We start from the raw sequence: 144,179 nt of genomic DNA on the forward strand, positions 1-144,179 counted from the left end.
TGTTGAATATTTTGCTGCTTTGGGTTATGAAAATTAATCAGAATACTTATAACTTTTTGTGCCTTTTCTGGGTGAACATGGAATTGAAGGCTGCTTTACAAGTTCTTCATTGTATTTTATCACTAGGTTTCACCTAAAAAGCTTAATATGATGTACCATATTAAGTCAGATTTGGCATCATCAAACCAGCAGCCTAACCATTGTTGAGTCTGTTTACAACAGATGAAGGAATTATTAAGATATTCTTCAGAAGCATTTGGGGATCACCTCTCAAACATATGACAATATTTCTTTAAAAATGTAATAGTAAGCAGTTGAGACTGATCATTGGGAAGCAGGGGTCAAGGTAATAACAGTGAATAAGAGTAAATATAGAGGACAAGACACTGAGAGGCTAAGTACCTCGATATACCCAGGAAGAAATGCATTTAAGTTTGGGAGCAAAGAGTTTCAAAGGGTAGTGTGATACAAATAAAAATATAGACTATAAATAAAGTTTTTATATGGTGTTCTGATTTGCCATGAGCAAGGCCAGAAAAAAGACATTCTCCTAGTCAGTAATTGAAACAATATACTGTTTTAAATGTTTTACCTCTGGAAAAACTCTTATCTAAGAAACATTATGCAATATAGAATCGAGATCTCTTTTATAGAATTTTAGAATCACCGAATGGTTTCACTTGGAAGGAGCTTTTCAAGACAATCTAGTCCAACCCTTCTGCCACTGAGTTGGACTTTCAGTTTAAAACCTGTCATTACATACCTTGAAAGAAATTCTCCCTTAGTCTAGGCAGATGATACCCATATCTCTTCCCTTATCCACTGATGCAGTTATTCCTTTATAAAAATCCCCTGGATTAGTCGGGCGTGATTTGCCCTTGATCAAGTCATGTTGGCTGTCTCTTACTGCCTCCCTTGTCTTCCATATATTTTTACATGTCTTGCAGGAGGATCTGCCCTGTGATTTTATCAGGCATGGATCAGAGCTGAGTGATAGAGTAGTTTATGGAAGTGCTCCATGCACTATAACAGCAAAAAGCTATCTGACATCATGATCATTGCTACATTAAAGAAGCCAGCTCTACTTTATCAGGTACCTATCTGCAGAGAATGGCTAGACAGACTGGCTCTGAAGAAGACATAGGCGCCTAGCTTCTACGATTTCTGCTTTTCTGCTGAAGAATGAAAGTCATCTAAGACAGCAACTCCAAGTAATAATAACTTGTGATCACTTTTGTGAGATCTTGTATTAGGAGACTTCAGTCATTGCAATAAACCTAGATGCTCAACATCTGTGGTTAACTGAGGTGTCTAGATTGTGGATTACAGCCAAAATTCCAGACATAGCTTGGAACCACTTTTCAGTACCATACAATGTACTTTAATAGGGGATTGGACATGGCACTTGGTGCCATGGTTTAGTCATGAGGTGACAGGTTGGACTTGATGATCTTTGAGGTCTCTTCCAACCTTGGTGATTCTGTGATTACAGTGCTGTCTATTTACCACTGAAATATCTTGGCCATTCATGAATGTCTGGGAAATATAACATAGGGAATTATCGGAAAGACACATCTCTCTAGGCTGGTACATGAAAGTCAGACAAGTTATGTCAAGACATCTCAAATATTATTAGATAGTTACACGTTTATAACTGTATTTAGGGCTACTTATTTTAAAAGTGTAATCTATCTTACAGATACTCTAATTATATGCTCTTGTTCTTTTGTTTGTGGGTTTGGGGTTTTTTATTTATTTATTTATTTATCTATCTATCTATTTATTTATTTATTTATTATTTCCTCACTCTACCATCATGTGAGTTTATATAATACCCAAAAAGTTAGTGGCTTAACCTCCACAAAATTCTGACTGCAATATTCTGGGGTATCTTTTATCTTCGTGATATCACTATGTCTTCTCCTCTAACAGTACAGCTTTCCCGGCACCTTGATGTGGAAGTCAGACTATGATTTTGTCATAGCTTTACCATAGGATCATAGAATTTTTCAGGTTGGAAGGGACCTCAAGGATCATCTTATTGCAACCACCCTGCCCGAGCAGGGACATCTCACACTAGATCAAATTGCTCAGAGACACATCCAGCCTGGCCTTGAAAAACTCCAGGGATAGGGCCCCCTACCACCTCCCCATATGTGTATAAATGCCTATATATATTTTAAAAATTACATATGCATACACCATATCTGGGTAAAATCTGCTGTTTTCAGAATATAAATATCAACAAAGATGTCAGTTTAACCCACTGATATCAACAAAAAGCTCAGCTGAGCCCAGCTGGAGAAGCGAATGAAGCTGTATTTTACAAGCAGTAATGGCATGCAATGAATATATACAAAATATACAGTATTTACAATATTATACAAGAATTTACAGGAAAGAATCAACACAGAAATCCCCCTTGGGGGAAGATTCCACCTTGAGTTCCCCCTCACCTCCCTGCATCCCCTTTCCCTCTAGTTAATTAGAAAATATTAAGGAAAATTTCAGTTAGCTCAAAGCATTGTTAAGAAGTTAGTTTTACTTATCTGAAGGTTCACTAGATAAAAGAGGCCTCCCTCCTGGTCCAAGGACAACATGCATGCCAAGAGAAAGACAGAAGCCGGAGTGTCTGAGAGAAAGGAATGTGAGAGATATTTGCTATGGTACATCTCGCATCAGACCAATGAAATTAGTTTAGAATTAATCTTTGTTTTCCTTTTTACACCCAAACATCCAGCTAGAGAATTCTGCAGCTATCCTCTCTTAAAGGCACAGCCTAAACTGTCACATATGTACAATATGTAGAAATAGATTCAAAATAGCCCTGGCCTCTGTGATTTGAAATATCTGAACAAAATATATTACTATAGTCCATAACTCAAAATTTGTCTCCTATGTAGAATATAAAACTAAATTTTATATCACAATGAGTCATTGTAGAACAGCCCAAGCTGGAAGGGACTTTGAGAGGTTGTCTGGTACAACCTTTTGTGAGGAAAAGCATTTTGATGAGATTGGCACTCTATCAAATTACAGAATCACAGAATGACGGAATTATTGAGGCTGGAATAGACCTCTGGGATTACCAAGTCCAACCCTTGACCTAACACCACTACATTGACTAGACCATGTCACTAAGCGCCACATCCAATCTTTCCTTAAACACCTCCAGGGGCAGCAACTCTACCACCTCCCTGGGTAGTCCATTCCAGTGTCTAATTACCCTTTCCATCAGGAAGTTCTTCCTAACATCCAACCTAAAGCTCCCTATGCACAGCTTCAGGACATGCCCCTTCATCTTGTCACAAGTTGCCTGGGAGAAGAGCCTGACCACCACCTTAATGCAACTTCTCTTTAGGTAGTTGTAGAGTGTGATAAGGTCCTTCCTGAGTCTCTTCTTCTCCAGGCTAAACAACCCCAGCTCCCTCAGCCTCACCTCATAAGACTTTTTCTCCAGTTCCTTCACCTGTCTCATCAATGTCCTCTGGACCAACTTCAGCACCTCAATATCTTTCTTGAAGTGAGGAGCCCAGAACTGCACATGGTACTCAAGGTCTCACAAGTACTGAGTACAGGGGCAGAACTGTATCCCTAGTCCTGCTGGCCACACTGTTCCTGATACAGGCCAAGATGCCATTGGTCTTCTTGGCCACCTGGGCACACTGCTGGCTTATGTTAAGCCTACTGTCAACCAACACTCCCAGGTCTCTCTCTGCTAGGCTTCTCTCCAGCCAGTCATCTCCCACTCAGATGCAGCCTGAAAGGAGCTGAGTTGAGTGGGATGTTTACACATTTATCCCTGCTAGTGAACCTGACAATAAAGCCTCATTTTGGACTCAGAATGGATCAAGAGGCAAGGCTTTTGTGCCTCTTTCTGATGTGATGAGATTGGAAAAGTAGAATACAAAAATCAAGAAATTCTGGAAATGTAGATATCTTATTTTAAGAAAATTGTGGGCTTTACCTTTTGATATACTAATATACAGGTTCAATTGTATATTGAACTATTCAGCTTTGGTTGTCAGTGTTACAGTGCACCATGAAGTAATTTCATTCCGTCTAAAATTGAATTTTTACATAGTTCAGGTTGTGTTGTAATCTTCTTGTTGTGTTTTAGAAACAACTCATATAAACGCTCATGACAGGAAATTGCTAACTAGTCATTGTTTGAACTCTGTGTCTGTTCCTCAGAATTATTTGAATTTAAAAGAATCCAATAAAATGTCTTAGTTCAGTAGTTTGCCACCTTGTATTTAATATTTAATTATAACTGTTAACAAATGCTTATATTTACACTTCTACACATAGATACGTATCTTTGAAGATTTACAGACAGAGGTATGTATCTTAGACCTCTGAGGTATACTATATCAAATATTGGATTTCTTCTACTTTAAAGACCTGTGCACTTGACATCTTTAAAGAAAGTATAGTTCAAATTAGCTTTCAGAGTAAGTTAATTAAGCCATTCTAAATAAATTTGTTAATATTTTTTTCAGAGTGGATTATTTCAGCCACTTCATCAATTTAGATAAATTATATTTATTTTGATATGAGATTAATCTGTTTTACAAAATCCACTTTAAATTCACAGCCTTAGTTTGAATTTATGTTCCTGAGTTTTCTTATGTAGTCACATCCAAGGGCAATATGTAGCCTAAAATGAGGAACTCTTTATAGAATGGATGAGGATAACTTCACTAGTTTAAATCAAATGAACACAAGCAGTGCTCAGCTATGCTTTCTCCTGTAAAACATGAATAAGGTTGGTCAAAGTTTATAGTCAATTGCAATTTTGGTTACAACAGGCTTGTTTACTAAGAAATTCGTAGTTAATACTATGCTGTTATTGTAAAATGAGCACTCAATCTCAACAAAATATTACACAAGAAGAGTATTATTTTGCTAGTAAATGTTGCAAGTTTTATTCCTTATTTTGCTTTCTCGGTGTGACACCTACTTTGTGCAAGACATCTTTGCATTTTACTCATGTTGATTATAACGAGGGCTCTAACTTTTCTTGATTTTCAGCTCTATTTAGCTGTCATTGATTATTATAACTGACCTCTAGTTGCTGGTTTAGAAGATGATAGTGTCCTATAAAAAAGCCCTGGTCCTCATGGGGCCTCGTCCTCAACTACCCAGTATCTGGTGGAGGAACAACACAGCAAAGCATTAGCAGACCAGAAGGTTCCCAGAATCCATTGATACTAATTTTGTCCTCCCAGTGGCAGAGAAGCAGAGAAGGAAAGACACTACGCTGGACCTTATTCTCCACAGTGAGAAGGGGCTGGTGGGCAATATGAAGCTCTTAGCTACAAGCTTAGCTACAAGGATCATGAAACAGTTGAATTCACTATCCTTAGGACAACAAGGATGGTGAATAGCAAGCTCACTACCTTAGGCTTTAGAAAAGCAGACTTTGAATACCTCAAGGACCTGCTTAATAGTGTACCCTGTGATAAAACCCTGAGAGGGGCACAAAAGTGCTGGATACTATTCAAGGATCATCTCCTCCAAGCTCAGAGACAAGCATCCCAACAAAAAGGAAGGTGGGCAAGAGTGCCGGAAGATGTGCACAGATGAAGCTGGAGCTCCTGGACCTTATTATTTGCAAAAAGAATTATAGAATCATAGAATCAATAAGGTCAGAAAAGACCTCAGAGATCATCAAGTTCAATCTACCACAAAACACTTCATGACTAAATAAACCATGGCTTCAAGCGCCACGTACAGTCCCTTTTTGAACACCTCCAGGTACAGTGACTCTACCACCTTCCTGGGCAACCCATTTGAATGGCAAATAACTCTTTCTGTGAACAATTTTTTCCTCACCTCAAGCCTAAACTTCCTCCGGTGCAACTTTAGACTGTGTCCTCTTGTTCTGGTGCTGGTTGCCTGGGAGAAGAGACCAACCCCCACCTGGCTGCAACATGAGATTTAGACATCTAATTTCAGATACTTCAGATATCATATATGAATTCTATTTCTACCTTCAAAATGAATGCTAAACTAATTTATCTACTCTAGAATTACATTCAAAGGTAGACACTGCAATATTCAGAAGGCCAAAATATTATTCACAAGCGGATGTAGTTATTAACCCAAATTTCTCACACTGCTCATATCTTTTATAATGCTTTACCCTTGTTGTAATGTTTTGTTTTCTTCAGTGTTGTGAGAGAAACCTGCAGAGGAAAGTAAAAAAGTCCCAAACCTCCAAACCATGAAGAAAGAAAGGCTCCAGGGAGAGCTGGCATGGTATAGCATAATTATCACAAGTTCTTACCATGAAGAAGAGGTACATGAGGCCTTTTTCACAAGTCCAGAAGAAGCCATGTGTTCACAAGCCCTGAATATCGTGAAAGAATTCATCAATCCTGATATATGACCTCAGTGCCAGGCAAGATCATGGAACAGGTCATCCTGAGTGCAATCACACAGCACTTACAGGATGGCCAAGGGATCAGGCTCAGCCAGCATGGATTTAGGAAGGGTAGGTCCTGCCTGACCAACCTGATCTCCTTCTACAAGCAGGTGACTTCCTGGTGGATGCGGGGACGGCTGTGGATGTAGTCTACCTCGACTTCAGCAAGGCCTTTGACACCGTCCCCCATAGCAAACTGCTGGCCAAGCTGTCAGCCCATGGCTTGGACAGCAGCACTCTGAGCTGGATTAGGAACTGGCTGGATGGCCGAACCCAGAGAGTGGTGGTGAATGGTGTCACAACCAGCTGGCGTCCAGTCACTAGTGGTGTGCCCCAGGGATCAGTGCTGGGCCCCATCCTCTTTAACATCTTTATTGATGATCTGGATGAGGGCATTGAGTCCATCATCAGTAAATTTGCTGATGACACCAAGCTGGGGACAGGAGTTGATCTGCTGGAGGGTAGAGAGGCTCTGCAGAGAGACCTCGACAAGCTGGACAGATGGGCAGAGTCCAACGGCATGAGATTTAACACATCCAAGTGCCGGGTTCTGCACATCGGCCACAACAACCCCATGCAGTGCTACAGGCTAGGGTCAGAGTGGCTGGAGAGCAACCAGGCAGAGAGGGACCTGGGGGTGCTGGTTGGTAGGATGGTAGGATGAACATGAGCCTGCAGTGCGCCCAGGCAGCCAAGAGGGCCAATGGCATCCTGGCCTGCATCAAGAACAGTGTGGCCATCAGGAGCAGGGAGGTCATTCTGCCCCTGTACACTGCACTGGTTAGGCCACACCTCGAGTCCTGTGTCCAGTTCTGGGCCCCTCAGTTTAGGAAGGATGTTGACTTGCTGGAACGAGTCCAGAGAAGGGCAACAAAGTTGGTGAGGGGCTTGGAACACAATCCCTATGAGGAGAGGCTGAGGGAGCTGGGGCTGCTTAGCCTGGAGAGGAGGAGACTCAGGGGTGACCTTATTGCTCTCTACAACTACCTGAAGGGGGGGTTGTAAACAGGCAGAGGTTGGTCTCTTCTCCCAGGCAGCCAGCACCAGAACAAGAGGACACAGTCTCAGGCTGCGCCAGGGGAAGTTCAGGCTGGAGGTCAGGAGGAAGTTTTACACGGAGAGAGTGATTGCCCATTGGAATGGGCTGCCCAGGGAGGTGGTGGAATCGTCATCGCTGGAGGTATTCAGGAGGAGACCTGACAGGGTGCTTGGTTGCATGGTTTAGTTGATTAGGTGGTGTTAGATGATAGGTTGGACGCGGTGATCTTGAAGGTTTCTTCCAACCTGGTCCATTCTATTCTATTCTATTCTATTCTATTCTATTCTATTCTATTCTATTCTATTCTATTCTATTCTATTCTATTCTATTCTATTCTATTCTATTCTATTCATCTCCTAGAGGGGCGACTCAACCAGATAAAAGTATTCCAGGAGGTTTCTGGGGTGTGCTGAAGACAACTGCCTGACACAAGTGGTCAAGAAGTCAATGCAAGGAGACAATCTGATGGATCTTACCCATGTTAACAAGGAAGAAGTTGTCAGAAATAAGAAGGTTGGAAGCAAACATGGCTGGAGCTATAAAGGTTTGGAAGTGGAAGTTCAGTTGTGAGTTATCTTCACAATAGTAATGGAAAAGATAACTCCAAAAGCAGCAGATACCCCACTTATATATAGAAGGAACTTCCCGGGGACTTTGGAAATATATCAAATACTGATATACACTGTTTACTGACTGTGGAAACTCCTCTCTTGGTCCCTTTTTGTTGGAGAATCCTCCTAAACTGCTGCAGCTGTTAATCCACATGTGTGGGGAGGGAAAACCTGAGACAAAGAGCTCGCTCACTCTTCAACCATCCCCTTTTCATGAAAAACCAAGTCTAATTTTGCCAGACGTCACAAAGAAGAGTATTTCCAAAGCCAGACGGACAACAGCAATAGGCGCCAGGATAGATAACCATCTTTTTTTTGCCCAGACTTGTTCCCAGCATGGGGTCTGTGTCTTACTGTGCCTGGCAGAGGACATGGCTTGGGGAAAGGGGTCATGTGAGCCTACTGACCCACAGCCCTGGTTGGGGAGAGATGTCTTGCCCCTGGCTCCCTCCATCCCAAGCTTTGTGGGGAGGGGCTTTGGATGTACTGCCACAACTAGCTATAGTTTCGGTACAACACACATCTATCAACAGTACTACACCACATCACAGACCTGACTAGATTTCTCAAAATCTAGGGTGTCCAAAAGTGTAATGATGTTTATTTCTGTCCAGCTGCATGGAGCCAGTCCTGTGTAATTTTAGGTGAGGCAGTTGCACAGACTCCACTGACTAGACCTCATTGTGTAAAAATCCTAGATTCTGTGACCGTTTGAGGCTGTGCCTTTAACAAAGGGACACCATGGCTGAATGTTTTATAAACAAAGTCGGGACTAAACTAATTTCATTGGTGGATTGGTAGAAAGCAACTTTGATTCCCAGTGGGACTAGTCTCAGTCTTGCACTTTCCCCTTTCGCAGCTTGCGGCTTCTGGGCTTTCGGCCAGACTGACCTTGGAACAGATGAGGCCTCTACTAACACCTATAACTGCTTCTAATTAACAACTGCTCTTTTTTCTCTCTTTCTAACCCTCTTTGGGGAAAAAGGGGAGAGAAGGGGGCACAGGGGGAAACCCTTCCTCCAGACAGGGGAAGGGAATCTCATTCTGTGTTACTTTGTTGTATATTTCTGTGTATATATTGTAAATATTGTAAATTCTGTGTATAAACCCTCATTCCCTAAACTGCTTTGTAAATACAGCACACAATCCCTTTGCTAATCCGGATGTGTTTTTTTTTCCTTTCAATTTTTCTTCCCTTCACTTTACAGGGGGGGGAGAAGGCCTGGCCTTCCCCTCTACCCTCGACATTTTTTTGTCATATGTAGACATGAGTGTAGTTAGTTGGTGTAAAGTATATACTGATGATGGTTGAGTTCTGCATCTGGAAGAATTTTCAAAATATCTACAGATATTCAAAACACCTGCTTGAGTACTTCTCATAATTCAATTTAGCATGTAAATACACTTACATAACAATGAAATAAAAAATTATTTAAAAACTCCCTGAATGCAAACCAAAGTAGACAGGCCTTATTTTTACTTTTTCTATTTTTTATTTTGTGGTGATATATGCAGATTAATAGAGAAACAATTCTTATTAAAGAAAACTGGAAAGTTTGTTACCTGCACTTGCGCTTTAGTGATAGCTGTTAATAAGCTTTTCCATTTCCCATCTGGAGCTATATTGCATTTCAGTTGTTTGCTTTGCTTATCTCAAATAAAAGATTGGAAACAATATATTACACAACAATGTGGTCAAACCCAAAAATTATGATAGCAAAAAGTCTGTAGGAACTAATAGAAGAATTGGTTTCCTGCAGATAAAATTATTTGTTTGAGTGGAACTCTGGTGCTGCTAGATGTGTTCATTTCCAGTTCATAGTATTTGTATTGACTATAAAATGATACTGTAGACAATAAAAGTTAACTCTGCCTTAAATAACTGGATTTTTTTTTTTTTTTTTTTTTTTGGGGGGGGGGGGGGGGAAGCAACCTACCAAACCCTTATCTAAATTTAATTTCTAAATAAAATATTATATATATTTATTAGCTATGGATGTTTCCTTTCCTTTTGTTTTGTTCTTAGAAATATTCTTATCTGACAATACTAAATTGTCTTCTTTTTCCTTCTTCTCCTTCTCCTCCTCCTTCTCCTCCTTCACCTTGTCTTCCATCCCCTCCTTCTCTTCCATCCCCTCCTTCTCTTCCATCCCCTCCTTCTCCTTCTCTTCCATCCCCATTCCCCCTTCTTCTTCACTTTCACTATAATCTTCCTTTTCCCTTTCTTCTTTCCTCTGCCTCTTATCCCTATATATTTCCCCTTTTTAATTTTCTTTTACCTTCTTTCCTCTTTAAAATTTTTAATTTCTTTTTCTTTGCCTTTTCCTTTCTCCCTGCTTTTCTCTTTTTGCCTTTTCCTTCTTTTTCTCTTCCCTTTTCCTTTCTATTTTTCCCTCCTTGTTTCCTTCCTTCCTTCCTTCCTTCCTTCCTTCCTTCCTGCCTGCCTGCCTGCCTGCCTGCCTTCCCCCCTTCTTCCCTTCCTCCCATCGTTATTCACTCCCTTACTCTCACCTTTCCCACTCCCCTTCCCTTTTCTCTCTGTATGGTTGGCAGACAGACCCATTTTTGCCAGCTGAAGGCTGCCTCATATGAACAAAACCAGTATTATTTATTGTCTATGTCTTAGCTGCTAAATAAAAAGGAATATGATATCTATTAGTCTTGTCTATGATGCCTCTAGGGAGGGGCCCTGCTGTGAACTCTGCACTGAGCTGTCACTCTACAGTGTCTTGCAGAGACCTAGTTAAAATGATTCAAACTAGGCTGAGAGAGCAAGTTAGCAATTAACCAGTGTAAATTAATTGTGTGTCCAGTGCTTGCCTACAGATAGATGTACCTTGTACTATACTAAATTAAACATTGAAGGTATCTCGTGGATCTAAAATAACGTGTTTGATTTACTCTGAACATTTTGATTGCATAATAAATATAAGATTATAGCTTAAATGAATTTTGGTGTGCCCTCTACCCTTGTCCTTTAATTTTTAAAACTGAGGATTGAGTCAGCCTTTGGTGATGAGAGGAATGGTGCATGCACAGAGTGAAGTCTGATATGAGAGATACACAATCTTGAATATAGACATATATATGCAGAGTGTGGCCGAGTTCTTCCATTTCAATCATAGAATCAGTCAGGGTTGGAAGGGACCACAAGGATCATCTAGTTCCAACCCCTCTGCCACCTCACACTAGATCAGGCTGGCCAGAGCCTCATCCAGCCTGGGCTTAAACACCTCCAGGGATGGCACCCCAACCATCACCCTGGACAATTCATTCCAGGGCTTCACCACTCTCATGGTGAAGAACTTCCTCCTCATATCCAGCCTGAATCTCCCCACCCCCAGCTTCATTCCATTCCCCCTAGTCCTATCACTACCTGATATCCTGAGAAGTCTTTCCCCAGCCTTCTTGTAGGCCCCCTTCAGATACTGGAGGGCCAGAATAAGGTCACCTTGGATCCTTCTTTTCTGCAGACTGAACAGCCCCAACTCTTTCAGTCTGTCCTCATAGGAGAGGTGCTCCAGCCCTCTGATTATCCTTGTGGCCCTTCTCTGGACAGGTTCCAGTACGTCCATATCCCTCTTGTAATAGGGGCTCCAGAACTGGAGGCAGTACTCCAGGTGGGGTCTCACCAGAGCTGAGTAGAGGGGGAGGATCACCTCACTTGACCTGCTGGCCATGCATTTAGGTGATGTCAAAGAGCCCTCTGCAACCACTGGAAGTTTCCTCTTTTATACCACATGAGAAGTGTATTTCACACAGTATTGAGTTCATTTAATCTAAAAAAAAAACTCCAAGAGGTTGCAGCATAGAAGTTTCACTGACTTTGTGGTGTGAAAAAAAAAATAATAAAAAAATAGATATATACTGCCTATATTCTTTTTCAAGAATATATGCTTAGCCCATTATTTCATTTTTACAAAATAAGGTGAATGTGACTTGTGTCAAGAGTGAGATTTGATTTAAAGTATCTTGAACAGAAGTACTCTGTTCATGCAGGTGAAGATGCAGGGCCTTTTTCTTTCAATTTCTCATGATGGCAAAGATCTAGGGTTATTTTTGGTGCTGTAAGTGACTATTCTTGCTCAAGAAATTCTTAATAAAACCTCTGAAAATCTTTTCATAAACCCATACAATTTATATTGTTATGTATAGTTGGCAGTTTACTAATGTGGACACGATACAGCACTTCCTTATAGAACATATTAATTATGTCACCTCATTGAGTACAAGGTGTTGCTATAGCATTACAGTGTTTTAACACAGTGGAAGTCATTTGAGAGTTTGTGAGATATTAGAATAGAATAGAATAGAATAGAATTAGAATAGAATAGAATAGAATAGAATAGAATAGAATAGAATAGAATAGAACAGAATAGAATAGAATAGAATAGAATAGAATAGAATAGAATAGAATAGAATAGAATAGAATAGAATAGAATAGAATAGATTGGAAGAGACCCTCAAGATCAACACATCTAACCCATCAACCAACACCACCTAATCAACTAAACCATGCAACCGAGCAGCCCATAAAGTCTCCTCCTAAACACCTCCAATGACTGCAATTCCACCACCTCCCTGAGCAGCCCATTCCAGTGGCCAATCACTCTCTCTATGAAGAATTTCTTCCTAACATCCATCCTAATCCTCCTCCGGTGCAGCTTGATACTGTGTCCTCTTGTTCTGGTGTTGGTTGCCTGGGAGAAAAGACCAGCCCCCACCAGTCTACAACCTCCCTTCAGGTAGTTGTAGAGAGCAATAAGGTCTCCCCTGAGCCTCCTCTTCTCCAGGCTAAGCAAACCCAGGTCCCTCAGCCTCTCCTCACAGGGCTCGTGTTCCAAACCCCTCACCAATGTTTGGATTAGATTTTTTGCAAATTGAAATAAAATTTTCTTTGTAGTGGCGGTTTTATTGTTTCCTAAAGGCATATAAGCTTAGTAAGTTCTCTTTTTATTTGAGCTGGATGTAACTTTCCAAACATGAACTGATTTGAAGGTTTAATATTGTGTGGTATGTACTCACTAGTATCTTGGGTAAGTAAGAATTAGTTCAGCTCAGGTCTCCTAACTTCCACAGTATTGTGTCACAGCAAGGGTCAGAGTACAGTTCAAAGAAGAATTTCCTTTCTGTAGTATGTTTTAAGCATTGGGAATTAAATACATGGATTCCACCTAAGCTGGCTATAGTTATGTTTAGTATTTGGTATATTTTTCAATGGCGATGCAGAGACATCCATTTGAGTGTCAAATGTGACAAGCAGAAGAAAATTGTGCTGGCTTGTCATGTATGTCTACTTTAATTCTTTGGCAAAATAATGGTTGTTACCTGCCATCCTGCCTTCAGTAGTGCAAAGTACTAACGATGGTAAATGCTGCCAAACTAATATTTGCTGGGTAAATATATTATGAGTATACAAAATTTTATCTAGATTTTACATATATAATTAGAATAAACCAGGTTGGAAGAGACCTTCAAGATCATCTTGTCCAACCTATCATCCATCACCATCTAATCAACTAAACCATGGCACCAAGCACCCCATTAAGTCTCTTCCTAAATATGTCCAATGATGGTGACTCCACCACCTCCCCAGGCAGCCCATTCCAATGGGCAATCACTCTCTCTATGAAGAATTTCTTCCTTACATCCAGTCTAAACCTCCCCTGGCACAGCTTGAGACTTCATAAATAAGTCTTAATATATAACTAATGTAGTTTTAAAGCTATAAGTATAGCCTACAGTTACAGATCTGTATATGCATCCATATATCCCTTTTGCTATAAATATACTGTCTCTTGCTCTTATATTTGCCTCACATACAGATGGCCAACAACATGCATATCAGGCACAACAAATTTCAGGATCCTCTAAGGATGCAGATATTTAGAGTTCTTAAGTTATTTTTAAACTGCAAGCCCTCCTTACTCATAACTGCAATGAAACTAGTCCTCTGATATAATAACCCATTGGCTGTGTGAGGCTTAAAGTGTTTCTATAATCCCTGATTTTAGAATTTGTCTACTCTGTGTCTGCTGGTTCTTATCAAATGGAAGGATGCTGAGTTGTCTTTCTGATTTTAGTCTTACTCTGGAATTAAATTTGCTCTTCATCCTGAGTTTTATTAGTGCACTGCAAACCACATTTACTTCCAGCAAAGATACACGAAGCAAGGTATGTGTGCATAGTGGGTAGCTGAGGGTGGGTGAAGAAACGGAGGAAATTATTTCTATAATGTTTTCTGAATGCAAGGATGCTTCTGCTAATATAGTTCTATTTCAGTTTTGCTGAAGTTCACTAGGAAGGAATTTACTTGAAGCATTTTTGTCCATTGCTTGCCACATTACTATAAAGTAAAATTGACCAGGGGTCTCTTACAAATGGTGGGGTTAACTCCATTTCTAATGGTAGAAAATAGAGTGCTTGCTACAAAACTGCTCATCCACCAGTATTTCTCAAGCCTGAATCCTTGATAATATTTTCAAGCTTAAAACTTAGTCGTGTGTCTAGACACCTCATGTTTCAGTGCCACTGTATAATGACACACATGGCACAGCAGTGATTGTTCATAGAATTATCTGTTGAATGAACTGCTATATTAAGTCTGGTCCTCTCACTAACATCATCCCATTGTTCAATGGGAAAAAATAAAAAAAAGGAAAAAGGAAAAAAAAGGAAAAAGAAAAAAAAAGGAAAAAGGAAAAATAAGAAAACAGAAGATGGAAACAAGGAAAAAAAAAGTGCAATTTTTGTATTTTTGAAAGTAAATACTGGTCTAAATTTTTGTCTCATTAGAAGCTTTCCCTAAATCACTTTGACTTCTGAACTGCAAAACTTTAAAATTTATTATTTCATGTTAATAAACTTAAATTCTTCTCACCTTCTCACTTTATATTTGTAAGGAGTACAAAGTGAAATTAAATATGCTGTTGAAAGTCAGTGAGGGTTTTTTTTGCCATCAGGTTTTTTCCCACAGAAATTTGCTTCTGACCAAACAGAGAAATCATCAGGTTGGCAGTCCAGGTTCTGAACAGAAGAGCTGAAGAGAAAGTACATTAAAAATGTACTCTCTTTTTTTTTTCTTTTTTTTTAAAATGCTGAGCACTGAAGTTTTCTGTTCATCTGCTATGCACCTTTAAGTTCTTTGCTTTATTGTTTGTAACACAACTCTCTCAAATGCTGTTCTAAAAGCAATGTCAAAACCTTTCTTTCAATGTACAACTTCAAAATGCAAGACACGTCACTGCAATAATACTTAACTTCAGTTTTATTCTGTTTTCACACTTTGTCTCAAATTGTTTTGGTTTTGTTTGCTACTGGAACAGATTTCAGCTTTCAGTTCCTTCTTCTAGGGAGCTGCTTTTCACAAAAATTGTTTTGCACCAATAAAAAATAGTAAATACCAGAAAAGGGGAAATTAATCTTAAGAACAAGCCTTTATATTACTCTTTCTGGAAAATGAAAACCAAGACAGCATTTTACCAAAGAGTTGTAGTTACCTGATTATCTCATAATTGAAGGCTTTGCTTTTTCATGAATCTGTAATCAAATAAACTTAATTTAAAATCCAAATAGGTACATTCTTTTGCAGGATATTTTCCCTATTTTGTTTGTAACAGATGCACCACCAGCCCAACATTTCTCTTTCAGACCCTTTGATATTATAAAATATACAAAAGGTCATCTCCTATTGCCATGGACAACATTTTAGGACAACTTTTTATCTTCCAAAATAAACCACTGAACAAGTAAGTCTGTGTTTCAAGGCAATTCCCTGCCTTTCAGAGGTCAGCTTGGTTCAGTGGCATTACTCTTCACTGTTTCTGAAATTCTTTGAAATACCTCAGGAAATAAGTAGAAAATATCACTGTGTTAGAATGTGGGTTTTATTTTATTATTTTTCTGAATTGAAATTGTTAGGAAAGAAAGAGAGTCTTCCTTGCTGTCTTTCTCAGAGATTTAGCTGTTGCCTTGCTAGAATATAAGATATCATAGTCCAGTCATATATTTAGAAAACACATATCTGTGTATGAGCACACACATATATATATATCTCCATACACTTACATATATATACAAAATAGTATAAACTGGGTGAGAAACACTAATAAAAACTGTATAATTTTCCTGAAGAAAGTCTAGGATTTACATTTTTCATCAGCGGAGGTTAGGAAGAAATTCTACACAGAGAGAGTGACTTGCCACTGGAATGGGCTGCCCGGGGAGGTGGTGGCATCACTATCATTGGAGGTGTTTAGGAGGAGACTTGATAGGGTGCTTAGTTGCATGGTTTAGTTGATTAGAATAGAATAGAATAGAATAGAATAGAATAGAATAGAATAGAATAGAATAGAATAGAATAGACCAAACCAGGTTGGAAGAGACCTTCAAGATCATTGTGTCCAACCTATCATCCAACACCACCTAATCGACAAACCCATGGCACCAAGCACCCCATCAAGTCTCCTCCTGAACACCTCCAGTGATGGTGACTCCACTACCTCCCCAGGCAGCCCATTCCAATGGGCAATCACTCTCTCTGCAGTGGGAACCTAAGTGGTGGAGTCTCTTTAGATTTAAGACATAATTACTGCTTGGCGGGGGGGTGGACAATGAGGGCAGGAACACCAAAATCCTTTGCATTTTGTTACAGAACAGACATCATATATGTGACACACACACACCAGACTTTCATCCAGCGTGAGTGGCAGAGCTGGCTAAGGAGTGGTTTTAAATAGTTCTCCTTCATGGGTGATGTACCAGACTTGTGAGGAGCTGCTGGGTCAAGCTCTGGAGTGATTCTCCCCCTATACTCGGCACTGGTGAGCCTGCCCCTTGAATCCTGGGTTCAGTTTTGGGTCCCTCACTCCAAGATGGTGTTGGATGACAGGTTGGACACGATGATCTCGAAGATCTCTTCCAACCTGGTCTATTCTATTCTATTCTAGTCTAGTCTATTCTAGTCTAGTCTAGTCTATCCTAACTGCTATGATTCATGTTTAGAAAAAATTTTATATGAAACACTTCTGAGTGTCATGCTGGATTTGACCTACATTCAAATCTTTTTAATTGTTTCATGATGCAAACTCCGGTCTCTTGCAAAGAATATATTTTCAGTTGTCAAACTTTTGTTAAAAGATAAGATTTATATAACTTAATATACATAATGACAGAAATTTCAGTTCTCAGATCTTATGTAATAATTTAGGAAGTAGAAATAAAAAAAAAAATAAGAGAAAATGCCCTAGCTTCCTATATTTTGTATAAATCAAACAGCTGAAAATTTACTACCCTGTAAATTTAATTGCCCAATGAATATCTAATTATATGTACGTGTGACAACTATTCCTGTTATCCAGAGACAAGTACAGTAATTTCAATGTGATTTTTCTTTTTCTTCTAAAGCACAAACATTAACAGTACTATCACAGAATGTCCAGAGAAGGGCAACGAGGCTGGTGAGAGGCTGCAAGCACAAGCCCTGTGAGGAGAGGCTGAGGGAGCTGGGATTGTTTAGCCTGGAGAGGAGGAGGCTCAGAGGAGTCTACAACTGCCTGAAGGGAGGTTGTAGGTAGGAGGAGGCTGGTCTCTTCTCCCAGGCAACCAGCACCAGAATAAGAGGACACAGTCTCAAGCAGCAGCAGGGGAAGTTTAGGCTCGAGGTGAGGAGAAAGTTCTTCACAGAGAGAGTTGCTAGCCATTGGAATGGGCTGCCCAGGGAGGTGGTGGAGTCCCCATCCCTGGAGGTGTTCATGAGGGGACTGGATGTGACACTTGGTGCCATGATTTAGTAGTCATGACGTCTGTGGTGACAGGTTGGCCTTGATGATCTTTGAGGTCTCTTCCAACCTTGGGACTCTGTGATTTGGTGATTCTGTGATTCTTTGAAATACTACACTAACCTTTGGTGGTTTGCTTGCTTGCGGGTTTTTGTTTTTTGAGTGTCTTTTGGGGTGTGTGTGTTGGTGGTGTTTTTGTGTGTGCATGTTGGTTTTTTTTTCCTTTCCTTTTTGATTTGTTTTTGTGTTTATGTTGGTTGTTTTTTTTTTTTTTCTGTTTGTTTTGCTTTTTTACATCAGTCCTATACGACAAATGAGAGAAAAACTGCATGATTTTCTGTAAAATAAAGAATCTAAATTCATCTACATTGCTAATATTTATTCTGCCACATTCATTGCTAACAAACAATCCATCCAAGCATACACAAAGCTGAATCTATACCCTAGCTGTTGCAATCTCAAAATTAGGTATGTAGTGTAAGCTAATTAAGAGGACTGTGTATAAACAACTACTTCAATGAGAATGATTCTGAATTCAGTGTTATCATTGTGGTTTACTTGAACATTAAAATATATAGTATATAATGAAAAAATATGCAAATTGGAAGTGACAGTGACAAGCCTGAGGAAATCCACCTGTAAGTCAATAATTATAATGTTAAAAACATGCAACAGTAATGTCACAAGTGTTTAATATGTAGAATGTAGCTGTCCCACACACTTGGGAGACAAAATATAAAATTTCAGATATGAGTTGACTAAAAAAATCTGATAACTCATCTTGAATAAGTCCAGCACAGAAATGAAGTAATAATTGGGGGGGGGGGGAATCTATAATGCTGTAGCACCCTTATTAGAAATCAAGAAATGGAAAAACATGGCAAACATATAGAGATCTTCTGATTGTTGCATCAGAATAATCTTTGCTTGGATTAATTCCTGTATTGAAGGTGTGACTAAAAAATTTACATTGGTAGTTCCATAGATAATTGTTTCTCTCCCTGTGTGTATCTATATGCTCATATAAACCACAGTGTGAATGGCCTTTAAGACTGTGTTTATCTCACACAGAATCAGTAGAAAGGATCTTTGGGATTTTTTACTAGCAGCATATGGAACAACTTACTCTGCAAAGTTCATTTGGTTTTCTTGTACATCAGCTTGATAACACAAATCAAACTAAGAAGGTGAAAAGAAGTAATCTCTTTTCTTCCAATGTATTGTTTAGTGCACTGTTTGCATCGATTTTCTAGTATGCCTTTAGGACTATATGTGTTTGTGTGTGCGTGTGTGTGTATGTATATGTATATATATACACACATATATATGTATGTATGTATGTATGTATATACACATGTGATAATACACTTTATCATAGATAGCCTACTCTATGGCATTTGTTCATTTGCTACCACCTAAGCCTCACAGATGAATTTCCATTCTGGCAATTCTTGCCCATCCACTCAGGATCTTCAAAATCACAATAATCTGAATCATTAATTTGATTTATTATTGCTTTCAGCAACATGGAAAATGTTATCAAGCTTTTTCTGATAAACTGTGTGTGCTACTAACATAATCATTGACAGTTATTTGCCTGTAGCTGTATCCACACAAAACTTATCAGGCTCCATGGCATAATTTGTGATAATAAAATAATTTCCATTCTGTCTCAAGCAGCAGGTTGGGAAAGTTTTGCTGGAATTTGCTTGATGAGTTCAAATAAAGAAAATGGGGAAAAGTTGAATAATCATGCACTTTATGCAGAAGACAACCAAAATATGGAATCGCATAACATGAAAAATTTATGTCACAATCTTTTATATGGTCTTGTTGTCAGAGAGTGTTTCTGCCATGTGAAGAAAGAAGGCCTAACAAAATTGAGAGAAACTTGACCAAACCAGTGAAGAAAGCTTGAAATTAATCTGTAAAAGGGCAATTTTTAGATGAACTGATACATTGTCTTCCTTGTTTGAAAATAACATTGTAATATTATGTCTTTATAATCAATCATATGAAAGCTAATAATAAAGTATGAAGTTGGGAAAAAAAACTGTGGATTGTCATCCTTGACAGCAATCCCTAACAGCAAGATTTATCAGTGATGTGTGCATAGAATATACCTTTATGTATACTGGCACATACATTGACTTTAGCAAGGAAGGAAATGTAAGTAACTGCCAACTTCAGAACAAGAGACAGCTGCAACCTATCTTTCAATTTCCAAATACAGGAAAAATAATATTCCAGTAAGATTAGTAAAAACTATAACGAAAAAAAAAATATTGATTTCTTTTGTCTACAGGTCAGCTGGATTACCTACACTGAAATAATATAGTGATTAAAAACAAACAAACAGGAAACCATTCTATTTACTGTCATGAAAGAAATCGGCAATAGTTTAATTATTTAAGTAATTAATTGCGTATAACTCAAACAGTAAGGCCACAGGGAAAAGTCCACTAATTAGCTATCAGTTTACCTGCAATACTTTAAGTGAAAGGTATCTTTTCCTCCAGTTTTTGTCAGGACCAGACACTAGCTAGAGATGTTTTAATTTGATGAAGGCAAGATGCTCAACATCCTCTGTCAGGAAGTCTATTTTGTCCTTGATTACTGTAATGAGCTATATTATTGAGGAAATGTTCTGTCCTTAGACATTTGCAGATAGATGGCTTTTGATAACAACAGACTATCTGAGTAAAAGGTTAACAGAACTGTACTTCTCTGTAATACACAGTGAGATTCTTTTTGGCTTAGTAAATGGTTCAGAAAGGTATCTGTCTGCCAAGATACAGACCATACGGCCTGTTAGGAGTAAGAGAAATTTCAAAGTTATGTGGATTAATTATCAGGAAAACACTCCTTTGGTTGATGAAAAATGAAGATGAGAAAAGAAAGAAACCTAAAAAAAAAATAATCAAGAATGTAATTTATATTCATTATGATTAAGTCACTTTAAATTTAGATGAGGTATTTGAATGTGTCTGCTCATCTATATTGGCTGGATTTCAGAAAACACTTAGTTTAAGCATATGCTATTTGGCTTTTCTGTTTGTTTTTGTATTTGTTTGTGAGGAGTTTTGTTCATGTGTGTGGTTTTGGTTGATTAGTGTTTTGTTTATTTGTTTGGGGGTTTTGTGTTGTTGGGGTTTTGTGTGTGTGTGGTTGCTGGGTTTTGTTTTATTTTTTTTTTCCTAAGGGAAGGTAAAAGCCACTAATTTTTCTATTGTTGCTGTCTTAAATAGGAAAAGGAGGAGATTTTCATCCTAACAGTATGCACGCTTTGCTTGCCACATTTCTGGTAGAATCAGTGGCTAATCCTCACCAAGTAAAGTTGTCCAATAACAACAAAACAAAGCAGAAGTTCTTCTGCAATGAGGAAAGCAATATGAGAGAGAGGAAAAAAAAAATAATTCAGGCTGTGATGCTTACAAACTTTTCTCTCTTCTGTGAATCTCACAGCTCTTTCCTTCCAATATGCATTACTTCTCTTGAGTCTTAAAGGAGTACATTATGCTATTTTTTATAGTGTAGATGTCATCCTGGATCAGTATATGTGAGATGCAACTCGAAGTTAAAACATGTTATACTTGCAAGATAGATAACAACTTGCATAGATAACAATTAAGTTATCTATGTATAGGGGACTAGCAGCATTTGAGATGCTTGTGGGTAGCAGAGAGATCTGCTTTGGAAACAAGCAGATGTGGTGAACAGCTGGTGGACAGGTATAATTCATGAGACAACATTTCAGACAAGGTTAGACACCTATGCTTGGGCAAGTGGGCTTAGACCCAAGCATCTGAACACCATTTACAGTGAGTGACTAATGAAGGCTTGATACTTGATTGTAACTAAAGATGAGAAAAAATCAGAGGTACTTAACACCTTCTTTGTCTCAATTTTTAAGAGCAAGATAGGTTATCTTCCAAACAACTGCCCTTCTGAGTGGCAGATGAAGTCAGGGGGCAGTATAGCCCCCATGTAATCCAGGAGGAAGTAGTTAGAGACCTGCTCAGCCACTTGGATCCATCCTAGGGTGCTGAGAGAATTGGCAAATGAACTTGCTAAGCTGCTCTCCATCATTTTTTCAACCATCCTGGCTCACTGGGCTGCCCAGGGAGGTGGTGGAATCACCATCATTGGAGGTGTTTAAGAAGAGACTGGATGGGGAGCTTGGCACCATGATTTAGTTGATTAGATAGTGTTGGATGATAGGTTGGACTTGATGATCTCAAAGGTCTTTTCCAACCTGGTTAATTGTATTGTATTGTATTGTATTGTATTGTGTTCTATTCTATTCTATTCTATTCTATTCTATTCTATTCTATTCTATTCTATTCTATTCTATTCTATTCTATTCTATTCTATTCAGTTGCCTAGAGTTATCTGAGATGTTTTAGGGTATTGTGTTTGACCTCCACATGCTACTTTTGAAGATTGTAGACCTTCTGATGAGTTTACATACAAAAAAAAAAAAAAGCAGCACAATGGGGTTTCTGATAAAATGTGATCTGACTTGCTTCATAACTATGAAGTTAAGTGAAGTGTTCCACATGATGCTTTCTAGAGCAGTAAGTGAAGGTCACTCGCTGTAAAAAAAGCTCATAATCAATGTGGTTATGTGACACAAAGATTATACAGGCATTGTGCCTGTATGAATACTTCTACATATGTATGACAGTTATAGACTACATATAGAGAGAAAGCAAGAAAAAGTCTCTTCAAGTAATTAATACCTTACCAGGAGAATAAACTGCAGTCTTTTCTGCAAGATACTGTTCGTCATACATTGACTTTGGAAACAAAAAATCACATCAGTATTGTAATCATGTAACAGTTTAGCACAAGGGCTAAAATCCCTGCTGCCCCAACACAAAAGAAGAGCAACACACACAACTCAGGGCTGAGATAAAGTGATAAGAGTTTAATACAACACAAGGTACCATAAGCATCATGTGTAATTACCTTAATTAATAATCTAATCAATAATACAATACATAATTACCTTAGCCTAGCCTACTTGCAGAAGAAGAGCAATGAAATACAGAGAGGTAGAACAAAACAAAACCCCAGCATAAAACAGATAGCCAAAGCCAGCAGCTACCTGACTCCCACTCTTTCCACTGCCATGCCTGCAGAAAAGAGATCACACCCAAGAACCTGGAACCCAGAAGCCTCAACCACAACAGGAAGCCGCCCATGTTGCAATCTGAACTTCAAGCCCCATAATACTTTGCTCCAGTTAGCACTTCTATGTTTTTGAAGCTGGAATGATTGCACCATGGTATGAATAACAGCCACAGGTTCAGCTCAGTCCATGACAAATCAGAAAATTAAAGCCTGAGGCATGATGATGAAATTTCATTAATGCTTCCTATTTCTTTTAAATCTGTTAATAACACCTTTGATTTTCTACTAATGTGGTGTTATAAGTACTTTCAAATAGAGTTCATTGAATAAATCAAACAAGTCTTTAAATTATTTTACTATTAATATAGTAAATAATTATAGTTAGTTAATATGCCATCCATTAACTCTCCAGTAACCAATTAGTATTTGAGGAAGATATATAAATATATTCTAGGATACTTTATAAACAGCCTGCAAATAAATCCCTGTTTTCTAGAAGTATTGCTGAGAAACAAGGGATTAACACGAAATTTAAGTATCTTACTGATGTGACTATTTAGGTGATCTTGGGCAATGTTTCACTTTAACAGAAGACTGAGTGGACTTTAACTTTTTTTTTTTCTTTTTCTTTTTTTTTTCTTTTCTTTTTCTCTTTCTTTTTCTTTTTAGTTTTCCTTTTCTTTTTCTTTTTTCTTTTCCTTTTCCTTTTCCTTTTTCTTTTTCTTTTTCTTTTTCTTTTTCTTTTTCTTTTTCTTTTTTCTTTTTCTTTTTCTTTTTCTTTTTCTTTTTCTTTTTCTTTTTCTTTTTCTTTTTCTTTTTCTTTTTCTTTTTCTTTTTCTTTTTCTTTTTCTTTTTCTTTTTCTCTAGATGTTCAGGTCAGGTGAACATGAATGACCAAGATTTTCCCCATCCTCTGCATTGCCAACCTTAAAAAAACACATATTGAGCTAAATTTATTCTCTGCAGACATACCTGCCCACATCTTATTGAAATATACATAATGTGTTTACAAAGACATGCCAAGACTCCATTAACTGAAACTGATTCAGTGAATTAAATTAATGGCCATTTTGGACCATTGATTAGTCTTCCATTTTTTTCAGGTCTTTCCCTTCTCCCCACTCCCATTCCTGCCCTACTTAAGAATAAAGAAAAAGATTCTGAGCTACTTGTTTCAGTTCTATAATTCACACTAAATTCTTACAAATAGAAATATATAAAATTAACTTAAAGCTACACAACATTAGGGTCCAGTGTTATGCTAGGTATAAGAAACCCTATTAAAAACAATTAACTCAAAGGTTTAAAGCTAGAAACAAACACACCAAAAAAAGAAATTAATCATACATCAAAATGCCATTGTAGGTGAATAAACATTGAATTAATTGTAAAAAACCTTGTATATATTTTTCAGTCAAATTTACTTTTTATATATTTAAATTAGGTTGGAAATTGGGTCTCCTAAGAAGAGACTTAATAAATATATGAAGACTTAATAAATGTAATTATTTTTCAGAGGGAACTTGTATTCAGATCTGACATTTCTTCAGAATGATAAAATTAACTGCAGAAAAAGAAGAAATGCAGATTCATGGACTAAACCATGTGGCCACAAGGACAGAAAAACTGTATATAGACATACATTAGACCGTTTTAAAATTCAAAGCAGAACCATATTTATTTATGGTTTAGTTTAAACACACTGAAAACCTTAAGGGGATACACACCAGTGTAGAAAGAAAAAGAAAATTGATTGTTGCTTACAGAATGGGTTAGAGAAAGTTATCTTATTTGTGCTTTACACACTGTAGTTCGTACTCAGGAGGAAGAGTACGGAAATGTGGAGTTGTCTGCTTGCTTTGAATGCATTTAGAGGCAGAGTTTCTATTTAGGTGTTTCTATTTAGATGGGAAAAATCATCTTAGGTCATTGTTATTTGCTCAGTGGACACCTGGAGAAGAGGTCAAAGAAAAAGTCATCCACTAATTCACCTACTAGAAGTACAGTGTCATTTCTACTTCTGTACAAAGCTTTGATCCTTAGTTCAAATACTTTTGTGAAATCAAAGCTTTATTTTTAAAATGTCACTTAAAAATACCAGTCCCATAACCCATTCTTCCATCTTTCCATTCCAGAATAAGATACGCATTCAAACAAGATCTACTATTCAAAGACATCCAACCACGAAACACACTCTATTATGCACCCACTCTAGATATCATCCTTAATTTTGTTGCTCAAGTTAGCAGCACAGTTCCAGCTGCAGATGCATTATGGTGTGCCCATGGAGCACAGTAAGATCCCCCTAAATTTTCTACATGATAGAAAAATAATATGAAGTGCAATGTTTACAATTTAGAGGCAGCATCACAGAAAAGTGTCCTGATAGTGATGAAGAAAAAAGTAACTGACATTAACTTATTTAATATATATAACCTTATAAAATTTGCTTTTCTATAAGAATATTGATAAAAAGTGTCTCATACTGAAAAAAGGGATATTTTCACTAACCACATTTGCCCCAGTAAAGGTAAACAAAATCAATAACCTGAACTTAGGTTTAATATTATCAATATGATCAACACTATCAGCGACTTTGTTATTCCTTTCTTCCCATGTACCTCAGTGCAATGAGGATGTTAAGCTTGCAGTAAGTTTTTTTCATCTGGGACTGGGATGTTAAATTCTTACAAGTTCAGTCTCTGAATGGAAAATGAAATGCATATTCAGGGATTCTATAGATTTTATTCATCTTCCTACTATCTGTACACTCTAGTCCATCAATTAGAATTTACTACATACAGATATCTCTGGGAAAAATATATTCCTTCTATATTAAGCAAAATCTTCTGAGAAGATTTCTTTCTCTCTTGTGGGAGACAATAAGAGACCATGCACAGGTAATGCCTAGTTCTGGTTGATTGCCTGCTGTACTTCCTACTCAGTAAGGTGCATACTTTCAGTTTAATACGCTCTGACTTGTTTCTTGCTAGCTCAGTAGGATTCACAGCCTTCCAGCTGAGAATTGCAGCGGAATATCTTCAGCATTCAGTGCAAGATACTGACAGAAAATGTTGAGCTTAGGCCTTCACGTCTAAGAATCCTCTCCAAGTGGGACAGTGGGATTTGTGATAGTTCGGACTCTGTTTTTAAATCACTTTCTCCTTTCTTCCTGATGGTTTGTCACAGATCACAGTATCACAACGGTTGGAAGAGACCTCAAATATCATCAAGTCAAACCTGTCACCACAGAACTCATGACTGTTTATTTTCATATTCTTTATTATTTTTTCCTCTGTAATCCATCCTAATTTTTTACAACTTTCTGTGAAAATATCAAACCCAGCAATAAAAGCAGTCAAAATCAGGTTGGATGTTCCATAGTGAATTAACTGTGGGTGTTGACACCACTTCAAAAATAAAAAAATGACTGCTTAAAAAACCCCAAAAATCCAAACCAAGCAATGATACAGTTGGGGGAAAAAAATTAAAAATCCCTTGGTGACTGTCACAGTCTTTATTTTTTCCATAGAGAGAAAAATCTATATACTCCTTGAATAGTGCCACCAATTAGTGATTAAACCATAAAGCAAGAGAAAGATTACAGTGAACCTGGCCAGCTGTGAGTATGAGGAAAGGCTGAGGGAGTTGAGGTTGCTCAGCCTGGAGAAGAGAAGGCTCAGGGCAGACCTTATTGCTGTCTACAACTACCTGAAGGGAGGTTGTAGCCAGGTGGGAGCTGGTCTCTTCTCCCAGGCAACCAGCACCAGAACAAGAGGACACAGTCCCAAGATGTACCAGGGGAGATTTAACCTGGATGTTAGGAAGAAGTTCTTCACAGAGAGAGTGATTAGCCATTGAAATGGGCTGTCCAGGGAGGTGGTGGAGTCACCATCACTGGAGGTGTTTAAGAACAGACTGGATGGGGTGCTAGATGCCATGGTTTAGTTGATTAGATAGTGTTGGGTGATAGGTTGGACTTGATGATCTCAAAGGCCTCTTCCAACCTGGTCTATTCTATTCTATTCTATTCTATTCTATTCTATTCTATTCTATTCTATTCCATTCCATTCCATTCCATTCCATTCCATTCCATTCCATTCATCTAATAGGGAGTTCTTTGATACTGATTCACCACAACGAACTTATGGAACTCCTAAACCTATCTTCATTGTGGAATGCAAACATGAAATTAAATTATATTTCCAAAAGCTTTTGAAAAGTTAGTACAACTACTTCTCAATGGGCCACAGAAGAAGGAAACTCAGCAAAAGGTGTCACAAATAGTCGTAATATTCTAATCCTTCAGGATTTATAAAAATCCATGTTTCTCTCAGGTACATGTATTTCCTAACTACAAACACCCAATTATAACCAACAACTCTGTCAAAGGAAGTGTTATCGGCCTTGTTAAAGGATATAATATTTCCTTTATTCATAAACTATATGGCAATAATAATAAATATATTAATAACCTTTTATTAACATGAAAATTGCCAAAACATATCCAAAGGTTTTATGTGCAGTAAGAATATATTTACAATGGGAATATACAGTATTTAGGCAACTATAACAATTTAACTGGTTTATGCAAACTCAACCACAGTGAGGGGGAAACTTGACAAGAACAGTTATGCCAAGGAGGCAACGAATTAATTACTCACAGCTGGTTATACCCAAGTGGGGAGTGCTGCTACTGTGTATTAGAGGCATTGGGGTGCTCATGCACCAGGCAAGGCAGGTTGCTGGCAGGGATTCCACATGGTCTTTGAAGGCTGGTCTGGCTTCAGCAGACGGTGTGCTGTTAACAACACTTTCTAGCGACGGGCTTTTGCTTTGTCCTGGGGAAACTAAGGCATGACAAAATCCTGGTTGCAAGGGGAAGCAGGCTTGGCCCTGACTCCTAAGCATGTGGCTCCTCTGATAGCTTGAGATGTGTAGGCTTATGGTTTTATCCCAGGTGCTGGACTAGGCACTCGAGGCAACTTCAAGCCAGACAGGTCCAAGTAAGGCAAGGCTTAAACAAGGGTTGAGCAATGGTTGAGCAAGGCTCAGGTGACTAGTAATCAGCCTGTATATAAATATTGCCTGAGATTTCATTGGGCCAAGAGGGCAACTGAAGCCAGCACATAGTTATCCAAAGAGAAGGGGTTCTGCCAGGATGTGGCCAGAAGACATGCCCTTACCCCAGATACAGGGTTGTTTACCAGACATGCATGATTCTGTCCCCTTTTTTCCTTTTCTCCTGTTACCCTGAATTTCTGCAGGAAGGAGGGGATAGAGGGAGACCATGTCTAGACATCTTAGGGTCTGTCTGGGTTTGTGTTCGGCTGTTTGGCCCTATCATGTAAGGCCCTACCCAATACCCTACCCAAAAGTGGCATGATGACTTTTCTTCAATGCCAGTAAGAACATGGCCGACTCTCAGAATCCAAAATCAGACATAATGCCCTGCTTACGTGGAATTCTTACTGTACCATATTCCTTCACAGAAGTGAAATATATGTCTGCAGCAAAAAATCATCTTTGCTCCATAATGAACTCACAAACCATAAAAAGCTAAAAAAACTTGCTTTCTACAGTACTTCTGTGTTTCAAAACAAACATGTTTTTCATGTAATCTATAGTTCTTGTTAGGCTACATCCATAAATTGTACTCCAACAATGAAATTATGTGCTAAAAGATGTAATTTTACTAGAATATAAGAATCTTGTATTCTTGAAAGACAATGCTTTTATATCGTATTAAATATTTCCAGTAACTTCCTGTACATTTAACTTCTTATGATTCACATGTTATTATTTCTTCTGCTTCATAGCTACTTACTATTAATTTACTTGTTAACTACCTTTCTACACTACAAATATCAAGTCTCTTTACAAGTGTTTACTGTAGCTGAGTCAGTAGAAATTACTTGTAATTAGTTTTTTAGTTTTGGCTACACATTCACATATTTGGGGTTCAGATCTTATGGAAAACTTTATCTGGTGCAAACATTTCAAATTTTGTTACTGCCTTGCATATAGCAATACTTTCATTCTTACTGAGTGATCAGCTGTTGTCATATTACTTAACCACCTATTTTTTGAAAAATAAGGTAATTTGATGCAGCTGCAATATGTAGACTAGCTCCTTTTCTAAGCTTTTTACGTGTAGCTGTCTTAGATATCTCTTCTCATTTTTTCTTGTAAGGATTTAATTTTCTTTCCAAGTTTCAGCTCAACTAGGCTTTTGTCCATTCTTTTTTAATTTTGCCCCTTTTGACCTTTGAGACACAACTCTTCCTGCTGATCAATCCCTTTTTCAATTCCTTTTAGGCTCTTTATTTACTCCTCATATCCTATTTGAGGTGTTTCTTCCTCTAGAAATGTCCATAGCCCTTTGCTGCTAAGATATTTTCACCCTTTTGCTTGTAACGCAATCTTCAAATAATATTCGCACTTTTGACGTAGAATAATTCCATGCTTCTACCATGTTCAAATTCTTGGAGTCTTTGGTTTAGTCCACCCTAGTAACTAATTTCTTAATTTCTCAACACTGACTTTTCTGAAACCCCAGATCTTAGCTATGTATTATTTTTCGTTTGGTTTGCAATTTAAAATATACTGAACCCCTTCATGATTACTTGATCTAGGCTTATTTTACTAGCCCCTGTACTGCTCATCACTGCTGCTTACTTAAAGCAGCTCTAAAGCATCACCAGCACATTTTTATTTCATAGACTGTTTTGTACATAAATGATGCATTCAAGAATATTTGAGACCTACTGATGCCTATAGGAGCATTTCTTTTCAAATTAATTTCAGAAAACCAAAGTCCTTGATAATGATGTACTTCCTCTGAGTGTTTCTTTCTTTCATACTCTTACAGAGATCACTGCTATAACTGAAGTCTGCATATTGGGGACTAGAAGAAGGTCTGTTTAGCATAGTTCCTAAACACATGTCTTCAGCCTGACTTCTGCCTTGAGAGATTCTGCTTCTTAACTATATAGAAAAATGAAAAAATATTTAATCTCTATGTTAACTCTTTTGTTTGCTCCTTTTCCCTCACCATTTTTCTCCCTCTTTTTATTCTGCAATGGGAATTTTTATTCTTTTAATTTATTGTCTAAGTTGGTTGTACTATTACTTAAATACTGCATTTGTTTGAGCTTGGTTTTAACATAGTTAGAACAACCACTATTTACTTTTTGAAATATCATGTCTAATACTTACCTCTTGTTTTTGTATTTGCTTTATAAGTTTTTATTACCTTATTCTCATATATTTGATTTCCATGTACGTTAAAATTTGCAGGACTTCACTGGCTACTTCCTAGGTTTAAATTCCATTTTTTGTCAAGTCAACATGAATCTTTAAATATTATTTCTTGAGTTTATGTAAGCAGAGTCTGTAATTTGAGAGGAATAATCTCCTGTGTCTGAATTACTAAATGGCATAAAATGCTTCTCCCTGAGGTGTGCCAGGCTTCACAGATTTTCATAGAATCATAGAATTGTAGAATCATAGAATTGTTAAGGTTAGCACCTTGTCCAGTTCTGGATCCCCTATTACAGGAAGGAGCTGGACATGCTGGAACATGTCCACAGAAGGGCCACAAGGATGATTAGAGGGCTGGAACACCTCTCCTATGAGGACAGACTGAGAGTGTTGGGGCTATTCAGTCTGGAGAAGAAAAGGTTCTGAGGTGACCTAATTGTGGCCTTCCAGTATCTGAAGGGGGCCTACAAGAAAGCTGGTGAGGGACTTCTGAGAGTGTCAGGTAATGGTAGGACTAAGGGGAATGGAACAAAACTAGAAATGGGTAGATTCAGATTGTATGTTAGGAAGAAGTTCTTCACCATGATGGTAGTGAGACACTGGAACAGGTTGCCCAGAGAGGTGGTGGAAACTCCATCCCTGGAGGTTTTTAAGGCCAGGCTGAATGTGGCTCTGGGCAACCTGATCTAGTGTGTGCCAGGGGAGGTTTAGACTCGAGGTGAGGAGAAAGTTCTTCACCGAGCGAGTCGTTCGTCATTGGAATGGGTTGCCCAGGGAGGTGGCGGAGTCACCATCCCTGGAGGTGTTCAAGAGGAGATTGGACATGGCACTTGGTGCCATGGTCTAGTCATGGGGTCTGTGTTGATAGGTTGGACTCAATGATCCTCGAGGTCTCTTCCAACCTTAGTTATACTGTGATACTGTGATACTGTAATGCTGCCCATGGCAGGGGGGTTGGAACTAGAGGATCCTTGAGGTCCCTTCTCTCTGTGTAGAACTTCCTCCTAACCACACACAGAGGAAGATCCTCTGAGTTTCTTCTGCTGTGGGGATCCTAAAGCTCTTCTATCAACTCTTTATTTCTACTGATTTGTGTGGCTGAGAAAGCAGAGTGTGAAAATATTTAGCTGAAGTTTGATGCATTTTCTGTGATTTCTGAAGAAAGACAAATTTCCTGACTGAAAAGAGATAGGAATTTTCTTTCCCTCCTCTACACATATCCTCTGTTTTCTCACTGAATTTAAAGCGAGACATATATTTTTAGAAGCATTATTACAGAGCAATGTGCAACTTGGTCCAATTTTTGGAAAAATTAAAAAAAGATGTGAATAAAAAAAAAAAGATTATTTAAAATTTTCATATAGAGTGATTGGCCACTGGAATGGGCTGCCCAGGGAGATGGTGGAGTCACCATCACTGAAAGTGTTTAAAAAGACTGGATGAGGCACTTAGTGCTATTGTTTAGTTGATTAGATGGTGTTGGGTGTTAGGTTGGACTCAATGATCTCTAAGTTCTTTTCCAACCTTCTGAATTCTGTATTCTGTATTCTGCACGTTGGTGGCTCATGTTGAGCTTCTCATCCACCAACACCCCCAGGTCCTTTTCTTCAGGGCTGCTCTCAAGCCAGTCACTGTCCAGCCTATATCAGTGCCTGGGACTGCCCTGGTGCCAGGCACCAGGTGGAGAACCTTGCACTTGGTCTTGTTGAACCTCATAAGGCTTACCTCTCCTGCCTGTCAAGGTCCCTCTGAATGACATTCCTTCCTTCCAGCATGTCTGCTGCACCACACAGCTCAGGGTGCACTCAATGTCACTGTCCATGTCACCAACAAAGATGTTAAACAAGACTGGTCCCAGGACTGATCCCTGAGGGACTTCACTTGTCACTGGCCTCCACTTGGACATGGACCCATTGACAGCCACCCTTTGGATGTGGCCATCAAGTCAGTTCTTTACCCACTGAATGGTCCTTCCATGGAATCCATCCTGCACCAGCTTGGAGACCAGGATGTGGTGCAGGACAGTGTCAAAGGCTTTGCTCAGGTCCAGATAAATGATGTCAGTTTCTTGCCCTTCATCTACTAGCATTGTGACCTTGTCATAGAAGGCCACCAGGTTTGTCAGGCAGGATCTGCCCTTGGTGAAGCCATGCTGATTATGCCCAATAAACTCTTCATTATTCTTTTGCCTCAGCAGTGCCTCCAGGAGGATCTGCTCCATGATCTTACCAGGCAGAGAGGTGAGACTGACTGGCTTATAGTTCCCTGGATCATCCTTCTTTCCCTTCTTGGAAATGGGCATTCTGTTTCCCCTTTTCCAGTCATCTGGGACCTCCTCAGACTGCCATGGCTTCTGGAATATGATGGAGAGTGGTTTAGCAACCTCATCCCCCAGTTCGCTCAGCAACTATGGATTCTATCCCATAGGGTTCCATGAACTTGAACACTTTCAGGTGTCCTTGAACTTGATCTTCAATCACAAAGGGCAGTTCCTTCTTCCAGTCCCTGCCATTATCTTCCATTATTCTGGGAGTGTGGCTGAAGCCCTTGCCAGTGAAGACTGAGAACCTCAGCCTTCTCCATGTCACTTATCACACACAAATTTTTTCCCCTTTCTTACAGAATAAAGTAATTTTCTAATATTCCATTTTCCTGGTTTTTTTTTGTAGCCTCTGCAGAATCAGTCTCAGTTAGTATCAGAGGGAATTCAATGATATAATTTATACTTCCAATATGAAGAGTAATATGTGTCTTCTTCATACCTCAAAGAGTAACAACCTGGCTCTTGCATTCTGTTACAAAGACAAATCTGGATTGTGTGATTCTTTGCAAATTAGACAGTCCAGAGGATATCACAAAAGAAAGAATGAATGTTACTGTTAATGTTTCTGTCCTTTAATATTTCAGAGAAGTAATTTCAGAGACACCAATTTGATATTATGTTTAAATTGACCAATGAAGCCAGGTCTGTCATTTTTGGTTATCAGGTTACAAATATATTTCATAAAAGCATAATGCCTCCTAAAATTACTAAACCAAAAATAGACTAAGATTTTGAAGTACTCTAGTCTGTGTAAAGATGTCTATATTCTTCTGGAGAAATTAACAAAATGATAAAATGTTATGTTGCATAAATTTTTTACAAAGTCATATCTGTGCTGCTGGCTCAGAACTGAGATAGCTCTATAAATCTAATGGAACACAGAGTTCAGAATTAAACATTATCATTAGTTGGACATTTTACATAAAGTTGAGTAATGCACAAAACCCTCACAGTTCTCCTGAAATCTATAATTTAGAGATAACTTGGAATTTTAAATGTTCATGTTCCCTTGGTATAAACACTCCTGTGGAATCAAATTTAGTTAAAATGTGTAAGTCATCAAGATATGCAAATGTAATCTGTGTATGAAAATGCAAAAGTGATGTTAGGGATGATACAGATATGCAGTATGGCTGCTTTTGGTTGAAACCTGTTCTAAAGCCCTACTTACTGCAACTACAGGAAACTTTATTATGTGGTATTTGTTACAAATTCCTTGATGTTATCTGAATGTGCCTGGCACAACTTGAATAGTTAGATATCTTCATGCTAGCTCATATTCTAATTGCTAATGGAAATGCAGACAGGAAGTTGAAACTATCAGATTTCTCTCTTCAAAAGTTTTAACTTTTTTAAACTGTCTTCAATTTTCTTGAAGTCAAGTTTCAGGAAAATAATTTCCTAGTTTTCATTATATTTTAATCAGATGTGGTAGGTATGTGATTTTCTGCTATTATGCTCTCAGTTTTTGAATCTCTAAATAAGTTACTGATTATGAGAATTTTATAAAGCACTTTAGTCTGTTACACCACAAAGCTCTGTTCACAGAATATTTTATCAGATAAATTTATAAAAATGTCTTGGGCATGTTACACCAAACATAAATCTAGCACTGAGTAATTTATAGAGATGCTAAGTCTTTGAAGGCACTGTATATTTTCCTATTGAACAAAACAAAACAAAACAGGAAGCAAACAAATCCAAGAAGTCTTTTTTTCACTTTTGTAGATACATTCTCAGCTGCCTATGTCCTGGTGCCATAAACACTTCTATTTTGCATGGAAGCTTTGGCAATATTTTCTAAATATAGATTGTCTTTGGTACCTTGTCCAGAAAGACCATGTCAGATAACATTTCCATATTTACCATGTGTGACTTTGGAGAAATGGGACTTTGAAACTAGCTTCTGTCCCAAATTGATATTTAAATGTTTACACAGAAGGAAAAAACCCAGCAAGAGAAAATAAGGTATAACAGAGTAAGAACTAGAACCCCACAGGAATATGTCTAATTAAAAGTCTTTAAGAATTTACAATGCTGAAAAACATAACATTGTTATCAAGGTACAGCTGAGGTAGTGAAAAAAATGAAAAAGTAAAGACTGAATCCACCAAAGATCTTAGATGCTCTACTGCCTACTGATTTTCAGAAGAGTCTTCTCAAGCCACACCCAATCCATGAATCTTGTTCAGATCAAATGAAAAGGCAGCTGAGTTGCTAAGGTGAGGAAATAAATTTTTAATGTATTTAGCAGCAGACATTAGATATTTGGGGTATTTTTTAGAATAAAATAGTTTCCAAGGGTATTATTATTATTATTATTATTATTATTACAATAGAATAATTATATTCCTTTGAGGATTTTAACCTATGAAACTTTTCCAAGGTCAGACAATATGTTTGTGGTAAAGCTGACAAAATGTCAAGAATCCTGGGTCAAAGATCAATACATTAACCACAACATTGCTTCTCTTAGTGGAAATCAGACTCAGATACTGTGTCTTGCAAGCTACCTTAATTGCCAGAATTGCTTACATAAACATTAGAGTGTGGAGAACATTCTGATTATTGCATGCAACTCCTGCAGTTAATTTTGATATTCATTTGCAGGTCATTACATTGTGCAAGATTTGCTGATACTAAATAACTTCCCCACATCTCTTCTCAGACCAGTCAAAATCCGCCCTTTGCTATTTATGCATGAATGATGTTAGAAGCTTTACAAAGTCATTAATGCCTAACTTACATTACCTGTTTAATATTCATAAGTGTCAACAAACACCTTTCTTCGTATTGTGTCTTGGAATACTATGTATTTCACTAGTGTGAGAGAAATAAATCAATATAATTCTTGCCATTTTGTATCAGCGTGGCTAGGGATTATTTTATAAGTGAAAATTAACTATGAAACATAAAAAGATCTAATAAGACCTATTTATATTTTAAATTTGCTGCAGCATTATTAAACACATATGCTATTTTCAGTTGGATTTAGTATCTCCTTTTCATCCCACTTCTCCTTTTCTTTAAATCCCTCCTGCTCCAAATATGTTCAGAAATCATTTTACTAAGGCCTTCTTCATGTTAATCATTTTACAGCAGCCTAGTGGTATGAATGTCCATGTTGGCCCGTTTATTTTTGCTGCAAAAAAAGCCCACTTATTTTTGCTCACAAACTCATGGCTAGTAAATGGCAAAGCAGGACTTTCTCACATCTAGAACAAAACTGACAATTCAGTGTTCTGAGTTCTACAGCTGCAAGACTGTGAACCTTATTCAGAGACTGCTGGTCTTTTCCATTCCATTCCCTACCAGAGTTTGTTCACTAAGAATTTAGTTTTTTATTTGGAAATGGAAGAGAGTCTTTGACCACAAAGTGAGATAGATAGATCATATGGGACATGGGGAAACCTCCCTCAAAATTTTTCAGATGGGTCCTGCCACAGAGATTTTTGAATACCTGGTCCTAGCTGTATTTATTAATGAAAATTCTTTTACTTAATAAGGGTTGTAAATGACACAACATATCTAGTAATTTTCCACTCAGGCCTTGACCTAAAAGGATTTTCAGATAAATACTAAGCAACATTAAAATACAGGGCGCACTTTTTACATCCATAATCTGATAGTTTTTTCCCTTACTCTTTTCAGTTTTGAAAACACTGACAGAACATTCCTTTGTGGATTAGCAAGCAATCTTTTTAGGAGAAAATTTTGGCACAAATTAAGTATATGCTTTTACTTGCAACAAATAGAACTATACGTTTACTCATTCAATGGAAGATTCTGCACTAAGCCCAAACAGATCGGCAGTTTCTAGGACTTTTCTTGTTTTACAACAACAAATGCAGCTGACAAATTCTCACTGATCACTTAGTGCAAATGGCACTCTGCCACAACTACTAAACCTAGATAAAGATTTCTAACTCTAGGGTGCCTTCAGGATAACATGAGTATTTTAAAGCTGTAAGTAATTAGCTGAAATGTTTATAAAAGAAAGAAAAGTTAAGTGTGCTGAACTTTTTTTAACTGGAGTATTTACATTTTCTGACTGACAAATCTATTTAATACATTTTTTGTGTGGGTGTACCAGCTGTTCTATATGTAAAGTTATACCAAGACTTTTCTGTGGCTGTTAAGCATCACAGAAATGCTTCTTTGAAAGGAACTGTGCCTTATGGTATAAAGTCTGTCTATCAGAAATGTGTCGGGGGGAAGTTGTTGGTTGTGGTTTGGGGGTTTTTATGCATAGTATAGTTTTCACAAGTACCTCATTTACATGCCTAAGTTAGAATGCAGTCTCCTCCTGAGAAGTTAGATCTCTTAAACTCACTTCTATCTACTTAAGTCAGACACTTGATAGGAACCACAGAGAGAGAGGTCCCAGGGTCTACCTTTTCAGCTTGCACTGTCCTCAGAGAAGGGAGGCTATTGCAAGTCCTGTGATGTTTCCAGCATATGTTGTTTTCAGTAGAGTTCTTCTCTCTTCTATAGCAGTTCTTTTCTTCTCAAAGCAGGCATTGCTTGAAGATTTTATATACATTTTTTAAATCACAGCTTCCTCCTGGCCCCTCCCTATTAGTGTGCATAGGTGTCCAGGACACCCCCCCAGGCTTATCAGATGTGAATATTATTTGTTGCAAATAGAATAGAATAGAATAGAATAGAATAGAATAGAATAGAATAGAATAGAATAGGTTGGAAGAGACCTTCAAGATCACTGTGTCCAACCCATCAACCAATCCAACCCACCTAACCAACTAAACCATGGCACCAAGCACCCCATCAAGTCTCCTCCTGAACACCTCCAATGATAGTGACTCCACCACCTCCCTGGGCAGCCCATTCCAATGGGCAATCACTCTCTCTGTATAGAATTTCTTCCTAACATCCAACCTAAACCTCCCCCGGTGCAGCCTGAGACTGTGTCCTCTTGTTCTGGCACTGGCTGCCTGGGAGAAGAGACCAACATCTGCCTGTCTTTCTCAGGGCTTGGTACTTATTTCTATCCTTATTTTAGGCATTGTGTTCCCCATTCTTCTTTGACTCTTAGTCTTGTGGTCTGTAAGCATTATTCTAAGGATGGGGGAGTAGCTCCTTGGCTTGGGCTTTCAGCTCTTGCTTCTGCTTGCTGCAGTTTTCTGCTATGCATTTTCTGCAAATGATCTAAGGTAACTGTGCATTTGAATCCTTATTATCTGATATGTTCAGTGAACTCTTCTCTTATCTCAACTCTTTATCTCAGCCCAGAGATTTTTTTTGTGTTACTTTTCTCTCACTTCTGGGATTGGGGGGGAGAGGGGTGGGAGGGTGGAAGCAGTCTGCTTAACCCATTTACCATGCATTAACCTGTTGCAGATTGCCATCCTTAAATGTGTTCAAGAGTTCACTGATTGTGGTCCTGAACAATCTAATTAGCTCTTCTTTGTGTGAGTTATCTCTCAAGTCCCTTCCTACTTAATTTTTTTTCAACTTAAAATTTCCTAAACAAAATGTTTCAGACTAATGATAAACTTTGTGGCAAGGACATTTACTAGAGAGCCTTCAATCCTCTTTTAAAGAATGTAGTGTGCATTTTGATTGTTCCTTTTCATTACAAAACTCAATATTACCCCTAAGAGAACCGTAAATACTAATACAACAAATTAGTCATGATATATTCTTTTTCAATTTTGGAGGAAAAAGGTTTTAACCAGCTCTTTCAAACTGTGTACTGTACCATAATTTATTTGAGAATTTGGCTGAAATAACAACAGAAAAGAAAATATGTAGGAAGAGTGGCTGTACAATCAATTACAGCAGTCAAGCACTCCTAGGTGTTCAGTAACACATTTCAATAGCACTGTTATTGCAAATGTTGCATTCTTTTGACCTCCAGGATAATGTGCCTAGGTGTGCTATAGATAATAATAGTTACTTTAGTTTCCTATATAAGTACTTAAATCCTTAAAGGATACACAGTAAAGGATTGCTGGTGAAAATGGTGGGGAACAAGCAAGACAGGACAACCTGATTTATGTAATACAAACCCAAGTGTCATTTACTCTAAATGGATAAATTATAATTTCAGAGACTTGATCAATGGATACTTAGAAGGCTGATGATGTTGTACAAGATTTCTGGCAGGTAAAGGACAGATTAAAATTAATATACTTTTATTTAAGTTAAAAGTGTCACTGACACAGCCAAGGGTGAAATCTTTCTTTCACAAGGTACTCTGAAGATGAGAGGTGGCTGATCAGCCAAGGGGCTTGGTTCGCCTGTGCTAAAGAGAGAAAGGGAAGGATGGCATCTTGCAGATCCCTCAGCTCCCATCTGAAGGCTGGTTTCCACAGAGAGGAGCATTGTAGTTGAATGGCTTCTTCTTCACCTTGGGTCCTGAACTCCTTTCTCTAGTAATGTTTAAATCATGAGACTTGTTCCCCTGAAGGAAAAGGAAAACTGTGGCAACTAAAGTTTGACCTAGGAACTGCTATCCTAGAAGGACAAAGTGTTTTATATGTCATTTTTCATTATTTGTTGCAGGCAGTCAACCTATTCTGTTGTTTGGGGTTTTGTTTTTTGTTTTTTTTTTTTGTACTTCTCCAAATCCCCTCACATCACATAATTACTCATAATTCATCTGCATGTAAGTAACATAGGAACATTTTCCTTGTTGCTTGCTAAATACAAATACTTGTCCATTTTTGTGTGTGTGCATGTGTGCATTTTTGTGTGTGAGGTATTTAACTTGGTAAAAAGCAATTCACTTCTCTGGGCTAATGTCTATATTATTGTGACTCATACAGTAAATCATCAACAAAGAACTTAGGTCACTAATGACTGAAACAGAATTATCCAACTTCTAGTATTTAAATGTACTAGAGACATCACCATGCTTACATTGTTGATACTCTAAGGTTTATATAGTAGTACCCTACTGATTTCAGTTTATATTTGTAAATGTATGCCTCGTGTTCCTGAGGAGAAAGACAGTTTATGTGCTATCATCTGAGGATTGAAATGCAAGGCTTTTACCAAATTTAGTTGTTTGTTTGTTTGTTATTTTTTCCTGTAATCTAATTGTGGATATAAAGTATAAAAACTGTTTATTCTGTTACAATTACTTAAATGGAGCATAGGAGTCTTGGAGGTCTCTCTCACTTGTTTTATTGCCTAACTTTTCCTTTCACCATAAAAGTGAAAAGAAAGCCAGAAATCCTCTCATTGTTGGAACATTGTGATTCAGCTGTTACTACTCCCTCCAGAGTGCATCATTTTCAAAAGTGCTTGGAGGTGAGTGGACCATGCCTCCCATCAAAGAACCCGAATGAACAAAATGAGTGAAATAGATAATGTAAGAGGCAATGCAAATAGTACTTGATAACCTGAAAAGTCAGTAGCTATGCTGACAGCTACATTGCTCCTGATAAACAAAGCCATCGTCAGATCTTACCACACTTCAAAGCCAAATGGTATGACCTGGCTCACTTTCATATTGCTTAGGGACTGCCCCCTCTCGACTGCAAACTAGTCATTCAGTAAATTATTTAAAGTGGGAAAATGTCCAGCATCTTAGCTCACATCCAGCCTTTCTGCCACGTTAGCACAGAAATATTCAGTGAGTCTGGAGCAGCAGTCAAATTTGTAAGGAAAGACCAAAGACACACATCCTGGATGGAATCTGAGCCAAGGATCGAAAAACAAGCAGAAATAACTGGAGCAAGATGCAATCCACACACTTAGGTTTGTATACTCTCTAGAAATGGATGCCTCTTATCAGCATTGGTCAGGCAGAAGCTTTTGGGAAGTTATTAGTGTTTACATCTTGGTACTGTACAACTTACTGACTGGAATACAGTTTCTACAGTGTTTCATAGGCTAGGATACATGCAGGTGTTCAAATAAGTGAAAGTACTCCAGTTTACACAGAATCCACATAAGCTCATTTTCACTGGAATATTTCCACACATAGAAAGAATTGTGGAAGAAATAATCTTAATGTGAAGTGTTTCTTGTTTAAATGGAAAGTGGTTACCAAAGTTGGAACAGAAATGTTTCTGAGGATCCAGTTTTGGCTTTTTAAAAATAGACAAATAAGGATCTGTATCAAATATCACAAAACCCTTCCCAATTTTCTGGATCTGATACCTATGTTATAATAGGTCTATTTTCACTATTGGGAACTTTAATAAAACATTAGGTATTTCAATTTCTTACTGGAACTTTGGGCAGTTAATTCAGTATTGAGCAGATTGACATCAAAACTAGAGTTCAGGAGTGGTTTAGCTTCATTTTAAGGAGAAATGAGAAACAGACCTAAGAACAAAGTATAAAATATGATCTACCAAAAATTCTAAAATCTATAACTGAAATAGAAATTATTCTAACAATCACCCCTCTTTCCCATTGCTAAAACATATTTAAGTCCTGATCTATCAGGGGTAATAACTTTTATCTCATCTAATTCTTCCAACAAATGAAACAGTTCTGAACTTCTTCCTCATCAGATTCCTCAATTCAATCTGTTAAAGCATGAGGTCATACACGTATCTAATGCACTTTGTGGCCTGGTTTTCCCAGCTGGCTCCTTGTCTAGAGTGTCGGTTTGACTTAGTGATTTGTCTTCATCTTTCTGAACAAGAGTGTTGTGCTTCCTACGCTATTAGCTGATAGTCATGATGATATTACAGACTACTGGCATTGAGGGTACAGCGGTTGGACAACCTCCCTTCAGGTAGTTGTAGACAGCAATGAGGTCTCCCCTGAGCCTCCTCTTCTCCAGGCTAAACAATCCCAGCTCCCTCAGACTCAGAGGGGGTTGGTCTCTTCTCCCAGGCAACCAGCACGAGAACAAGAGGACACAATCTCAAGCTGCACCAGGGGAAGTTTAGGCTCGAGGTGAGGAGAAAGTTCTTTGCTGAGAGAGTCATTAGCCATTGGAATGGGCTGCCCAGGGAGGTAATGGAGTCACCATCCCTGGAGGTGTTCAAGAGAGGATTGGATGTGGCACTTGGTGCCATAGTTTAGTCATGAGGTCTGTGGTGACAGGTTGGTCTTGATGATCTTTGAGGTCTCTTCCAACCTTGGTGATTTTGTGATTGTGACATTATGAAGGTGTTATCTTTAGAATGAGATCTTCCATCACATTTTCATTTGTATGTTTCCAAATTTTTTACTTTTTTTCTGAGACATGTTAAAAATCCCATAGCACTTTGGGATTTGACCAGCTTTCATTATCTAAATTAAAACCACCACAGAGTAATTAACACCAATATAAATATTCACAGATGTTTGTATGATAGATCTGAATGTGAAATGCTGTCTTTGCATATGCTGTTACACTACAGGCATAAAATTTATTGTTTTGTTACAGAGATCTAACTTATATAAAAGAAACTGGATGTAAAATAAAATTAAACACTTGATATATTTAATTGTGTTAGTATAACCATTCTATCATCTGTATTAGTGAGAAGCTATTGAAATAAAGAAAATAAAAATGCACCATTTTTATTCATTGCACATACACAAATGAATATTGTTACCGTTAACCTTTAAAATGTAGTTTGCAGATCACATCTAAAAAAGCATTATCTTACATTCAGTAAAAAATGCTTAAATTGTTTGGAGAATACCTTTTTGGTGGAAAAAACTTCTAAATATTTACTAGATTTTCATCTTTAAAAAAAAAAAAAAAAAGATGATCTCTTTAAGTGAAAAACAGCAGCTAGGAAATAAACAAACAGGTTATTTTTGTAGCAGTGTCTTCCTACAGTGAATGGGTAGCAGTTCTAAGATGGGCAGCAAATCAGTACTTTCCCTCTTTGTTATTGAATGTCTTAATCATATATTTACACAGTGATAGTCAAGCTCCATTTCAAAGATAGGCTTAGTATATTTAGTTATTATTTTCACAGACTTCCCTATAATGCTTATGCTGCTAGAATCTTAATAATTCATGCATTAATTGACCTTCATGCCCTGCATAATCTGAGATTGTCTTAGGTGACGAGCATATATGGAGACTGTGAAGAAACACTGATATTTGAAGGTCCCACTTTTTTTTTTTTTCTTCTTTCATTCTCTTCCTTTGTATTTATTTATCAGTTTGTCTTTACTCCTTTATTATTTTTCAGTTATTCCTAATAATAATAATAATAATAATAATAATAATAATAATAATAATAATAATAATAATAATAATAAACCAAACAACCATAAACCAGGTTGGAAGAGACCTTCAAGATCATCGTGTCCAACCCATCAACCAATCCAACCCACCTAAACAACTAAACCGTGGCACCAAGCACCCCATCAAGTCTCCTCCTGAACACCTCCAATGACGGCGACTCCACCACCTCCCTGGGCAGCCCATTCCAATAGGCAATCACTCTCTCTGTATAGAATTTTTTCCTAACATCCAACCTAAACCTCCCCCGGTGCAGCCTGAGACTGTGTCCTCTTGTTCTGGTACTGGCTGCCTGGGAGAAGAGACCATCATCCGCCTGTCTTTCTCAGGGCTTGGTGCTTATTTCTATCCTTATTTTAGGCATTGTGTTCCCCATTCTTCTTTGATTCTTAGTCTTGTGGTCTGTAAGCATTATTCTAATTTTTCAGTCCCTCAGTCAGAAAGCCTTCTCTCATGTGCTGATTGGTTCTTTCCCCAAGATAAGATGCTGGCCTGGGTGGCACAAGAATGACAGAGATGAAGTACTTGCATTCTTTTCCAAAGAATACAATGATAACTTTGTTCCTAATTCATAAAGGGTACATCTTTTTAAGCAGTTAATGAGAGGATAAGAATGTTAATAATTTGACTTCCTATTACTTTTAGTACAGATTTGTAATAAAAGGATAAGCCCCAACAAAAGTCTGAAAGGTTCTAACAGTTCTAACCAATGATTTATTTTCTAATGAGCTGAGGCTATTGCACTGATCACAAGAGAGAAATGCAAGTATCAAAACCAACATGGAAATAGAGACTTTGATATTGTAGTGGATATATGCTAAGTACATGAGAGAGGTAAGACCCATTTGGCCAAGAAGGGAACTGTTCTGCATTATATCATATTAATTTACTCAATTATTGCTAACAATAATGGAATCTCAACTGTGACAGTATGAAAGGGAGAATAAAAGTTGCACTATACATATTGCTAAAAGAAAAAGAATACTGTTAGTTCCTATCCTAAAGATATTCTTTTCTGTCCCAGCTTCACATGCATATGAACAACTATAAAAATATAAGTTGATAAGGCTAATTTCAGCTTGCAACAGCATCGAGGAAATAGATTCACAGGGTCCGTGCCTTCATTCATTTCTTTTTTTTCTCAGTGTTTCATTTTTGTTGTTTCATGCGTTTCTCACAGAGAAACCTATAATAACAGTCCAATAATCAGATATTTTCTTTCTGTAGATAACATGCACAGCAGCATATGTATAGTTGTGAGTGTCAGCTCATGCAATTTTAGCCACCTAAATGCTAGAGGCTATTTTAGCCAGGTGTCTTATGTATTTGTCAAAGATTTTGTTTCTGAGGAAGAAAGATGAATACCTCCCGAAAAATATTCAGATGATCCACCGCAGGAGGTAGCTATCTCTCTCACCACTAATATAGAAAGAAATATCTGCCTGCCAGGGCAGGAAGGCTTGATGTGGTTGAGATATCTGTGATAAAATCTGGGATAAAATTCATAGTGCAGGTGAAGGTTCTTTATTGATAAGGAAAGAGTCTAGACAATTAGTTTAACTATAAAAATGAACACAGGTGAAACTGTGTACTTTATAACTTAGTAAATAAGATAACCAATTATGTAGCTTATATCATTTGCCCTCTAGTCAGTTACAACAGTTAGATTGTGGTATAGATGTTTATCTACTGTAGTTGAAAAAGGAATATTATATTGTTACAAAGAGAAATAATTTGCAGTTCATACTATCTTGTCTAAACTCTATGAATTTGGGTATGAACTCCTGGCTTTTATTAAGACAGATGTTTAAAATTCCACTGATGACTTCAGGGAAGCTAGATTTTACACATAAAATATTTTTATGCCGTACAAACTATGTTCCTTCTGACCAAGGTTTCACAGGAGAGATGTGTGAACTATTTTCCATTTCTGCCTTTCCTAGATAAGGTAATTATTTTTCCTTTTTTTTTTTTTTTCTTCTTTTTTTTGCTTTTTTCCCTCCTGTTTATATTGGAAAGATTTATTGCCAGTAAACAATATCTGAGGTGCACTTTTAAAAGTGGTTCAGCAACGTATTTAGTATTAGTTGTGATGTTGACATATCTAGACTCCATCAGAGTTATCGGAAGCTATTAATTATATCATTTTCAGTAGCTAAACTGTAGTAGATGTTACTTCTTAAGTAAACAAACTTCAATCATCTATAAGGCTTTCAGGCCTCATTAGGAATCTTAAAAAAAAAGAAAAAAGGCAAGAGAACTGAGTGTTTTGAAAGGTGCATTGACTTTATAAATGTTTTAGCTGTCATGTAACTCTTTAAATATCAATGTAATTACTGGAGTTTTAAATATATATACATTTAAATGCATGTGAAACAAAATAAAATGTTAATTTTCAGAGGAAAAAAAGACATCAGCTGAAATTTGCCACAAACTGGTACCTCAGCAAAAATTTTCAATTCTGATAATATTACACTTTTTGTTCCAGTTTTACCAATGTCAATAAATCAATACTTTTAATTGGTAATTGTAATCAATAATTCAAAAAAAGGTGTATGAGCTTTGAAGTGGTCTTGGATTAAATGTTGAGGTGGTTTGAGCAAGGTATGACTTATTTTGGTTTTAGATGCTGAGACTGCTGAAAATTCAGAAGTTGAATCTGGAAATTGCATGCTCCTTAGAATGGCTAGTCAGGACAAATCAGGTTTCCCTTCCTATTCCTATCCACAGTCTCCTGGACAGCACGTCTCAGGGACTGTTTCAGGTGACTTTAGAGATAAAGTACACTTTTTGGATGCAATAGAGCCTTTTAGACATGTGAACATGTATCTAAGAAGAGGAAGGGTAGAGTGGCTTTTGTTGGCATCTGGCCTTCAGCCAGAGCCAAACCTGCACAGAACAGAAACTTTAGCTAGCTGCAAGAATGCCTACCCTGAGTGTCAATGAATAAGACCTTGTTATTGTATCTACTAACCTAAATGTGAGTCAATAAAAGTCTTGAAGTGAATCCACTTATTATTTTCCTTCTAGTGAATACAAGGAAAACACCAAAAGAACTTTCATTTTCTATAGCTAGGGTTTAAGAAAACACAAAATAATAAACACTTGGTAAGCTTCATAGATAGAGAAAATTTACTCTGAGATCTGGTAAATGGAGCAAGCTAAAAAGAAAAAGTCTATCATATCCAGAGTATCTTTATGGACAATTTACTTCAAGTGCTTTTTTTAGAGATCCAAGGGCACTCTGAAGAGTTTGCAGCCACTCTAGAAGTCATTTAGAATTACTTAAGAAAATTTTCACATTTGAGGATTGCCTATGAATCTCTCCTCTGGTGTTAATAACTGTCAGGTTACACTTCTGTAAATGTCTTCCCCCCCCTTCCCTGTGTCATTTATTTTTTTCTTTCACTCTCATGTATCACAGCATCACAGTATCACCAAGGTTGGAAGAGACCTCAAAGATCATCAAGTCCCACCTGTCACCGCACTCCTCATGACTAGACCATGGCACCAAGTGCCACATCCAATCCTCTCTTGAACACCTCCAGGGACAGTGACTCCACCACCTCCCTGGGCTGCCCATTCTAATGGCAAAAATTCTCAGTGAAGAACTTTCTCCCCACCTCGAGTCTAAACTTCCCCTGGTGCAGCTTGAGACTGTGTCCTCTTGTTCTGGTGCTGGTTGCTAGAGAGAAGAGACCAACCCCTCCCTGGCTACAACCATCTTTCAGGTAGTTGTAGAGAGCAGTGAGGTCTCTCCTGAGCCTCCTCTTCTCCAGGCAAAACAATCCTAGCTCCCTCAGCCTCTCCTCATAGGGCTTGTGTTCCAGGCCTCTCACCAGCCTTGTTGCCTTTCTCTGGACACGTTCAAATGTCTCAATGTCCTCCTGAAACTGGGGGGCCCAGAACTGGACACGTATGATGGCCATGGAAAGACAAGGAGTATAGTTTCTTTCCCCACAACTTCTAAAGAAAGCATAAAGTACTAATAGGTGTAGTAGATGTTATAATGAAGCAGTTATTAATTTATGAATATGAAAATCGATTTATTAATATTAAAATGCATTAATAACTGTTTATCAATGTTTATATGCAGATTCTGGTGCACAGTTGTAAGAGTATCCCATAAACTGGGACAGTATAACAATTTGGACCCAATTAGAAAAAATACAAAATAGTTAATTAAGGACTGAGGGTGCAATTCCACTGCTGTTCCACCAGATGGCGACTGGACAAGACGGTGGGGTTGCAAGTACAGCTATGAGAAACAGAATGTCAGGGCAATACAGCTTAAAGGTACCCTTTAGAGACTTAAGTCAATTATGATCACGAATTATGACTCCAGGCATGCCGGGGAGGCTGTTTGTAAAGCTTTGGTTATAATTCCAAGTGAGCTAAAGTTGTGGAGATTTAAACAGAACCATATCTAGTGCTAAACACATGGACACTGAAAAGACACAGGCTCAAAGGCTTGCAGCCAGTGCTGGCCGGCTGGCTCCCAAAAGTGATCCCTTCTGGACGGCAGTGGGGGTTGTAGCTTTCTCCCGCAGTGGCGAGAGTGTGATGCAGACTTCTGCTGGCAGGCAGGTTCCCTGGAAGGGCTTGGGTGGCTCCCCTGGAGCAGTCCCTTCCTGACAGTGGAGGCCGCAGTGGGGGGGGCAGCACAAAGCAGCATGGTTTTGCAGCAGTTGAAATGAGCAAGTGGCCAGTTCTCAGCGATGACTGCTTCTTTCAATGAGGTTACAAGGCAGTCCATTGCAAAACTGTATGAGATGCTCACTGTATGACCTGGTACTGAATCACCCTGGGTCAGCTTTTGACTTAGAGGGCTGTGGAGTGGTATGGGCAGGCTTCTCTTCTCCTGTGACTGGGTGTGGGCACACACGATGCAGCTGGACGCTATTCCTGCTTTGCAAGCTGGCATGCAAAGGGTTGTGGCTCACAGGTCTGAGCCTTGTGGCTGTGTAGACTCTGTGTGGTGGTTCAGGCTGGGTGCCCCCGTGCTGTGCCACATAAGATACACCTCCGGTGTCCCAAGGGTGCAGCCCAGTGGGTGGACACAGGAAGCTGTGTATTTCATCCCACAATGTCCTGCTCCCTAAAAAAACACCTGCAAAGTCATGCACTTCCTCTTTCTTCTCTCACTGCTCCTATGGAGATGGTGCCTGTCTGGTAATGGAGGGGGAGTCATCTTGAGGCCTCTTGCGGCCTGGCCAGGCCTAATGCCTGGAGGAGAAGAGGGGAAGGGCAATCTCAGATCTGGCCAGCTGAAATTAGCCTAACAGTGGAAGGTGGGGGAGGAAGAAAGAGCCCTGGGGGTTTTGGGTGTACCCTCAGGTGGGAAGAGGGAAGTGTTGGGACGCTTTTGGGTATGCTTTGGGATCTCTTTCGTCACTGTGCTTGTGGTTTCCTGTAAAATATTCACTGCTTTTCCATCTAAACTTTCCACCACTTCTGCAATCTGTTTGTCTGAGTCTCATTTTTTCAGCCCGTGGTGGGAGGGAGAGTCATTTGTCATTGGAATGGGCTGCCCAGGGCGGTGGTGGAGTCACCATCCCTGGAGGTGTTCAAGAGGGGATTGGACATGACACTTGGTGCCATGGTCTAGTCCTGAGGTCTGCAGTGACAGGTTGGACTCAATGATCTTTGAGGTCTCTTCCAACCTTAGTGATACTGTGATACTGTAACTTCACAGATGGTGAGGATCAACTGAATGTGTGAGGCTTGTTCATCAAAAATAAGAGGTGGCTTGAGAGGACCTAATAGTATCCTTACAATACTTAAGAATAGCTTATCAAGAAGATGAAGCAAGAATCTTTACTGAGGTACACAGCAAGATAAAGATAAATTCAGACAGGTGAGATTCTGAACATGTGTGATGATCACTTTATCAATGATTAGGCATACAAACAGGCTGCCCAGAGTGGCTGTGAAGTCTCTGTCATTTAAGATTTTCAAGATTTGACATTACAAGAGCCCTGAAAAACCTAGACTTCAACACTGACCCTCCTTTCAGGAGGTAGAATGGAGAGATCATCTGAGATTCCTTCTAGAATGACTGATTCTTCTTTGCTTATTTATATAGATGAACAAAAGAATTAAGTAATATTCCTCTGTTTATTTGAACAAAAGAAGGAAGTAACATTGCTCTATTTGAAGGATCATAGAATCACAGAATCATATTGGTTAGAAAAGAACTCCAAGACCATTAAGTCAAATCATTATTTAACTCTATCAAGTCTGATGCTAACCTATGTCCCTTAGCACATTTGTTCCATCTTTCAAACACCTTCAGAGATGGTGATACAGCCACCTTCCTGGGGAGCCTGTTCCAGTGTTCTATGGCCCTTTCAGTGATGACATTTCTTCTAAATCCAATCTAAACTTCCCCTGGTGCAATATTTTTATTTGCTAGTAGTAAGAAGAGACCAAAACCAACATCACTGTAACCTCCTTTAAGGTAGTTCTAGATTGCTGAGCCTCCTTTTTTTTCCAGACTAAGCAAACCCAGTCCTGTCAGACACTCTTCATAAGACTTGTGCTTTAGACCATTCATCAACTTTGTTGACCTTCTCCGGACACACTCCAGCAACTCAATGTCCTTCTTGTACTGAGGGCCCTGTGTACTAACACAGCACTTAAAACTGTGTCCTCACCAGTGCTGAGTACAGGGGAATAGCCACTTCACTGGTCCTGCTTGTCACACTATTCCTGATAGAGGTCAGAATGTTGTTGGCCCTCCTGGCTGCCTGGCCATGCTGCTGGTTCATGTTCAGTTGTCTGTCAGTCAGCATCCCTAGGTCTTTCTCTTCTGGACAGCTTTCCAGACACTCTTCGCCAGGCCTATAGAGTTGCGTGGAGTTGTTGTGATCCAAGTGCAGGACCTGGAACTTAGCTCTTGGCCTCACCCCAACAATCCAGCCTGTCCAAATCCACCTGTAGAGTCTTTCTACCCTCAAGCAGATCAACATTCCCTCTCATATTAGTGTTATCTACAAATTTAGAGAGTGCGCTCAATCTCCTCATCCAGATTATTGGTAAAGATATTAAAGAGGACTGGCCCCAATATGGAGCCCTGGAGAACACCACTTGTGACTGGCCACCAACTGGATTTAAATCTTTTCATCACCACTCTTCGGGCCAAGCCACACAGCCAGGTCTTACTCAGCAAAGCTTCCACAAAAGTCAGTTTTTTTCCAGAAGGATGCTGTAGGTGAGTGTAATGGGTTGGGGCAGACCCCCTCCCCACCACGAGCAGAAATAACGACTCAGACAAACGGATTGCAAAAGTGATGGAAAGTTTAAATAGAAAACAGTGAGTGTGTACAGAAAGCCAGAAACACAGTGAAAAAAGAAACCCCAAAACATACCCAAGAATATCCCATCCCCACCTGAGGGTACACCCAAACCCCCCAGGGCTCTTTCTTCCACCCCCAACCCAGCTTTGGGCCTGGGCAGACCCAAGGTAGCAGCTCATGTCATTTTACCTAGGCAGCAGCAGGGGACGAAAGAGGAAGTGAAGACCCCACACTGATATATTATAGGGGAGCAGAGGATTGTGGGTGAAATAACCTGGTTTGCTGTGACCACCCAGTGGGCTGGACCCTTTTGGGACCTCCCAGGTGTGGTATGTGCAGTGGCATCCGGGCCAGCACCCAGCCTAAACCACCACAGTGAGAGTGTCAAATGGTTTCTGAAAGTCCAGGTAAACAACATCCACAGCCTTTCCCTCACCCATTAAGAGTGTTATCTTCTCACAGAAGGCAATCAGGCTCATTAAATAGGACCTGCCCTTCATGATAGTATTCTGACTGGGACAGATCATCTGATCGTCCTGTACATGCTGCACAATGGCACTCAAGATGACCTGCTCCATGACCTTCCCTGGTACCGAGATCAGACTCACAGGTCTGTAGTTACCTTATTTGTCAATCTCTAGTCAACTGCTGCCTCTCCAGTTAACCAGGATTGCCGGTAAATGATGGAAAGTGCTTTGCTGAGCACTTGCACTGTCAACCTGAGTACCCTTGGGTGTACACCTCATAGGCTTGTGTATGTCTAAGTGCTGTAACAGATTGCTAGCAACTGGTCTTCTACTAAAAACTGAGGCAGTCTTTTCTTCATCCTTGATCACTATTTCCCCTATATCCAATAAAGGACAGTCTCTCCTTAGTCCTCCCTTCATTGCTAAAACATTTGCAGAAGCATTTCTTATCTTTAACAGCTGAAGCCAGATGAGTTTCCAGTTGGACTTTAGCCCTTCTATTTTTCTCTCTGGGTATCTTCACAGCAACTTTATAGTGCTCTGGAGTGGCCTGTCCTTTCTTCCAGTGACCATAAATTCTCCTTTACTCCCTAAGCTGCAACAAAATGTCTGTTCAGCCAGGCCAGCCTTCTTTCCTGGTGACTTGCCTTTCACACATGACAACAGCCTGTTCCTGCACATTTAAGACTTCCTTCTTAAAAAGTGTCCAGTCTTCCTGGACTCCTTGGCCTTTCAGGACTACCTCCCAGGGGACTCTGTCAGTCTCTGAAATAGGCCAAGGTTTGCCCACTGGAAGTCCAAGGTGGCAGTTCATCTGACCCCTCTTTTTAAAAATTGAGAAGGCTATAGTTTTGTTATGACGATGGTCAAAACAGTCTCACAAGTTCACAAAGAGCAGGTCCAGTGGAACATCTTCCCTAGTTGACTTACTTAACAGCTATGTAGGATATCTTCACACACTGTAAGAATCTCCCAGGCTGCTTCCTCTCTGCTGTGTTGTACTTTCAGCAGACATCAGGGAAGTTGAAGCCCCCCACAAGAAGGTAAGAATGTAAGACATTTCTTTATATTTTTTCAGTTTTTCACTGTGTGGTCATTTCTAACAGGTAACATTGAAATAGTGTCATAAATTGATAAAGATCCTTACAGAAGTAATTTTGATTTCCTGGCATACTTTGTAATTTTAAAAGTCTATGCCAGATGTAGAATCAACGGATGATTTGAAATCAGCAGAACTGAAAAGCATATGATTTTGCATATAAAGATACTGCAGGAATTTCTTCTTGTCAAACATACGAAGAGATACCTGGAACTTGTTCAAAGCAGAAGCAGCAAACAAAAAAGTATGTATGTGTGAACTGAAGTGGAGGAAGAAGTTTCTTAACAAAAATAAATCAGATTTATAAAGGAGTAGGCATCTTCTAACTATTTTTTACTGACTAAAATGTCGAGAGATGATCTGTTTAGGGGAAACATGGACTCTGAAAAGGAAAAGAAGGGTTAAAGAAGAAGGGTTAAAGAAGTTATATCTAATAAAAACATTAGCATATACGTGAAGTCATCCTAAACAATATTGGTTTTCTTCTGAGTTTCAGGAAGAGACATAAAATTTAAAAGTCTTCACAACCTTTTACTTGGTACTCTTATCATGAGTAGTGACAGAATCACAGGCTGGATGAGGTTGTCAGTGACTTCCAGACATTGTCAAAATCATTTGCCTTTGCCAGGAAAGGGTCATTTACCAGGACTATTTATTTTTACTTCTTTTTTAATATCTCCAGAGATATAAATTCCAGTCTTCCTGGGAAGCCTATATGACTGTTTGAAAATATTGCTGAAAAAAACCTTTTCCCTTGTGATTAAATGGAATTTCTTCATTTTCAATGCATGTCTCTTGTCTCCTGTCCTGCCTCTGGTACACTGAGAAGAGTCTTTTTCCATCTTCTTTACTTTTCCCCGTCAGGTATTTATAGACATGGATAAGATAGATCTCCTTGAGCTCCCTTTTTTTCCAGACTGGAGAGTACTAACTCTTTCTGCCTCTGCCTGATTATCAGATGTCCCACATTACCTTAGCCATTTTAGTATCCTGAAGACTTTGTGGTGTAAAATTATTCTGAAAAACTGAATACTCTTGCCTTGCTTACAGCAACAGAATGTATCAGTCTTAACAAATTGACATTCCTCTAAAATTAGTTATTTTCAGGTCTCAAAACAGGTCACAGTTACTTTAATTGGAAAGATGGTGTTGCTGTTCCAGGAACTCCCTTTCCTTTTCTCCTACCCTGCAAATATATATTCTCCACCTGCAAAATCTGTAGGAAACTTATCCAATGTTATTTTTTCCAGTGCTGAGACTAATAAACCAAGAAAAAGTAAATGTAAAAGATTTAAATGTATTTTTCTTACATATATTAGCTTTCACAGTCTGATTTACCATTGGAAATATAAGGAGACACTACAAATTCCCTGAACTTTTGATCTATGTCATGGTCTCAGAAAGCAAACCGTATAAAAACATCAGAGATTTCACTCTAATTTTGCTGCTTGGAGATGTTGTTTTCACATATGACTATCTGATGTTTGTTACATATACCCCTACATACTTCAGTTCAGAAGAAGTAAAATGCATATATTTATGTTTTCTTACCTTTCTCTTAACATCAGTTAACTCAATTTTTTTTCCAGATAAATGAGAGTCAGCCTAAGGCCTTTCTTTATGTGTTAAGCATGGCCTGACCAAAAGGTTTCTTCCAAACAACTTTTTTATAAGATTTGATTAAATATGTTTGCTGATTTTGCACACAAAGTTCATATTGCCTTCTCTTTCATACAGCTAGTGACATTCCTGCTATAAAGATACAAAGAACACAGTTAAGAAAGGATTTGTAGCCATCATTTAGATACATTTTTAGTTTAGATACTGACAACATGTACTGAACTTGTCTTTATAAATCCATAACACCAGCTCGTCTTTCTAAAATAAACTCTGGGAACCTTTATATTACTTTTCTTTAGAACTCTAGTTTAGGGCTTACTGTCCATTTTTAGAGACCAATACTCAGTCTGCCTCAAAGAACTGACGTATTGGTATTAAGATAGGTGGAAGAATAATCAGTTATTGCAATAGTGGAGAAGTTTCAATATCAGAATATCACCCTAGTTTTCTACCATTACTTTATGTTAACAAGAAAATGTTCTCTTTATTTAAACTACTATCACTAAATGGATGTTGCACTTATTCATAAGATATTAAATAGGAGTCACCAGATGGTGCTGTAACACCTAATTTTATGAAGTCCTTTGTCTGAACAAACAACAGGCTGTCTCTTCAGCCACAGGAATAACCACATTCGTTCTAGTTCGTTGATGCACTTCATGTTAGGAAGAGTTCTTGCAAGCAACTTAAATATGTGCTTTCTATCTTGGTTTCATTCACCAGTCATTTTGGTTGAAGTAAGGAACTTTTATGTTTAGGCTGAGAATGCTAAAACAGATGAATTTTCTGCAAGCAATGTGTCTTTGTGAGAAGAAAAGTAGGTGGTGTAAAATTAACACCTTAGGAACATAAGGTAAACTGCTAATTTCATTCTCAAGATTGGCTGTCCCTTGGCAGAAGACTAACAGTTTGCCCATGATATATAAATAAATAAAATGAAATTAAATTAAATTTAAAAAAAAAACTAAAAAAGATCTTATCCATCACTGCTTAGTTATACAACAAAGAAAACTTAGTAACTGAAGCACTTTGACAACAGTCATGGTGGAACACTGAAATCTGTGAAGAATTACACAGCCTTAGAAATTCATGGCATCTGGCACTTTACACATTTTAATCTATGGATTTAGATTGATTCAAACAAAACACAAAGCTGTCTATAAATATCTGATTTACATCTAAGATATTCTCAGTTGAGACACTATTGCTCAATACTAATGATACATTCTGTTATCCTTGGGGGTGTTTTGACCAGAAAGAAATTTTGCTTCTTTCAGCCCATGACTTTTAAAAGGATTACAGGTTTACTTTTAAATTTGAAGGAATGGTAAAAAGCTCGATGTATGATCCACTCATTGACCTTAAAACTGTACATTTATACATCTTTGCTGTAAGCAGAACTAGGGAATATTTTGATACAGCTCTTTGTCCACTTCAATGTCTCAGATGAAGATTGTAGTACTGCTTCCTCCCATAGTTCTTCAGTAATCAAAATACACTGAAGAGGAGACAGAAAAGTAACTAAGGGGAAATATTATTCATCTGAAACCAAAAAAAGAGAACTGGAACTTTATTCTTATGTTTTAATTATACTTTCTTCACATTTTATCACACTTCCTTCGCCTTCCCCCCCTTCATACTTGCTTGCCATTTCATCTTGCAAATCTACTGTTAGATCATACAGGAGTGCTCACCTCCTTCTTGTTTTAGTACACAAGATACAGTGAACAGCCACCTTCTATCAGTTGGAAAGAGAGGCAATACATTTTGCATATGCCAGAACATGAACATGGTCTGTTCTCCCTAAAACGGGCAACAAGGTTTCCTGACTTCTGATTTATGCTAAGAATAGACTGTGCAATAAATGCTAAAACCAGAATGGAAAAGCACAGAACTCATTCATCAGCTCTTATTACTCTAAGTCTTAAAATTATTAGCGTGTGTGACACCACTGTGATAATAAATCATGTTCTGATTCTTTTGCATACAAGAGCTTGCAAAAGTATGTGAAGATTAGAAATAAAAGCACTCTATGAAATTTTAAGTAAAAATAAATAAATTGGGAAATCACAAAATCACAGAATGTTAGGGGCTCAAAAGATCATCTAGTCCAATCCCCCTGAGAGAGCAAGATCACCTCTACTAGGTCACACAAAGTATGCATTCAAGCAGGTTTTGAATATCTCCAGAAAGGGAGACTCCACAACCCCCCTGGGCAGCCTGTTCCAGTGTTCCATCACGCTCACAGTGGAAAATTCTCTCCTCATGTTTCCGTGGAACTTCCTATGTCTCAACTTCCACCCATTACCCCTTGTTTTGTCATTGGGCATCACTGAGAAGAGCCTAGCTCCATCCTGTTGGCACTCACCCTTTACATATTTATAAACCTTAAAGAGATCACCTCAGTCTCCTCTTCTCCAAGCTGAAGAGCCCCTGCTCCCTCAGTCTTTTGTCATAAGGAAGATGTTCTACTCCCTTAATCAATTCTGTGGCTCTGCACTGGACTCTCTCAAGCAGTCCTTCTTGAACTGAGAGGCCCAGAACTGGACACAATATTCCAGATTCAGCCTCATCAGGGCAGAGTACAGGGGGAGAACTGCTCTTGACCTACTAGCCACACCCCTTCTAATACACCCCAGAATGGTATTTGCCTTCTTGGCCACAAGAGTACATTGCTGGCTCATGGTCAACCTCCCATCCACTAAGACCTCCAGATCTTTTTCCCCTTTACTGGTCTCCAACAGGTCAGCCCCCAATCTATACTGATATGTGGGGTTGTTTTTTCCCAGGTGCAAGACTCCACACTTGCCCTTGTTGAACTTCATTAAATTTCTCCCTGCTCAACTCTCCAGCCTGTCTTGCTGAATGTCAGCACAACCTTCTAGTGTGGCAGTGTGGCAGTTTAGGCTGGGTGCCTCCTGTTGCTGCCACATCAGTTACACCACTGGTGTCCTAAGTGTCCAGCCCAGTAGGTGGACACAGGAAGCTGCGTACTTCATACCCATAATGTCCTGCACCCTGCAAATCCAGCTGCAAAGTCTCTCTTTTCCTGTTTCTTCCCTCTCTGTTCCTGTGGGAGATGCCCCCTATAGGGGAACAGTGGGGGAGTTATCTCAAGGCCTCTTAGGCCTGGCTAGGCCTAGTGACAGGAGAAGGGGGAGGGGCAGTCTCAGACCTGGCCAGCATGAGCCTAGCCTAGCAGCCGGGGGAGGAAGAAAGAGCCCTGGGGGTTTTGGGTATACCATCAGGTGGGGAGAAGCAAAGTTTTGGGAGGTTTTTGGGTGTGCTACAGGGGATTCTGTACGCTTCGGGGATTCTTTTGTCCCTATGCTTGTAGTTTCTGTAAAACACAAATTGCTTTTCCATTTAAACTTTCCATCACTTCTGCAATCCATTTGTGTGAGTGTCATTCTTTTGCCCCTCTCAGGGGGCAGGAAAGGATCTGCCTGGCCTCAAGCCAGGACAGTCCGCCACTCCACCCAGATTTGTGTCATTAACAAACTTGCTGACGGTGCTCTCTGTTCCCTCATCCATGTCATTGATGGGTATATTGAATAGCACTAGTCCCACTACTGACCCCTGAGGGGTCAGTATATTGGATTAAAATAATAGGGTGTTTTACTATAAAGAATAGATAATCTTCATATTGCACTTCAGATAATTTCAGCCCTGATGTCAGTATTTAATTGGTCCAATAAAAATTGCTTTCAAAATCTGGTTAATTCTAATATAAATGACTCAAAACACCTCTTGATATTTGTTTCAATGCCAAATTAAGGTAGTACTTAAAAATACATCTTTCATAGTTTAAATTTATCTTTTTTAAACTTGGTACACAGTCTAAGGCTGGAACACACAACTAGATCACCGAGACTATTGCAGCTATTTATTATTTATGTGCTGTTAATCTGTAGAATATCTCAGCAAAAAGAAAGTTAATGAAGATCTCTTCAACTCTCTTAAAGCTAAAATACTGTATTTGCTTCTGTTTACCTCCCAAGGATTGACTAATGCTAAGTAATATTACTGACATTAAGGTAAAGTATGGGGGTCATGCCTTAAGCAACCCTATTAGATAAATCCGAAATTATGATAGATGTACATAGAGTAGAAGACTTGGATCCTTACATTCAATTTTATAGATAAAAGGTCTTATGTCACCTAAAATTACTTACAGAGTCCTACAAATGTGACTGAAGTTCTCCACAAACATAACCATATTGAGACAAGAAAGGTTTGCTTTGCCATTGTCTTTTTCCTAAACAGTAATTATCACATCCTATTATATGGCTATTTTTTATTCATGAGCTCCAAGAAGGATTGGACATATTTCTCTGTAGTTATTGTTTTAGCACTAGATCACTGTATTTATGTCACAAGCACAGATGCTTTCTGTAAATTAGCAGTAAGGGTTAGTTCCTTTAGAACTTTCCCACCCACTTATCACAAGACAAAGACAAAATAGCCATCTGTGTAAATCTAAGCAGTTTTTTGACAGACTAAATTACTAATTTATGCATTTACACTAGTTTACTTCTTTATCCCTTGGCTAACAAGTTTGGACATGCATTTTAACATATCAGTGCATATACATTTTTACCATTCAGGAAACAAATATTTCAGCTGGACACCATTTGTTCTGAATAAACTTCTGCCTGCTGGTGTTCAGACATTCATTTTATTCTACCCAAGCATGGCTTGGGTTTGAAGGGGCATTAAAGACCATCTAGTTCCAGTCCCTCTGTCATGGACAGGGGCATGTCTTATTAGACCAGGTTGCTCAGGACCCTATCCAATCTGGCTGAGAACATCTTCGATCATCTGAGAAACCTGAAGATATATAGAAGTCCATGGGACTTGATGAAATGTATCCAAGAGTCCTGAGAGAATTAGCTGATGTAGTTGCCAAGCCATTCCCCATGATATTTGAAAAGTCCTGGCAGTCAGGTGAAGTCCTTGGGGACTAGAAGAAAGGAAACATCACACCCATTTTTAAAAAGGGTGGAACAGAAGACCCTGGGAACTACCAACCTGTCAGTCTCACCTCTGTGCCTGGGAAGATCATGGAACAGATCCTCCTAGATGCCATGCTAAGGCATGTGGAGAACAGGGACATGATTCAAGACAGCTACAATGGCTTTATTAGGGTTAAATCCTGTCAGACTAACGTAGTGGCTTTCTATGATAAAGTGACTATGTCAGTAGATAAAGGATGACCTATGAATATCATCTACCTGGACTTCTGCAAGGCTTTTGATACAGTCCCCCGCAACATCGTGCTCACCAAATTGGAGAGAGATGGATTTGATGGGTGGGCTGTTCAGTGGATAAGAAATTGGCTGGGTGGTCACATCCAGAGGGTGGTACTCAATGGTTTGAAGTCCAGATGGAGAGCAGTGACAAGTGGTGTCCCTCAGAGGTCCATACTGGAATAGTTTTATCAATCATATGGACAGCAGGATCGAGAGCACCATCAGCAAGTTTGCAGATGACACCAAGCTGTGTGGTGCTGTCAATACACCAGAGGGATGGGATGTGATCCAAAGGGATCTGGATAAGCTGGAGAGGTGGGCCCAGATGAACCTCATGAGGTTCAACAAGAGCAAGTGCAGAGTTCTGCACCTGAGCTGGAACAATCCTCACTATGAATACAGACTAGGGGATGAGGTGACAGAAAGCAGCCCTGTGAAAAAGTATTTAGAATATACCTTTATTTAGAATAAACCAAACCAGGTTGGAAGAAGCCTTCAAGATCATCGCGTCCAACCCATCAACCAATCCAACACCACCTAAACAACTAAACCATGGCACCAAGCACCCCATCAAGTCTCCTCCAGAAAACCTCCAATGATGGTGACTCCACCACCTCCTTGGGCAGCCCATTCCAATGGACAATCACTCTTTCTGTAAAGAACTTCTTCCTAACATCCAACTTGAACCTCCTCTGGCACAGCCTGAGACTGTGTCCTCTTGTTCTGGTACTGGCTGCCTGGGAGAAGAGACCATCATCCGCCTGTCTACAACCTCCCTTCAGGTAGTTGTAGAGAGTGATAAGGTCACCCCCGAGTCTCCTCTTTTCCAGGCTAAGCAATCCCAGCTCCCTCAGCCTCTCCTCACAGGGCTTGTGTTCCAAGCCCCTCACCAACTTTGTTACCCTTCTCTGGACTCGTTCCAACAAGTCAACATCCTTCCTAAACTGAGGGGCCCAGAACTGGACACAGGACTCGAGGTGCGGCCAAACCAGTGCAGTGTGCAGGGGTAGAATGACCTCCTTGCTCCTACTGGCCACACTGTTCCTGATACAGGCCAGGATGCCATTGGCCCTCTTGGCTGCCTGGGCACACTGCAGGATCATGTTCAGCCTGCCATCGACCAGTACCCCCAGGTCCCTCTCTGCCTGGCTGCTCTCCAGCCACTCTGACCCCAGCCTGTAGCTCTGCATGGGGTTGTTGTGGCCAATGTGCACTTAGGGTTGCTGATGGATGAGAAGTTGGACATGAGCAGACAGTGTGTACTTGCAGCCCAGAAGGTAAACCACATCCTGAGCTGCATCAAAAGATGAATTGCCAGCAGATCCAGAGAGCTGATTCTGTCGCTGCTCTGGTGAGACCTCATCCAGAGTACTGTGTACAGGTCTGCAGTCCTCAATATAGGAAGGACATGGACCTAATAGAGCGGGCCAAGAGAAGGGCCACAAAAATGTTCAGGGGTTGGAGCACTTCTGCTATGAGGACAGGTTGAGGGAGCTGAGGGTGTTCAGCTTGGAAAAGAGAAGGTTTGGAGGAGACCTTATAGCAGCTTTCCAGTACCTGAAGGGGGGCTGCAAGAAGGATGGGAAAAGAGTAGATTTAGATTGGATGTTGGGAAGAGGTTCTTTACTACAGGAGTGGTGGAACACTAGAATAGGTTGCCCAGAATGGTGGTTGGGTCCCCACCCCTGGAGATACTCAAGTGAGGCTTATTAGGGATCTGGGCAGTCTGACATAGTTGAGCATGCCCGTGCTCGTTGCAGAGGGGTTTGGACTAGTTGACCTTTGGAGGTTCCTTCCAACCTAGACCAGTCTATGATTCTATGATCTCCAGAGTTTGAGATTCTACTAATTCTATGGGCAACCTGTTCCAGTGCCTCATCACCCTCATGATGAAAAATGTCTTCTTAATGTCTAATCTAGACCTAGCTTCTTGCAGTTTGAAGCCATTACCCCTCATATTATTACTACACACTTCTGTAAAAAGTTCCTCTACAGCTATCTTGCAAGTGCCCTAAAATACTGGAAGACTGACCTGCACTAACAGTATCACATTCTTCCTGTGTTGCAGAGTCCACAGCTGGGTACAGTACTCCAGATGGGGTCCTACATGAGCAGAGCAGAGCAACCATGACCTGCTGCACATGCTTCTTTAACATCAGCCAGGGATATGGCTGGCCATCTGGGTTGCAAGTAAATACTGCCTGCATGTGTTGAGCTTCACATCAACGTAAGGGTTTGAGGCAGACCCCCTCCCCACCACAGGCAGAAATAACGACTCAGACAAAAGGATTGCAAAAGTGATGGAAAGTTTAAATGGAAAGCGGTGAGTGTTTACAGAGAGCCAGAAGTGCAGTGACAGAGGAAAAGATCCCAAAGCATACCCAGAAACGTCCCATCCCCACCTGAGGGCACACCCAAACCCCCAGGGCTCCTTCTTCCCCTCCCCACCACTGCTAGGCTAGTCTCAGCTGGCCAGATCTGAGACTGCCCAGCCCCCTGGCCTTGGGCTTAGCCAGGCCCAAGGCCGGGAGATATCTCCTCCAGTTACCAGGTGGTGGAGAGAGAAGAAAGAGGAAGTGCAAGACCCCATACTGGATCTTATAGTGGTGCAGAGAATTATGGTAGGAAATACCTAGTTTCCTGTGTCTGCCCACTGGGCTGGACCTCTGGACACAGGAAGCACCTCACGTAGCAGAGGGCATCCAGCCCAAACTGCAACAATCAGGTATTGTATCAACATTATACAATAAACATCACAAGCTCAGAAAACATTCTGAGATATAATGACAATGTTATTTCATAGCGTGATTGTACAATAACTACAAGTGTGCACTGGTCTATCAGTCAAACCAGGAAGTTACACAATACAAAAAAATATTGAAGAGATTAAACTGATGAAAAGTATATCATCAGTGTTCCACAACTGTTCCGCAAACTCAGATTTTATTCGTACATTTAGCAAATAAATAAGGAAAAAAGGTTGTAGTAAATTTAATGTTTAATGTTTAAGAAGTCCAGTGATGTGTTGCTCTGTAAGAACTTACTTTTGAAAAGACTTCTCTGCACATGAAAATACCATGTTGTTTCAAGCTCCTTAATGATATGTGGTCTAAATATTGTGAAGCAGTTATACTTGGGAGAAGTATTTTTAACAGTTGCATTTGGGAAATAATATCTGTCAGGGACTCTTAAATTATCCCAAATACAGTACCACAATCTTTTAAAGTACAGAAGATACAGAAGAAACAATCATCAAAACTTATCTAGTACCTCATTGTCTCCATTGATATTTTCAAATTTAGCTTCTTATGTTTTTGTTCATCACTTGAAGACCTGATTTGTGGTTGACAAATTTGCAGGTAGTCCTCTAGAAAAGGATTCGCTTCAGAACATCAGTGAGTCTAAGCCTTGGCTCTTTACTTAAAAGACAGTCAAATAAATGCCAAGGGAAGATTTTTCATTTCTATCTTATACAGAGCACACACATTACTTATTACTAAAGCAAGATTATTATATTGTAGTTTACATGGGCAAGACTTCTCCCATCAAGGTTATATTTAGATACAAGAAGGTTGTTTTCTTTTTTTTGATGGAGATAGCTAAACTTGCTTATTATTGTCACTGTGAGCCAAGAATAGCAATGATAGACTTGACATTAAGGATCTGGAAAGATGCATCAGTACCACACATGCAAACATTCAGAGTGAATCTGGTAACTTAATGCAGAAGTATTACTTGTCAAGCTGAATTACTACAAATGAAGCATGATTGATTGATTATACCCTGCCATAAGTGGTTCCTTCAGAGCAAAGGAATTAATTTAGGTAAAGACAAGGTAGTAATACACTTAGGAAAATGTAGTATCAATGAGATGTACAAAACTGGCAAATTCTTGTCATGAGATTAATAGCACTTCAGACCTCAGCTTTGTGGTACTGGGTGCTGTACAAAATATTTTCTGCACATAAATAGGTTGTTCATGCAGTAGAGAAAGTAATGCATTCTCAATAACATTTAAACTTGAAGTAAATGTCATTATATACTTAAAATTGCTAAGAGTAAAAATAAACAAACAAATAAATAAAAGAAACCCTCCCTCCTAAAGCTTATAAACTAGGATATATTAAAGCCTTTTTTATATCTACTAGAAAAAAAAAAAAAAGTGACAAAAACCAAAATATAATGTGGATCAACTAAGATGTAATAGATGTCCATGAATGAATTAAGGAATACTTTAGAGATTAAAAATCAGTAAAAGGATAGAATAGAATAGAATAGAATAGAATAGAATAGAATAGACCAGGTTGAAGAGACCTTCAAGATCACCATGTCCAACCTATCAACCAATCCAACCCACCTAATCAACTAAACCATGGCACCAAGCACCCCATCAAGTCTCCTCCTGAACACCTCCAGTGATGGAGGATCAGTATGAAGCAGCCTACAAAGTGAAAGAACACATTTTGGAGATTCCAACTGATCTTCTGAATGATTCCCAATTAGAGTGTATACAGTTTGCCAAATAAGACAGAGTACTAGAGGCTAAAGTGCAGAGAATTCAACTGAAAAATGTAAGAAAAATGACCACATTAGGGTCTATTTTCAGTAAGTATTTCTGTATTCTTTTTAGGAAGAAATTCTGCACAGAGAGAGTGATTGCCCATTGGAATGTGCTGCTGAGGGAGGTGGTGGAGTCACCATCACTGGAGGTGTTTAGGAGGAGACTTGATAGGGTGCTTGGTTGCATGGTTTAGTTGATTAGGTGGTGTTGGTTGATGGGTTGAATGTGATAATCTTGAAAGTCTCTTCCAACCTGGTCTATTCTATTCTATTCTATTCTATTCTATTCTATTCTATTCTATTCTATTCTATTCTATTCTATTCTATTCTGTTCTGTTCTGTTCTGTTCTATTCCTGTGTTTTACAGAGTGTCATTAGTATTTGGGTAGTGTGATACCAGTTCAAAGAGTCATTTGACCTCACCAAGAAGTTTAAATTACACCTAAAGTTTTTTTTTACTATGAATGTATTTAGATCATTTGGACAATGAAAGAGAACTTTAGGCAATCAAACCCCATCCCCTTCTCCAGACTCAGGTTCTCTGTATCTTTATGTTACAGATTTAGATATATAAGAATCCTCCTTGTTGTTTTAAATATCCATCTCACACATAGTCAAGATTTGCCTCCCTAAATGTGTCTTCCAGACACTACCTGTTGTTTCTTTCATTGAAGTTTTCTGTAATTTCTAGAAAGCTTTAAATGTAAATTCTCTCCTTTCTCAAGCAGTTCAGGTCTGAAAGGTGATGAATAAGCATAGAGAGCCATGCAGAGATAATGTTTCTATTCCATATAAAAGAATCTATACCTCACTTAAAACTACCTGAACCAGGGCCAGTATTTTTTGTTTGCATAACCATCACACTAACACGTGGTATTGTGTCAATTAAGGAGTGATGCCTCACCTTAAGCAAAGGATCTGGACTGGTAATAGTGGTTATAGACTTGTTAACTGTCACGGATTTGTTCTGGAAAATAACAGGTTATGCTTTTATTTTCAACAAAGCTTTTATGGAGGGAATTTTCTTTGTGGAGTACAATTGACACTGGGATTTGTGTTTGTATTATCACAAGCAGTTTGCATGTGAATATGTAAAGGGGGAGAGGATATAGTAAACAAGATATAAGAATAATGTTTATGATTAAATCTACTAGCCTTTCATTCTTGAGTTAACAGCCTAAAGTATTTTTACAGTAAAGTTGAGAATCATACAGTGGTGGAGGTTGGAAGAGACCTCTGGCAATCACTTAGTCCCACCCCACTACTAACACAGGTATGCCTAGATCAGATTGCACAGCAATGCATCCAGGCAGGTTTTGAAACTTTCTAGAGAAGGAAACTCCACAAGCTTTCTGGGCAGTCTGTTAAAGGCTCCGTCACCCTCTCCTTAGGCACAAGTGAAACTTCCTGTGTTCTGGTTTGTACCCATTGCCCCTTGTCCTATCACTGCACATCACTGAAGAAAGCTCAGCCTCATCCTCATGACTTCTACCCTTTAGGTATTAATTTGCATTTGTAAGATCCCCTCTCCAGGTTAAACGACCTTAGGTGTCTGTCTTAATCTGGACTGGGAAGGAGATGTGGCTCTCTTGAATGTTCCCATGAGTGACATTAAGACACAAAAAAGGTCATATATGAAGATGAGACTATTTATTAAAGACAAAGAGAATGGAACAAGCAAAACAGGGAAAGAAAGAAAAGGGAGAGAATGGAGAAAGAGAGAACAGGGGAGATGTTTACCACCTCCTCCTTTTTGGAGGAGGGGTGAAGAGATGTCCTGGGCTGCTGCCTTCCCCCTGAGATGTCTCCACTGATGTCCCGCTCACCAGTAAGCTGGCATACCTCAGGGCTTTTAGTATGTTCCTGGTTCATTCATTCATCATAGCTCCTCCTGGCTCACACCCTTGTCACATTCTAGGGGGTCTTCCCATGCGTCTGCAGGGGTCAGCACTGAGTGGCCTCCAACCTTCTTTCCAACCACTGTCCACCACACCCCCTGGGCAGCTGCTGCTTTGGTGGGCAGAGATGACTCTTCAGGTGGGTCATTCAGGGTAATCTTGTCTTTGTTAAGACACTTCTTAGTCTAAACATGACTTGAAACTTTCATTTCTGAAAACTTAAAAAATGAATACTTGTTCCTGATTTACATTTTCTTCATCACCACTTCTACATTTATTTTCTTATTCTTACCTGACTCCTCAACTGTTTAGAGCTGGTATTAGCTGTGTTGGTTATCTGGCTATCACTGGCAATATTAGAGAAACAATTCAGTATTGGTATTGTTTACTGAGGAATTTCTCTGAAGAATGATACAATGATTATTTTCATCTTCTTTTATACAAAATAAGGTTTTCTTAGTGATGACTGTATATATATAGTGATGACTGAATATTATTTCATGCATTAGACATTTAATTGTCAACCTAGAGGTTTGTCCTGCTGTTCTATATATATTTTGCCATGTGATCTAGTTGTTTTCTTTTTGGTATATCTCTTTACATCAGGTTAATGAAGGACTTGTGTTTATGAGAAATTATGTTTCCTGTATTTACTGTCTTTGTCCAACACACATCTGAATTTCAATTTTGAAATTATCTAGTTGTAGGATCCAGACATTATATAAAATAAAAAATAAATACAGAATACAAAATTAAACAGGATGGAAAAGACCTTTGAGATCATCGAGTCCAGCCTATCACCCAGCACCATCTAATCAACTAAACCATGGCACTAAGTGCCTCATCCAGTCTCTTCTTAAATACTTCCAGTAATGGTGACTCCACCACCTCCTTGGGCAGCCCATTCCAATGGCCAATCACTCTCTCTATGAAGAATTTCTTCCAAACATCCAGCCTAAACCTCCCCTGGTGCAGCATGAGACTGTGTCCTCTTGTTCTCGTGCTGGTTGTCTGGGAGAGTACTTGATATTCCTCTTTAGTATATTGAGGCATGTCAACATTAGCATTGAAACCCCCACCTGGCTACACCCTCCCTTCAGTTAGTTGTAGACAGCAATAAGGTCTCCCCTAAGCCTCCTCTTCTCCAGGCTAAGCAACACCAGCTCCCTCAGCCTCTCCTCATAGGGCTTGTGCTCCAAACTCAACACCAGCTTTGTTGCCCTTCTCTGGACAAATCCCAGCAACTCAAAATCTTTCCTAAACTGAGTGGCGCAGAACTGGAAACAGTAGTCAAGGTGTGGCCTAACCAGTGCTGAGTACACGGGCAAAATGACCTCCCTGCTCCTGCTGGCCACACCATTCTTGATACAGGCCAGGATGCCATTGGCCTTCTTGGCCACCTGGGCACACTGCAGGCTCATGTTTAGACTACTATCAACCAGTACCTCCAGGTCCCATTCTGCCTGGCCTCTCTCCAACCACTGTGACTCCAGCCTGTAGCACTGCTTGGGGTTGTTGTGGCCAGTATGTAGAACCCAACACTTATATGTGTTAAATCTCATACCATTGGACTCTGCCCATCTGTCTAGCCTGTCAAAGTCCCTCTGCAGAGCTCTCCTACCCTCTAACAGATCAACACATGCACCCAGCTTGGTGTAATCTGTAAATTTACTGATGATGGACTCCATCCCTTCATCCAGATCATCAATAAAGATATTGAACAGGATGGGACCCAACACTGATATATACTATGAATACTGGTAAATACTATGAAATGCAATAATATCTGTAATAATACTTACTTTCAAACTATGTTACTCTATCCAGTGTATGTGTCAAGTGTGGAGAAAGATCATAGAGAACAGTTAAGAAAATATTTCTTGCTTTATAGGAAAATATGACAACCAATTAAATTATAATGATATAGCACTATAGAAGTGATGTAGACAAATCTCTCTCTATATATATATGTATGTGTGTGTATGTCTATATATCAGTTCCCTTTAATGAGATAAATTAACTTATGAACTGCTCATACTTCTTATACTGAATGTTTATCAGCTATTAGAGTGGTTATGGAGGTAGCTATCTTTATAACACCCTTCCTATGCTTAATTACTTCTGTTTAACACTTACAACCTATGATAGTAGCTCCTAGCTGGCTTTTAGCTCTTTAACTCCAGATCAGTTTTTAATTCTTTGATCCTGATACCATCTTTTGACCTTGGACTTACTTTTTTTCAGTTATCTCCACTTTGTATTCTTCCCTGAATATTTTTCCTGGTTCCTCAGTAGTATACTGGATTTTTTACAGCTCCAGAATTACTAAATATCTATACAATCTTGTGAGTGCTAAGAGACCTAGTACATCTTTGAGTTTATTAATAGACATATAAAAAAAAACCCAAACCAAAACAAAGCCACGACTGCTTGCACAATGGAATTTCCCTCTTCTGGTGTCACTGAACAGCAATAACCACTAGATTACCTTGTATTAGCTTTTTTAATATTTTGTTTGCTATGCAACACTACAGAAAACATCTATAAATTCATTAAATCTTTATCTGTGAAGAAAAAAAGTTGTAATAGGAATAACTCTTCCTTGCAGATGCATTGTAATTTGAATGTATTCAGTTCTAGTCAATGACTACTGGTGGGATGAACTCCTGTGTTGTGGATTCATTCCTCTATTGCAGGTAGGAGAATTTCAGTGCAGTTTACATGTGACAATGTTGACATTTTATAAAGTCCCTGTTATACTCATTAGATATTTAAAGTTTGATTCATCCTAACAGTGTTGAATGTCATATGAGATAACCTAGTGTGTATATGATATAGAACCATAGAACAGCTTAGGTTGAAAGGGACCTCAGAGATCATCTACTCCAACTTCCCTGCCATGGACAGGGACTCCTCTCAACTAGGCTCAGCTGCTCAAGGCCTCATCCAACCCAGCCTTGAACATTCCCCAGGAGGAGGCATCCACAACCTCCTTGGGAAACTCATTCCAGAGTCTCACCACCCTTGTGCTGAAGAAATTCTTCCTAAGATCTAGTCTAACCCTGCTCTCCCTCAGCTTTAAACCATTTCCCTGTGGCCTGTCTGTAGAAACTCTCAGGAAAAGTCCCTCTCCACCCATCCTGGAGGTTCCCTTCAGCTATCAGAAGGCAGATCTAAGGGTCCCCCAGAGTCTTCTCTAGGCTGAACAACCCCAGCTCCCTCAGCCTATCTTCACTGCAGAGGTGTTCCAGCTCTTGGATCATCTTTTTGGCCCTCCTCTGGACTTATGATATCAGCTCTTGTGTTCTTATGCTGAGGACACCAGAACTGGATGCAGTATTTAAGCTGGGGTCTCACAAGAGCAGAGTAAAGGGGAAGTATCCCCTCTCTTGACCTGCTGGTCATCTATATGTGATTGACAGAAGATATGCTGGACCTGTGAAATATGTGTGTCACATTGGCTATGAAGCTGAAAATCCAAAGGGGTGTGTCAAGATATGACAATTAACCAGCTGAACCAAACCTTTACATCGGCCACAACAACCCCATGAAGAGCTACAGGCTGGGGTCAGAGTGGCTGGAGAGCAGCCAGGCAGAGAGGGACCTGGATGGTAGGATGAACATGAGCCCGCAGTGTGCCCAGGTGGCCAGGAGGGCCAATGGCATCCTGGCCTGCATCAAGAACAGTGTGGCCAGCAGGAGCAGGGAGGTCATTCTGCCCCTGTACACTGCACTGGTTAGGCCACACCTTGAGTACTGTGTCCAGTTCTGGGCCCCTCAGTTTAGGAAGGATGTTGACTTGCTGGAACAAGTCCAGAGAAGAGCAATGAAGTTGGTGAGGGGTTTGGAACACAAGCCCTATGAGGAGAGGCTGAGGGAGCTGGGGCTGCTTAGCCTGGAAAAGAGGAGACTCAGGGGTGACCTTATTGCTCTCTACAACTACCTGAAGAGGGGTTGTAAACAGGCAGAGGTTGGTCTCTTCTCCCAGGCAGCCAGCACCAGAACAAGAGGACACAGTCTCAGGCTGCACCAGGGGAAGTTCAGGCTGGAGGTCAGGAGGAAGTTTTACACAGAGAGAGTGATTGCCCATTGGAATGGACTGCCCGGGGAGGTGGTGGAGTCGCCATCACTGGAGGTGTTCAGGAGGAGACTTGACAGGGTGCTTGGTTACATGGGTTGGTTGATTAGGTGGTGTTGGATGATAGGTTGGATGCGATGATCTTGAAGGTCTCTTCCAACCTGGTTTATTCTATTCTATTCTATTTTTTAGTGCACATGAGAACATCAGTCTTTAGACCCCTCAGTGCAGGTCTCCACACCCTGATCCTACCAAGATCTGAGTAGAGGTATATGTATTCCTTCTCCTAGTGGCATCTTCCTCTGACAAACTCAATATGACAGAAATATAGATGATCAAAAACTCTGTAATATTTACTGATGCTGATGCTTATTGCATCTATCACTTTGAGTCAGATTCAAAGCCCTTTGATTAACACACAGAACAGCCTTCAATTAGCAAAATAGGTATCTAGTGTCTTTTTGTATATTCTGGGGTACTTTACCTAACTTGTGGTGCTGTTCCAGAAAGTTTTGGGTTTCCAATAAGGCCATCATATCTACTGGATAAGTACTTTGGAAACTAGAGGCCATATCAAATAAAACTAGGTGCCTATGTTTAGACAATTGGACTGAACTTTACTGAGACTTACATTCACTTAGCAACCCCTAAATGTATTCGGAGAGTTTTCAGAAACCCTGTTTGTATTTACAGGCAACAGTTGTAAAAACAACTTGGGAACTATAAGTCAAAACAGGCTAGTGAGGAGGAAATTGAGCTAAACTTCTAAATGTAGATGGAATAAAGCAGTCTGACTTGCTATCCCAAGTTAAATAAACATACCAATAAATTTAGTAGTTGTCTATGTTTGAAACTTCAAAGACAGCTGAAAATTTGCTTGCAACCATACAGTTCAATAATTGTGTTGCAATAAATGGGAAAAAAAAAACCAAACAAAACCAAATTAAAAAACCCCACCACAAGCAAAGAACATTTTTCCTGATCATGATAATGAGCTGTTTAGCTTTTGAGGAATGTGAAAATATTCCTTCTTTTTTTTAACTTACTCCAGTGTGTTTTTGATTCATATTAGTTATAAAATCATCCTTTTTCTTTTTTTTTTTTTTTTCCAGACTGGGATTCTCTACTCAGTTATTCTAGTTTCATAACAGTTATGAATACCTCTTATGGAGTGCTTCAAAAAAGAAATAATCATAGAATCATAGAATCGGTCAGGGTTGGAAGGGACCACAAGTGTCATCTAGTTCTAATCCCCCTGCCATGGGCAGAGATACCTCACACTAGATCAGGCTGGCCAAAACCTCATCCAGCCTGGTCTGAAACACCTCCAGGGATGGGGCCCCAACCACCTCCCTGGACAATGCATTCCAGGATTTCATCACTCTCACGGTGAAGAACTTCTTCCTCACGTCCAGCCTGAATCTCCCCACCTCCAGCATCATTCCATTCCCCCTAGTCCTATCACTACCTGATATCCTGAGAAGTCCCTCCCCAGCCTTCTTGTAGGCCCCCTTGTCAAGGTCCAGAGACATTAGATGTCTCGGTCCGGAGACACAGTTCTTTTAAATATTCCCGTGTTGTGAAATTAAAGGCACAAACGAGGCCAAAGTATCAACAGCTAGACTATTTATTACATAAATAAAGTGGACATAAGAAAGGAAGAGGGAGAAAAGACAGAGAGAGGGACGAGAGATAGAAGAGGAAAGGAATTATATTACCACACCCCTCATCCCCCCCAAGACAGTTAAAGTCTGTGGAGGAAAGGTGCTGCAGGAGATGTTGGGTTTGTAGAGAAACCGTGGTGAGGCTTTTGCTGGAGAACAGCTGTGGTCCTCTGGGGAGATGTTGGGTTGATACAGGAACAGTGCTGAGGCTCCTCTGGGAAGCCTGGGTCTGTAGAGAAGGGGTGCTGAGGATTTGGCTGGAGCTGTGGTCCTCCGGGCAGCTTCTTTTCTCCGGAGCAGCATCGTCCCGGCTTTCTCTTCTCAGCGGCCTGGCCCGTCTCCTGTGTTTTCCTTCATCTCCGTTTTTCTCCCCGTTTCTCTCCTCTGTTTCTCTCCTCTGTTTCTCTCTACAAACCAGTAGTTGCTCAAGTCTTTTATACAGTTTTTTAGTCCTTAGGTTTGTAGTCAAATATTGTCCCTCAGGAATTCCAGTGGCAGGAAATCTGTGTATTGCTGTGTATGTGGGCAAGATTTTTGGATGGAGGCGAGGGGGGAATCTCCGTCTACCCCATCTCCATCCAGACAAGTCCTCCCACATTCCTTTACACAGGTGGTGGAAACCATCGTATCACCCTGCCCAAGGTACTTGATGGGCGGAAACCACCCTGCCCAGAAAGCGTGATGGCTGGGTCCTTGGGTCCATTGTTGTAGTCCCGTGTTATCACGATGCAATCACAAGCTGATTTGCATCCAGGATTGGTGGACAGGATTCTTTCCACCTTCTTTCCAGTGGCTCTGCTATCACTTTATCTTTGTTGACTCACATAGAGAGAGACAAACTTATTAGACTCTCACACCCCTTCAGATACTGGAAGGCCACAATAAGGTCACCTCGGAGCCTTCTTTTCTCCAGACTGAACAGCCCCAACTCTTTCAGTCTGTCCTGATTATTATTTTTGCTTCTTGTTTACTGGTAAATAAAGGGAAATGTAAATAATTTCCAAACTCAGGAAACAAACTATGAAATTCTAGAAATAAAAATTATGCATTCTAAACATTTGTCCAGTGCTTCCAAATTTATCTAACAAAATTCCTGTTTAAAAAAAAACAGAAAAAAATGAGGCAATGGAGAGCTTCTAATATCTATTTTAAAATCTTAAATCTCAGTATTTAGAAATTTTAAACTCTTTCTTTTTTCCTATGAACCTATGTTACATTTCAATCATCAATTAGGCTTTTTCAGAACCAACTCTTCTCTTGGGAATACATGAAAGAGATGCAATCCTAATTGCACACAGACAAATACTGTTTAGTATTGAAACAGATGAACAGGGTTTTGGAAATGCATCTGCTGATCTGTCTAAAATTCTCATCTGAATTATGAAATATATAATTTTTTTTTTTAATTATTGATTTAACACTGATACATTCTATCTGTATAGTAACCTTATCTTGGTTTATAACAAATAACTTTTGGTACTGCTCCATTTTCTGTGTTAAAAAGTTGACTGCAGTTTGACTTCTAACAATCAATAACCGAGTAAATTGCCTATTTTCTCTGCTGGAGAAAGGTGGGGTCACTTGGAAAAAAGTAATTCAGAAACAATATATTATTTGAAAATCTAATTTTACTGTCTGTAATTCTTCTATGAAATATTACCTCAAATATCAAAATTATCTTAGTTTTACTTTCCTTTTTCTATCCATCATTCTGGTTCATAAATTGAAATTCCTGAAGATTAGACTAATCTAATACTGCTACCACTAGGATTAAAGGTTACTCTGATTCAGAGGACCAGAGAATAAGGAGGAAGTTTTAGAGCGCTGTTCAAGTTCAGAATAAACTACAAAAAGAATTGTTTCTCATAGCTACTTTCTGATGTATTTGCTTTTGTACAAAAAGAAAACATGATTATATACAGTGTCATGGATTAATATGTCTTGAAGGACTTGTAGAAAAAGAAAGTCTCATTTAAATAAAAGACAGAGCACAAAAAATAGAGAGAATAAAAATAAAGAAGCAAACATACTAAAATTTTCCAAAACAGACTGAAAGAAAGCTAAAGATTTACTTGCAAGCATGGAATGAGTACCTATTCTTATTTCTGTGTGTTAAGTTGTTTACTAAAAAATCCCCAAAAGACCAAAACAACAACAACAACAAAAACAACAACAACAAAAGCCAAAAACCAAGCCAACAAGTTGGCCTGGAGCCATATTATATTTTCATATAATTACTTTCATTTTTATGAAGGTTGGTACTTCACAACCAAATTTTACACAACTTCTTATGTGTTCATTGTAATGCACATACAGCTTTCTTTACACTCTTATTGTTGTAGGTACATTAGTTTTTTGCTATTTCTATAGGTAAGCTTTTTCAGTAACTCAGCATTGCTTACAGTAACTAATACTGTGTCTTGCAGTCCACTTATTATTAATTTGCTGAAGGCAAAATCAACTATTCATGAGACCATCAGGGTTTAGTCAGTTTTAAACTCAATGGTTGACAGTAGGAAGAACTTCCCCCTAAAAACCCACAACCAACCACAACAAGACAAAACCAAACCAAACCAAACCAAAAACTCTTTAATAATCTAATGTATAGATGGCAAATGATTCCAATAACAGGACAAGTACAGGCTATTTATTTGCATCTTCTAAAGACTTTAAATGATGAACATTCGTACATTTATTAATAAGGCTAAAATAACTTTTTCATTTAAACTTAGAAGTGTTGGAAGACAAATGAAGAATATGTACTTGCAAATGTATTTTCAGACTTTAGAGAAAGACAGGAAAGAATAAAAGAAAAAAAAAAAAAAATCAAAGCATTATTAGTTTAAAACACATTAAAGCAATTCAAAATTATGTTCATGGCACATGAACAGACCAAGACTTACAACTTTAATGTTATTAGTGGAAGTCATTAGTATTTAAGAGTGTTGTACTACCAGATATGAAATTATTTTAAAGGACTTAGGTCACCTTCTAGTGTTTGTCTGCCATTCTGAAATTATTGTAAGAAATAAAACTGTTAAACTAAAGCTAACATTTCAACAGATGGGATAAAACCTTCAGGATAGACTAAGATATTTTTAAGATTGAAGATACATGCATGGCTTCTCTTTGTGGTGCATACATTCTGTGAACAAACAATAGCATTCAAGATCTGTTATTCCATGCAACTATAAAGCAGAGCTAACAGAAAATTTTACCAAGTTTTGAACTGAAATAAAATGTTATTGTTCTGGAATATTTTGAAAATAATATTATTCTTTAATTTTTAATTATTTCTATAATAGTTAAATATTTGTTAGTAGTGATTGTAACGCAGTAGCTTCATACTTTAGTGGATCATAGGAGCTGAAATAGTCTATACATGTATAATTTTGTGTTTAAGTGATCAAAGACAACTTCCAGTCAGATCATATTGAAACATGGTATCTTATTTTCCAGATCAAACTATGTCAGCACTCTAATAAGAATATTTATTTTGGCCTCAAAAAAGTATTAAATCAAATGGCAGTTTGTTGAAGTTACCTTCAAAATTGCTATTCCTGTGTTTTGATCATAAATACAGAGATACTAAACAGCAGGCATCCTTCATTATCATCTCTTCAGTGATTAAAGGTAGTGCATCAGACCCTTAATGGGAAGGTCGTGAGTTCAAAGCCTGCAGTGGGCAGTAGTGTCCTCCTTACTCTAGTCATGAGGTCTGGGGTGACAGGTTGGACTCGATGATCTTTGAGGTCCCTTCCAACCTTAGGAATACTGAATACTGAATATAAAGTAATAGGATCACATTTTTAATAGCCAAAGTGGTTTAGATTTCAGGTAGCAGAGGAATCTATAGAGAAATTGTGACATAGAGGATGTCCTAAGGCAAATAAAATGGTCTGGGGACCATACTCTAAACTTGAGAAAAAGAAGTGCATAATGGTTTTGCTTGTTCAAGTAAGGTCTCTTATTTACCTGTCCCACCCCTGGGCTGACAGGTAAAAAGAGGATAGGAAGGATAACAATTGTAATTTGAAACAACTTGGATCATGTAATGCCCAAATTCACTGCAGGCAAAAGTAACTCTTCAGTGGAACAACTGGAAATGGTGTATTAGAAGGAATGTGGTTAGTAGGTAGAGAGAAATTGTCCTCCCCCTCTTCTCTGTCCTGGTGAGGCCACATCTGGAATATTGTGTCCAGTTCTAGGACCCTCAGTTCAAGAAGGACAGGGAACTGCTTGACAGAGTCCAGCGCAGAACCACAAAAATGATTAAGGAAATGGAACATCATCCTTACAAGATGTTGTGGGGTTGTGAAGCCTCCCTCTCTGAAGGTATTCAAAATACTCCTGGATGTATTCCTGTGTGATCGGGTATAGGTGATCTGGCAGGGGGGTTGGACGAGAGGATCTTTCAAAGTCCCTTCTGGCCCCTAACATTCTGTGAAATTATGCAATTCTCTCAAGCACGTTTTGTAGGCAAAGTGGTGAACCACATACTGAAGGGACTGATCATCCACGTATTATCAGGACATAGCCATTGCTGTCCCGCTGAGATTAGCACAACTATATTAGAAGTAATATTTCTGTCTGGGACTAAAACTGTATCCAAAATAAGCAGATGACCGTTCTCTCTACAGTTAGATGAACTAACCCCTTATATTTTGGCTTGTTCAAAATATGAACCTAAATGTTGTTATTCTGGTTCCTCCGTGATTTCCATATAATAAATTAAGATATAATTACAAGCCTGGAGATTCCCATAGTCAGCTTGTCTTCCTATTCTATGCTTAATGTTTCTTTTGTTATTGCTCTTTATAAAAAATCTGGAAGCTTAGATGCTCTCTAGCATATCACAAAACATCTGAATCATTGTCAGGCTAGACTGGTGTACAACTGCATGACTAACATAAATCAATGTTTGAAAAGAAACATTTTATTAATGTGTGCTTCTGAGAGCATATATAGATACATATTTTAAAATATAAGTAATCTTAATATTCTCACATGCAAGAAATAGACATTTGGTTTCTTGGGGAATTTTTTTAATCTTTCTGAGACCAGCATAATTTTAATAGGTAGAGTCACTTTCATTGCTAATTATTATATGCTATCTTAAATTGAATTTGAATGTTATGTGGCGTTGCAGTGTCAGAGTATCCTCATATCTGTAATACTCAGGAGTGTTCACAGAACCTAACCAATACCCCTATACATTTAATCTTCAAGAACTGTTTATACTAAAACAGTGGGCAAAAGAAGTTAACAAAGCAGATTTTTTTCTATCAATTCAAACACATTCACATTAGGTAAGATGAAGAGTAAGAGAGAATCTGAGTCAGAGTTAAGCAGATAGACATATACAATTAGTATTTCAACATTTGCCTGGTTAATAACCACATACTGACTTGTCCAACAGTATGACTGCCATTGTAATTATCTTTTACTTCTCTCTGGGTCATTATCAGATGAAATATCCCAAAGTGATAAAGAAAACTGATTTTAATGTTGTGATGAAGAGGTTATTAATTTATTAATTATTAAATTGAAATACAAAAAGTGTTGTTATTGCTTATTAAAATTATTAATAACCTATTCATCACTATTCTATTACAGATTCTAGTGCACAATTATGAGATGGAGCCCATAACTGATTTTGTATGTACAATTTGAACCCAATCAGACTATTTACAGAATTGATTTTGATTAAGGAATGAAGTTGCAATTCTGCCACTTGTCTACCAGATTCAGGCAATCCCTCCTGGTCTAGGCTAAAGGCTTACCCTCGGGGTTCCAGTCCTCTTTAAGACATAGTGGGCTCTCTTCTGATCTGGTGGCACTGTCAACATGACACTGTCTGTCTGTAGCTTCAGCGACAGACTCTCCTTTGCAGATTTCTGGGCTCTGAGGCTCAGCAGTCTTTCCCAGGTGCTGGCTTCTCGTCTGTACTGCAGAGGCCACTAGTTTGCTTGTGTGCGGAGCTTGATAGAAGCAATAGCACGGAGCTTAATAGCAAAGGCTATAGTGCTTAGGCAAAGGGGCAAAGAGAGAGGGTGACTTGTCTGTGACTTATAGGTTTCTCAAGGCTGGATTTGGCCAGTTTTGGTAATTTTGTAAACAACCAGCTTTGGCCTATAGAAAACATGAAGCTAGAAATATGCCCTTACTTGGCAGCAGCATGAGCAGCCCATGCAATGGGTGCATGTAGTTGTTTACCCCTTAGAAGGTAAGCAGGGTTGGTTTTGCCATCTGGCTGGTGCCCTGGTCTTTGTCCTTCTCAGCTCTGGGCTGAGTATCCACTCCAGAAATGAGTGTGGAAGGGTGACTGTGGCACCCTTGGGACTGTGGCATGTTGGGACAAATTTTACAGAATTTGGGGCATAATTCTGGGCATATGTTGCCTCCACCACAAATGTAATTTATGGTGACATACCTTAAACTTTTAATTGCTTGAAACTGTTTGCTCCTACATTCATTTGCTTTATGCTATGTACTCTGCTCTTGATATTATTTGAATAAACTAAATAGTATATCTAAAGAAAAAGGTGAAAAACAAGTAGGGCGAGGACACAGTCCCTATAATACATGGGAAAAAAAAAATAAAAAGAGGAAGAGAAACTTTCTTGTGGGATTAAGTTGGACCCTTTCAGATTATTTCAGTGGAATAAATGCACATAACAGTGACAAGCAGGTGGAAAGATGCTTAGTGCACATTGACAGAGCCAGTAACATTGTCATTCCAGCCTACTTCTCCTGAGAAAGAAAATATTGAAGGTGTTTGCGGAAGAGTAAGAAAATATTGTGTGATTCACTGACCCAATTTTCAGCTGTTGAATGAATGATCTTTTTGCCCTCTGAAGAGTAGCAAACTTCAGTTATCCTTGCAGTACTAGCTAAAGATCTGTCACCAGTACAAAGATGGTATAAGTTGCAGCATGACTGACTTTTCAGGAAGATGAACTGCATTGAGACAGTGATAAGAAAGGATGGAGGCTTCTCAGGTGGGCATAAGTTTCAGGAGGATAGTTCTCTGTATCATAGACTTAGGGCTGAGAAGGCAAAGAGAAAAGGAAATAACTGTAGCAACTCTGAAAAAAAGCTCAGGGTTTTGTTTTTAAGAGTGCTGGTGCTTGTCCTTAGCTATGAATGTCTTAACTCTAAAGCTGAAGAGTTATGTTTGTTCTCCTTCAAGGCTCATGAATCTTGCATGCTTGACTACCCAGTGACAGAACTTCAACATGAGGTGAAAAGGGTATCCCATTTGTCTTTTCTCCTCCTTATTTCCTTGCCTTCTCCCTTATGATTCTGATCAAGGCACACTCCTGGGGGAAAAAAAATAAAAAAGTTCAGTTTGAAATCCTTTAGATTAAAGATACTGAACTCAAATCTCCCAAGTGATTCCTCTAACCAAGATTCTGTCATAGAAAACATGAGCAATGTCTCCCCTCATCACCTTTCTCTGACAGCTATGTTTTAAAGGCAAAGCAATTGAAACTGTTTTATATGTGGCTCACTAAGTGTCAGGCATGCTCAAAGTACAAGTTTCAGACCTTCAATCCTGCTATGCCAATCTTCTTAGGTCACTTGTGAATTCCATCAGGAGTTAGTTGTAGACATCCTGAAAATCAAATGAGCAGGTCGACATATACGTAAAAATGGAATTTCAGGCAGTTAGGAAAAATTTAGGCCAAACATACATGTTCTAAGTGACATTTAATGCACGAAGTGTGTAAACGCTTCCTTTTTTTCTTTTTTTTTTTTTTCTTTTTAAGAAGAACAGAACAGAACAGAACAGAACAGAATAGAATAGAATAGAATAGAATAGAATAGAATAGAATAGAATAGAATAGAATAGAATAGAATTAACCAGGTTGGAAGAGACCTTTGATATCATCGAGTCCAACCTATCATCCAACACTATCTAATCAACTAAACCATGGCACCAAGCACTCTATCAAGACTCTTCCTAAACACTTGCAGTGATGGTGACTCCACCACCTCCCTAGGCAGCCCATTCCAATGGCCAATAATTCTTTCTGTGAAGAACTTCTTCCTAACATCCTGGTTAAATCTCCCCTGGTGCAGCTTGAGACTGTGTCCTCTTGTTCTGGTGCTGGTTGCCTGGGAGAAGAGACCAGCCCCCACCTGGCTACAACTTCCCTTCAGTTAGTTGTAGACAGCAATAAGGTCTCCCCTGAGCCTCCTCTTCTCCAGGCTAAGCAACCTCAGATCCCTCAGCCTCTCCTCATAGGGCTTGTGCTCCAAACCCCTCACCAGCTTCCAGCAAATCTTTCCTAAACTGAGGGGCCCAGAACTGGACACAGGACTCAAAGTGTGGCATAACCAGTGCAGAGTACAGCGACAGAATGACCTCCCTGCTCCTGCTGGCCACACTGTTCATGATACAGGCCAGGATGCCATTGGCCTTCTTGGCCACCCGGGCACACTACTGGATCATGACTCAGAAGCACACATTATTTTAATTATATTCATTTTATTGTATAGTACCAGAATTTTTTATCCCTTTTTCTAAATCTGAGTAGAAATTCATTTGATGTACCATGTCAGTCTTTTACTCTCTTTCCAAACTCCATAGGCTGAATTTTTGCTGGCTTCTACCCAAAGATACAAATATCTGGGAAAGTGTTATCTTTAACACAATATTTCTTCATGATTGAAAAAAAAATTAGAGAATTAGATTATAGAGGACTTGTCTTGCTAATTAGGCTTAACTTGCCATTTCTCCTATTTGTCAAAAAATGAAATAACAAAAATTACTGCTAGTATGGATACAGACAATGAAATCTGAGAAACTAACTCTAGAAGCTTTTGGGGACAACTTTACTCATGATACATGTCAAGTTCAGATAAAATTCCCTGATGTTCTCCTGTCTCAAAGCCCAGCATTCTGGCTGGAACTATTTGGCAAAATTAATTTCTACCTCCACGTTTTGGTGCTTCAGTAAGGACTTTCTCTGACACAGTTGAGAAGTAAAAGAATCAAAGGGCTTAATTGTTCAAGAGTGACAGATGCAACAGATTCAGGATACACTGACTGCAATGTGATCTCAGGATTAACTAATCCTTGGTAGCATCTGACAAAGTCAGAGATGCAAGCTTTTCTGTAGCTCTAATATAATAGAAATGTTAGCAAAGATGCTCTGAGGATTAATAAATCCTGGGTAGCGTTCAACATAGTTGGAAATGCAAACTTCACAATATCTCTAACCATAATGCAGCAAAAAATCAGCCATATATTAAATGCACAAATCTCACCAAGAAAGCTGTCCCCATCTGGGTGCAGGAAAAAGAGCACATCCTGTTTACTGTCCTTGTGTCTCTTTTCTCCCCTAGTGACAGCTGCTACTGCAGCTGGTGGTGGTGCTTGCACTGGCCCATGCTGCAGCCTCCTTGTTGACCCTAGTACCAGTGTCAATGGAACTGTGGTCTCCTTGAGGCAAGAGGCAATATGAGGAAAAATTCTTCTCATGGGTTTTATACCTCACTCCAGGTTGTCCCTGCCTCCTAGGTGATGTGGGAGGAAAGTTGAGTAACATAGTCATATATGTTTGGCAGGTACAGAATCAGCCAGGTTGGAAGAGACCTCAAAGATCATCCAGTCCAACCTATCACCCATCACCTCATGACTAACTTAACCATGGCTTCAAGTGCCATGTCCAATCCCCTCTTGAACACCTCAAGGGACAGTGACCCCACCACCTCCCTGGGCAGCACATTCCAATATCAAATTACTCTTTCTGTGAAGAACTTTCTCCTCACCTCAAACCTAAACCTCCCCTGGCACAGCTTGAGACTGTGTCCTCTTGTTCTGGTGCTGGTTGCCTGGGAGAAGAAACCAACCCCCACCTGGCTACAACCACCCTTCAGGTAGTTGCAGAGGGCAATAAGGTCTCCCCTAAGCCTCCTCTTCATGAAGGCTCATCCAGTCTTTTCTTGAAGATCTCCAGGGACAGCGACTCCACCACCTCCCTGGGCATCCCATTCCAATGGCAAATCACTCTCTCTGTGAAGAACTTCTTCCTAATATCCATCCTGAACCTCCCCTGGCACAACTTGAGACTGTGTCCCCTTGTTCTGTGGCTGATTGCCTGGGAGAATACTTGATATTTCTCTTTAGTATATTGAAGGGTGTTAACTTTAACACTGAAATTGGTGTTAATTAGACAAAGATTGTTGTTCAGGCCCTTGAAAGCTGCTTTGAAGTTGGGTGTTTATGTTATTTGAGCCCTGCTTTATCAGCTTCAGAAAAAACAGGGCCTCCTTATCTTCACAAGGCTCCATCCTTCAGCTCTTTGGCAGGCCAGATTCCTGATTCTTTGTTCAACACAAACTCATGCTGATTGTGTATGACCTTGGTCTTGAAGTGTGGTAAATCAGCTTGCCTTCCTATCCCACACCAAGCTAAGCAGTTTATGACAATACAATATATGAGACAGTAGGTTCAGTTTCTTTCCCAAAATTGTTAGTATAACTGTGGAAAATTGACAAAAGTAGATATTTATATTTTTGTTGCTAAGATCACAGAGTGTTTAAACATGACTTTCAAGACCCAGTGTTAAATACAGTTGAGTAAGAAAAAGACAGTCTAATTTAAGCCTGTCAAAAAAATCAGGAGGCTAATCTAAATCAGTCATTTGGACGCCATCTCATTGTAATAAAGACTAACCTTTTCATGTTGGGATGAATTGCTCTCTGCAAGTGGTTTTCCATTTTTGACTTTTCCCCTGTTGACTACCAAGGCATTTTAGACATCAGTGTCAAACTGGAAGTCTAACTTCAGATAAGTCAATTTACTTGAGACAAATCTCAGGTTGGTTGACTGACTGGGTAAGAAAAGTTTAACTTTATGTGGCTAGAGGTCATTTTCAAGATGCCCTTTTACAATTTTGTGGTTGTGAGTCACAAAATATTATTACATTGATTGATCTACCTGACACAGCTATTGTGAAAATGAGTTACTTTTTTTACAGAGAGAAATAAATCCAAAAGATACAATTCCACCTCTAAGTCCAATGCACTTCTGATGACTACAGTGGGATATACAACAGCATGAAAGGTGCAGAACTAATCTGTACATAACATTGCTCTTCAATCTGCATTGTAAATGAGAAAATCCTTCAAAAGCTTTGATAGAGGAAGTTTGTTTTCCTATCTGTTTTCAAATGTAGTAAACCCAAGCAGAACAAGGGCAGAAGCAAGCCTCCAACTTCCCCATCTTTCCTTCTCCAAACAAGAGCCATGGTTATTGTTTGCAAATAAACAGATTTCCAGTAACTGAAAGATACTTATTTTTCTGTATTTGTGTCTACTTGATTTGCTGAATGTATTATTTCACAAGGTTTGAAGATTATAAAATATACAAATTTATTTCTTTTTGCCTTTTGAAATGGACAAAACTGTAAAGATAAACTAATCACAAGCTTCTGATGCTATAGTGATTTCATGTAGAGCAAAACATTGACACATATTAAATTCTCTGATCTGGTTTGTCACAAATTAACTGACAGTGACATTTATCCTAGCTAACTCAGAGTAACTAAAAAAGTAAAAATTATTCATATCTAGATTAAGGAGCTGATGACTATCTATATCTCTCTATAGCTGCTAAATAGAAATAGGGTCTTGTTTTTCTTCTCTGGCTCTTAATCTAGAAGTTTGTAAGCCTCCCATCACTCAGTCCCATAGGGATATGTTTGACACTTCAGGGCATATCAAATCATACTAGACAGTTATGATCAGGGAATAGAATTAAATCTATAGTCAATAGAGTCTGAAGTGTTTCTAAACCTCCTAGTGTCACCTTTGTATAATCCAAAGTCTAGTTTTAATACGGCACTGTAGCACAATATTGGCCAATGCATCTACAAATTATGGGAAAGAGTTGTGACTAAAGCAAGAAAATACAAAAAGGTGAAACTGCAAACAAGGTAAGAGAGAGTGGTTCATGGATTCCACAGGAATAACAGCTAAGAAGTCTTACTGGGAAAAGTAATGACTATGTTTTCAGTCCCAGTAGTCCTATTGTATAATATGAAACAACAAATGCTTTATAATTTTAAATTTCCACAGTTATTTGTTTTCTAATAGAATCACAGAATGGTTTGGGTTGGAAAAGACCTTTATCAGTAATCTATCCATCCACATCCAGAATAATCAGGGATTTCTTCAACTGGATCAGGTTGCTCAGACCCCCACTCAACCTGAAATGTTTCTGAAATATTTCCAGGGATGAGGCATCTGCCACTTCCTGGACATCCTATGCCAGTGGATGGCACAACCCCATTATAAAAATAACCAATAAATTCTTCCTTAGATCAAGTCTGAATATACCCTCTTTTAGTCTAAAATCATCATCCCTTGTCCTGTTGCAATGGGCCCTGCTAAAAAGCCTGTTCTATCTTTCTTCTAGGGCCCTTTTAGCACAGAATGGTCATAATCAGGTCTCCCCAGAGCCTTCTCCAGGCTGCTCAACCCTAACTTTGTCAGTCCTACAGCAGAGGGGGTTCCAGTCCTCTGATCATTATTGTGGTGTGGCCTGTGCTGAATACTCCAGAGCTGAACGCAGTACTGCAGAAGGGGTCTCAGCAGAGCAAAGCAGAGAATCCCTTCCCTCAGCTTACTGGCCATGTTGCTGAGAATGAACCTCAGGATATAGTTGGCAAATTGTATTCAATTTCAGTCTATTCAGTGTATTCTGGACACTTCATTTTCAACAAGTAGACAAGATTTTCTCAAGGTATATACAGGGGAAAAAAGAGATAGTGGAGTGTTGGTAAAATAAAGGATATAAAATTATTTTGAGACGAACAGGAAAGAAGAGGTTATCTAGCCTTGAAACCCCTCTTTCATTTGTGCCATGAAACTAAAATATCTGTCCTTAATTTTACTACACTTGAACACAAACAGAAAAGGATTTAAGAAAAAACTTTATAACTGCAGGGATGTGGACAGAAATAGCCATTAAGAATTCAGCCCAAAGAATGTGTCAAATTACCTAAAAAATAATCTACACTCTTTCAAGGCCTATCCTAAATAATTTGAGAACAGAGATGACATTTAGAAGCAGAAAGGAAGGTGGGCAGGAAGATCAGAGGAGAAAAGATGAATTTCTTGTGCTGCAATATAGCACCATCATTTTTCTTAATTATTCTTGACATTACACCTATTATTCTGTGAGCTTCCTCAGAGCATAGACAGGAAAAAAATGCCAGTTGCTTTTCAGAATAAAATGTGAAGAAATACTTGCTGTTGGCTTTTAAGACTGGAGTTTGGCCTTTGATACACAGAATCATAGCACCACCTATCTGGTAAAATTAAGTGTCATATTTGCAGATGTGCAGCTGAGGGCATATTATATAAAATAGTTTGTGTTTGTGTGGAAGAAAGCCACTAGAGCAAATTTAATTTTATATTAAAAGAGTAATACTGAAGATATGGTGAGGAAAAGAAATACTTAAGTCCTGAATTAATCCTCTAAGAACTTTAATTCAAATTTGTAGGGCAAAATAAGCAGCACATACCCATGCAGGGCATTTAAATTCAATATATTCTCAAAAACCTGGGACCAATGTTATGTTATCTATGTAACACAATGAATGAAAAACTAATTTCCTCATCTCCTCTAGGGTGCTGCTGTAAAACAAGGATTAAGAATTGTTCATCAAAACCAATGTGAAAAAGACATAGAGGTTATGTTAAGAAACCCAGAGTTGTAACAGAAATATAGAAAACAAAGCAGAAAACTCAGTCAAACCACTAGTGGTATAAAATTTTATCTTCTTAATAAGGACACTTCCATTTCACTGGATTCTTTAAATTTAATTTCTGTATTTCAGTGAATCATGAAGAGTAGGCAAGAAATAAATTACAAGCCCTCAAAGTTACAACAGTCAAGATATTAATCATTGTTTTAAAAAATCATATTTAATAAGAATTATGTAATTAAAAACATTTAATTGGGAATTAACAAACAGAAGTAAGAGAAAATAATTTCAAAATGCAAAGCATATATATAATAGAAGTCTAACACCTATGTCAGAATGTATGTATATATGTTACCTTCCTTCCTTCCTTCCTTCCTTCCTTCCTTCCTTCCTTCCTTCCTTCCTTCCTTCCTTCCTTCCTTCCTTCCTTCCTTCCTTCCTTCCTTCCTTCTTTCCTTCCTTCCTTCCATCCTTCCGTTCTTTCTTAGGGATTACTGACCTCTTCATGGAAACACAAGCTCAAAATGAAAAATCTGTTTTATTCACATGAAACTTCTTGAAAGTCTAATACACTTTTGTTGATAAGCAGCTCTTCCTTAAATCTTTCCCATTTTTAATGAGACTCAGACATAGTTTCATAGTTTCATTCAGGGTTGGAAGGGACCACAAGGATCATCTAGTTCCAACCCCCCTGCCATGGGCAGGGACACCCCACACTAGATCAGGCTGGCCAGAGCCTCGTCCAGCCTGCTCTTACACACCCCCAGGGACGGGGCCTCGACCACCTCCCTGGACAACCCATTCCAGGGTTTCACCACTCTCATGGTGAAGAACCTCCTCCTCACATCTAGCCTGAATCTCCCCACCTCCAGCTTCATGAAATTACATTAGTAGAAATCTATAGATTCTCAGTTACTCTCTCTCTAGTAAAATTCATTCTTGGGAATAATAATATTAGTTTTGTCTCTGTTCTCATAAATCCTGTCCTCCTCTCCAAGACCAGGAATTCTCCTGATCTTCAGTGGTTTTACCAACCAGTGATGAGAGAAAAATCCAAGATATTACTGCTTGCTGAATATTAATATATTTACAAAGGCATACTTGCAAAGGACTAAGAAGACTTCCACTCCATAACACTCTGACTGTTGTGAAGGGAGAGAGAAAATGATAGATAAGAGCTCATTTCTCATAAAAGAAGAAACTAAGCCCCAGGTGGGCAGTAAGGTCTATAACCCTACCTGCTGTTGCATTCTCTTTCCCAGGATTATGTTGTTGCTTATTCTGACACACAGACCTTTGTACTGTCAGTAGGGCTATACTTGGGGAATGTACAGTATTAACAATGTGTTAAGCCAGTAAATGAGTAAAGAGAGTCTTGTAAAGAGGTTCTGGCACAGCACTACCAACAGCCCATTGCATGCACCTTGAAGCATCAAAGTGCTTGCTGTCCTGAAGGGACAGAATCACAAAATCACATAAACATTCAGGTTAGAAAAGATCCTCAGGATCACCAAGTCCAACCAATAACCCTACTCTACAGGGTTCACCCCTAAACCATATCCCCAAGCACCACACCCAAACAACCTTTAAACACATCCAGGGTTGGTGACTCAACCACCTCCCTGGGCAGACCATTCCAATGCCTGACCACTCTATCCATGAAAAAATTTTTCCTAATGTCCAGTCTAAACCTACCCAGTCACAGCTTGAGGCCATTCGCTCAGGTTCTATCACTAACTGACTGTGAGAAGAGACCAACACTGGCCACTCCACAATGTCCTTTCAGCTAGTTGTAGACAGCAATGAGGTCTTCCCTCAGCCTCCTCTTTTTCAAACTAAGCAGACACAGCTCCTCCAGTTGCTCCTCATAAGACTTATTTTCCAGGTCCTTCATGAGCTTAGATGCCCTCCTCTGCACTCTCTCCAACACCTAGACATCTCTCCTATACAGAGGTGCCCCAAACTGGAGACAATACTCAAGGTGTGGCCTCACTGAGCTGAGTACAAGGGGACAATCACCTCCCTTCTCTTGCTGGACACATCATTTTTAATACAAGCCAGGATGCCATTGGCTGTCTTGGCTGCTTGGGCACACTCTCGCTCCTATTCAGTTGCTCATCAATTAGAAACCCCAGGTTTGTTCTGACAGACAGCTTTCCAGCCACACTTCCCCATGCCTATACCATTGCTTGGGGTTGTTATGATTCAAGTGCAGGACCTGGCATTTGGCCTGTTGGAGCTCATCCTGTTAGCATTGGCCCATTGATCCAATCTATCCAAGTCCCTCTGTAGAGCCTTCCTACCTTTGTGCAGATCCACACATCCACTTAACTTGGTGTCCTTGGTGAATTTACTGACACACACTGTGTCTTCATCAAGCTCATTAATAAAGATGTTAAACAGAAGTGGTCCCAACGCTGAGCCCTGAGGACCACCACTTGTGACCAGCCACTAGCTGGATTTAATTCCATTGACCACCATTGTTTGGGCCCATTTATCCATCAGAGTGTGTGCTCATCCAAGCCACTAGCAGCCAGTTTGTCCACGAGAATTCCGTGGGAAACAGTGTTAAGGCTTTTTGAAAGTCTAGGTAGTCAACACCACAGCTTTTCCCTCATCCAATAGTTAGGTCATCCTCTCATAGAAGGAGATCAGGTTGGTCAGGCAGAACCTGCCTTTCATAAACCCATGATGCCTGGAGCTGATCCCCTGGTTGTTCTCTATTTGTTGTGTAATGGTTTTTGAGATGATGTTCCATGACCTTCCCTGGTACTGAGATCAGACTGACAGGTCTATAGTTTCCCAAATCCTCTTTTCTTCCTTTCTTGTAGATAGGTGTTTAATTTGCTACCCTCCAGTCCATTGGGACCTCCCCAGTAAGCCAGAAGTTCAGGTAAATAATGGAAAGTGGCTTGGCAAGCACATCTGCCAACTCCCTCAGCACCCTTAGGACAAAACCCAAAACATGTCCTAACCCAGACAATGGGCTAAGCACCTGTGAATGTGAAAACCTGAATATTTCCTGGGGTCCAGAAGGTCCAGGTAAACATTCATCACGTGTAACTAACCTTGTAACACACCTGTGAGCTGTGTGTGCCCCTGACCATGTTTGGATATGCCCTGGTCTATAGGTTCAGCTATCAGGTCTCTCTGTTACCAGTGGTCATTGATTGTTTTTGAACAGTATTCAAACCAGATGAGAATGTAGGCAATTTGTCTTGTTCTCACCCAGAAAGCAACAAGAACCAAATATTGCCAGAGTTGCAGATGAAGATCTTATCCTATCAGGCAAACCACATCTGGGCCTTGCACCTGGACCAACACTCTAAGAACCCTGCACTGGAGGCAGAAAGGAGAAAAACCCTTAGAGAATGGAATCTCAGAAGAGCTGCACTGCTACAGCCTGTGAGGCATGAGAAGAGGCCCCTTAGCCCTCTCTGAGCCAAGGAAGAGCTACAGCCCATGAACTGTGATATATATAAAGCCCTGGATATAGCTCTGAAAGCCCTGTGCTGGAGAGCACATAAGGAGAGAGGCCCCTTGGTGCAAGCGCCACTTGAATTACATTGTCTGGGAGAATACTGAAGAAAGTAGCAAGCCATGAGTCCCCAGCTGATTTGCTACAGAACTCCCCTTGTGGGAAACCACAGATCATAGCACCTCTATTTCCAATTTGAGTCACTGCATTGGAAATTCTCGATTTTGCTTAAAACATTTCTCTGTCTTCCTACACCTTGTATATATTAAATATAAAATATATATTTATTACACTTGCCTAATTGTTAAGTGCCTGATTAGAGCATACAACTAAGCTTGCAACATGAGTGCTCCCAGGCAGATGTTTCCTAAGGAGTGACCTATAACATTGTGGATACACGGGCACTGAGTTTTGTGTTTTCTATCTTGTTGCAGCTTCCAGGGTGTGACCGTTTGAGGCTGTGCCTTTAAGAAAGGGAATATGGTGGACGGAAGTTGGTAAATGAAAAGAATGGTCTAAACTAATTTCATTGGTAAAGTGGGAGGACGCACCTTCTGAAGTGGGAGTGCAGGAGGGGTACCCTGGGCACTCCGACACTTTTATCTTCAGTCTTGCTTCTGCCTCTTCTTTGGGCAGCAGCTTTCTGTGCTGGGCTTTCTGCCAAGACTTCGGCCTTGAAACCGACAAGATATAAGGCCTGTATTAACTGCTTTCCAATTAACACAAAACTGCTTTTAACTTCTTTCTTTCTCTTTCTCTCTCTTTTCTGATCTACTCTGGGGAAAGGGGGGGAGAGAGGGGAGAGCGGAGGTGCGGAACCCCTTCTGCTGAGGGAGGAACTCTCATTTCTGTGTTACTTTATTGTGTATCTTTGTATATATTGTAAATATTGTAAATTTGTATATATTCCCCTGCATATCCTACATTGCTTTGTAAATATACAGCTCCACTGCTTTGCTAATCCAGCTGTGAGGTTTTTTTTTCCCTTTCCCTTCAATTTTTTTTCCCTTTACCTTACAAGGGGGAAGGGAGGAGGCTTCTTGGCCTTACCCTTCCTACCCAACGACACAGGGAAAGATTATTCAATTTTTCCTCTTGTAAGTCTCCAGAAACTAGTATAAATCACTTGGAATTAATAAATTAAATGTTGATTTGTACATGGAAATTTTTTTTGTTAAAGGGTTTACTAGTCCTTGTTATCACAATCGTCATCATTACTGTTGTTACAGCATTTCTAACTGGAAAACTGAAAACAGCTACTGTAACCATGCTACTGCAACTATGTCTTATGAAAAAACAGAATAACTGTTATTTATTTATTGGTTTGTGGACTAAGTAAAACACCCAAAATTAAAGGAAATTATGGTGAGAAGTTATTAGTGGATATTTTTTACTGATTAAGAACAGAAAATTACCAAGTTTATGTCAGGCCTAAGATCCTTTTACTCTCTGCAAATGAAGTTGTTTGCTCATAATTTTTAGCACATGATCTTGCAGAAAGGAATTCCATACTTACTGAGTATTGATGTTTTGTTCTTTTTTTTCAAGTTCTCTTACTGTGAAATGAATAATATATTTTAGGCATCTACATTAAGATAAGATGAATAACACTGTAGATTTACTGCTTCCACTCCACTTATCTACTGGTTACCTTAGATGCCTACCTTATAGACATGTAAAATTTGATGTTTCTATGTTTTCTCTGTGTGTAAATTAGGCGTTAATAATAAAGCTAATGGAAAGATGCTCTGAAAGAATGATTACACATCAAATGTTGACATTTGAAACAGACTGTGAGTATTACGAATTTAGAGACATTCATGGGAGGCAGAATATTCAATATCTTAATATTACATTTTGTTTCTTTCATCTGAAGAATCTGGGACTGGTTGTTGCTTCTTCTGAAACAAATGGTCTCATGTTTGGGCCTCCTACTGTGATTCTTATTCACTGGATGGTCTCTGATCACAATTCTTTTCCTCACACATTACAAAAATTTGGACTTGTTTAATTTCTTTCTGCCTGGTTGCTTGCCACTATTTTCCATAAACCTGAAATTTGATCAAATTATACAAAGTGCTTCATTTGCACTCACTAGAATTTGTTGACTGAAGTTGTCCTCAAAAGACAGAAATTTAAAAATTAAATTGGTTAGAGGGAATATGTATTTTCATGTGCATGACAATGAAAATAAATAAATATCACTGGTAGTTGGTCTGTGGCTATGAAGTACTCAGTTACCTGATATCTATCTAGAGAATTAGTTTTTAATGAGTTGCATGCATTCATGACTTAGAGAGTGGTAAAAAAATAAAGAGATTCTAGATATTTCGTGAGACCCTAGTGGGTTATTATTCTAAGATAATCATAGGTGTGTGCACCCAGAATGATCACTGGTTTGAGAATTAGTAATTAATAATGTTAATTAATTTAGAGTAAAATGGGAAATAAGCCAAAATGGATTACTTTGTCACTTTCAAACAGACTGATAGTACCTCTTTCTTCACTGGAATGGAGTCACTCCATGCTGTGAAGTGATGTCTTTTAAGTAGATTAGATTCTGAATGTTTAACACAGAGGTCTTCATCATTCCTTGAGCTCGCTGGGTGTACATTGCCACTTTGTGAAAATCATCTATCACGATTTTGCATACATGTCTAGGGTCACACAACAGAAATTAGATTCAAAGCCCAAATTAGTTATTTCCTGCCAGATGATCTCTGAGGTCTCTTCCAACCTAGCCATTCTATGATCCTGTGATTCTGTGAAGATGTAGTGCCTGAAAAAGAAGGAACATTTTACTGCTGAAGATATATGTGTACTGTGTAACGAGACAAGTAAGATAATTATGACAACTTGTCCTTAATGTCCTTCAAGAGAAAATAATCTGACATAAATATTTAACAAAAACATGACAGAAAATTCACTTTCCTTTTAATATGTTTTTTATATTTTATTAATTTTTAAATTATTAGATGTCTACATCTTTTCATAGCAAATCCTTATAACTTGAGGGGGTTTTGCTGCAGGCAAAGTGCTGCTATTTGATTTATCTTCTGCATTTGTCTAGCTTTAACAATATGACCTTTTTTTTCAGAGAAGTGTAAAGCTATGTTTGACCCCTCAGGGAAAAAGTTTTCTTTCTTAAGAAATGTGTGCAAAGTACTTAATAAGTTATGTCACTCGGTTTTACTGTATATTATTTTTTCAGTAACTATGGTTAACTTTCTGAATCCCCAGATGACAACATTTTAATAAAAACAAGACATTTTCAACAAAATGTCAGTAGCGAAGTGATCAAAGTGCTATGGGAACAATTTGGCAACAGTTTGAGCTTTGAATTTCCTATTCACTTTCCAAAACATTCACTTAAAAAGCATTTATTGAAGCTGAACTGCCTTTATCAGCCTGATCAGAGCTCCATAAAGAGCATGCATGATTCAACTGCCTTTCCAAGCTTTAAAAAAAAAATAACTTTGATATATGCCTCACAAGTACAGCACAATAGTTTTCATGCTCACGTTTGTTAAGATTTAGTGCAGCTATTAAAGAACAGAAGGGCTCTTTGGTGGCAATTCTTAGACATACCAAATATCCCAAAGCACAACCTTCTACAAATCAAAGATTAAGGTACTGACAAAAATTTCCACTTGATTGCAGTTTCCCCCCTTAAACTTGCATCAGGAGTGACTGTCTTTTCGATCAAATCTCTGAAGGAGGTGATATTTTTATTTTTTCACTTGCCAAGAAAAATATCAACTGAAAGATAAAAAGTGACATTTTATGTGCCTTGTCCAGAAGTCAGTAGATTTATTTAAAAAACTTTCTGTGTGCCTGACCTATACATGAAGTTTGTGACATATCTCTTGTCAAGTATTGATCATTTAAGACTTTATGGTTTGCTTACTGCAATGTAGCTAATAATCCCTTTTTATTTAGTTTTGTGGCTTTGAATTCTTATCATGACCCAGATGATTTCTCTGGGATATTTTGCTTCAGCTTTATAAATGGGCTATGGAAATTAAGCCTACTAAAGCAGCTTCCTGAGCAAACAGCCTTTATTTTCCATCAGTTCACAGTGCAAGTGGTTTGCATGCAGATAGATGCATTTAGAAGCAGCAGATGTCATCAATCTTTATGACTTTCTGCTGCACACCATTTCAGCTCTACCTCTTGTAAGAGATGGCTGAATAATCATCATATACTCTTCGTGAATGACGTAAAACTTCTTGTTCAGCTTATCTCAGCATTTTGTGATCATTGCTGTGTATACATGAAAGATGGGGCTTTCATCAAATCTCTGCTTGGCATTTTTCAGATGGCATTCCAATCTACCAGATCTTCTCACTAAATACTTACGCTGTACTGTCACACATTTCTTTACTTCCAGAGAAAGTAACAAAAAAAAAAGTAACCAGGCTACTTCTATAGAAACTCAAAATAGTAACAGAGACATTATTCCTAGGGTAAAAAGCCAGTAACATGAGACTTAAAAAACTCGTATTTTAGGATATTTGTATATATCTCAGCAGAGAAATGGGATTATCTTTGATACAGGATTTACATCCTACCTTTTCAGAACTAGATATATTATCATCACAGTGTTATATGATGGAGATTATGAAGATGCATTTATACCACCCAAGTATTTTGCAATGCAATGGTTCGTTTTGCATAAGTTCCTAGTGTAATGAACTGAACAATGGTATTTCAGACTTTTATTCATTAACTATATGCAGGTGTCTGCAACAGATCTTTTATCTGATTCTTAGGATCTGCAGGTGCATTTTAAAAATCTGCTTGAACCAGAGCAAGTGGAAATGTAACAGATGTTGATTTTGAAACAAACCAGTATTTATGGAAATACCCAGAAGCATCAGACAGAAACACAATCCATAGTCAGATTAAAAATAAACAAATAAAATAAAATCATTCAGTAATCTACAATGAGAACTGAGCAAATCTTATTACAGCTTGGCAGTTTAGAGATTACTTTGTACCTAAGATCAATAAACAAAAAGTATGAAATTTCTCTTCCAAAAATATCACTCATTTTGATATGAAAATATTTCTCACTGTTAACATAATGACAAAAGTGGACTGTTAGCAAATATTGTTCAGATGTTCTTTGCATTAAGCTAAGCTGAAAAAAAAAAAAGAAAATTGTGCTCTCTTTTTTTTTCTGTAAGAATGAGGCAGTAAAAATTCTGACCAGATGGTAGAAGAGGCAAATTCATTTTTCCCCCTCACCTAAAATTATTCAAAACCACATCCCATATGGGAATAGGCTAACCATCTGGCTATATCTGTTTTATTTGACTAGGGAATGGTTAAGAAATACTACTAAGAAAGGAAAAGTCTTGAACTGTGATTCCTGTTCTAAGTAGCTATTCTGAAATTTACTTTTATAGCTACTAACAACAAGCTTGAACATTTGTGAAACAGGTACCATATTTCATATCTCCCCTGTTTCAAATGACATCCCAGTAGTCACTTCCCCACAAAATTATGCCTTTGTTATACTTCAGTGAATCTTTCATTCCTTTTTTTGTAGTGGCATAACTTCTAGGATGATGTTAACTACACAGTGGAGCCTTTAAACTGCTGGTGAAGAAACTCTTCTGAAGGAAAAGAATCAAATCAGAGTCTGTTCATAAATGCCAATATATCAACAGTATGGAAATGGGGTGAAAAGAAGGTCAATTTCCACCATTCTGGCCATGATTTCAAAGAAACACAAGTGGAAATTAATCAGTTCAGGAGTCCTTCTCCCCCAACAAGTGTTTTGAAAGCTCTCAAAGTGCATTAAGTTTTTAAAGTCTGGCAAGAATGAGAGCCTGTGATCTTGGAATTATATTCGTACTAGAACGCTGACCTGTGCTGCCCAAGAAATTATGCCTGGAGAAGTGTCTGAAATAAATATTTTAAATTAGACACTATGCAGGAGAGCATGTTAACAATTAGATATCATAGACAAACAGGCACAAGGGCCAGAGCTCATGTAGTGACCCTGACAAATTTACTAGCACAGTTCTAGAAACTCCAAATTCTAGTTTAGTGCAAGAGTATTTCAAAAAGTCTTCTAGTGGTTTCTTCTCCCATAATGGCTCTCTCTCCATTTTCTATGACACCTTTTTCAAGCCCTGCTGAACCCACAGTTAAACTATTTGACAACTGGAACGATTACAGGCTTTTATCTTCTAGTTGGCTAGCCTCTACTACAAAACTTGACAAACTCCGAATATCAGAGATTACTAAACTTTTGTTCCAATTGAAATTGGTACAAATTAAATTAATTGCCTTCAGGATCATTTGACAATAAGAGACAACTAGACATAACACACATATACACACAAACTTTATTAGTGAAATCTTAGTTTGATTAGCAAAGAAGTTTAAAATTAAATAAACAATGTACCAAAATTATGGTGCTTTTTTGAGTAACAACTTCATTCTCTCATTAGATCCTTATATCAAACTGCCTCCCAACTGACTGCTTGATACATTAGCTTTCTTGATGTCTGATGCTTAATTTCAAGTTCCTGCTGCAGTTTGATTTCCTGTCACCTGACAATCCTTACTCATAGAATGTTTATAAAGAGTGTTCATTTTAGAGCTAGCAAAGGTGAAGGGACTTAGAATTCTTTTGCACAGAAATAAAGCTAATAAATTAAAGTGTTAACTGTTTCCCTAATGAGGAATTATGAATTTCCCCTGGTGACTTGAAAAATAAGTTTAAAAATATTATTTATTTGAACAGTATTTCAACATCACAATGTTAAAGTCCAAGATGCTCACACTATATTACATGAAAAATACCCAAATGGCAAAATCCAGAAACTTGAGAAGTACTGTAAATGAAAAGCATAAGTGCAGGATTTATTCTTATGAGCAATACCTTTAGCAGTAGAAATACTGCAACAGAGAAAACTCTGAATGATATCAGATAGATTCTAGATATTTTTTCACATAATCAAAGAATTGTCAGGGTTGGAAGGGATCTCAAGGATCATGTAGTTCCAAGCCCCCTACCACAGGCAGGGTCACCCTCCACTATATCAGGTTGCCCAGAGCCACATCCATCCTGGCCTTAAAAACATCTAGGCATGGGGTTTCCACCACCTCTCTGGGCAACCTGTTCCACTATCTCACCACCCTCATGGTGAAAAACTTCCTAATACCCAATCTGAATCTACCCATTTCTAGTTTTGGTCCATTCTCCCTTGTCCTATCACTACCCGACACCCTAAAAGGTCCTTCACCAGCTTTCTTGCAGGCCCCTTTCAGATACTGGAAGGTCACAATATGGTCTTCTCAGTCTTCTCTTCTCCAATCTCAACAATCCCAAACTCTCTCAGCCTGTCCTCATAGGAGAGGTGCTCCAACCCTCTGATCACAGTATCACAGTATCACCAAGGTTGGAAGAGACCTCAGCCTTCTCCATGTGACTTGTCACCAGTTCTTCTCTTTCTTTTCTGAGGGAGTCTAAACATTCCTTAATCTTCCTTTTTCCATGAATGTACCTCTAGAAACTTGCATTATTCCCCTTGATCTCCCTGATGAATTAACATGGCAATGCAAACTTTAAAATGAAAAATAATAAAAAAACAATTAAAAAGAAAAAAAAAGAAAAAAAAAAAAAAAAAAAAAGGACTCAGTTACCCTCTGATTTTCCATGATGAAACTTATTTTTTAACTCTGAAATAACATAATCACAGGGTCATGCTCCTAGCCTTGCCTAGGTACTCATCACCTTGGTCATGCAGGATGTTGTGTTTTTTAAACTTAAATCCAGTTGATACTGAGAATTTTTTCTTTGCCTGTTTCCTGAAGCAGGTGTCATGGTGTCAGAATTGTCTTTTTCAAACATGCCTGCTACACACACTGTAAAAAAGTACAACAATCTACAAATTTATGCAGATGTTCAGATGTTAGTGCTGATTGAGAAGTGGATGATGGTTTATTTCCATGATCCTTCTTGAAAGCAGAAGATTCAAATACTAATTTCCCAGTTCCATTCAAAAGACCTTGAGGATATTTGCTTCTGCTGGAAAAGGTCACTGTCTACCTTTGTTACTGAAATTATATTTCAGTTCAGAAGATTCTTTAGGTGAAAAAAACCAACTCCAGAAAACAGTGCAATTCTGGAGTCTTTTGCATTAACAGGATGAGGGTATTACTAGGAGTGTTTCTTTTGTATAAAACTATAGTATTTGAAGTGTGCGATACAGATCAAATAATCTACAGATGCTTTACCTGTAATAATACTCTGTCTTTCTCCCTTAGTACTTTATGAACAACAGTACATCTCTATCAAGTAGTCTGGATATTATGGTTCAATTTGAAAGACAGATTTGTGTCCCTTCCAGCAAAATGTCTTTGACTTATAAATAAATCACAATGCATGTTATTTAATTTGGTCTGGGCATTTGTTTGTTTGTTTGTTTGTTTGTTTGTTTGTTTTAAGAAATGAGCCATTTGCCCCCTTTGTGATGGACTACAGCTACTTTCCTTTAAAAAACAAAAGAGCTGAAAAAAGGCACCATGGCATATTTGAAGCTAAAAGCGTGAAGCATGTTTCAAGATACATACTGCACTTAGTATTTCTTGTTGTCCACAGTAGAGCATGTCTTGGATGGATCATATCCTAAGATGTCTTTTTCTATGTTTATACTAGTAAATTAAACAGTTCCAGGGATCTTTATATTTCTTCTTTTCATTTTTTATTGTGGCCCTTGACATTTTAACCTGAGTCAATTAACAGTCTGCCAAATAATTTCTGATTATGGTTCTGGAGTTAGCACATGCTGTGAACAGTTTTAATTATCATTTTGTGTCCATTTTTGTGTTTTGGAGGATAAAATTTTTCAGTGCTATGGACATACAAAAGAAAGTAATTTAATGCCTATTAGCCTCCAAGTCAGCCATTCATTCTAGACACATTTAATTTACTAGTATCTTATAGCTACTGATATACTGCATAAAATGCACAGATTTTTATTTCCATTTTCTTATTTCTCATATCCTAAGCATTTTCCCCCTGAAATCTATGCATCTGATCCTAAGAAACTTGCTTGAATTTACCCAAGATATCCATTCATAGATAAAAGAAGTGTAGATAAGTTAGATGGAAATAAACTCCTACTTTTAAATAAAAAAAAAATCTTCTATTTTTTTTTCTTTTAGTAGAAGGTATGCAGGAGAAGAAAGACTTCTCATAGTATACGGGAATCAGAAAATTATTTCATACTGAATTGACTAGTATGAAACTTAACAATATAAAATTATCTGAAAGGAACAAAAGGAGAATTCAGGAAGTGAAGAACAGGTTGTAGTGAAGGATGCTTATGATCAGGGTTGTGCCCCAAACATTTGGGTAGGATATATTTCTCTATGCGTTAACCCTTCTTTGTTCCCCCTCCTTTTTGGAGGCAGCAGGGGGGATCCTGGCGCTACTGAGTCCAGGTAAACAGCCTACCTGGGCGTGGTCTCACCCCTGTAGTACAAGAGGCAGGCTATATGTTTGTTTCCCTGAGTATAGCATATACTCAGGCCATATTTGGTAGGTGGTAGTTCATTGGTTAATGTTTACGTTAGCAACAGATGCTTATTGGGCCAGTATTCACTGGGGCAAATGGTAAATAGGGGTCGTTTGGTAAATGAGCCCCCCCCCCCACCTTGCTGTTGGAGCCTGTGTGTGCGCGTGCGTGCCAGCCAGTGCTTCAGGAGGCCTCGTGGTCCTTTTGCCACCGTCACCCAGCTGCATGCGGTGCCGTGGACAGCACTCCGTGGGATCAACCGCTGCGTGATCCATCGTAGGAGAAAACCTGTTAGACCGTGTGAACCAGCGTTGCTGACCTGCCACTGCCCCCCTCCGAGTGAGGAATCTTTTGTATCCTGGGAGAGAACAGCAGAGCCACGCGGTGCAGCCACGCGGCCGGCGCCATTTCCTGTCTCCTTATTATGGCACATCCGTGCCATGTTGTCTGGATTATAAATATTATTGAGGAAAGACTCCACGAAGTTCTCAGCTTGTGAGTAAGCCAAGCCCTTCTTTGTAGAGATTCAGTTAGGGTAGTGTTTATATTGCTCCAGGTGGAGGGTTACCGGTCACAGACCAACCCCTCCCCCGCCACTCTCTGACTCAGTTTAGATTATAAATTCTGTGAATCATTTTGATTTAAATGCCCATACATAACATTCTGTAAAGATAGTTCCACTAACCAAATATTGATACCTGTGAAGGGCGATTGTAAATACCCCGTTACAGAGTTTGTACATACATATATAAATAAACTTATATTTTCATCGATGGATCTGCTGCGCATTTCTGAGGGCATATCCACAACACAGGTGAAGGGTCAGAGAACATTAAAAAAAGAAAAAATGGATTCATGTTTTGGAGAAATTGAAAAAGACTATTGCATGAATGTGATAAGATGCTGAAAAATTTAGAAGACAGCAAGTTAACGTTTTTTTTTCAGAACAGAGTGATGTATTTAACTTTGATACTTTGGAAAAAAATGGACAAACAATGGTGGAGAGGCTAAAGTTGTCAAGACAACAAATAATAAAATTTTAGATCACAACACTGGCTGGAAGGACAAGAACAGAAGAGATATTTTGCACTGAAGAATGAGTGACTGGGCTTTGGTAGAGCTAGCTGAATACGCAAACTCTTAAAGTAGAGCTCAAATAAAAGCTAGTATCAGTGTACATCGCTTGAGACAAAAGTCTTCCATACTTGGTTGTTGTGTCAGCCAGTTCTGTCAGTTAGTTTGTGTGTATTTATGTTTATCAATCAGTCAAAAAATGTAAATTTATAATTCTGAAAATATTGGATTTTGCACACATTGAATACTGCACACAAAAATGTGTGTGTGTATTAATTCTGCAAAGCAATTCTATCACGGTAGCATTTTTTGTCTTGGCACGCAATACTCTGTTTACTATGAAAAAGAAAGAAGTCTAAATGAAAGTTTCACAACCCAGATGATAAAAACAGATAACCCAATTAGTTTAGTTTCTAATCTATTTTGTGCTGATTTTGTTTTCAGAGTGTCATGTTTATTGCAAAACTTGAATGCTAATGTTTGCTACTTCTGCTTCTTTGTCATCTCTCTGATGGAATTAAAGGGAAAAAATATCAAAATCAAAACCAACACAACACCATTTTATGATGGAAACATTTACATGGAATTCTGTGTTGTTGAAACACATGGAATTCTGTTTCTGCTTAGAGTGGTGATCTTCACTTCCATGCTTCTCTTGTTTGAACCACCTCTTATAGGTGGAAGTTTTCTCATTACTTCAGTGAGTCTTTCCTGCAATTTACCAAGTGACTCCAATGTCCCACTAGCTAAATAAATACACAACAGTCTACTTGCACTTTAAAAACATGTGAGCAATGCCTAAAGATCAAAACAAAGACATCCACAACAGAGACAAGGGACCAAGACTATAGGAGGCAATTCTAATTAAACCTTAAAGATACAGTCAGGGATTCCTGCTATGTGACTTCTACATCATTTCACCTATGCCTCACAGTAAGAATAAATGAAATGTGTGAAGAGTGACCATAAGGTGGTTTTGTATCTGTTCACAGGGAATCCTGTGTATAGACAAAGGTACACAGAATTAGTCCTGAAGGTACTTGTTTGGAAAATAACTTGGATGGGAAAGTAGTCATTGTAATATGCATGAAGGAGGGGAGTGACATTTCAGTGCTTTCAGAGAGACACTAAATTGTAAGGAAAACATATCCAGAGATATGGAGGAGAAAGACAGTCTAATAGAGAGCTGCAAAGAAAAGAGTGACATGGTGTAACTTCTCTCCAATAATATTTTCATCACAGATTTGAATTCTGTAGAACTCTTCAGACCCATCCTATGTAGGATCAAATAGGCTAATCTCATTGTTTCTTTTACAAGCTTAACTCTTCATACATAAATGATAGAAAAGATGCTTACTATAGCATAGCTCCTATTTTTTCTCATTCACAAACAAAAATTGCTTGGTTCCTCAAATATTATTTTGAGTGAAACAGACAAACATAAGAAAATACACAAAGAGAGTAACATACAGCTCCTAACTGCAAACTATTTCATGGTTCTCTTATAAAACATCTAAGTAATTTCTTTTGTCCTTCACTTCTGCAATAACAAGTACCTCACACCTGGGATTGCCTGGTCTTGCTGGGTTATAAAGCAAGCCATATTGTTGATCTTATGATGATGTGACCTACTTCGCTCTTACTGAGAATTCCTCAGTGCTCCTTTTTATGCTGTCTGCTCACCATTTTTCTCCACTGTTCTGCTAGTGGATTTAGTAGCTGTTCCCAGTGTTTATAAATTCTTACCAATAATTCAGAAAGTACTGAAAACATTATTGTGACATACAGTAGATTCTTATATAGACTTTTATGCCCTCAATTTGCAGATAAATCTGACATTTGCAATATTTTAGAAAAAAAAACAACTCTTGTCTTTCCCCCCCACCCCACCCCCTTTAAGGTCATAACTTCTTACCCTGCAACAGAAGGCTCTTATCTTAGGTTATCTATCTACTCTATGTTGCATGCAGAATCACAGAATCACTGTGACCGGAAAAGACCTTTACAATCATCAAGTCCAACCATTATATAATTCTACCAGGACTACTAATACACCATATCCTTAAGCACTATATCTAAATACATCCAGAGACAGCAATTCAACCACTTCCCTGGGAAGTCTGTTCCAGCCTTTGATAACTCTTTTGGTGTAGTTTTTCCTAATTTCTAACCTAGACCTCCCCTGGCATAACATGATATCATTTCCTCTTATTCTATTAGCTGTGACAGGAGACCAACTCCCACCTCTCTAAAACCTCCCTTCAGGTAATTGTAGATTCAGACCAAATAAAACCCAAATCCCTCCTTCATAAGACTTATTCACAAAACCCTTTGTGTAATTTGCTGTCATTCCTGTGCACTATTATGGTCAGAAATGTCTATTTACATCATGATATTAGCAGAACAAGTTTCCAAAAATTACAAATGACAGATGAAAAAAATCGTCAGGATCTTGGAGCATTTCATTTTCTCCTTTCCACTATATGTCAACCAAGTGCTCTTCCTGTTGGACACCATTGCCACTTGAAAATTTACAATAAAGAGTAGCAGGGTTGGTTTATGGTTTGGGATATTTTTCTGTTGTTGTTTTAGCCCTTAGCCACAAAGCTCACGCCATTATACATCCCTGAAAGACTATACCAAAAGGAATAAGGAATAAAATGTCTGTTGCTAAGGTAGAGAATGATTTTTGTTTACAGAATCAAGATTAGGCTCTGTGGGTACTGAGCTGAAATAAAATTTCTTTTAAATAGGGCCCTGATATATCAATTGTACCCAGCAGTTAATGACCAGTTTGCGAACAGCTGGAGGGAAAGCCAAGGGCAGTTAAAATTCCAGCAAATTAGTCGTTAACTGTGCTAATGAATGATATTGCAGGGATTATTGCTATTATAAACTGTAATCAATCAGGTTTACCATTGTGTCTAAGAGAAAGTTTGCAAGTAACAATATTTTATGGGTCCAGCTCTGCACTTCTAATTTCAAATAATATGGTAATCTCACTATTCCATGATGCTAAATTCTGCTTTCAGCTCCCAGGAAAATATAACCATGCATATCTTGAAGGTCTGTTCCAACCTGGTCTATTCTATTCTATTCTATTCTATTCTATTCTATTCTATTCTATTCTATTCTATTCTATTCTGCATATAAAAAAATAAAAGTACTTTTTGATAACATGTGGTAGCACAAAATAATAATGACATCAGCTGAGGCATTAGGAAGGTTGTAATGATTTATATGAAAACCATAAAAATAAAGAGGACTCTCTGTTCCTGGATTCACTGTTATATTCTTCACAATGATAAAAAGCTGTAAATTTCAGTAATTCATGGCTATTTTGTTGATTCAGTTCTGAAAACTTAGCTGCAAAGTGAAATTTACAAAGTGCTTTGCTGAGCATTTTGTCTCCATGTATCTCCTTATTTCAGTGCAGTAATTCTCTCCCAGTTCCAGGTGGTTCATTGACTTGTTCAATCCATCAGGGAGATCTGTGAAATGTTGCTTAACAACTTGGTCTGCTGCATGGTTTCTGGATATATCCTTCCATAGGTTTGGCTTCTTTTATTTGTTTGTTGTAACTCTGAATGTGGATCTTTACAAAAGTCTATGCTGTTGTTGGTGGCTTGCGTTATAAGTGTCTGTGTACAAGGAATATGGACAATAATCTAGAGGCACCACTAGAATTAGTATAGGTTTGTGTAATGAAACATGTCCATCTTTTGTCTTTTGCTTGTCTTTTAACTCAAGTCCTAGAATTCTATTGCCTCCTGTTGATATGTATGGTACTAGTGTAAGTTGTAGTGCAGAAGGAAAATGGATGGGTGCAGATGAAAAGAAAATCGACAAAATATACCAGCCACTTCATGCATCATGAAAATGAGCTGACTGAATCATTTGGGCACTGTATTTCACTAACAGCAAATATATTTCAGATTAACTCATTAGCTGTAGTTCTGAAACCAAACAAAAATGATTCAAGGACAGTTCCTTGTACCTAAAGCCTAGGAGAACTAAATGGTTTACAGACACTATTGAGACTTACCTGTTTCTCAAAACTGTTGTCAGACCTGCTGTTGATCACACACCCCTGAATCACCTCTGAACCCAGAGACTGCACCTGTGCTCCAAAGTTGTAATTATGATTTTTTAAATAGTTTCTTGGCTGCTTTGTTCCCAGGTCATATCTTTAGAAATAATATGAATGGTGTTCTTCACTATGACTTTTAGGGTAGTTGTTATCTACACAGGCACCTTGCGGGAAGGAATATAAGTGAAAAACTTCAGGATATTGCTTCAACACTGTCTGGGCCAAAGGAAGCTGCCCCTGTGCAGTTGCATTCATAGTGCTTTTTGAGAGCAGTTCCTAGAGTGACCACTGTTTTGAGTTGTGCCTGAGTATGCAACCTGAGAAACCCAGATTGAGCAGCAAAAATCAGGTACCCCAGAATATATAAGTAATATAAAGGCAAAATCTTTGATACTGCGCCCTTTCTCTCTTTTTTAGCAATATAAACGTAGGTACATTCAGTCTAGCCTTGAACATATTCCCAGTTCTGCTGATTATATAGCTTACTTCTGGTTTAAAGTAAAATTACAGGTATGGATTAAAACAGAAATGTTGACAATGTGTGGAAAACAACAATGTAATTGTTGTAGATATGTTCTTGATGCTTTTTCTAATACTGAAGCAAAGTGATCAGCACTGACACTTAAAATCTCTGACGATTTAATTTATTAATTACAAAGTACTTGGGATAATTTAGATCAGTATTTACCTTGGTAGTTTATAAGCTACAAAATATTGTGCAGACCCTAAGTGTGCAATGATAACTAAGCCCCGAATGGGGCTGTGTGTAAGTGAGGCTATATAGTTTGTTGACAGACAGTGTTTTTACTTGTTTAACAAGAGAAATGTGGATTCTGATCTTGGCTCATAAACTTTGAAGACCTAGCATTACTGGAATAAGAAATGAACACTAAGGAGATGTTAAAATGGTTCAGAACAGAACAAAGAAAATGTAAGTAACAAGAATTGTGTCAGACACTAACCTCACGTTTGTGTGCTTTTTAAACCAGATATTCACTGCTACTTTTCCTCCATGCTACATACATAGAATAGAATAGAATAGAGTAGAATAGAATAGAACAGAATAGACCAGACCAGACCAGACCAGGTTGGAAGAGACCTTCAAGGTCATCATGTCCAAACTATCAACCAATGCAACCCACCTAATCAACTAAACCATGGCACCAAGCACCCCATCAAGTCTCCTCCGAAACACCTCCAGTGATGGTGACTCCACCACCTCCCTGGGTAGCCCATTCCAATGGGCAATCACTCTCTCTGTATAGAACTTCTTCCTAACATCGAGCCTAAACCTCCCCTGGCACAGCCTGAGACTGTGTCCTCTTGTTCTGGTACTGGCTGCCTGGGAGAAGAGACCAACATCTGCCTGCCTACAGCCTCCCTTCAGGTAGTTGTGGAGAGCAATAAGGTCACCCCCGAGTCTCCTCTTCTCCAAGCTAAGCAGCCCCAGCTCCCTCAGCCTCTCCTCATAGAGCTTGTGCTCCAAACCCCTCACCAACTTCGTTGCCCTTCTCTGGACTCGTTCCAGCAAGTCAACCTCCTTCCTAAACTGAGGGGCCCAGAACTGGACACAGTACTCAAGGTGTGGCCTAACCAGTACAGCGTGCAGGGGCAGAATAACCTTCCTGCTCCTGCTGGCCACACTGTTCTTGATGCAGGCCAGGATGCCATTGGCCCTCTTGGCTGCCTGGGCACACTGCAGGCTCATGTTCAGCCTGCCATCAACCAGCACTCCCAGGTCCCTCTCCAGCCACTCTGACCCTAACCTGTAGCACTGCATGGGGTTGTTGTGGCCAATGTGCAGAGTCTGGTACTTGGATGTGTTAAATCTCATGCCGTTGGATTCTGCCCATCTGTCCAGCTTGCCAAGGTCCCTCTGCAGAGCCTCTCTACCCTCCAGCAGATCAACTCCTGCCCCCAGCTTGGTGTCATCAGCAAATTTACTGATGATGGACTCAATGCCCTCATCCAGATCATCAATAAAGATGTTAAAGAGCATGGGGACCAGCACTGATCCTTGGGGCACACCACTAGTGACTGGCCGCCAGCTGGATGTGGCACCATTCACTACCACTCTCTGGGCTCAGCCCTCCTGCCAGTTCCTAACCCAGTGCAGTGTGCTCCCGTCCAAGCCATGGGCTGATAGGTTGGCCAAGGGTTTGCTGTGGGGGACGGTGTCAAAAGCCCTGCTGAAGTCCAGGTAGACTACATCTGCAGGCCTCCCCACATCCACCAGGTGGATCACCTGATCATAGGAGATCAGGTTGGTCAGGCAGGACCTGCCCTTCCTAAATCCATGCTGGCTGGGCCTGATCCCTTGGCCATCCTCTAAGTGCTGTGTGAAGAAGTTGGCCCTGATTATTTCTCTTATGGCATAATATAGCTTTAAATCTTATGGAAATTACTGATAACTGTCTTGGCATCAGTTCACTTTTCACAAAAAAAAACAGAGAAGTAAAAAAACAGAATGAGCTGTTGAAATAGGCTCATGACCTGGCTCTTAAAATAAATGTTTCATAGTGAAAAGTGATTATTGTAGTTTCTAATGCACTGCTCATAACTCACAGGTTGTATAATATGTAAAGATCTTAGTGAGAATTTGGACCTTTAAAGGCAAATAGAGCTTAATTTTATTAGAATTTATAATACTTTTCCAGTGACTTACACTGGAATAAGACCAAACTATGACATTCTTCCAGTGTTAAGATAATAACTCTTTAAGCAGTCTTAAAGCATTTTACCCTATTAAATAATAATAATAATAATAATAATAATAATAATAATAATAATAATAATAATAATAATAATAATAATAATAATAATAAAGGATATTTTTAAGTGAAAATTTATTACAATGGAACTGTCCTGGAAAAACAGACTTGTATTTCTTCATAATAAAATTAAAATAATGAATATATATTTTCTAACTACAACAGTACACGCAGAGTTGAAAGTCATGCTTTAACTTCTGGTTTAGAATATAAATTTTTAAGAGTGAAAAAAAGCAAGTGATTTCTTAGAGTTGTGAAATTATTGGCAACCAAACAACATTTAGTGTTATATACAGAACTTAATTTATTTTAGGTTTATGATTTATGTCTATCTGGTGTCTCCAGCGTAAGAAAGATATGCACCTGTTGGAGCAGATTCAGAGGACAGCCACAAAGATGACCAAAGGTCTGGAGCACTTCTCCTGTGAAGAATGACTGAGAGAGTTGAGGCTATTCAATGTGGAGAAGAAAAGGCTCTGGGGAGACCTTATTATGGCCTTTAAATACTTCAAAAGGCCTATAAGAAAGATGGGGACAATATTTCTATCCAGTCATGTTGTGACACAGCAGGGAGTAATTGTTTTAAATTAAAAGGTTGTAGATTTAGAATAGAGATAATGAAAAACATTTTTACACTGAGAATAATGAAACTCCGGAGCAGGTTTCCCTGAGAGGTTGTGAGTGCCCACACTCCACAAATTCTCAAGGTCACAGGTTAGACAAGATTTTTGAGCAACCCGATCTGTTTGAAGATGTCCCTACTCACTTCAGGAAGGCTTGGACTAGATGGTCTTCAAATGCCCCTTTCTACACTAAACCATTCTATGATTCTATCCAGAGCTCAATAGGTTTAAACATTAGTACCTTAGTGACAAAAGTCTTTGTGGAATTGTGGTTTTTGTGTGTTTGTTTTATGTTTTGGGTTTTTTTTTGGGGGGGTGGAGTGTGGAGATGAGGGGGTTGTTTATTTGCTTTGATTTGTTGGTGCCTTTGTTTTTTTGGGGGTTATTTGTCTGGGCTTTGTTCATTGCTTTTTGTTGGTTGGTTTTCTTGGGTTTTTGTTTCATTTGTGTTGGTTTGTGTTCTTTTTTAATTACTAAATAAAACTCTTTTTTTTTTTCCCTTAAAGGAATTAACTAACTTTCATTTATTTAAAGTTACAATGGAAAAGTTACCTACACAATAAGATGAAAATGTACTGCAGATTGAGTTCTAAAATAATCCAGAGCAATATTTTAATTTGTATCTCAGTAGAATGTGGTGTTATTTTGTTTTTCTTCCAATCAATATGTTCTGACAATGTCTGTCAACCTGAATACTAGACTGAATCAGTTTTTTTTTGACTGAGAATGACATGTCCCATATTTGTCCTCTTTAGGATTTGACCTTCCTTTGCTAATTATAAAATATACAATTTCAAAGTAAAATTTTCCAGAAAACTCCTTTACTACTCAGTGGTTGGATGTCTTCCAAATTGCTTTATGTGATACTAATTAAAGCATTCTATGCATTACCATAATCTCATCCTTAGAGTTAATTCAAGTAGAATACCTGTAGTATTCTTATCTGAATCACAGAAACATGGTTAAAGTTTTTCTTTAAGATTGGGAGTTAACTTTACTACATCGAATATTTGTACATTTCTTTCAATTAAAAATCTGTATTTTAGTTTTAGTGATATCTTCAAATGTTTGTTCCCCTTCTAATTGAAATTTGTAGGCAAAAATAAATAACTAAAATAAAACAATTTCAAGGTTATAAAGGCTGTTATAGTTAAACACGAAGATTGTCTTATATAAGCATGATGTTTCTTGCCAGCTTGAAGAGTAGCTGGACAGAAGAGAAAATGGGGAAGCTGAAAGATGAGGGAGGGGAAAAGAGGAATAAGAATAAAAGCAATAGAGGGTGAGTATGTTGGATTAGAGATAATTGAGATTAAGTTAAAAGAAGGACCCAGTGTCTGATGCTACTGCATTTTTTATGTTTAGCTAAGGGGACCTATGATCAAATTTTCAAACTGCTAAATTTGATACTAAAAATTTCAGCTTCTCATTTTCTGAAATCCCTTGGTTTTGTCCCAATAACTCAACCCTTTGGATTGGCTCCTAGAATATAGCACAGTTTGTTTTTATAGGTAGCCTCAATGAAGACCACTGAGGATGAAAGCAATATAAATATATGTATTTCCAATGCAGCAAACCTCTTCTGGGTGGAAATGGCTTGCAGCTATTGGTCACTGTTGCCTTGCAGGTGACTGTTGCTTCTCCTGGTGAGCTACAGCTCTCACCTCCAGTTGTCCAAAGAAGAGATTCTTTTGCCATTGTTTACAACTGTTACTTTCAGACCTCCATTTTTTCACATCTTATTCTGCCTCAAATGCTTCACTTCAAGCTTCACCTACCTACAGACTCCTAACATAGGTAGCCCAACCTCCTGCCTTTGAACCAACAGAATGGTCCATTTAATACATCTCAAATTGCAAAGAGAACAGCCAATGTACTCTTCTTTTCTTTTGCTTGTAAGGGTTTGTTATGATTTTTTTGACTCAAATTTACAATGATTTTTTTATTCCATATAGAATTTGTCACAAAATTTTATCAATGTATATTGATTAAATGAAATGTTATTAAGCCTAGTTATGATGTAGTCTGTAATATTAATTGCACTTCAACAGAACTTCTTATCTGAATAAGGGCTATTGAATTTTGAGCCTGTATTAGGAAGGTTATCTTGCATAAAGAAGGGCAAGAAATACTATGACTTTGTTTCTGTAGAAAATGTAATGGCTCTAAGAAGCTTCTAATGTGACTTCAGATGCTCAGAATGACAATGTAGAATATTAACTACGCAATGGAAAGAAGTTTCCATGCTGCAGGCTGAATGAGACGTAGAGAAATCTCTTGTGGTCACAGTAATTATTGTAATTATTTACTAAGCTTTCTCTGTGCTGTAATTTACTCTATGGTATGTGACAGGAGACACAAAACCATGAGTGTCAGACTCGTATAAAACTCTCGGCTGTTTAGTACATTTCAAAATAAGCCAATAATTCTACACATCTAAGTTCAGATGATAAATTGAATATGAAAGCTAAAATATAAGCTTAGTGAGCTGTGAGGATGTGTGCCTGTCTATAAATTTATTGTGCATATCCTTAAGTATATAGTAGTTTGATCAAATAGATAATGTATTTTTAAATCAGATAACTGGATTACTTACGTACTCAATGGAAATTTTAAATATCATCTAAAGAAATGTATTGTTTCACTCAGTCTAGGTTCTATTTCATTCAAGCAGTTTTACTCTGAGAATAAAGTCTCAGGGACGCATACACATCAGTGTTTTCATCTGTTGTTCATATTTGTATCTATTTTTCACAGCAAAGAAATTGCTTGCTTTGTATGGCTAGCAATTTGCTTTCATTCAAACAGGCATTTCTGTAAACAGGAGCTGAAATTCTGTCCTAGTCAAGAAGTTTCTGAGTATCTGTCAGCTGCTGAATATTTTGAACTCTGACTGGCGATGTGGCAACTCAGCAGCACATAAGAGCAACTTACTGCCTCATAAAATAATGCTTTCACCAGAGAAAATATATCAACACATTAGCTTGATAGCTAAATCTGCCTCTAGGGCAGTGAAAGATACAGATGTACAGAAAACAGAATGACTCTACTGTGGACACATTCTGACTTTTTGACTCATATACAAGAGGCCACTGAGAAAAATGTCTATTCAACGGGCAGACAAACACATAGGTTTTAGGTCCAAGGACATATAGTTAGCTGATTACCACAGTCTGAGACAAAGGCATAGTAGAGGACTCTAGGAATGGATGAGCTTTTCAGGTAAAAAAAAAAAACAAAAAACATTCTCTATGAATTCAAACAGTTCAAGGAATAAATCTCTAGTGTGCAGGGGAATTCTTAATGGTAATATTGGATTGTCAAGGTTTAATAAATCTAATTTTTAATTAAAAATCTGGGCATATGCAGAAACACAAAGCTATGTATCTCAAAGACTCTGAAGTGGAATAGCAAGCTTATGTGAAGAAACAGCTCCTGTAGTTTGCAGATGAGAAGGGATTCTCAGCATATATTCAGTTGATATATGTGAGAAACAATCTCACTCTCCTAAAAATTTTGTTGAGGGACAAAATCTGTTAAAGAAGGTTTATTTACAGCACTGGGTGCATGCCTTCCTGCATGTACCCCTTTCCTCCCCACACTGGGAGCTTTTATAACCCGCCTTTGTTACTGGAGCCCTTTCCATGCAACAACCTGATTGGATCCAAGAACAAAGAACCCCTGTCTCCACAAGAATTCCCTCCATTGCAGTCTCAGTTCCAGACGCTGCATGTCAGGTGGTGGTCTTTCCAGTGGTCAGTGGATAAAGCCTCAGGGTTGAACTTTTGACCTTGAGTGCTGCTATGCAGTTGTCCCCTACCCAAGCACAAAATGCCTTCAGCTTCCACCCCAGGAGTGGAGCCTCACATTCTTCCCACTCGCCTATACCCTAAAGCAAAATTACTTCCCATATCTCTGTTTATCACAATCTAGACACTTTTAGTTTGCACTGCAAATTCAGTTTAGTTGCTAAGAATCCTTACAGGACCGTAAGTGGTTGAGTTCTTTATAGTCTTTAACTAATAACCCTGCTGACTAGATAAATCACTTTTACTATAGTTATCTTTTGTTACTTAGCTGTATATCTGAGTATTTGTAAGTGCAACATGGTTGGTTATGGATATGCTCCTTTAAGCTATCTGAGGATACAGCCCATTCATTCCAGCAGTTATAGAAAATACACAAATGAAATAAAGCTTGATTTCTTTCCTTGAACTTCTTTAGATGTTGAATTGGGGGAACTGTCACTTTAAATGATCTGCATTCATCAGTATATGTATACCAAACGTGTATAGATTATTTCAGTTCAAATTGTTACTCATCTTGTACAATGCATATGATTCATCAATAGTGTCCAGTTTCTTTACGTTCAGAAGAGTGTTAACAGTATCCCTTCAGGAATAAGGAATCGTTTATCAAAAGTGTGACTCAGGGCATGATGTTCATGTGCCTTGCTTTCTACAATAACTTGTGATAGGCTCTCCCACAAAGGCCTGGTGTTAGTTCTGATGATAGATGCAATCAAGATTGGATGTGTGTGTACTATGCATTTCAGTGAGTAAGAAATGTGTTCCCAGGAAGACAGTATTTGAAGTTCATATTTCTTCCAAAATAAATTGAGTTATTCACTTCAGCAAAGATCAATATTTCCTCAGTGGATTGCTAAGATAAAAGTGATCTGGTTTAACTTTAGCTTCTGTTGTGTCAAATGTGAATATTCTTACTTCTACTAGTGTTTTACAGAAGTTAATTGCCACACTCTTTGATACCTTAAGAGCTAGTTATGACACAAGAAAAAAATAATGAAATGTAGCCGTTCTCTGTAATGTTTTGTATACACTATGGAGTAGTGCAAAGTTAGCATACAAGAATATGCAAGTTAGCATAACTTCATTGTAGTGGAGCTGAAAGAATGTATAATATTTCAAGATAAATTTTGTAACATTCTTAATTAGACTGCACATCTCACCTCATAGATGTGCACATGTGAAGAAATAATCATATATGAATTTTTTATTAGTCCTAAAGACTGAGAGTACTGCAGTGCACTAAAAAAAAATGAGAAACCTAAGAAAAAGGAAATAAACAGAGATTCAGAATTTTGTTAGAAATGATCATGAATGGTATATATATTTTCGCACCATTAACTTAGCTAAAGACAGATGTTATCTTGTACTCAAAAAAGAGAATATTTTTATAAACATATTTAAATAAAGGAAGTATAGACTTTTGCTGTTTTTCAAATAATCAAAATATATGATTGAAAATGCTGCTGTGTGGTGGGTTAACACCTTTTTTCTGAAAACAAAAGAAGAAAGCAGGGTGGAGGGCTTGCGGGTACTTTACACTCCCTGAAGGGCGTCTCCCCCCTAGGAAAGCTGAGTCTGTTCCACTCCCCCCTCCCTGCCCAGCAAGGGTATAAAAAAGCAGGACGTCATAGCTGTTGGATCTCCTTTTTGGCTCCTGCCTCTGCTGGATGAGAGCTACTGCAGCTGCTCTCCTGATCCTCAGCCACGTGGCCGGACCTGATCCTTCTCCCTGCTGCCTCTGCGCCTCCTCAGAGACAGACTGGTTTTGTATTATTCTTTTCCTATCCCCCTCCCATCCATTTTTGTTCCTTGCCCTTGTGAACCTTTTTTCCCTGTTATTGCTATATATATATATATATATTGAAGAAAAAAAATTACTTGCCTCTCTACTTCCAAGCTGACTCCAGATTGTTGCTTAGTGGGTTTGCTCCTTACCTTTTTTTTTTTCCCTCCTCTCCCTGTTTGGAGGGAGGAGGTGGGGGGGAAGTGGGGAAGAGATTCTCAGCCTTTTCCCCATTTGAGCTTTTAACTCTCAGTTAAGGCTCAAACCACTACATGCTGATATGCAAAGAATCCTTGTACAAAAATGAGAAACTGTAACCTTTCTGTACTCTAGAAATTGTCCTCTGTACAGACTCTGTGTGCTCTGGGAAATCCTATTTCCTGTACATCTATTCCAATAAGGAGGCACCAGAAATCACTCTTGTCATTCAACTGGATGAAAGAAAGAAGAAACAATATCTGAATATATCCACAGCTTCCCTAACTTCTTGCCTATAAGATACTTTAAATAAACATTTTATTTTTTTATCTTTTTTTTTTTTTTTCCTCTTAAGTAGGAAAATAGCAAGGCAGAATCATCTGACTGTAAATGTCAAATTGTTCTTTACCAGAAGCAGTGCAAATGTAAGGTTATTTGATGGCATCAAGTGATTTTACTACAACTTCCATCTCATTGTGCATAACTCTTTCAATCAAATAAGTTTCCTGCATGACTTTAAAATAATAATAAAGCATTTATCTAATTCTTTGTACCTAGAGACTTTGCAATTGAAGCTTATTTCAATAAGACAAACACTTCCTAAAGAGAACTACAGTTTAGCAGTGGAATATGGCTGATGTTTTATCACATATTGTGCAAGAATTTTAGTAGGGAAAGAATAGGATTGGGAACGCAGGTAGAAAATTAGATTGATGTGTTGTCCTCGACATACTGGCATTCTCATTTCTGAGGACTATCAAGTCCAAAACAAAACCATTTTTTATTCTTGTTCAAAATCTCATGAGAAATGAGTTCAGGTGGTCTCAGCCCAGTTTTTCATGTACAAAAGGACACATCAAAATGCTGTCTTGTGTTGATAGTAATTCATCACTGTTGTCTGTGAAAAACCATGGGATTACAAGCATGCAGGGGAAAAAAAAAAATAAATAAAAATAGTACTCCAGTACTCCACGAGCTATATCTCTCTGTCCCATTTTGTATGAATATATGAGCAGACATGTCAAGGGAGGGACAGAAGATCTTGTCTTCATGATTATCACAGACTGTTTTTTAATTCACCTTTCCTTTTCCTATCTCAATGTAATGAAACAAAATCTCAAAGTATGGAAAGTAAAACAATAGAAGCTAACTCTAACTTGAAGGAGAGCATTTAGTGAAAAATGTAAGTCACTAAAGAACACTGATGAGATGTTGAAAGTGTAATCAAGCAGCATGTTACTCTATACACTTTAATTCGTTCAATCTCAAAAAATGACCTTGGGAAAATTAGAACACTTGAAAATGTTGCATCCTCAATAAGTCTTTTCCCTCAGGTTTAACGAAGGAGACAGAAGAGGGATTACTGATATGATTATGTTCAAGATAAAAGATTTCTCTGAGGAATATCTATATTAAGAACACTGTTCAGTTTTCAACGGTGTTGGAGCCATGGTTTTGGAAATGCCACAATGTCATACCACAATGTGCAAATTTTTTTTCCATGGCTGTTTTTATTTTACATATTCTTTCAGTCCTCCAGAACCCATCCCACATAACTCCAGTGAGAGAAGGGACTTTCATTACCATGATAAGAAAAAGAAAGTCCTACACTGTTCAGGTTTCTGTAAAGCTCTGTTACACAACGACAGAACACAACACAACTTACTTAATGAAAGTGCTCATCTGGATAATCACAGCAGATTACTGAAAATAAATTTAACTGGAAGGTTAAATGTGTGTTGCTAATTTCTTCCTAACTCTGTGAAAACTGGGGGAGTGTGAATTTCTGCTACTTTATATTCTTCCTTTGTGACATACAAAAGACTACCATAGACACAACTGAGGTAGAGCTGAAGTAGGAGGAGGTATAAGGTAGTGAAGAAAAGAATCTATTCTGTTGAAGAACACTTTCAGCTATGTTGAGAATGCCATAATCATGAAGATGGTACAATAATTAGTCCCCATTAACTAAGACTGAAACTGAAGGTTTTAATAAAAATTCATTACAATATCTACTGGAGAAGATGAGCTTAACTGATAACAATACAATAAAAGTTTAGAACAAGAAAACTCTATAGCAAGCTCTTGATAATGTTTATTCTGACAGTCTATGGTATTTAGAAGTAGTGTAATATCACCTTCTGAAACATCTGAGTATACAGTAAATTAAATAATTGATCTCCTATTCACTAAACACTGTTTCCAAAAGTCATGCCATCGGCAGACATTCTAAATTATATATTTCAAATCTGCTCTTGCCCAATAATATTATTAGCAAATATGCAGATTTCATTTTAAATGGGAAAGAAATTCATATGTTTACTTTGCAAGCACCACTGTCAGTAAATGTAGCTGCTGTTCACATAGCCACAATTGGAAGGTTCAGTAGTATGTGACATTCATTATTTAGGTATAATTTGAGTGTATATCATGAAAGAATATGTATACTCAAATTTCTCAGTGGACTGGATATACTGTGACAACCTGAACAAGTCAAAGGATTAAATTACTCACAGAATCATAGAATGGTTTGGGTTGGAAGGGACACTAAAGGTCATTGAGCTCTCATCCCCCTGTCATAGGCAGAGACTCCTCCTACTAGACCAGGTTGCTCAAGGCCCCATCTAAGCTGGCTTTGAATAATTCCAGGGTTGGAGTTTCCATAGTTTCTCTGGGCAACCTGTTCTACCCTAACCACCCTCAAGGTGAAGAATTTCTTCCTAATGTCTAAATCCTAATGTCTAAATATATCTTCTTCCAGTTCAAAGTCACTACCCCTCATCCTGTCAATACAAGTTTTATTGCTATAATTTAATCATAGTATTCTTTTCAGGTTCCCATACATGATATTAATGGAAATATATATGTGTATGATATGTAAATTATTCTAGCAGAGACATTTTCACTATATCCAGTGGTACTAAACTTTTGTCATTTAGATTCTTTAGACGTGGTTATGCAAGCTCCAGCAGTTGACATTTATTGACAAAATTCTCAAGACAGTAACAATTTCTGAGCCATTTGACTGTATTTGATTTTCAGATGCTGTGTGAAGAGCTTTTGCTTTGGAGTAAGACATAAATATTATACATGCACACAAACCAAAAACCTTGATAATACTGATAAAGCCTGCAACAATCAGACCTTAATCAGTCTCTAATTTCAGTTCACAACAGTGTAGGGATATTGGGTGGCTAAATTTTATCTTTCTCTGCACTATTAAAATTGTTATTAACACTAGTATAATTATTAATCATATTAATCAATATAATCTTCACTAAAAGTAACCATTTTCTCTCTCCCCTCTGACAGTACATATATTAATATTTTCTGTCCTCTGATTTACTTTGCAGTCCACAGACAGTACACTCCAGCAATGTAACTGAATCGGTACAGAACTGCACCACCGTGAGTAAGAAATAACAGGTAAGAATAAGAAGGCAAAGGATGGAGTCTAAGTCAAGTTGGCTTTGTTGCTGAAACCTGTGTGTTTGTATAATTCACCCAAAAATCTGTAAGAAAACATGTAGGTATTCTTTTACTTGTATTCATTAAAGAAGGCACCTACATCTACTTGGGTTCCTTTATTCTAGTTTTCTAGTTTCTGAATAACATTTATAATTTCTCAAGGAAAAACCAAACCAAACCAAAACAATACCACTGATCATTTTGTTTGCATAAATAATAAAAAAAGAAAAAAAACACAGAAAACATTTTCTTCATGAAGTTAATAACAAAGATGTGATTTGGTCTGATACATAAAAATATACTGTTCTGAGATATAAAATATGTTCCCATAAATTGACATTATCCCATCTGTGTCAGTAAATAATGATTAGCATTATTTAAATTAAGCAATACAGCTTGTTTTGCTCTCTGTATGTATTTCAGCACTTCTGGACTTCAATCAAGGAGTTAAAAAAAAAAAGCTGAACAGTTTCTTTTTCTCTGTCTTTCGAAATACCTTTGCTCTTACAAGTGTAACATGGACATCCACAGAAATAAACATCGTATGCTGTTTTATGAAAATACATTTTATTGAAGGGAACAATTCAAGATACCAAGAAGACATTTTAAACTGTAGATCTCCATAGTAGAATAAGAGATGAAGACTAAGAAACTAGAGATAGTAAGAGAGAAGAGGCTTCTTTTTAAGGAAAGAAATCCATTCTATAATCTGACTTCTAATTAAATCATAACATCTCCTTCAGATTGTGTATACCAAGAATTTTTCATAAACAGGATATCTATCCTGCAGCTGTAATGATATTTTATATTTTCACCTTTCAAACACTTTAATTTAGTTTTGCAATAGAAAAAATAAAGTGATTTTTTTTGAGGGGTGGAGGCTGTCAAGATTTGTTCATCAGGTTCTGTTCAGTGCAGTGTAGTTTCTTCCAGGACTTTTCAGGATTAATTTGTACTCATACAACATTTCCTAAGGAGAGTAGTTAGAGAGGAAGAGAGTATTTGGTTGAACAGGAGTAATTAAAAATGTGCATTGTGACTGTCATAGAGAACTGGTGTGAAATGTTGAGCTAGAAAAACTCACCCAGCTCAGAGAACAGGATTATGAGTCATTTAAATAATAACTCACTTGAGACCTGAGACCATACATGGAACACAATTAATGTCCAAGTGACTTGAATTGAAATACCTCATTGTGTCTTTTCATTTGGTTCTTACAAAAGGTGAAATCCATTGTGTGCTGCACATAAGATTGTAAAACAGACTTCAGGTCTTCTAAAAGAGATAAACCGGGGGGGGGGGGGGGGGGGAGGGAAAGGTAACAATGAAATCACGGCATCACTATAGTTGGAAAAGACTTTTATGACCATCAAGCCCAACCATGATCCAACTCTACTAGGTCTACTACTATGCCGTATCCTTAATCACCATATCTACACAGGTTCTGAATACATTCTAGGATAACACTTCCCTGGGCAGCCTCTTCAAATTTTTTATAACCTTTTTGGTATAGAAGTTTTTCCTTATGCCTGACCTAAACCTTCCCCTGGCATAACGTGATGCCATTTCCTCTTGTCCTATCAGCTGTGACCTGTGAGAAGAGACCAACACCCACCCCACTACAACCTCTTTTCAGGTAGTTGTAGAGAGAGATAAGGTCTCCCCTCAGCCTCCTTTTCTTCAGACAAAACAACCCCATCTTGTTCAGCCACTCCTCATAAGACTCACTCTCAAGACCCTTCACCAGCTTCATTACCCTTCTCTGGAACTGCTTGGGCACCTTGATGTCTGTCTTATACTGCAGCACCCAAAATTGAGCAGGGTACTCATAGTGTGATCTCAGCAGTGCCAAGTACAGTGGGATATTACAGTATCACAGTATAACCTAGGTTGGAAAGGACCTCGAGGATCATCGAGTCCAACCTATCAACACAGACCCCATGACTAGACCATGGCACCAAGTGCCATGTCCAATCTCCTCTTGAATGCCTCCAGGGATGGTGACTCAACCACCTCCCTGGGCAACCCGTTCAATGACGAATGACTCGCTCGGTGAAGAACTTCCTCCTCACCTCGAGTCTAAACCTCCCCTGGCGCAGCTTGAGACTGTGTCCCCTTGTTCTGGTGCTGGTTGCCTGGGAGAAGAGACCAACCCCTTCCCGGCCACAAATATTTTACCTATTTTACCTATTGCTGCTGGCTCCACTATTCCTGATGCAGTCCGGGGTGACATCGACCTTCTTGGCCACCTGGGTTCACTGCTTGCTCATGTTCAGCCACCTGTTGATCAACATCCCCAGATCTTTTTCTGCCAAGCAGATTTCCAGCCAATCATACCCAAGCCCCTACCTTGTGTAGGGTGGTTGCCACCTAAGTGCAGGACTCAGCACTTGGCCTTGTTGAAGCTCGACAAGTGATTCAGCCTGTCCAAGTCCTTCTGAAGAGCCTTCCTATCCTCCATCAGACCAAGTCTCCAACCTAGTAGTTTTATGCTCTTACATTCTTTTCTCATTCCATTCTCTCTCTGCTGGCATGTTTGTCTGCAAGATTGGAAAGAGGATTCTTATCATCTAATGACCTTGAGATAAGCATTACTGACTTTTTCTAACGGAATTTTCCCTAACATCTCTCCTTTTCTGTCTTCTTCTAGAAAAGGGAGGGAGAGGTGGGGAGAGCGGGGCAGTGTCCTCCTGCCCAAGGGGGATTTCTGTGCTGTTTTATTTTTGTAAATACTTGTATCATATTGTAAATACTGTATATTTTCTATATATTCATTGCATTCCATCATTGCTTGTAAAATACACCTTCTTCATTTGCTTCTCTGGCTGACTTCAGCTGAGCTTTTGTTTGATGTGTGTGTGTATTAAACCATCACACACTCCCAAGTTCGTCCCTAGCAAGCCCAGTTTTATCCCAGTCCCCTTTGATTCTATTTTAAAGACTTTTCAGTGAACCCCATTAGCTCTTGCCCAGGTATCCTATTCACCCTTTTAGACAGGTGCTCCCCATCTGTTGCTAGCAGGTCTGGTGCCTTGTAAAGCAGCCCATGGTCAAGAAAAAAAAAAAAGTAATTGTACCAGCAGCACCAGCCTCTGAGCCATGTGTTAATCGTGTGCTTTCCTATTCCCTTCAGTATTCTTCTCTGTCACTGAAAGGTTTGAGAAAGACACTACCTGTGCTCCCAATCCTTTAACCAATCATCCCAGTGTTCTAAAGTCCTTTTTTTACCACTTTAGGACTTCGATCCACAACCTCATCACTGCCAACCTGCATTACAAATAGCAGGTAATAATCAGAGGGCTGTACCAGACCGGGTACTTCCCTACTAATGTCACAGTGTTTAAAGTTCCATGATATCACAAAAGTAATTAACATCAAGAGCAGTCCACTTCAACAAGCAGAAAATCAGGAAAATATGCCAGGACCCCTGCATGGATGAACAAGACACTCCTAACAAAAGTGAAATGTGAAAATGAGTACACAGAAGGAGGAAATGCTCCTTTCCTTCTACTCACCACTGGTAAAGACAGAACTAAAATACTGTCCTGGTACAGCAGTGACATGGACATACTGGAGAGAGTCCAACAACAGTCAGGGAAGAAGCCAAAGCACCTCTTTCATAAGGAGACATTGAGAGATGCAAGGTTGTTCAGCCTAAAGGAGAGAAGGTTGAGGGAGATATGGTTTATAAATACCTGAAAGGATGGTGCAAACAGGACACAGCCAGGCTCTGCACAGCAGTGCCCAGTGACAGGATCAGAGGCAACAGGTGGAAACTGAAACACAGGAGAGACTGGATGAGGCACTTAGTGCCATGGTTTAGTTGATTAGATGGTGTTGGTTGATAGATTGGAATTGATGATCTCAAAGGTCTTTTCCAACCTGGTTAATTCTGTATTTTGTGTTCTGTAACTGAATACCAGGAAATATTTTTTCACTGTAAGTGTGACTCATCATGAGCACCGGTTGACCAGAAAGGTTGTGGAGTCTCCATCTTTGGAGATATTCAAAAGCTGTCTGGATTTGGTCATGGACAACTGGCTGTAGGTGACCTTGTTTGAATAAAGGAGTTGGATCAGTTGACATCCAGAGGTCCCATCCAACCTCAACGTTTTCTGTGATTCTATGAAAATCCATTGTAATATATTTTTATGGTGTGTTAATAGGGCAGGCAAATTAATGTCCTGTGAGATTAGCTCTGTAAGTTCCCCATAATAAAAGTTCTTTTTGTATTTGTCCTCAGGCTATAAAACATTTGATTCACCAACATAAATCCCTGTTACAGTTATTTCAGAGAAGTCTTGTATCCTGTCATTCTGTATTTTTAAAAGACTTCAGGAACCAGCAAGGTTTTTCTTTTTAAAGCTAAACCCACTTTATAGTGAGTGAGATTAAAAAACACATGGTCTTGTCACATCTGTTTCATTCCAGGAGCAAGTACGTTGTTGCAATCTGCAAAAGCTGAGAACAACAGAGGAGTCATACTGAGAGACCTGATAAAGTACAGTTCTGCTAGTGTCCTTAGTGGCATTTATTTTATGGTGCCTGAAGACAAATAAATGATCATGATTTAACTGTACATCTTAAAATATAGTCAAAATATGTCTAAATATGGTTCTCTGTAAAAATGGTAGCATTGTTGAAAATACCTCTCAGAAGTTATCCTGACCTGACATTTGAAGCCTGAGGTTTTAGAAGAACTAAGCATGCAGAAGAGCAGGGAGTGCTAGCTTTTTCATCCTCCTTTAAATGTATTGACAGATTCAGCATAAAGTATGGATGAATACAGCTTCTGAATTTCAGGTCCCATACCTTGCAGTCACATTAGCCCAGGAACCTTTCTGTGCAGAGATCAAGTCACCAGGGGCCACAGTGAAAAACAGGTGTGAATAATCAGCATCACAACCTTATTAGAAGTTTTCAGCTTGAAATCGATTTCTAGGAAATGTTGCTGATCTGGTAGTCAAATAGACTAAATGATCTAATAAGGTATATTTTTCCATTTTAGATCTTATCAATAGATCCACTTAAACCAGAAATTTCCTTTCAGCTTAAAAGAGCAAATTACTTTCAAAAGTCACTCTTGCTATCAAAGTATGTGATTCACAATTTCATTTGTGGGACAGCTGCAGTTAAAATAACTGACCATATTTGTTAATTTGAACCTCTTTCTTTTTAGGTGAGCATTACATTCACACTGAAGCAGAAGAAAACAGAAGAAAAATACAGTGGAACCAAAAAACCTGCTCTTAACTCTGAGATTGTGCAGTTCCAATTGATTGTATTTTGAGTAAACACAAATATTGGTGATTATTAGAATAAGTTTGACTCCCTTCTAATTTTAGTTGTGTAACTACACTCCTTTGAAATGTATTTCATCATTAACTGAAAGAAGACTTTGATTATCCTTACAATCAGTTTATTTTCATTTATTGTCAAGTGCATCTATTAACAGATACTTTTTTCCTGTTAGAATCAAATACAAGATATAAGAGGTCTTCCTTTTTATATAGACAGTCTCTATGGCAAATAATTCAGTTTTGTTTGCCTTTCCTCTCAAAAGGACCATAGATCAAAAGAATACTCCTTAATGTTTACTAATCTTCATAAATACGATAGGTTTTGGTAAGTGAACTCCTATGTCATTATATGTCCTTTCTTAGTGTCCAGTGATTAAAATGACTTGGCAGTAGTTTCATCATTTTACACTGAGCAAAATTTACACTCTGATTTTTTTTCTCATCACTTTTGTGAATTCATCAATAAATATGCTTTTAATCTTTCATTTTACACTAAAGTCTTAATATCTATCTATCTATCTATCTATCTATCTATCTATCTATCTATATTGCAAGGTCATAGGCAGTTGCAAAGAAAAGGCCAGTCAATTAGTGGTTACTTAGCATGCAGACTACAGTTTTTTTGGTCCCTTGAGATTTTCACTTCATAGACTTTTACTTTTTGAGATAAGTAATTAATTGCTGAAAATAGAAATGATTTCTGGTTGTTTCCTTGGTTTGTGTTGGGTTGGTTTGTTATTTTGTTTTCCTGTAGCAACACATATTAAATAGTTTATTTTTATTTACATAGAGTTCCCATGCTGGTCCAATTAATATATCTGATTTATAGCTGATATGTCATTTGTGATTACTCCTTCTGCACTAATTGGATTCTAGAGGTCTCTATTGGTCAATCACTTCTTCCTTATGTCATCTTCCAAAAAAGTCGTGTTTCATAGTTTGTCAGAAAAATCTAAATGCATTCTCTAAACTGTCATAATTGTGAAAAAGAAATTTAAATGTTGAAACAGGAGGCTACTTCATAGAAGGGGTTGTGTTGGAACAGACCTTAAAGATCACATAGTTCCAACTCCCCTGCAATGTACAGTGTTGCCTCTCACTCTATCAGGTTGTTTAAAGGCCCTATCAAACCTAACCTTGAATACTTCCAAGGAGGGGACATCCACAACCTCTCTGGACAACCTGTGCCAGTGTCTGCCAGTTGTACAATGAAGAAATTCTTCCTTAAATCTAATCTAAATCTACTCTCTTTCAGTTTAAAGTCATTACCCCTTGACCTATCCTTACATGCTTTTGTAAAATGTCCATCCTTATCTTTCTTACAGGCCCCCTTCAAGTAATGGAAGACAGCTGTAAGATCATTCCAAGACTTCTCTTCTGCAGGCTGAACAATTTCAATTCTCTCAACCTTTTCTCAGAGGGAAGGTGCTCCAGCTCCCTTATCATCTTCATGGCTCTCCTCTGCACCCACTCAAGCGGTTCTATGTCTTTCTTACACTATTTTAGAAAATGCAAAGCTTTTTTTTTTTTTTCCATCAATTCTTCTTTTTTATTTCTGAGGATATAAAAATGGAAAAGAGACTACTCAGTTTGTAATTTTAAATTCATCCTTGATATAGTCAAAAACGTTTCTCAGATTCTATGTGCTGCTTTGCATGCATATACAATGACCATAGCTGGCGTTATATATCATATTTTATCTTTTTAATTGACATTATTTAAGTAACTTAAGTTCCTCAGTGATACAGACATCATTGAAGGTAATTTTACCATGCTGCAGTTTAACAAATTAACAGAATTAAGCTTTTATGTGACTTCATCCTTTGAAACTCTTACCTGAAAGTCATTGCTTATTAACATTTGTACAAATTAAGTGAATTCTTCTCTAAAGAATAAATGTTTAGGAATTTGTCATTGTAAAGGCAATAAGTTTTGATTCTGAAGAATTACTATTCCTGCTTCTATGACTGTGATCTGTCTACCTTATGCTCAAAACAAGCCAAAGTTTGAAGTCCTTACACTTGCATGTAACATATTGCAGCCACTCTTACATTTTCTAGAATGCCAACCTCATGATTTATACTTGAGTATGGCTTAGTTCAAAGTATTAAAATATCTACTCAGACACAGGTATCTGTAATAATATATATCTATATATATTTATATATTTTATATTTTTTATATTTCTGGCAGTGGTATCTTCAAACACTGATGTAACTTATTTACAAAGTACATTTACAGGTTCTGCTATTCGGTTGAATGAGCAATACATTCCACATGTGAAGACAATTAAACAATTCAAGTACAAATCTGAGTATTTCCAATATAGTGATTGTCTCGATCTGGAGAGGGAAAGAGACTCAGTTCTTTTGAATATTCCCATGTTGTGAAATTTGAGGCACAAACGAGGCCAAAATATCAACAGCTAGACTATTTATTACATAAATAAAGTGGATGGATCAGAAGGGGAAAGAGAGAAAATAGAGAGAGAGAAGAGGAATTATATTACCACACCCCTCACCCCCCCCAAGACAGTTTGAGTCTGTGGAGGAAAGGTGCTGCAGGACATGTTGGGTCTGTAGAGAAACGGTGCTGAGGCTTTGTCTGTAGGTGAGATGTGGTCCTCTGAGCAGCTTCTTCAGCTCCATGAACTGCAGCAGGTGGAACTTAGGGCATGGAGAGAGGGTTCAGTCTGCTTCTTCCAGGCTCCATGGCCTCTTTTCTTCAGAGCAGCATTGTCCTGGGCTTTTCCTTCTCTCATGTTTTCTTTCTCAGCAGCATTGTCCTTCTCCTGTGTTTTCCTTCTGTGTTTTTGGTTCTCCGTCTTTCTTTTACTGAGCCAGTAGTTGCTCAAGTCTTTTATATAGTTTTTTAGTCCTTAGCTATGTGTCCAAGTATTGTCCCTCAGGAAATCAGGGGCCAAGTGGTGAATCCATTGTCTCACCATCCTCCCTTTCTGGGGTACTTGATGGGTGGAGATTATCTTGTTTTATGCATATTCCCAAAGGTGACCTTGGAAGTTGATTTTATCTCTGTTGAGTCACATCAAGAGAGACAAGCTTTTAGTCTCTCACAGTGATTTAAATTGGAAATAAAGTTGCCGCAATCTGCGGTTTCCCACAAGGGGGATTCTGTAGCAAATCAGCTGGGGGCTCATGGCTTGCTCCTCTGTCCGGTACCTTCTCAGATATTGTAACTATAATTCAAGCGGCTCTTGACTTGGAGAGGGCTTAAGGGGCCTCTCTCTCTTGCTTCACTTCATGTTCTGGAGCTTTTCCTTGGCTCAGAGAGGGCTAAGGGACTTCTCTCATGTGCTCCGTCACCAGGCTGTGGCCTTTCTGTGGCTCTTCTGGGATTCAGTTCTCTTGGGGCTTTTTGCTTTTCTGCCTTGGTTCAGGTGCAAGGCCCAGGTATAGTTTGCCTGTTAGGACAAGCCTTTCAGCTTTTCAGCTGTGCAACTGGAACTATGGCAGCATTTGTCTCTTGTTGCTTTCTGGATGAGAGCAAGTCAAATTGCCTATATTCTCAGTTTAAATGTCCTTTGGTAACAAAGAAACCTGATAACTGAACCTATAGGATGGGGCATATCCAAACATGGCCAGGGGCACACACAGTTCACAGGTGTGTTACAAGGTTAATTGCACGTGTTAGACATTTATCTGGACCATCTGGACCCCAGGAAGTGTCCAGGTTTGCACATTCACAGGTGATTAACTCATTGTCTGGGTTAGGGCATGTTTTGGGTTTTAGTATCTAGGGATACTATTGATTTAGTATGTGGGTATGCTTATCTTGTCTGCTTCTGAAACCCAGACAATTCGCTGCTATAAAAGTTTGGAGATTCTTAAATTCCAGTTGATTAGATGGATCTTAGTGAAGCTTCCAGATTTCATCTAAGTAAGAACAACATTATCATTACATTATCTCCTGGTTAACTTAGGCTTTTCAAATATTTTTTTTTCATTTGTCAGCTGTTTTGGTGGACTGGGGAGGTCCCAGCAGGCTGGAAGTTAGCCAGTGTGATACCTGTCTGCAAAAAGTGTTGGGTGGAAGATTTGGGAAACTACAGGTCTGTCACATTGACTTCAATCCTGGGGTAGCTGATGGAGGAGATCATCCTGAGTACGATCACACAGTATACGCAGGTCAGCCAGATGATCAGGGCCAGGCAGCACAGGTTTATTAAAGGCAGGTCCTGTGTGACTAACCTGATCTTCCGTGACAAGTTGACCTGCTTAATGACTTAGGGAAAAGCTGTGGATATTGTCTATCTGGTCTTTAGTAAAACCTTTGACACCATTTCCCACAACATTCTCCTGGAAAACCTGGCTGCTCATGACCTGTATGGATGTACAATTTGATGGGTAAAAAAATGGTTGGACATTCAGGCCCAAAATGTGGTAGTGACTAGACTTAAAACCAGTTGGAAGCTGGTCACAACTGATGTTCTCTAGGGCTCAGACCTGTTTAATATCTTTATCAATATACATGATGAAGAGATTGAGAGCAACCACAGTAAGTTTGCAGATGACACTAAGTTAGATGGGAACGGTGATCTGCTGGAGAGTACAGAGGATTTGCAGAGAGATCTAGACAAACTTAGTTGATGGGCCAGGACCAGTTCTATGAGTTTCAAACAAGGCCAAATTCTGTACTCTGCACTTTGGCTACAACAATCCTCATCAGCACTACAGGCTTGGTGAGGAGTGGATGGAAAGCTGCTCAGTGAAGAGGTGAAACGATCCAGTATCCTATGCCAACTCTGTTCAGCAGGAGAGGTTGTGTTAAGACTCAGAAAATTCCCTTGGAGTAAATAAAAACTGAATTGACACTGAATGGCTGATGACTTGGTTTTACCAGAGCAAATTAAAACTCTTGATAATGGACCAGAGGAAAGGGGAAATGGGAATGTTACAGTTTAAGGCTATGCCTGACTTTTGTGGATTTTTTTTCTTTCAGAGGTTTTGAAGATTAGGGATGAACAGTTTTAGTGATTGGATACAGAATAATGCAAGATAAGTTTATCTAATTCCATTGTCCTGCTGAATATCTTATATTTTGTAGCAGAAACTTGTTGTCCCTCTTCTTCTCTGGGGCTGATCCTGGTTTACTTCTGGGCTGCTCTATCTCCTTTGACCTTGCCTGTGTTTGGCTGATCTTTGTTTTGACTGGTGAGGGACAAGGTGGGTACAGAAAGGCTGGCTTTGTGTAGCCTTCCCTGGGCTTTGTGTGCCCAGGGCAAGGGTGGGGAGAGAATTGAATTGTTGTACAAGGGTGGTATTATGAGGTTGTCGAACTTTGTTGCTTATTGACTTTTATAATTTTATATTTAATCCACTTTTGTAAGTATAATTTCATTTTGCTTCCAAAATTCTGAGTTAGTGTGGTAAATTTACTCTGGGGGTAAATTTCCAGTTTGTTGGGGAGCAAATCCAAACCACAACAGTGAAGAAAAATTAGAGGAAAAAGAAGAGAGAGAGAGTTAAGAAGTAAAAGAGAGATATCACAGCCCTTAGTTCCCACAAGGTCTCATGGGCATAGCTCAGCATCATGGCAGCAGCTATAAATTCCAACAGGGTCTTCTGTGGTAAATGCATGTGGACCCCAGAAGTTGTGGTCCTTTTATACCCTTTTGGCAGAGGAGACAATCTCTCCAAATCACAAGGAGAAGTAAGCATGAGTGAGGTGTGCACAGAGGGGTGTCATTGGCATTTCAGTGGTAGTGTTGCAGCGGTTTTAAAGAGGGAATTTTTGCCTCCACAGATATTTTCTCTTTTCATTGTCAAACCATCTGTCCAGCCAGTAGTTCTCTTGCAGCGCTGTTAAAGCTACTACCCAGTATAATCAAAACTAGGTATTGTCATACTTTTTTGAGTCACTTGACTCATTAAGGGCTATCAGCCCTGCCCTGCCACAACTGCTGTTTTGAAACAATAGAGGACTGGGCTATCACAAGAGGGACCTGTGGTTGCTGACTGACAGCCTTCTGAACATGAGCCAGTAGTGTCCTCAGGTGGCCAAGAAGGCAACAGCATCCTGGCCTCAATCAAGACTAGTATGGCCAGCAGGACTATGAAAGTGACTTTATCCCTGTACTTGGCACTAGTGAGACTGCATGTTGAATACTGTGTTCAGGTTTGGGGCCTTCACTACAAGGGGGACACTAAGATACTAGAGTGTGTCCAGATAAGGGCATCAAATCTGGTGAAGGGTCTAGAGAGCAAGTCTTATGAGAGAACTGGAGGTGTTTAACCTAGAGGGAAGGAGTATAAGAACACAACTTATCTCTCTCTACAACCTGAAAAGAACTTGTAGAGAGGTGGGGTTTGTTCAGTTCAACCAAGTAACAAGTGACAGGACAAGAGGAATTGGCCTCAGACTGCACCAAGGGAAATTTAGAATGGATATGTATAGGTAGAATTTCTTTACGGAAAGGATTATCAGGCAGTGGAACAGCTTGCCCAGCACACTGATGGAGTTCCCATCCCTGGAGATATTTAAAAGTCATGTAGTCATAGTGCTTAGAGATGTTATTTTGTCAAGGACTTGTCAGTGTTAGGTCAATGATTGGACCCAATGATTTTAAAGGTCTTTTCCAATCTAGGCAGTTCTGTGATTTGAATTTTCTCTGTTTAGAGGGTCACTACAGTCTAGGGTTTTTTCCTGTGTTCTGATATAACCCTCTGGTATATCCCTTTGAAGGAAAATCAGGCTCCTTCCAAAATTTAATCATATTTGGGCTAGAATTATGCGTAACAAATCTATTACATTTATTGAAGGAGACTTTAAAAATCCCTAAAAAGAGACCTAAAGACCTAAACAAAACAAAAAAAACTACCTGATGAAAGGGAACAATGGTGACTGAAACATTCTGATAAAACTCGTTCTTTTACTGTCCAGAAGAAAACTAACTAATTAAATATATTCTTCCATTAATTTAACCTGTAAAATTTAAATGCACTCCTAAAGGAAAGAAGTGTTTCCTAAGGAAAATAGCTGTTTGTACATCTGAACATTGACTATCTATCTTCAAACACTCTTTAAAGTACTCAATAAGAGAAAATTGCCAAAATGAGAAATGAAATTTTCTGTAGATAAATACAAAATGAGGTACATAGAAAATATAATATTCTGTGTTCATACTGGTTTCTGAGTTGAGCATTACCACACAAGAGCAAAATAATAAATAGTAAATTGTCAGTTCTCTGCTAATTAGGATACAAAAAAGTGAGCTGAGTCTTAGGAATAACTAGAAACCTAAAATAAGATCATTATTTCACTGTATGGATTTACATGACTTGTCTGAATATAGTTCTGAGTAAGCACTACATCTCAAAAAAGTTAAAATAGAACTTGAAAAGTTCAAGACAGGGTGATGAAATTGGACAAAGTGTGTATCAGCTTCCTTATGAGAGATATCTAAGTCTTCTAGGTTTTCTCAAGCTGCTAAACTATCTAAAAGTGTAACAGAAGTCTGCAAAAACAGGTCATGAAAAGCATGAGTAAAGTTACATGAATTGGTGTTTTATGGGATCAAGATGACTGCAGAGGGCAGAAGTAAGCACAATAGATATCACACACACACACATACACACAACCATATGCTATATCTTACCATGCAAGTACAGCAAAAGACAACAACCTGTAAGCTATTTGAAATTTCACATCAGTAATTAAGGCACTTGCTCACTAGTTGACCAAATGGGACAAATCATAAGCTAGGTGCTGATTTTACATCAGGACAATTAGGATCTTGACAGATGCTCTTTCTCTATCTGTCTAGGTGTACACTCTTTCATAGTGTTAGTGCGTGCGTGTTAATCCTCTACATGCACATGGCCAACACACAGTGGACTATATCAGGGTATGTATATTGCACAAGGCTGCATAATCAATATAGTTTCTAGTTTTCAAAGCTTCTGTATCAATAGCAGCTTCATTTCAGTAAGCTATTAACATCCCATTAAAGTCCTATATATCAGCAGTAAAGATTTTCTATAGCTACCACTATGAGCTACACAACGTTAGAAGTATCTTATTAACTCAAGTGCTTTTAAACACCCTCCTTGGCATCCATTTTCAATACTGTAGGAGGCAGAATAATGGTCTGAGTGGGCCGTTAGTCTGATCCAAAATTGCTGTTGTTATTTCATATTAAGTTTACCTAAAATGAGTTTGATTAAAACAAACAAACAACAAAAAAAACCAAAACAAAACAGCAACCAAAACCCCAAACCAATCCCCTCCCGCCCCCCACCCCCCCCAAATCAAACAAACACACAAACAAAAGCAGATCATTACTTTGGAGGCTACCGCAATAACTTGACCCCTTCAGCCTTTTTATAGCACAGTAATTTCAGAGATATTCTTTTCATTCTGGATTACTAGTTTAGTATTTTCTACAGACTGTTTGCAGAATAATTTAAATGTTCTGAGCATGCCAGGCTTCACCACATTAAAGGAAAATTAAAGAAGCATCAAAAGATGAAACTTTAAATTAGACAGGGCAGACATGCCTTGCCCCCTTTTTCCTATCTGCTTTAGTGATAATGAGTAATATCATTGACTTAAGTTCTGTAGTCTCCTGTCCTTGTTGCCAGAGACATCAGTTTATGGTAATTAACAGTTTCATTCATGGGGTTTTTTTGCCAGATTCTCTTATCTTCATTTCTTCTTTTTTACTGAGATTTTAAGTAAAAGTAAAAATGTTAACAACAGAATAGAATAGAATAGAATAGAATAGAATAGAATAGAATAGAATAGAATAGAATAGAATAGAATAGAATAGACCAGACCAGGTTGGAAGAGACCTTCAAGATCACTGTGTCCAACCTATCATCCAACACCACCTAGTCAACTAAACCATGTAACCAAGCACCTTATCAAGTCTCCTCCTAAACACCACCAATGATGTTGACTCCACCACTTCCTCAGGCAGCCCATTCTAATGGGCAATCACTCTCTCTGTATAGAACTTCTTCCTAATCTCCACTCTAAACCTCCCCTGGTGCAGCTTGAGGCTGTGTCCTCTTGTTCTGGTGTTGGTTGACTGGGAGAAGAGACCAACCCCCTCCTGGCTACAACCTCCCTTCAGGTAGTTGTAGAGAGCAATAAGGTCACCCCTGAGTCTCCTCCTCTCCAGGCTAAGCAGCCCCAGCTCCCTCAGCCTCTCCTCATAGGGCTTATGTTCCAAACCCCTCACCAACTTTGTTGCCCTTCTCTGGACACATTCCACCAAGTCAACATCCTTCCTAAACTGAGGGGCCCAGAACTGGACAAAGTACTCGAGGTGCGGCCTAACCAGTTCAGTGTACAGGGGCAGAATGGCCTCCCTGCTCCTGCTGGCCGCACTGTTCTTGATGCAAACCAGGATGCTATTGGCCCTTCTGGCTGCCTGGGTACACTGTGGGCTCATGTTCAGCCCACCATTGACCAGCACCCCTAGGTCCCCCTCTGCCTGGCCACTCTCCAGCCACTCTGACCCCAGCCTGTAGCACTGCGTGGGGTTGTTGCGGCCAATGTGCAGAACCTAGCACTTGGGTCGGGATGTGAGCATCAATGTGTCTCACTTTGCACAGATTGGCAGGTCAAATAGGCTTTCTTTTCCTCCGCCAACCATTCTTTTTCCAGTTCTTTAGCCAACCCCAAAAAGTGTTGGCTATCATCCAGGAGAAAGTGTACAGATAGGGTGTTGGCCGTCTCTCTCATTCAGCTATGTCAAGAGCTAGCTGCACAGCTTTCACCTCTGCAAATTAGCTGATTTCAGCTTCCCCATCTTTTGCCTCTGCAACTCTGTGTGTTGGACTCCACAAAATATACAATATTTATATATATGTACAACTATTTAGATTATTTAGAACTTATAATTATTTTCCCTTTTACACCCAATGGCAATTTATTTACATTCCATCACATTATGTTCAAGTTCTGTGGAAAATTTTCAAGGTACAGCCTAATATTACCACAGTGCATTTCTTGGAAGACCAGACATTAACCATAACAAGTTGTATAAATTAGATGGAATATATTAGAATTTGAAGTAATAAGATAATAATTCATAAATAGGAATAGATCAAATAGTTCAAATCACCTGGGAGTTATATCTGTCTGACTCTGTGAGCAAAGATATTTAACCTACTCCTTGGGAATAAAACTGTTCACATGCAAATGAAAGTTATTCTGGTCAAGCTGTATGTCAGAGGTTTTCTGGTTTTAATTAACATTTATCTGAGTTCTAAGAGGGGTTTGTAGTGATGATAAATGTTGAGTGAGAGGAAATGAAAACCAAACCATCTATCTAGGAAAGCATATTTTCATTCAGTGTTAACTGAATGAGATATGAAATGCCAGAGGAGATATTGGTCTCAGCCTCATTCTATATGCTCAGTTTGATTAGAAGTTAGCAAGTGACAGAAGATGCTCACACTTAAGAAATCAAAAGGATCTGATAGAACAGTGGAAAGGATTCCCTTGAATAGAAAAAAAGAAAAGAAAGAAAAAATAAAGCAGCATTTTTTAACTTTGAAAATTTCTGATGAAGGATGACAAGGATGTATATTAAACTAGGAAACATGGTTAATGTAGACAGTGAACAAGCTATAAACTCATAGATTTATCTTTAAGATTATTTATCATAATATACTAGTAAATATATTTTCTGCCATCTTTAATGAATATTGTGAGTTATTTTCAAAGACAAAACAATACCTGGATATTTGATAAGAGGAAAGATGGAGCAAAAAAAGTACCTTACTTCAGGTGTTGGTCAAAATCATAGTTCAAAACACTGCATAATCTAAAATATGCTCATATGAAGCTGATGAAAAACCTTTAGACAAAATGTGAAAGGAAAAGACTCCTATTCCACACATATGCTTATAGTACCTTGATATGTAACTTCAAGGAATCTCATAATGACTTTTTTGTGCAGAAAATCTCAGGTGACTTGGAGCAGTTCATAATTTATTTTGGAAATATGCTCCAAATTTCAAAATACAGCCTCTGAGGAAGCATGTTTTTCTGGCAAGCCAAAAGATATCTGAAAGCCAAAAGAGGCTGTCCTGTGTTTTTCTCCCTGTTATTAATTACACTATGTTTATCAAACTGCTAACAATCTAAGTATTAAGGACGAAAACAAGTCATCCAGGCCTAAAAATAAGCAATGGAAGCAGGATGAAGAAAAATCAGTAACAGAGAAATGATGAAGACAGTCAAAATAAAGAAACAGTTAATGAAGTATAATAATGAAGTTATGGAATGAAGCTGGAGGTGGGGAGATTCAGGCTGGATGTGAGGAGGAGGTTCTTCACCATGAGAGTGGTGAAACCCTGGAATGGGTTGTCCAGGGAGGTGGTCGAGGCCCCGTCCCTGGGAGTGTTTAAGAGCAGGCTGGATGAGGCTCTGTCCAGCCTGATCTAGTGTGGGGTGTCCCTGCCCATGGCAGGGGGGTTGGAACTAGATGATCCTTGTGGTCCCTTCCAACCCTGAATGAAACTATGAAACTATGAAACTATAAGTAGCAGGTAGGAAAAAAGGAACTTTTCAGAGACAATCAATTTTTCAAGGACAAAGCTGCAAATATACTTAAAAAAATATCTTCAGAAGTTTGTTTATAAGAATTCCTTTAGAGAAATGTAATGCACTGAATTATAGGGATTTCTATTCAAATATATCCCCACACTTACCTGAGAACAGAAGAAAAGTACTAAATCACTAAAATCACTAAAGTGATTACTAAATATATGCCAATATTTATCTGTTGCAGAGAATAGCATAACTTCAAATTCTTTGCAAAAGATGTAGTCATTATCCCTTTAGACAGATGTATCTAGAAGCATATTAGCTTGTGACAACCACAAGAATTGATATTATTTTGTTATCACCTCAAGCAGTCAGTTTACCTCAGGCATTAACTCAACTTAGCCCGTAGGAACTGCACCTAGTAATGAGAAGGCAACTACATCTTCATGTCAGTCCTCATTCTGTTAGCAGAGGTTGCCCATTAATGTCAGTTGTTTTTGCAATTTTCGTGTTGCAGATGATTGTCCACTAGGATTTGACTTCTGCATATATTTTTCCTCTAGAGTGGCCCCTGCTCCCTTCATTCACGCTTCTCTGTTTTCCCTACATCTTGGCTGTGCGGGGCAGAGAAGGCGTTTTGGGTGCACTGTCACATTTAATTAACTTTCATATCAGAGGAAAAAAAATATTGTTTTCACAGAATCACAGAAAAAATCCTGTTGGAATAGGCCTCAAGGATCATGAAGTCCAACCCTCAACCCAGTGGTGAAGAGTCAACACTAAACCATGTCCCTAAGCTCCAGGTCCACACACTGCTTGGACACCTATAGGAATGGTGACTCCACCACTGCCCTGAGTAAAGTATCTTCTCTTTAATCAGAGAAAATGTGCAAATAATGGTAAAATATCTTCTTCTCTTGAAAATATATTGTCATAAGAGGAAAATGTGTGTGTATGCATTTAAGTTTTGTGTAAGAAGAGGGAAGGATCCTTTTAATAACTTGTGATTTACTTTTTTATCACTGACATCAGCACAGTGATGTACATTAAAGAAACTTTTACAAGAGTATTTAGGAATTCTGATGGATTCTAACCTGTGGAAATCTACTGTGATTTTCATGTTTTTTTTCTAGGATAGAGTTAATTTTCTTCATAGCAGTTAGTATGGTGCAACATTTTGAATGTATGAATAAAACAGTGCTGATTACAGCATAGCATTTTCATTATTGCTGAGCAGTGCTTCTCACGCCAACTCACCAGCGAATGGAGTGGAGATGCATAAGAAGTTGGGAGGGGACACAGCTGCGATAACTGACCCCGAATGACTGAGGGAAAATCTCATACCATATGTCATCATGCTCAGTATATAAAGCTTGTGGAAGAAGGAGGAAAGGAGGAACCTTTGGAATGATGACATTTGTGTTCCCAAGTAATCATCATGCATGATAGAAGAGCCCTGTTTACAGATGGCTGGACATCTGCCTGCCAATGGAAAGTGGAGAATGAATTTCTTTGCTTTGCTTGTGTGCACAACCTCTGCTTTACCTATTAAACTCTGCTTCAATCCATTAATTTTCTCAGTTATCCTTCTGAATATTTTCCTCATTCCACAGTGGGAGAGTATGCAAGCAGCCAGCTGCACTTAAACCATGACAGTACTTAAAGCTTGTATAGATCAAAGACAAAGCTTGTTAATGTTTCAAAATACAAATTCTTTTAAAAAGACAGTATGCATTAGTATGCACTATTATTTCCAATAGTGCATGAAAGAAACAATATATATGCATATGACTAGACATTTTGCCATGTTCACATTCCTACGGGAGAATGGGGGTAGGGGGTGTACGTGTTAGAGTTAGGGTTGATTTGGGAAATGACAATTCTGAAAGATTAGGAAATGGAATGGAATGGAATGGAATGGAATGGAATGGAATGGAATGGAATAGAATAGAATAGAATAGAATAGAATAGAATAGAATAGAATAGAATAGAATAGAATAGAATAGAATAGACCAGGCCAGGTTGGAAGGGACCTTCAAGATCATCGTGTCCAACCCATCATCCAACACCACCTAATCAACTAAACCATGGCACCAAGCACCCTATCAAGTCTCCTTCTAAACACCTCCAATAATGGCAACTGCACCACCTCCCTGGGCAGCACATTCCAATGAGTAATCACTCTCTCTGTGTAGAACTTCTTCCTAACATCCAGTCTGAACTTCCACAGGTACAGCTTGACTGTGTCCTCTTGTTCTAGTGCTGGCTGCCTAGGAGAAGAGACCAGCCCCAGCGTGGCTACAACCTCCCTTCAGGTAGTTGTATACAGCAATAAGGTCTCCCCTGAGCTTCTTCTTCTCCAGGCTAAACAATCCCAGCTCCCTCAGCCTCTCCTCACAGGGCTTGTGCTCCAAACCCCTCCCCAGCTTTGTTGCCCTCTTCTGGACACATTCCACCAAGTCAACATCCTTCCTAAACTGAGGGGCCCAGAACTGGACGCAGGACTCAAGGGGTGGCCTAAGCAGTGCAGGGGCAGAAGGACTTCCCTGCTCCTGCTGGCCACACTGTTCCTGATACAGGCCAGGATGCCATTGTCCCCCTTGGCTGCCTGGGCACACTGCAGGCTCATGTACCAGTACCCCCAGGTAACTTTCTGCCTGGCCGCTCTCCATCCACTCTGACCCCATCCTGTAGCACTGCATGGGGTTGACACCTGCCCCCAGCTTGTTGTTGTCTGGAAATTTACTGATGATGGACTCAACCCCTTGCCCAGATCATTGATGAAGATATTAAAGAACATGGGGCCCAGCACTGATCCTTGGGGGACACCACTGGCTGCCAGTCAGTGGTTGTGGCACCATTCACCACCACTCTCTGGGCTCGGCCCTCCAGCCTGTTCCTAACCCAATGCAGAGTGCTCCTCTCCAAGCCACAAGCTGACAGCTTGGCCAGGAGTTTGCTATGGGGGACGGTGTCAAAGGCCGTGCTGAGGTCCAGGTTGACTACATCCACAGCCTGCCCCACATCCACCAGGTGGGTCACCTGAACATAGAAGGAGATCAGGTTGGTCAGGCAGGACCTGCACTTCCTAAATCCATGCTGGCTGGGCCTGATCCCCTGGCCATCCTGCAAGTGCTGTGTGATTGCACTCAAGATGATCTATTCCATAATCTTGCCTGGCGCTGAGATCAGGCTGACAGGCCTGTAATTCCCTGGCTCGTCCAACTGGCCCTTCTTATGGATGGGCATCATGTTGGCCAGCTTCCAGTCAGCTCGGACCTCTTCAGTGTTGAAAAATGGAGAGTGGCTTGTCCAGCTATCTGCCAGCTGTCTCAGCACCTTAGGATGGATCCCATCTGGTCCCATGGACTTGTGGGGATCCAAGCAGCTAAGGACATCTCTAACTATTCATCCTGGATCACAGGCTCCCTGCCTCCATCTGTCATCTCAGGACGCAAGTTGTCTGGAAGACAATCTGTCCTGCTATTAAAATCTTATGAACATGGCATATCTCTATATAATTCTCATTAGAACTGTAATGATTCAGACGTGTTCTTACCTATATTATTCTTACATAAAGATTGCTTCCACTTTGCATAGAAAAAGACCAAAGGAGTCTTTTTAACATCAATTGTTCTTGCCCAGTATATATTTTTATTGCTAATGTTTTATGCAATTTTTTGTGGATGTCAGTGTTATCTATCATGGGAGACCTTGAAACACCCCTGTTAGGGTGATAATAATATTTTAGGTTTCTTATAAGTGGGGTGATGGAGTTTTGGATAAATTGGATTTCTGGTCATAATGTGTGGGTGTTGGGTATTTTGGTGGATTATTTTTTTGTTTGCTTGTTTGGGACTTTTTGAGGTTGTTCAGGGGGTTGGGTTTTTGTTTGTTTTTGTTTGGTTTGTTTGGGTGTTTGGGTTTTGTTTGTTTGTAAGAACAACATATTTAAGTCATACATCCTTTGGCCATTATGGCAGATAAGAAGCTTAACTTTGATACTGCAACATCAAAATTGCAAACATCTACCTAATTGTATGAGTTTCTTACAGTTTCTTTATAGTAAATCTCTGAACAGCAGAGGTTTCTCTAAAAGTAATCAAAGAAATCAGCACTGAGAAGACTAAAATTTTTAAAGTTATTGCGTATAAAATGCTCATTTAGTTAAGAGTGTATTTTAACTCTTTTCTCTGAAGCTTGGTAAAGTTGAATTCTCTTCAGGTAACTGATGTTTGCTGGAAAAGGAGAAGATAATTTCAGCATTACACCCTAAAGGATGGGCGTTTTATTTGGAAGTGTAATTTAGACATTGTTGCAGTAAGATGATCCAGACTAGATTTCCTATATAAATGTAAACACATTTTAGAGTGTCTGACAATTTATCCTTGAAATGTCTTACTAGAAATTTCTCTCTAATTGACTTGCCTGTATTGTAAGTTTTCTTTTTTCTTTTCTTTTTATTTCTTTTTTCTTTTTTTAAACAGGTAGTTGAAACCATCTGTTATTTCATGGTTCAGTGTGAATGGTATTACTTTTTAAGCCCTACTTCTAAAAATAATGGAACTACTTTCAAGACAAATTCAATATGGACAAGGAAAAGAAAAATGGCACAGGTGGGAATGTAATTACTGTTCACCTGCTGTAAAACATTGAATATATTACTACAAACAATCTTTTAATTGTATTTATCCCAAATTCAACAATAGAAATGAACTTTTCATACACATAAGATCACCTCAAATTAAGAGAAAATATTTTCCTAACCAAAATAACCCCCCCCCCAAATTTCTCTCTAAACTATTTTCTGTTTCTTTATTCTTCTCTGACTCTCCCTAGAAGGTATGAATAAATTAAATTTGGATTAAATTTTAGCAATTAGTTGAGCTTCATATCTTACACTTATAATGGTTTATATGACAATGATAAAAGGTATATATACAGATATTTGACATAGGTAATCAAACATATATTAGTCAGCATATATTAACATTAAATGCGTACTTAATTTTATATTCTGACTTGATGGATTTCAATTAGTATTTTGTCTTCAAGACAAACAGAATCATAATGTCAATCCTTATATTCAAAGCCTTCTTTTTGCAACTTTATTACATCTGTTTACTCATGAAGAATAAGATGATAAGAAAGAGGTCTACAGATCATAAGTCTTTCTAGCAGCTGACAAAATCATATGGAAATAGTTTCTGCAGCCCAGTGGAATGACCATAATGCACTCTACATTCAACACAGTGCATACAACGAATATACTGGTCTTAGATGTCCCACAGTAATAAAAGAAAGTCATATATATGCATACATCTATTAAATTCAGGACTGTGACAACAAAATCTGAAGGCAAGGAAATTGGAAGGAGAATGCATGTAGAACTGTAAAGGGCTATATGGCTTCATGAACTAGGAAAAATAAGGATAAATTATGGATCAGTTATGAATTCTCACTTTAAAACTGACTGAATGCTTTTATCATTCAGAGTTGATTGCCAATTTTTATTTTATGCTGTTCCTGTGTTTGGCTTTTTGGTGGGTTGTTTTGTTTTGTTGTGTTTTTTTCCTGTGGTGATTTTAATTATTGAAAGTGAAGCAGATATAGTGTTACATAACTATTAGAATCCTCCTAAATTTCCTGGTCATTAGGGAAAATACTAGTGTTGTAACTGCCAAACATTTAGTCAGAACTCAGTTTTAAATAAGGAAAGAATGGAGTTACTTTAGAATATGCCTTTGATTGACTGACAGAATTCAAACACAGTGCCTGGGAAGAAATACTTTTATTGGACTAAATATATGAAAAAAGAAATTAAAAAAAAATCTACTCATTAGATGTGGCCAGTAAACAAACCAAATACTGCAAGGCCCTAGGAACTCAATTTTCATAAAATTTCACATTTTTGCTAGATTCTTAACCAGTAGAGAGTCTGTTGGGATATTGAGAGAGACAAACACATATGTATATACACACAGAAATACACAGACCACTACCTATGATTAATCAATTAATCAATATATCTACACAGCTACATAATCCTATCTGATAGCTTTTGTTGACAAATGAAAATCAAATGGTAACTAGAGAGATTGACAGAGCCTATCAAACCTATTGCACTATATCCACCATAGTTTTTAATCAGAGATCAAGGCATTAATTTAATTTCTTGACTTCTTTAATTACTCACAATATGTTTGATGCATGATATGTCTTATGACAGTTACAGAAAGAAAATGAACACTCTTTAGAGCTGCAAATTACTGATTTTCTATCAGCAACATTTGTCATTTGCATTTTTGACTAATTTTGAATGTGAATTATCATTTCTTTATAGATCTGTAAATATGATATTATGCCACTGTTGTAAAGATTAGTAAACAAAGAAAGTTGGTGAAAACCAGAGAGATCACTGGCATCAGTATGTTTCTTAGATGTAAGCAGTACAAATAAATTAGATGTGCCTTTGCTGTAGTATAGCACTATAATTTATAGAATAACATTTTACTACTGTATGAACAAAAAAATATAATTATTGTATCTGTAAATGAAATCTTAAAATAAACAGGTATTAATTCAAAGTGCATTTAGTGCTAACTAACTTTTTTTCTCATTTGCCTAAAATGCGATCTGTATACATTAATGCATCAATATTTTATAGAATGCAATTATGTTGAGAACTGAATATTGTGCAGGATTACTAGCACAATGCAGAATTAATTTTGAACTATAACTGCATACAAATTCATTTACAAAAGTATGCAAATGTTTTTTTATCATTTTTCTGACTTGAACACTTAATTTAAAGTAGAAGAGAAAAAGAGAGCATCTGCATGACTTTCCTAAGTCAGCTAAAGAAGTCAATCATGTGTACAAAACATTTGTGTGTTAGATGCAAGTCCAAGTGTAAGTCAGTCATTAAAATAAGAAATGAAATCAGTACATTAAAAATGCAAAACTTATTGTATGCCTTCACACCTACAATTATTGTGCATAGTAATGACTTCTCAAAAAAGTGTTTCAGTATATTCAGTATAAAGGAGCAGAACTCATATCAGTATAATCACTATGAAGAAATAAAATTTGCAATCTTTAATGACCGTAAATAACTTCACAACATACATTCATGAATCCTCACAATGTTACAACTGAGTAATACTTCAGTACTCATTTGAAAGATATATCTTCATGAAAAAAAAAGAAAAAGTCTTGCACAAATTTTAGGTATCTACCTAGAAACTGTAGATATCTCAGCTAGTTATGGCTTCCTCTCCTGCACGTAAAGAAATACATGGTTGTCAAGGTGTTACTCATCTGACTAAATATAGAGGTTGGATGAAATTATTCCCATTCATGAGTTCTGTACTTTTCCACTAGCTGTGAAGGAAGACTAAGTTCAGAAGTAGCTATCTGTACTTCAAATCTCTAAAATACAATAGCATGAATCTTATGCCATGTGTTAGAAGCAAGACTAGAATCCAAGGCAACTGATTCTTCTATTCAGATTTTTTTTCTTTTTTTAATTATTATTAATTCTTTGGGACACTAATTGAAGTTTAAAAACATTAATTTAGATGCTCTCTAAATAGAACTCTTATGAAATAATTTTGGGATTTGTTGAGTTTTGGGTTTGTTTGGGTTTGTTTATTTGTTCTTTTTTATTTTCCTTTGAGGTGATGTGTGTGTGAGTTGTTTTATTTTATTTTATTTTTTTTAATCTAACTGTGTCTTTATTGATAGCTCTGGGAAATAGCTATCATTAGACACATGTTAAAACAGTTCAGTTCTCTCTTTACCCTGACATGCTTGTTTTAGTTGACTGTACAGGTGAAATAGAAGTCTAACTTGTCCAGCTATCTTGCACATAAATTTTACAAATATATACCAATTTTATATGTGTTAAATTTGGCTGCATATATTGTACCCTACAGAGAGTAAAGAACTCACAATAAAACATGAAGAAGTCATCATATGTAGAAAAAAGTGTGTGGGGGAAACACAAACCAAAACCAGCACACACAAAAACCCCACCAAAACCTACTATGTTTTGGTTTGGTTTTTTATTTGTTTGTTTGTTTGTTTGGGGTTGTTTTATTGTTTGTTTTTTAATGTTTACATTTACTTGCTTTATCAGCTTCCTCTAGTTTTCATAAAAATCTTTTAAACATAAATAATGACATAATTGGAGGAAATATTACAAGTGAGAATAGACAAGTTATGTAAGCAGAAGATTATTGGAGAGGATTCAGATGGAAGCAATCTCAGATTGTATGCATTTTATTGTATACATTTTGTAAAAAGAAATCATGAAAGAGACTAGAATTGCTGATATCAGAATAGGCATGAGTTACTGTAAGAAATAATCAAAACAAATCATAACTTATATTTTTGGCTCTAAAAAAATGTTCAAGTGCAGAAGAAGATGTAATATCACAAGGCTCCTTTACAAATGCTGGAGTAGCAAAGAGAAGGTAAGAGATGGAAAAGCACAGTTCAAATGTTTAGTTCTAGAAAACCTGCTAAGGGTGAATGTAGGAAGCAAAAAACCAAAAGCAAACAAACAAAAGCAAACAAACACACAAAATACATCAACAAAATATCTGTGTGACTATTGAAGGTGAATTACTGGGAAAACATAGGACCTTGTTATGGCAATGAGAACAAAGACTAGCAAGCCCTTCATTCCTGCTTATACTAATGACAAAACAAACAAACAAACAAACAAGCTTTCCATGAACTTTAAGAAGCTGTCATGGCCATGATCTAAGTGTATGCTCTGAATACAATGTCGATACGCAGCATCTCTGGTGGAGGCAGGGCTGTGCCTCTCCTACAGCACTTTCCTTGCTCAGACTTAGGATAAAGGGTACACGCAGTTGCAGAAATATGCCGTGGTCACAGCATCACATAGGAGCACAGAGGAGCAAGCACACCAATGCCTGAAATCCCTTACACACCCCAGACCCATTTCAGGAACCTTCTAGAGCATGATAGTGAGCATGTCCAGCAAACACCACCTGGGGCAAGGACCCTAAGTGACTGGAGACTATAGAAGCATAACATTAAGCCAAGCTGGCACCTCACCACCTTGGAAACCCAGATCAAAGATCACTCTGCATGATGATGGAGTTTGTTGTCGTGATCTGTCTCTCCTTTTTGTTATCTCTGTCCTCTTTTTTCCTTCTTTTCTCTTTTCTAATCACAGTATCACAGTATCACTTAGGTTGGAAAGGACCTCGAGGATCATCGAGTCCAACCTATCAACACAGACCCCATGACTAGACCATGGCACCAAGTGCGACGTCCAATATCCTCTTGAACGCCTCCAGGGTCGATGACTCAACCACCTCCCTGGGCAACCCGTTCCAATGCCGAATGACTCGCTCGGTGAAGAACTTCCTCCTCACCTCGAGTCTGAACCTCCCCTGGCGCAGCTTGAGACCGTGTCCCCTTGTTCGGGTGCTGGTTGCCTGGGAGAAGAGGCCAACCCCCTCCTGGTTACAACCACCTTTCAGGTAGTTGTAGAGGGCAATGAGGTCACCCCTGAGCCTCCTCTTCTCCAGGCTAAACAATCCCAGCTCACTCAGCCTCTCCTCATAGGGCTTGTGTTCAAGGCCTCTCACCAGCCTTGTTGCCCTTCTCTGGACACGCTCAAGTGTTTCGATGTCCTTCTTAAACTGAGGGGCACAGAACTGGACACAGTACTCAAGGTGCGGCCTAACCAGAGCAGAGTACAGGGGCACTATGACCTCCCTGCTCCTGCTGGCCACACTATTCCTAATGCAGGCCAGGATGCTATTGGCCCTCCTGGCCACCTGGGCACACTGCTGGCTCATATTCAGGTGGCTGTCGATCAGCACAGCCAGGTCCCTCTCTGTTTGGGAGCTCTCCAGCCACTCCGACCCCAGCCTATAGCTCTGCATGGGATTGCCGTAGCCAAAGTGCAGCACTCGGCACTTGGACTTGTTGAAAGCCATCCCATTGGACTCTGCCCGTCTGTCCAGTCGGTCAAGGTCCCTCTGCAGAGCCTTTCTACCCTCTAACTGACTAACATCTGCCCCTAACTTTGTGTCATCTGCAAACTTGCTGATGACTGACTCTACCCCTTCATCCAGATCATCAACGAATATGTTGAAGAGGACAGGGCCCAGCACTGATCCCTGGGGGTCACCACTGGTGACTGGCCTCCAGCTGGATGTGGCACCGTTCATGACCACTCTCTGGGCCCGGCCCTCCAGCCAGTTCCTAACCCAGCACAGAGTGTAATGGTCCAATCCACGGGCTGACAGCTTAGTCAGCAGTTTGCTGTGGGGGACGGTGTCAAAGGCCTTGCTGAAGTCTAGGTAGACCACATCCACAGGCCTCCCCACATCCATCAGGCGGGTCACCTGATCATAGAAAGAGATCAGGTTGGAGAGGCAGGATCTGCCCTTCCTCTCTAATTTTCTGACAAGTTGAATAATGCCTTATTTACTATGTTGCTGTTTGTATTTAATAAAGAGTTCCATTGAGTTAGAATAGAATAGAATTAACCAGTTTGGAAAATTAGTTGGAAAATTGCTTGGTTAATTAGTTCAAAGGATTCACCTTTGTTTGTAGACAAGGGATCTCAGAACCTGGAGGGGCTCTGTCTCCAAGGCCAGGATGTGAGACTAGGGTCTTGTAAGAAGCAAGAAGCAAATATTAAGTGGAGAGTGCTTATCTGTATATTAACATTTGAAGTGATGTAAGCATGTCACATATAGGTATATCTCTGTAAGTTATGCCTGAAATTAAGGTTCTGAAAACATAAACTGAGCTTCCAAAACAGGTCTTTTTGACAAAAAGATAGATGAACCTATGTTTTGTGTCAAAGCTTGATTTTCTCATATTTTTCACTTTTGAAAATAGAAAAGAAATAGAAAATAATTGCTGTGGTTTGAGCCTTAGCTGAGAGTTAAAAGCTCAAATGGGAAAAGGCTGAGAATCTCTTCCCCACTCCCCCCCCACCTCCTCCCTCCAAACAGGGAGAGGAGGAAAAAAAAAAAAAGGTAAGGAGCAAATCCACTAAGCAATAATCTGGAGTCAGCTTGGAAGTAGAGAGGCAAATAATTTTTTTCTTCAAATTATATATATATAACAATAACAGGGAAAAACAAGGTTCACAAGGGCAAGGAACAAGAATGGATAGGAGTGGGACAGGAAAAAAAAAATAATACAAAACCAGTCTTTCTTTGAGGAGGTGCAGAGGCAGCAGGGAAAAGGATCAGGTCCGGCCATGTGGCTGAGGAGCAGGAGGACAGCTGCAGTAGCTCTCATCCAGCAGAGGCAGGAGCCAAAAAGGAGATCCAACTGCTATGATGTCCTGCTTTTTACACCCTAGCTGGGCAGGGAGGGGGAAGCGGAACAGACTCAGCTTTCCCAGGGGGGAAACGCCCTTCAGGGAGTGTAAAGTACCCGCAAGCCCTCCACCCTGCTTTCTTCTTTTGTTTTCAGAAAGAGACGTTAACCCACCACAATAATCAGTGCTGAAAAATCAATGTTGCCCTGGAAGTGAGATTAAAGAAATTATCTACTAGATCTTTTCCATTTGTTACTTGTTGGAAATCAGTAACTAAAAGGGGAAAAAAAAAATCTCTTTATTACTATAAGTAGGTAATTGTTGAAATGAGATTTTCTGTCTGAATTGTAAGAGAAGAAACAAACAAACAAACAAAGCACCTTTTAACTGTCAAGCTTGATCAATGCAGTTTACCTTGTGTATCAGTAGAAAACATCAAATATCTTATGAAGTGTAATGGTACATCTTGACTCAATTAAGAATGACCAAGATTAAAAATCAAGTGAGTGAGGAAAATCAAGTTAACAAAAAATTACTTTGAAGACAATGTGGTGGAGTCAGCATCACTGGAGGTGTTTAGGAAGAGACTGGGTGGGGCACTTGGTGCCATGGTTTAGATAGTGTTGGATGATAGGTTGGACTCAATCTCAAAGGTGTTTTCCAACCTGGTTAATTCTATTCTATTCTATTCTATTCTATTCTATTCTATTCTATTCTATTCTATTCTATTCTATTCTATTCTATTCTATTCTATTCTATTCTATTCTATTCTAACTTTCTTGAACATT

This window comes from Melanerpes formicivorus, unplaced genomic scaffold, assembly GCF_026170545.1.
Source record: "Melanerpes formicivorus ecotype bairdi unplaced genomic scaffold, bMelFor1.0.p_v2 SCAF_1, whole genome shotgun sequence".
NCBI lineage: Eukaryota > Metazoa > Chordata > Aves > Piciformes > Picidae > Melanerpes > Melanerpes formicivorus.